Source organism: Lytechinus variegatus, chromosome 12 (assembly GCF_018143015.1).
Source record: "Lytechinus variegatus isolate NC3 chromosome 12, Lvar_3.0, whole genome shotgun sequence".
Taxonomy (NCBI): Eukaryota; Metazoa; Echinodermata; class Echinoidea; order Temnopleuroida; family Toxopneustidae; genus Lytechinus; species Lytechinus variegatus.
The window spans coordinates 25,668,251-25,812,429 of NC_054751.1; the positions used below are offsets into that span (position 1 = coordinate 25,668,251).

The following is a 144,179-nucleotide window of genomic DNA, read 5'->3' on the forward strand; positions in this document are numbered from 1 at the left end:
CTACAATCATGACAATTCACACATCGTGATTGCTCTCGACATCAGCACACTCGATAGTACCCCGCGATCGTACCCGGCCGGCCGGGTTGAGCTTCACATCGCTTCAGATCGCTCAACTGCACGGTCGTGTGTTGCTGCCCTCTACGTTAGAAGATGTAACAGCACGATATCGTGGTCTTAAAATCCAAGATGGCGGATTGGCGAAAGTCGTTGACTGATGATAACGATGTCCAAAAAACCCCAAAATTATCGATGAAATTTAATTTCACCGTAAAATAATGCTAATTATGTGAAAGGTGAGGATGTATGCATGCTAAATCAGTTTGAAAAATCATTTAATACACCAGCATAGATCCGATTAGAACGGATTCTATTGTGTTGTTGGTACAGTAGCAGATACAAATTTTGGCCAGTGCGAGTGTATGCGCTTTGATTTTGCTATTCAATGTGTAAACGGAATTGTCACTTTTCCGTGTGTACAACGTCTATGGGGAAACGGAATTTCCGTTTTCTGACGTGCTGAAACGGAATTTGTGATTTTCTGAAACGGAAAAGGCCATTTTTTGAAACGGAAAATCACTGTCCCTATGAATGGTACAGCCAAAGAAACAAATACCATGTTTCAGAAGAGGGTGTTCCAAGGAGTAGGAACGTCCTTGGCTGTTCTTTCCCAATAATGGGACAAACTGTCCTAATACTTTTCTTCTAGTCTGTTATTTCACTAACATAACTTGCATAAGCATTGTTACAGATTGCTCCTGAGTTGTTAGTACCATTTAAATTATATTTATCTGTCTTGTACGTGATCACTGATTGTAATTCTTCAATACAGGACAGTAGGGCCTTCACTTTCCTCCAGCTAGGCCTTACATCTTAACATCAAAGTATATTAAAGTTAATGATCCAATGTGTCAAGCTCATAGTGCTGTGGCAAAAGTGTCATCAGCAGGGACATTCTCCTACATGGATTGGCAGAGGCTGAGACTGAACATTATCCACTTCAAGATGAAATAGGTTCAACTTAGCATCACCCAAAACTTCTTCCAGTTTGACGTTGCTTTGCCCCTTTAATGGTGCAAAGATGAACCAAATACAGAGTGGGTAAGGAATGGCAACTTTCTTCTTACTTCAGGAGATATGACACTGGTAGATCAACCTACAAATTATATTTTCTTTTGTAGAATTGACACAAGTCAACACTGAGGTGATGAAAACATTCTGTTTGCTTTGAAGCAACACCACATTGCCAAATACATACCATATGATATCGTCACCAAGACAATGGACCTGCAATCATGGGGAACAGAAGAAAAGGAAGGTTGAATGGGAAAGAAAATCTGCCCGATCTCCGAACCTGCGGGTCTACGGAAAGAAACAGGATGCCACGAACCCCAGAAGTTAGAAGAACGGAGGAAAAGGAATTCCTGAAAAGAAAATTTGTGGGATATCTGCCCTCTGCAGTTACTTCCTCGAGGGCAAATCGGACTAGCGAATTAAACATGTAGGAATCCAGAGACTCTCCTCATATGATTCCTTCCCCCATCTACACGTTCTCCTGGCCATGTATACCAAGAGGACGTAGTTCACCTACTCATCTCTCTCCCCTGCAGGCATGTAACTCTGCCTGACTTGCGTTGATTGGGGTCTGCGGTACGTGGGTCTGGTACCGGTCTTCTTTCGCCAGAGAACTGGTGTACATGTATGTCTCTTCCCTCTTCTTCCAGTTAGAATCTCTCCCACTCTCCTTCTTTATGACTGTCTTTCTCTTCCTCTTTCTCTCACTCTCTCTTTCTTTCTCTCTCTACAATTCTCATCCCTTCTCTCTCCTTCCTCCTCATCCCCTCTCACCATATCCCTCTTTCACCCACCCAATCCCTCCCTCCCTCTCACTCTTGCCCAATCTCCTAGATGTCATTATACCAAATCACACCAAATTTAATTCTTTCCCGATTATTGTATCAGATACTCAGATATGGAGCTTGAAATATGTTTAGTGGGCAAAAAAAGATTGATTTCTCCCCTGATTAAGATGAATTGGTGACATAGATATCTCATCATTACTTGAATACAATCACTTGTTTGGAGAAAGGGTGTTGAATTTTACACTAATATGAAGCCAATCTGTTATCCCTTTTGCCATAATTATCCCAATGCCGAGAATGCCGCAAAATAATATTCTTATGAAAAGTAGTTTGAGCAAAATAAAGGGGAAAATTGTAAGGCAGCAAAATAATAAGATATTCATTTGTTGCAATTTTGTGAAATCTATTCATATTGAGCACATTAAACACCCTAACATTGATAACAAATTTAGAGTATGCCTATATAAATACGTGTCTATCATAGGTTATTTTTTTTAAGTTCAAACTATTTCCTTTTAGTTTAGTTAATAAAATTATCTTTATATAAATTAATGTCATTAAAACATTTCTAACTATATTTCATCAAACACACTAAGAGCTTTTCTTAGAAATAGAGAGAAAGAGGTTAAGTTGTTTTTCTTTCATATCTGAATAAATTGTAACATGCACTCTTATTAATAGCAACAGCAACAAAATTAAGTTGATCACTTGGATATGAGGCCTGCATGGAGGCATATCCTTTGAAAATAATCTAAGATTGAAAATAATAATGGAAAATAAATAAGTTCTCTGCATATCTTCTAACAATCATCTATCTAGGCCCAATTACAATTGCTTTCTCGTTTTGGTTTACATTACATAACAAATGTTTTCAGGTAAATTCATACTTTGTACAGCAGAAAGTGGCATCTGCCCCAATACAACAACAATTTGTCGCCAAACCATTTCCACTGATGTAAATGTACATTGACAAGGAATGTGCAAGGTAGTCATTGATAAGAGATTGAGATTAACAATCTGGTCTGAAGGACACCATGATTTAGTAAAAAACATATGGGATATGACAGGCTACATCCACTACTGACCACTTCTCCAGAACTCCGCCCTACACCCCCTGTTCTCACTGGTTTATTCTTCGTATAGCTATGAAAACAATGTAGCTATATCTATGGTGTGAATTGGTAACAAATATGAACTCTGTATATAGGGGACAAAATGGTTTGAAGAATCCAAACCATTTGAGGAAGTATTTATTCTCATTTATCGGAACTTCTATAAACTTCAATTAATTGATTGTAATTTATCTGAACTTTAATATTCAATCTTCAATCAGATAGGACTAGATGTAAGCAATCTGTGGTCAGTTTATGCACAAAATGGAGAAGTTACCAAAGTAACAACAGGCTCAATAATACTCTGGCTGGATCTGTGGGAGTCTTTGGCCAAATCTACCTCCATGAAAAACTAGGACCCATTTCATGACCGCAATGCCCAAATCAGAATGCTCTGTATTAGGGCATATGGCAGACTGTGGTGAAGTTGCAAGAAAGTCTGCGATCACAAATATTTGAGAATGACAAAAACAATCTATCACCTCTACAATGCTGACTACTCTGGTACATTGCTGATAAAAAAAATCCCGTAAGGCCTATGTCAACTGCAATCACCTGTTATAAAATTATTACTTGACAAAAATATTCAGTACAGAACTATACAATATTTGTCTGTACATGAACCATGATTTTTGTTTTAAAACACGTTTCTTTACACATATTTCCTGTAATTTCTCTTGGTCTGAACAGCATTGAATGCCATTCCAACAAGTGGAAGGGGGAAGTAATTGTGGTGGTTTAGTAGCAGAAGGTTAGGAACAAGAAAGGGAATGAGGAAAAACCACATGTCTGCTATAAACAATGCTTAGCAAGCAATTGACTTCACACCTGTTAAACAGTGGACTTATATCTCTTCACCATCTCCTTGCTGCACAGCCTATGGTCCTCAATGTACATAACACAAAAAATATTCCAGAGATCGGAACATGGAATCGAGAATAGAGATCATACATTATCTTTCCCACTGGTTAGCACGTGTATACATGTGCCTTTCTTCAGCGATAATGCATGTTCATATAATGCATTATTCATTGATACATGAATCAACAAATGGGAAGTGGAAGTATATTGGACAAGCAACACACTTGTGGATTTAAAGTTTGAAGTATATCATTGGACTAATAACTGGGTTCAAAAGTCCTAAAAAGAAAAAAAAACGACCCTGTAGCTACTACCAGTAGGAAACAACCGTTATTGTGGTTGGTTTAGCAAGTTTGCGCCTAACAGGCTGCTTGGAATGCTATGAATCCAGTGACCGAGTAATAATAATTGTGAAGCACTTTGAAAAGTCGTAGATTGAATAAGCGCTATATAAATGCCAATTATTATCATTATTACTAGAATGGTGCAATTCAATTGATCACGGGTATAATTAGATAAAATATTGAAATTTTGACAGCAATTCTAATGAAACATAACCAGAGGCCAATGCTTCACATTTGAAACTCAGTCAAGATCTTCATTAGATAAAGAGTAATGCATATGTGTACATTACAACAATGTAGTCATAGACAGTCCAATCAAGATATTAGATCTGGGAATTATATGATCTTATTCCTCTTGCTGAGAATGAATGCCAACATCTACCAACTACCAAAGGTCAACAAAATCCATTGGAAGTTGTGTAATATATAATAGTCATAAACACCATTCCCTGATATTTCTTAAGAATTAAACGTTATCAACCCATTTTTACATTAAGTTACATGTAATAGAGCCTACTACTAAGGTACCGTAGTATGGTTGCATGTCAACACAGCAATCTACGGAGCTCATTAGCAATGAAACATGAGTGATTTGACAAGCGGTTATAATTCCCCCCTTCCCCACTCCAGTCTACACCTGACAGCACTATCAACAGTAATTACACCTCCCAATGGGTACACGAGATGATAGCAAAGGAAGGGAAAAAGAGCTAGCCATGTGATATTGGGGGGAAAGTCCCTAGTTTATTAATGAAGATAGATCCTGTATAGATTTATAGAAGTACCTACATCTAATGGTGGAATCGTGATTATGTACCAGCATTTATGCAGGAATGTAATAAAAGTGTGAATGTATTTGTAATGTATGGCATCATGAAATTCAATAGTGTTTAAACTTCCTGAAATTTACAGCTATTTGAAATTTTAAGGCGTTTTTGCCATTCTGTCAGTGTTGACAGAGCTTTTTCATTGGGGGGAAATCACCTAAAGAGCATTTAGAGCATCTGGTAGTCTACAGCTTGAAATAGTTTATTGTTAGATCATTTTTACAGAATCTTTTTTTAAAAGGGAGAAAAAGAAAAAAGAAGAAATATCAAATATCACCAAAGTACTCAAAACTTAAAATCAAAGACTGGTAGTCTGGTCATTGTTGAGGATTATTCATCAAGAGAAATTGAAATGTAAACCACATTTTTTTAAACACTTCAGTGGTGCAATTAGTAATTGTTTTTGATCCCGGTTGCAACACAGAAGTCCCACTGGGTGTCGGATAAACACTCCTCAATCCCCGCATCCCCCACCCTTGGGTATTGACATAATTGAGAGGAGGGGTGGAAGGAGGGGGGTAAAACAAAGACAATTCCTGACTTGATATTTTTAAAAAGTCCTCCACATTCAGGTGAGTCATTATACAGACAAAAGGGACAAGGCAACTCAGGAAGGACATAAGTTTATCTAGTCTGACGGCGTCCCAAGGGCTCGGTAAATCATCGGGAATGGCTCAGGTTTGGCATGTATCTAGCGGTACATCACCTGGTTAGCCAGAAAGCTTCCTCCGTGTGAACCTAAACCCACCGACCGGCCGCCGCCTCACCAGCCACAAGTCCAAGTACATCTGGATGTGATATGTGGCTGGTTGGGAGGGACAGGGCGACATGAAAAAGCAGCCATGTTCCCCTACCCCCCCCCCCCTTCATAAAGAAAAGGTATCGGACACTGATAAGAAGAAAATAAGATATGCATGAAGTTCCTACACCAAGACACCATGATAGAACCATATTAAAAAAAATAGATAGGCATACACGTATATCTATTATGGTGGTCAAGATACATGTAGGAAAGGAAGATGTCCTTTCCAACCCACCCCTTCCCCCCAAAAAAAAAAATATCTTAATTCAACTAGATAAAAATGAATGAGTAAAAATTCACCTATTTAATTCATCATGGATTGATTACAAAGATCATATGCAATATACAGGCCCTATTCATCAAATGAAATTTAAAAATGTGTTTATCTAATAAAGTTTGAATAAATAATAAAGTAGGCCTAAATGGTAATCATGAACATTAGAAGTTTAGATTTTCATTCAGATATTCAAGTGAAAAAAAAAATTGTTTCTTTCTCTCCCACTTAATAAACTTCCAGTATACTTTTAATGAATGGTCCAAATACAGACTCCCTTAAAAAAGGTGGGTACCAAACTAGAATGTATAACATGTTATAATCAGAACTGAGGATCCATGTTATTGTGTTAGTCATAAGGGATACTATTCAATATACAGTGGGCAATAAGAAAGTTAGATTTTATTTGTGGGTAGGGGCCCATGAGAGAGACAATTGATTGTGGTAGCCAAAAGGTGATCACTTTCAAATCGGGAGCAGACTTTTCGGGACTTACCAAGTACTTAAGTGTCCGCCAGGGAGTTAATAGCTGGGCCTGTTATCATTGAGTGCTGGCTTGTCTGCCGGCTTAAGACCATGGGGGAAGGCTATTATCTCCCAATTCCTGCTCTATTTTGTAAAACACACTTTCCAGATTTGATTTGTCTGACGATTTAGCGGCCAATTCCCTGAGACTTTCCAGGGGATTAGCCTGCGCTAACTGCCTGACAAACTGGTGTTGACATCAGCAAAGGTTGGGTGGGGTAGTGCTGGCATTTTAAAGCAAGGCATACCGGTGGTCAGCAAAGATGTATTGGTTTGTAAATGTATTTGAACCTTTCACCATATCACATCCAAATATTACACCTAAAAATTCCTCTACCATACACATACTGCAATAAGTCCGCATGAATATGAAACTGAAAACAAAAGCGGCCACTCCAGTAATTTCATCATTTCCCCCCTGCAAAAGGACATATTTTTAATACTCTCCATTTTTTGGTGATAATTGGGCAATACCATGAATGTATATCCCACCCCCTGTAGGTTGCCTATTTGTATGTACTGCAGGATCTTCCTGGTGAGTTGTTTCATAAATCTGTTCAAAAGTTACAAGCGACTTTACAAACGACTGGTGATCCTTTCTGGGGAGCTTGATCAACACCTTTGAAAAATTGGCACAAGGCACATAATTACCACAAGATAGAATCCCCAGTAGTTTGTAAAATGTATAGTCGCTCGTAACATATGAACGGCTTTATGAAACACCTCCCTGAAATGATTTTTCACTCCTTTCATATGAAAAGATGAATTGCTCTCAAAATGTAGATAGTTCATGGTGTGAAATATCAATGAAGAAAATGGGGTTGGATGTACAAAAAATTTATTATTCTGTGGAACAGCACCATTGTCTTGACTCTTTCACTGTCTGATCAACGTCAAATTATTTTTTTTTACAAAGTTTGAGAGGAAAGCACTGACCTTGCTGCAACAGCTTAACAGCCAGATGGGATCGACTGAATGCAGCAACCGCTTCAGACAAAAAATCCCTTTGGATGCACTGGAGATAAGTCAACACCGTCGCTCTATACACATGCATCCTCAACAAACAGAGCGAGCGGGGGAAAAATTACCAGAAGTCTTACGGTCAATTGCAACAGAACAACGGGGGAAATTTCGACAGAGATCACGACTAATGGATCTTAAAAGCTTGTGCATCGGAGGAAACAATTCCTCAGCCTCTGGCCTGCACAACAATTGTAAGCAGTGAATGAATGAATGCTGTTTTTTATTATTTGATCAATTAATGTATTTTGGATGTATCATGGATGTAGGTTACAGTGTTGGATTAGTCCTTGTACAAGGATCAATTAGTCCACAATGAACAATATCATTCCTGGATAAATGTTAGTCTTAAGTACATATTGCTGAATGAAACGTGGCTGTCTCATTTGTTCTGAAAATATATCAACAACTGCAGTCCTTTCAAGGCGAATAACCATTCAACTTAAACAAGCATATTTGCCGAATGAAAGCTATTCATGACATTTCAATTTGGGAGAGCGAGTTGACTCTGTCTGTATTGAAAAATAAAAAGCATGGATTTGAAGTTGGTTGACTGAAGACTATGAAGTATGTTGACATACACTAAACACATGTATACACATGTCTATGATTTTTTTTTTAATGAGAGAAAAAAATATACATATTTCCCTCAAATTTTTTAAAAGAGAAATTATATCTTTTGATTGGTAGTGGCAAACTGCAATTACCTCAAAATTTAGAAGTTCATTTTTCTAAAATACAAAATATTTTATTGTGCTCTTTCATATGTTCCTTTAACAGTATCTGCTTGCTTGCAGACTAGCAGTAGCTATGACCTCAAGAAACATTGACCCTGCAAGGAAAAAAAAAGCCAAGCTGAAGGGGGAAAAACAGAATGGTTCTGCCATCTGTATAAACCACTGGATCTAAGGATGAAGCTTCCGAAATACACCTCTTCTGTGACGTTTCAATTCTTGTTTTGAAGACAATTTGCAGTTTTCTTAGCCAGCCCAGATGCAAAGTGGCTATCAAGTTGTGGTTGAGGCAACTAAAATCCACGCCCCCCCCCCCTCCGAAAAGACAAATAAACAAATAATAACATAAATATTTAAAAAAATAAAATAAATAGAACTAAACATTTTTTAAAATAAATTGTCAAAAAATTCAATAGCTACATAGGCCTATATGTGTTTGACTACGGGGAAGAGGAAACATGAATGGGAGCAACAGGAAACAGAAAAATGTACAGGAATTCACTGTAAATTTTTTTTATTATTATAAACTCACACTACATGAAAAATCTCACTAAAAATCAAAATGGACTCGAGTTTTAATTAATAATTTCTGTCTTAAAACGATTGATTTCATATCCAAACCTATAAGGTACATATATAGGCCTATGTCTTAAAGGCACATTCTTAAGACATAAGTCGCTTACACATGTTATATTCTCCTGGCTACAGACCTTACATGAACCTGTCTGAGCTAGGTGACCACTAAATAGGTTGGTCAGGCATTACCACACCATTAAGAGGGGAAAGCAGCTCTCTCAAATGGCATTTTCCACTTTTACCCAAAGATGTTGCGGCATCCCGATTGTGTGGATAAACGCAACGAGTCCTTACTCATCACCAATGCACATGCGCTTCTGGATAGCAGGAGAGAGCAAAATGGCTCAACGGATTTTGTTACTGAAAGAAACTGGGCCAATCCTGAGCTATGATGATGCGCCCCAAATTTTCTCATTTCGCCGGGGTGCATGACCCCAGAGTGATGGCAAAGAAAACTGGAGGCAGTCTTTAAATATTTCTCTCTTCTTCTTCTCTGTACCCTCCCCCTCTTTCTATCTATTTCCCTGCCTATTCCATCGCGGAAATGATGAAAAGAATACATAGCACAGACAATCTGGTGAACTGGTTACAGGGTATTTATCTGGTGAGCTTTGGAAAAGAAAACTATGGACCCATGTGGGATTTTCTTTTGTTACTTTTTCACAAATCCATTGATCATGCCATCCAAGATAGCAAATTTTAGCCAGAGTTGAGAGTTCAGCACAATGGCAAGGTCCCTTGGAGTTCACCCATTTGTTGTCATCAAATAGCATTTTAAGTGAGTTTTCAAGAAAGAATTTATTAGACGGCCACTGGGATCTTGTAATTATATTACCTGGTTATCATTGGTGTCACTCTGGATGAGATTACATGGAGTAAAGTATTTACAAGCACCTACAGGTACACAATGCTGAGAGGGAATTAACATCCATGTGAAATATGTACTGTTACTGTTTTGTGAAAGAACAAATTATAAAAGTAATCAGAATCAATGTGAAGGGGCAATAATTTCAGACTAGTAGAAGACAGACCAGAGGCGAACCTGACCATGGACAAAAAAAAACTACCTTTTCTATAAAATCCGACACTGGAGGAAGAACTAAATCACTCCCTCCATCACACACACACCCACACGACCTTCGCACGTGTTATGACTTCTTGTCTTGCTAATATTTTCATTTCATTAATATCTTTTTGTCGTTCCTTACACCCCTGAAAGTGAAAATGGCGCCAATGGCATTATGCACTCCTCTGCCTCCTAGATAAGGCAGGGGGATAGACTATAAGATTTCGGCCCTTGATTATTTCCTTGATACTGCAATTTAACCAGAACGAACATTCAAAGCCATACAATATGCAAATTGATAAAATTGCCTACAAACCTCATCCTCCTCATACTTTTTTAGACATGTTCTGTAAAAATGTTGCTTTCTTGAAAATGTCATTTAGGCCTACATAATGATGTCGGCCTAAGAACGAAACATGTATTAAGGCCGCACCAATGCAAAAATTCTCTCATTCCCGAGGCTTTGACAGACATTTGCCGATCTATTAATCATCTTTACAATAGGAATGATCTCATTGATAAACTTGGGCATGATTTTTGGCTGTCAGTCACTTCTCCCGACTGTCATCAGCTCATCCCAGGTATACTCACCTCGGCTAGAAACAGCATTTTTAATGGGATCTCTCAGCGTATTGACCAAAATAGTGTTATTCCAGCGGCCAGGGAGAAAGACGATACCGGATGAAAGCATCCCCCCTATCTCTCATCATCGATTCTGATTACCTGCTTGCATTATTTCCACCGACTGACTTATTCAGAGGGGGGAGGGAGGGGGGCAAGGTTTTAGAACAGGAGATGATGATAATAGAGAGGGAAAGGGGAGGAGAGGGGTAACATGAGAAGGAAGAGGGGCATTTTTGTTCCTTCTTTTGATGGAAGTGTTACATCCTTCCTCTATGCTTTATGAGTAACAACCCATCTTGTCTTGTCCCATGTAACCATCAAGGCCAAGGACAGATAGGTACACCTGTAGACCTACCGATTCATTCCTCAGGTACATGTAGAGTCTAGAAACCTGTTCCAATACCTTAGATTAGACCTACATGATTGGGTTCTGCCAATTAAACTCCACTGACTAAAAGAATAGCAACAATTTTCAAAAGTATCTTCAAAATTTATCAAGAAAATATCCTTAAAAGATTCCAGATATCATATCCAAAATAATCATAACATAGCTCTGAGGATTGCACTTCTGGAAAGAACAGTATCACAGTGTAATCACAGAGTGTTCACATAGTGGACTCTGTGAAAATATATTCACACTGTTGAAATGCTCAAATTCAACAGTATGAAGACATTTTCACACTGTGCACACCTCGACAGTGTGACCATTCATGGCATGTTCACATGGTAGTCTATGTGAATACATGTATGTGATTCACTGTTGAAATGCTCAAATTTTACAGTGTGAAGGTGTTTTCACATAGTGCTCCACAGTGAGTTCTACACTGTGGCACACTGCATTCTTTCAAGTAGGGTGCTACCATTAGTGGTGACAGAGAATGGAGTAAATTGTATGCAACACAAAGATATACACTCAATATTCACAACTGATTGTAAGTTTTGTATGTTTTTCAATAGTATTGCAGTTATGCTAAATTGTACAATTAATTGTATCGTACATGGCTGAATCTGGTAGACTTGATGATAAATGTATGGGGCTAAATCTATTGAACATTCTGAATCTTTTATTGACAATCCAAATAAAAGCAGTTCGTGTTCCCTCCCTCTGTTGAAGAGAGACCGGGGGCAGAAATAATTACAACTTAAAATAAACTGTTGATTTTCACCACTAGGTTTCCAAAATTTCAAAGAGTAGATTCGATTAAAGAGCATCAAGACTAAAAACAAGATTTACAGTGCAGACTTTAGAGTTTTGATAATTCCCTTTAAACCATGAGAAGTGCTAGTCTTTCATCAAGGTGCACTTAAAGCCAGGTGATTCACAGGCTGGTAAAGGTTACACGGCCTGGTCAGAAAGTAGAAACAATGCATCATGATGCTGCGATCATCTCAAGCCCCTCGGGAATATCACAGTCCATGCTAACTATAGATCTAAAGGATTCACCATGATTCTACAAAAAATCTGAAATTTCTTTTTGTCATCTGACAGTTATTTTATCTCCTCTTGCAGTCACAATTTCCTCTCTATTTACTAAATTTGTTTAAGATTTAAAAGATAGAGAAAAACGTAGACTGCTGATATTCTTGTGCAATGGAAGAGTTCTTGAAGTATGGCTCATTTGAATTCATAAGTTTGGCTTGGTATTTATTGACAAACTATTCATGATTTCACTCATTTATGATCATTCTATATTATAAGCCAATGTAATGATACATGTATTTGGAGCCCAGACATTACATCATATGTCTATACCCAGCCCCTGATTTAGTCTGCAAGCACAGACCCATATTTGACACTTCAACCAATAACAGGTCTAGAGTGAAGACTAGACTCCAAAGATTCTGTCTACAGGTGTCAAAGACCCAGCCACAGTCCATAGTGAATCTATAGTCTCAGTAATTCAGACACTGTATTATGCACTTATGCAAATTACGAAAACCAGGGGTCTGTGCATGCAGGCCACTCCCGATTGACTTCATTTGCATAAACCTTACTATCATGACCATTGCATCTATTGCATTGTGGCATAAGGTTGTTCGGGACCTAAATCGTTTCTGATTGGCTCCCGAGTCCTATTACCATGGTAATTGATAATGACTGAAAGGTTTCCACCATAGAGCAATGTTATGCAACAGGGCCCCAACTTAACCCACTTACTACTGAATTCTTCTAAACGTACCAAAGGCTTTGTACATGGACAAACCAGTTCAAGTACATGTAGGTCATGGGTTAACCTTCGAAGACTGAATTCTGTAAGTCCCATACAGGGACAACCCAGTTGCAGTACATGTAGGTTATGGGCTATTATTGGACAACTAAATTTTTGTTAGTCTCAATACGCTTCAAGTACATACAGGGACAACCTAGTTCCAGTCTGCAGTGGGTTAAGGAAAGAGATAGTCTGTAAAAAAAAATTAATGGAGATATGAGAGAAGAGGCGGATAAACTATATGCAGGGTGGGTAAGTTAGAGAGAAGGAAAGGGTATAGGAGAGATTGAAGCGCAAAAAAGGATCAAAATGGTGGGAAAATGAAAGAAGGATAATCAATGAATTGCTTCCCCCCCCCCCTCCCCTTCCTATCAGGCCCACACCTGCGGACAGATAGAATCCTTGGAGGGCTATGAATCAAGGCGATTAAGGATTAACGCAAAGCTACAATGGACCACTTCCCCCTGCCTGGAAAGACATGCCAATATGATCAACCAGAAATAGACGCAGGATGACACCGGCCCACAACAATGACTATACTCGACTGGTGTGGTGAGGTCATGAATTTATCTACAGATATCCCACTCTCCGATGTTGTACTGATCATTTATTTCAAGGAGCTGAATGGTTTCTGTAACCAGGTGATCCTAATAAAAGTCGATTACAGAATTCAGTAGTCAACAGAATAATATCTATATGCTGCTCCCATCTACACAAAGTTACTATGTCACTTATTAAAACCTTGAGTTTAAATCAATGAACGAAATCATATACATTTGATTTAATAATAAAATGTATATGTTTTCATTCATTGATTTAACCTCAAGGTTATAAGGTGCATAAATTACTCAAAAGATCACCTTTACCAAGATGGAAAAAAAATAATGTGAACAGCAGTTGAGGGATTTATTTGCTACTTCCCCACCCAGTTTCACCTTGGTGAGGATTAGCTAGTAGTAGGATTAGCAAATACAAATTTGTGTCATTAAATGACATAAGGGCTGGGGAATGACTTGAACGTGGAAAATGGGATCCGGTCTGGAGATGAATTCACACGACCATAATACCTCTATATAAGCTTCTTCCTTAATATGCCTTTAAGGCATTCTCAATCAATACAAATCTATTTGACTTGATACAAATCTGGATATTATCAACCTAGGAGCAGCGCTCTTGTCTGTAGGCCGTCCAAAAACATAAGTAATCCAGTAATATCCTCATTCCTGGCAGATATGATTATTGGGTGAGAGTCTGGCTGAATGGGGGCAAGATTTAAGTAGCATTCAAGAGCTCAGAAATGATGCAATTAACCCACAAGTGGATATAAATCGACAAGTGGATATAAATCGGCAAGAGATGGGCATGGGTCTAGCCAAGCATTATCATCATTACTTCGTTACCATAGACAATATACGAACGGCCGATGACAGCCTCCTCCCATCTTCTTCGGTTCTCCTCCATAAACTTTATTTGGTTTTCCACCAGTGCATGGTGATGGAAATAAACACTATCAGAGGGGTCCGATGATGTATGACCAAGTCAGTCTGGACTTTATACATGTATGATCTGGTATTCCGTGCCTGCACCAGGGACATTGTACTCTCTTGTCATATCCTTCAAAGTACAAATTCTAGGAAACTACCTCTGGCGATTCACTCCATGTGATCCATCCTGAAACTGTTTCATTACAGGTGAAGCAGTAATTAATGCATTTTAACTTAACCTCTTTATTACCAAATAGGTTAATTCCCATATGGTTAATACGGGACCAATAGATTTCAATAGTCAGTGGGTTAATGAACTGCCGAACTCCATCTAGTGGTATCTGCATTAGACCGTTGAATGTGATTTGATGTTGATATTGTACACGTTTTCCATTGAACCTCACCGGAGATTTGCGTAAGTCTGGCATAGGGCTACATGAGTTATTCTTATTAGAATTAAGGCTGTTAAGCATTTCATCACCACACTCATCATTAAAACTCTTTTCCGAATCCATAAAACACATCAAGTCCAACGCCAATTCGATCTATCTATTTATTCTTCGTAACTTCCCCTACCGAAATTTAAGCGTGCCGCTTGCTAGTAACCAGCATACGACCAGCAGGGCGCTCGCTTAATAAGCGAGTGCATGCTAGCGAACAGTCCCTGCTCGCTAAAAGATCGCTTAACTATTACTCTGCACGCATATCACACGCTTATTAAGCTAGCCGCATGCTAGTTACTAGCATGCCGCAAGCTTGCGCAAGCTAGTCGCACGCTTCCCGCAAGCTTGGAAATTTCTGTAGGGGTTGAGGTGTTATCAAGGCTGTTAATGGAGAGGGATTGTCTGCTGTTGGTCTACATTCTCTCAAAACCAGTGAACATTTATTGCCTTCAATATCTTGTAGTTCTTCCTAAAACTTTTGAAGCAACGTAATCAGCATCCACCTAGGATAAAAGAGGGTTAATTGCACGTACCTGTCGATGATCACCGGGTCCGATGGAGTCTCGTTTCTATTGCCACAACTTTTCTTGTCACAGCAGCGGCTGTAAATTAAGAAAAAAAACAGCGGTAAAATTTTAACACATTTAGCACTATAAAACATGTCCAAGCAAGAGTAGAAGCCAGTGCACTTCAGATATCAACCTTGACAAACACAATGACTTGGAGCATATTACAGAGCAACATCCAAACATAACATACTGTGGGGACACAAGACATTTTTTTACTTAGAACACCATGGTTTTTTTTTCTTTATCAAGGGTAACTACTTTAGTTCTGAAGCTGTTCATGAAGCTGGCCCTGAAAAGCATCATAACTCTTCTCCGTCTAAATGTTGAGTACCTTGCAAGAATGTAGAAGGTCCCAATGATATATTAAGTCTTTGGTAGTTCTCGGCCAGGGATTGAACCCACAACCTTCTGTTCATGAGGTGGATGCCATACCACTGAGCCACTATGCATGGAATGGAAATCAAATATTCACATGTTATACCCTTAAAGTGAGGCATAGCCCGAGTTAGTTCAACCTAAACTATGTATCCTTGACATACATTGACCTTAAAATTGTAACCTTTGCTTTTGAAGTCTCATTTTCAAGGTGGAAAAGGAGAGGACGAAATAGCATCCCCATAAACTTGAATACAAGCAGATGGTTTATTATGTACAGATCTCTCCCGGAAAGCCTCATCACAGTGAGATGGGTGACAAAAGCATGGAGACAGAGGCAATGCAGGGAGATAGATATTGGTTTAGGTCTGACGACTCGATTAGAATCATTAATCGAAGGAAACCCACACTTAGCTGGAACCTTCGGAGGTGTCAAGTCATTCCCAAGAGCCAAAATCTCATCCCCTTGTTACTCAATGATTTTTCTCGCTTTATGTCATTATTCCCAGTTATTAGATCATTTTTCTCCTCTCTCTCTCTCTCTCTCCCCGAGTCTCCGCTGATGAAGCATAACAACACAGTTTGGGTTCATGATTTACACTTTACCTGTGAGCCCAACACTGTGGAGTGCGATGTGTTAACAGTGAATGGAAACAAGGACAGGTGGCTATGTATCATAACAGGTTGAATTATAGAACTAAATTACAAGCTCCTTGGTTAAATCATAGAAAGAGAGAGAGGGACAAAGAGAAAGAATAAGAGAGGGGAAGAAAGAATAAGAGAAAGAATAAAAGATATAAGAGCGTAAGGGGAGAGTGTGAAGAGGTATATAGATGTGCAGACATAGTAAAGTTAGGTTTGAAATTCAAAATTTAGTGTTTTGTTTACAAATCAAAGAAATCATGTGATTAGGAAAGACAAAACAGAATATACAAGATAAAAATAAAATTTGAGGCAAACAGAAAGCTGAACTTGGTGAAAATAATCAAAGCCAGGGCCTACGCATGAGAAATTAATTTCATACAGCTACGTCAACATAATCCCTTTTTTACTTTGTTCATTTCTTTACTTCCTGCAAAATATTACTGCTGCCGATCATGCACAGTGCCAGGGAATAAGAAAGGGGGTCGAGATATGTGTCATCATTTTTTGGGGGGTCTGAATTGAATGATACAGGTACGGTTTGGGCACATATCCTGTATGCCACTTTTAGCCGCTTTCCAGTCCAGGCTTACAAAAATGACTTTGAAAAGAGCAAGCTACCATGCGACGTCCCCCTTCCAGATGGAGGGACCAACTCAGAAGCGATGTGGGTCTCCCTCTACTGGATGCTGTAGACCTAGCCCAGGGCTGAACTGAATGGAAAAGGATCACCCTTAGGAGAGCGAAGGGACACACCGTCCTATACACCGTCATATAGTTACATGACTAAGAACTTTGTTATAATTTATGGTCTTCTTTCCTCTTTGTACCTTTCCTAATTTTAAAAACCTTTTTTCTACGTTTTGTTGTGAAAAATCATTTTGGACAGCTACCCCCCCCCCCCAACTATGTTAATTGATAACATAACTAACATGAGGTATTTAAAAAAATAGCAATCAATAGTTCATACCAATTGTTTTGGACAAAAACAAACCACTAAAAAAAATGCTATTATTTTTTTTTCGAAATTTACACAATGTTTATTGATTTCTGATGTGTGTAAAGTATATCCCCTGTTTAATCAAAACAAGACACAACTTGTAAGTCTGCATGCCGGTTGCTTATGGCTTCAGGAAAAGAAAATATGAAATGATAAAAAAATGAAGATTAAATGAGAGAAGAGAAGAGACAGGTGGAAGACATCATGAATGGCAACCCTCCGTAGCTGGGCGCCCCAGGAAAATATTGCTTTCATATTACGGCCCAACACAAAGAGATAAGTTGTCATTAGATACAGCCACGCCGCTCAATTCACCCCCCCCCCCATTCTTCTTCTCAGAGCCATTCAAGTAACTCGAACTCCGCTTGGTCAGGTTTGGGGGCAAATCTGAGGTGAAGACAATTTCTGTTTTCTTTTTAATATTTTGTTGGCGGATGAGAGAAAAATTTCGCTGTTATCCTTTCATCCAATTTTCACTCTTGCTCTTCTTTGACAGGGAGAGTAAAAGGAGGCTTTCGTTTGAAATTAGAAGAAGCGTCATTGCTACTAGCTATTATTTATAAAATTAACTGGAACTCGATACCGTCTCCAATCATGATGAGCATGTACATGAGCCAATCAGCAGGCTTCGATACATGTCCATAACTTTGATTGAAACTGAGTTTTTACGAGAGTGGAGGTAGAGAAAGCTCCTGGCCTCGCTGTTGGCAAATTACTGAATGTTTCTGAAGTTACAAGAAGCCAAAAATAACTTAGTTTTCCTCTCTTTTGAACGATAACATTTCTCGACTTGAACATACAACTTGGGGATAATCGTGTTTATTTTTTATTTGATGGGGTGTTTATTGGAATGTCAAAATACAGACAGCCCTCTAAAGCGATATGTTTCATTCAACAATATGAACAAAAATAAGACATCAACAATACTGGTGTACGATGACAGTGAGAGAAAAATGAAATGTGTTGCCTTTTTATCATTAAAAGCCATATCAAGGACATAACAAGAACTAAAGATTTATCATATAATGTTTCATTATTCAGTGGTACTAATTTTTTTAATCACACTAAAAAAAGTTCAGATTATCATTCACAGAACATTATTGTCTCCCTTTTAATAGCTAGATAAATTTTAACAAGCCACTTTTTTAAACAAATTCAAATAAATCATTTTTTAATGAAAACTGTGCAAGAAAAATGTCTCTTAACCCTGATTAACTATCCAGCATTGCCTCTACATGTAGAATTTAATGCATAGGACCATTTTATCAAAGAAAGCATTATTGATCTCTTTTAAGAAGCAATCACACCAATGTACTCTAAATTCTAAATGTCTCCCTTACATCTCAAGATTGCCAACTCAAAGAGTCGACGAGAGAGGCAGGATGATCACAGACGAGGCACTTGAAACAAGCGCACACATTGCCCATCCTCGGCGTTTGTTCCATTAGCGCATGAAGCAACAGTTAGGGGAAACGGGGCTCAAGTGCCTACTCCACCCACATCAAACAGTTTGGAGAGTTGGCGTAAAGGAGCGAGTGAACGGCCTGTTGCTCTGCCCTCCACTCAATCCACTTAGTTTATCTATCGCTCTCCCCCCTCCCACTCACAATTTTCTTCGAGAAGTTTAAGTAATTTACCTAAAGAAAGTTTATGATTCTTTTCTTTTCTACTCAATAATACACAGTGCTTCTAACCTACAGTATATGTACATTAGCATCATGTCAAGATTTACATAAAAATTAATGCATTCAACTACTACATTAAAGTTGATATTTACTTGATAACATAATCACTGTAGGGCATAAATAAATTGGGCCAAGAGCCTAAACAAATTAGACAAATTTTTAGAGTTGAAAAGTTTCACTTGTGACCAAAACATAAACATATTATTTTAGCCCATCTCTACATTTACAATTTCTTCCTTTTAATCATATAGGCCTATTTATATCATACAAACTGTCCTTGATTATAAACTACCCATTATCTACAAACTAATCACAATCCCACCTGCCCTCCCCAGTCTTAAATGATTTTTTTTTCATCTCAAATTTTAAACTTTCTTGATTCATTTCAATCCTGTATTTCAAATATACACAGTCATGAATCATCAATTATTCATCACCTACAAACCATTTACATAATGCATTGTTGATTTTAAAGCCCAATAACACTACGACCCCCCTGCCCCCTCCACCACCACCACCACCACCAACTTAACCCCCTTTCCAACCCCACCTGCCCTCCCCATGGCCAATTCTTCACCCCTGTTACTGATTGATCACAGAGAGCCCGCTCCTCCTGGGGGTCAAGCGAGTCTTCTTTAGGGGTCAAGTGTTTTTCGGCAAAGTGGTGCGCCTCTGCGAACATATGATGAATTATTTGCTGTTGACCTGGTACAAACATGTTCGCTGCTCGACTCATCCACACAAGTTCGAAGACCTCCACTTCTAACTGAGATACCTCCCACTTATTTAATTAATTATGTTCTACCACGAACCCCTCCTCCTACTATTGTCTTTGTCTATTGGATTCTTACACCACAAGACTTGCTTTTGGAAGTACCAAATTTTATAAAATGATAAGTGTATCAATATATGAAGTCAAATCAGAATAGTATTTGCCTTTGGGCCAACACCCACTATCACTCACAACTACAAGTATTATTCTAAAGAGGGGGGTGAAGGGTGGGGGGGGGGCTTTAATCACTATTAATTTAAATTGCATAAAATTGCTAATATTTGCTGTCTTTGGGCAAAATTTACCAACAGGATGCTTTAGGTGCAAAAGAATCAAAGAAATAATGCAAAATGGGGGATCTTCAATTAAGTTCAAAATTCAAACTTCAAATATATCTTTTGTTTGTCAACTTGAATAATGATATTTCATATGCATTTTGTCTGGAATTAAGTGAATTTGGATTCCCTTCAAGTAATGAGTAACAATTGTATAAATGGTAGATTTTACACAGAAATAAGTGGGGTAAAAGGAAAAAATAATTTGAGAACAGGAGGTAATTGGTCTGTGGAACTCGAGTGCACCCCCCCCCCCCTCCTCTAGTCTCTCATCTTCTTCCATAAAATGCTTAGTGATTTATAACGCACTGATTCCAAGTAACATTTGAATGTTTATTTCCTGCACTTTTCCTCGAAATTCAAACTTCCTTATATCGACTCCCCTTCTCCTGAACAAAACTGAAAAAAAAACTATCCGAAAAGAGCAAACTTTACTTCTTACGATGCCATCATCCACACTCTTTTACCGCTTCCATCATGAGTTATCCAAAGATGTGGTTCATATTACCCGATCATGTGTTCGTTATCTCTAGCTAGATATTGATACGATGCATTTAATCAAAGGAACTAGACTGTTTAACCTCTAAAAAGATAGGCTAATCAAGACAGTATGTGGGGCTACCGTATCGGATCACACACTGGCTTGTCATTGCTGTCCAAAACTGCTCCGTAATGGCATGTCCACGTGTCTGACTGATAGCCTTCTGTTCAATAACTCAGAGGACTCAGGATATTGTTTTCAGATCTGAAAAGTGGGCCTACACAAATCAACAAGGTGGTGTTGAGTTTCCTGATCAACCTAAATAGAAAGTTTTTTCTAATTGCATTCTGTTATACATTCATTTTGAATTTCTTACTTTTGCTTCAACGGTAATTCTCACTAAATCTCACTGAAAATCCATCAGTGTCATAAATTTTTCGACATAAAATTTTCAAAATGTCCTTTGTCAACAAAGGCAAACACACCAAATTGTCAAGAAAACAATGAATTTATGTAATTTACATCATATCTAGAAAACAATTTGAATATTCACGCATTTTAGATGTTGACGTTGCTGGCCGTCCATAGTTGTAATTGATCAGATCAATCACAACTCTTTGTAAGACGGGGGGGGGGCCCCAGATGTCCTTGACTACAGGTTGTGCTGTATAATGGTCATCTCCCCCCTCCCCCCCCCAAGAAAAAAACTTGAAAGGGTTTTCTGGCATTTCAAGGAGTGCCATTTTTGCAGCACTGAAGGGTGATCGCCCTTCCGAAGGTGAATTAGCTAATTACCTGCACATGATTTCGTGGGTGAGTAGCACACGGCACATCTCTGGATTCTTGTCTTGTCCTTCATAAACGATGGCCTGTAAAAATGAAGAAAAAAAGAATTAAGAGGAAAAATGTATTACATGTGTCGAATTCATAGGCATTTCTAATGAAAAATTAGAGTTTATACAGCATTTGCAACCCAATGCATTAGATACACATAGAAGTTACTATTAATCATCAGCAGAAAGCGCAAATGTTGTTAACCAAAATTAACATATTTAGTAGGCCTAATTCTGATAAAAGTTCATAGGAATTTCATCTCATTGCTTCAATTTATGAACTCTCTGATAGGCCTATCTAAACTCAAAATGTATCAATCAATAGAGCATACATTGCTACAATAGTAGGCAAAAACTTGAAGTTTGGTAGATATATAAACCAACTATACCAAGATACAAAAATAAATGGAACAGGAAAGGTTGCATCATTGCCACTTTGTCCTTGTCTTACATTACACATGTATGTAGGCCTATAATCATTGAAACAACATAATTTGACAATGATGCAGAGTTCAAACTCAAAACCTCCTGCATGTTGTATGCACTCTATACTCTACCGGTCAGTTACTTCATGGTTATCCCATTCTTTCAACGAGAATACATAATGTGGTGCAACAAACTTGCATTTGATGCTATGGGTTAATGCATGACAGGTCGGTCATAGTCGGAAGAGACTGGGTCAGAATGTAAATACACATCATCGGCTCATTTGCCAAATTTGATTTCATGCCTGAAGAGCGCTCATTAGAAAGGGGCAGGCCTGGCTTGCCGCTTGTGTGGTGTGTAGATGATGATCATGCCATGTTACAAGCCAGGCATGTAACCATCCATGACATCGACTCATCTTCCCCCTTGTCTCTCCTGTAACTCCTCTTTCAATATATGTAAGCCAGCCCCCCCCCCCCCCCCCTCCCCGAAGGCAAGAATAGTGCTTGATGTTCAATTATGAGAAGTACAGAAGTGCCAGTTGGAATTCATCACAAGGTTTGTGAGACATCCTGGGTTTACTCATATATATTCACACACAAAAACAATGGCACCAGTAGAAAAGAAACTGTGGATTATTAACTAAGTTGTAGTAGTAGTAGTAGTAGTAGTAGCAGCAGCAGAAGCAGTACAAGTATTAGAAGTAGCAACAGCAGCCATATTAATAGCAGTCATTGGTAACTGTCTTAATCGACTATAATTGATAATTTGACACACGTCTCATCACTAAAATTTAATAGATCAAAAGAGAAAAAGATAACGATGGGAAATAGACCAGACATTTCATAAGCTGGTTGTTTGCAAAATGGCATTCCCCAAAGTGGGATGAGTTCGAAATGCAAACAGAACTAGACCAAGACGCAATTCACAGCCTTACTCTTCTCCATCCTCGCATAGTGTGGAGTACATCACTGATAATCATAAATGTTAACGCTTCACTAATGTCCCACGGCCCCCCTTGACAGGGCCGTCTTAAGATTAATAAGACCCATCTACACGTAACCTTCCATTCATAAATAATGCACGCTAATGCAACTTCTACCCATTCCCCAATTTTTCTTCACTGCTCGAATCCCCGTACCTACACGTACCACACAGGTCTGGTTAGTGTCTGGTCACGATTCTAACTTGTGTTCAGGTCTTCATGATAAACTGTCGTGGAATTTACAATATTGATGCATGTATTATTTACAAGGTTGATGGCAATGTTTGGCTTGTAAATGATATTCCTTTTTAGCTTTTAGTACGTACCAACCATCATATTCCTACATACATTTATCTTATTTTTTGGTGTTTAGCAATTTCATAGTTCTAATGCCCAGGGGTGTGTAAATTCAATGAAACAAATAGGGCCTATCTATTCATTGATTTTCACTGACAAATTTGCCATGAGCCAATCAAATGCAAGAATTTCAGTAGCTTGTAACAGTTTTCAGCGAAAATCACTGACTACTTAGTTCATGAAACGCTCCCCGAATGACCTAGTGGTACCCTGGGTCAGGTGGTTCAACTGACCCATCAATAACTACATCAAGCCAACATCTTTAAAGGCACATCGTTAACCATCCATACTAGCTTTAAACATTAATGGGGAAAGGGGTACCTAGACAAGCAAAGTATTTTCCCTTTCGGTATACCTCTAACTAGCGCTAATATTATGCACTAGTCTCGACCATCTAATAAAGAATCGATATTGGTCTGGTCACACTGAATCTTGAACGTGGTAGTCCTATCGGCAACAGGCTTATACAATCCTTAAAAGTGCAATTGAAATTCATTACAAAAATAAGTTACAATAAAATGTAATATGAATACAGAGTATGGGATAACAACAATATCATTTAGACGCAACGAAATTCTCAATCCAACCAGAATCGTGTCTGTCAATGAATAATTACCAGTTTTATAGTGTGATTTTGAAGACAAGACACAAGTTGAAATGAAAGTGTTTTGCATACAATATGCACTCCATTTGCTTTTGCACTTTTTGCTACAGGATGGTTGAAAGATGAAAAAAGACAATGACAAGGAGATGGGAAAGAGGAGAAAGAGAAGAAGACCTTCTCTTCGGTTCAGAGAGAGGTGAGTTATTAAGACAGCCCGTTTCTAATTAACAGGGGTTGTAATCAGTCAACAGTAATCAAGAGTATCTGAATGTGATACTGGCTAATAACTTATTATGAAGAGGGGGCCCTCTGACACCAGGATTAGTAATTGATCGTAGAGATGATTATCAGACTGAATTGTACACAAGGACCTTTATGCAATTGATTACAACTATCAGCCTTTTTGATATAACTGATTGGGGGGAATGCAGGTGGACCACTACACCGGGTTTCCCCCTACTCTTATACGAATAGTGCAATAGGTTCTTAACGTGCAAAGGTGGTGACTCTCCTCTACACGGGGCCTCCATTTAACGTCCTATCCGAGGGACGGAGTGTTTTCCATTGTAACATAGCCTGCATCTATGAAACATGGGAGAGACGTTTACACACAACGCACTGGCTTCAGTCATCTGCCCGGGTGGACTCGAACCCACGATCTTTGGTTCGACGGGCAGACGCGTTACCGACTGAGCCAACACCGCTCTCTGGGTGTTGATCAATTGTTATCAATCTTTATGTTACAATAGCCTCTGAATGTGATCATGGCTATTATGAAGAGGGGACCTGATGATACCAAGCTTGGTAATTGATGATTTTCATATTGAGTTGTATGAAAGAATCAGCTCTCTGATCAATTGATGTGCTTATTTTAAATGGACATGTGGGTTTTATTACAAGGGATAGCGATCAGTCTGCTCTACAAACCGTTCACTCAAGTTAAGAGGTCTGAATACAAAGCCTACAATGACATGGGTACTCCTGCTCAGAAATTAAAAAAAAGGCAAGTTTTATATGTGTTAGTCTTGTGTACAGACCCACTTGTTGATCAAAGTTTCAACCAGGATCTGTGCCTACAGACTTGGTGTGCTCTTTCAAAGGGGTACATTAGAACTAGCCTTATTACATAACATAATCTCCTAAAGTTCTAAAAAGGTGTACAGAGGCCTATTTTGGTAACTCTTTGATTTAATTATTTAACCAACCATTCTGTGCCCATCTTCCCTCTTCAAGATGGCTCCCATTTTCTTTCTTTCATTCTGCTCTGAGATTCTGCAGACATGGCTGTGATTTTACCTTCATGATGCCTACCTAGGTCAAGGTGAATCATCGAATTACATGTACATCCTGTTCCAGCTTCACTCACCGAAGCTTCCAAGTTTCTTCTTCATTTTCTCCTTTTTTTCTACCATCATTTTAACTATTAACATATGTGGGAGTTTGTTTGGTTTGTATGGGATACTCACATCAATGTGATTTGTGTGAGTTGTCATCCCCGTATACCCCCCCCCTATACCCTCTACCCCCTCTCCCTCGATCTCACTCACTCTCTCTATCCTCCTGTATCTCTCTCCTCTACCCTACCCCTCTCCTCTACCCCACCCCTCTCCCCTTCCCCTGTCCTTCTCTGTCTATATCCCATTTTATCTCTTTATCTCCCCAACACCTCAAGCTCCATCAGCCCCATCCCCCCCCCCCCCTCTCCCCACACCCCCTTCCCCTCATCTTGCACACCCTTACTCACCTTTGTTTTTCTTTGTTCCCCATCTTCACCTCTTCCTTCTTATCCCTAAGTACAACAAGATAGCATCTTAAAATCACATCTTGTGAACATCGGCACTGGCCTTGCAACAGATACTTTCTAACAAGCTGACAAAGACAGCTCTCTCAAACAATTGAAAAAATGTTCGAGTCTGGAATGAGCTTTTCTAAGTAAGTACAGGCCAAATTGATATGGAAAAAAAATCCTAATTTTTTTAAGATAATAAAATGCCAAGAGATGACAAGTTTACCATAAAATTACTCTAATCTATAGCATGCATACCGATATCTGTAATCCCCCAAGGCTTCATAGAGGGACCACCCTATTCAAATTGTTAATATGTTATATTCACCCATTCCATACCCTACATGTTCACTACATGTACATACTAGCAGCAAGAAACATCATAGTTTCATTCCATTTCTTAGGAATACAATGAAAAACAATCTACATGTAGATAGACTGATGTCCCCTGATGATTCCAGAACTAAATGCTGTAAAATATGTAAACATGAATAAATGTGTCAAGAAGTTTTAGAAGATAATAGGTCCCTCAGGTGCCCATCTATTCATTTTTTTGTCAGCCATCTCTCCTAAATCCTTTCCCCTTGGTGGCTAGTCTACACCTCATTACTGTTGTCTTACAGTATAATAATATTGGGAGGATGGTCGTGCGTGGAGGCTAAGCAAGATAAAGAGAACCAATTACAAATTTGGCAGGTATTTTAGCAGCCCCTGTAGGATAATTAGCAATGCCAGGATAGTCAGGCTATTCAAGATTTCTTTCTCCTTCTTTCTGCAACGCTCGCTTCAGCAGACAGAACTATCTCTAGTCAAGGTTAGTTTACCAAGCGTGGACGTTTTTGACATCATCTATATTTCATAAGCCTAATTTATTTGCTCAAATCAAGACTGGAGATTATTACCAGTCATCATTTCTCATTGTAACTCTTTGAATAGGGATGGTGTTGCATCTTATTCAATGGTACTATTTGATGTGAATTTTGAAAAATACTTTGGTGATCATGACCATTGCATGTTAATGATTCATTAAAATGCAAATAAATAAGTCGTGATTATTTGATAAAACAAAAATTTGCATGAAAGTGATAAGGGGATGATATAAAACTTACTCTTCCTATCTGGTAATGTGAGATGAACTGAGAATAGTTTGCACTCTTAGTTATATTTCTATTACTTAGAATGATTTTCAATGTGGTTCTTCTTTTTCTAGCTATTGAAAATAAGCCTGAGTCGAATCAATTTTAAAATCGGTGTTCGATCGATGTCATCGAACACCGGTGCAGATTTTGCAAAATCGTTGCATCGAAAAAAAAAAAAAAAAACGTCGGCCGGCCGATTCGTTTGGTTTACACAATCAATCATCAAAATATCAGTAATGTCCAACTTTACTACTACTTACTTGATTTCTATTGCCCCCAAAATGAAACTGAATGAGTAATTATGATGCTATTCACCATTAATTTGAAGTTTATTTCGATCATAGTTCGAGTCTTACTCGTCTGCTCGTGCCGAGATATTTTATGCACGATGAATTCATGAATGGAAGTTATGGCCATCGATCGTGCATGCGCAGTACTGTTCTTTAATCAAACCAGAAAATGGCCGGAAATTGACGCGATCAACGTAAAATAAATCTTGCTTTCATGAACAATATTAAAATCATGACCATAGAATATTATTTAATCGTAATATTTAACAATAATTTGCACATGATAATCATTAATATGAATTTAGAGCTTGATGTGAAACGTTTGTATTTCGTTTCAATTTTCAATGGCGGACATCTCATGACGATCGACTTGACTTCTTGAGTCGAGCTAGTGCACTTGTCTAAAAAAAATAATCATCACGTCAGGATTGATTCATGAACATTGTCTACATGCAAAAACTCTGTTCAAGTTCGTAATATCACCATATAATAACATTTTACATGACAAAACAGAAAATTGTGTTTGATATTTTTTCCCATCAATTTGAAGCTAGTTTGTGCCCAACTTTGGGCTCTGATTTCATGAATGGGAAAATATGTCATACGACATCAAACACGCATGCGCATTGTGCTTATTTTCTCGGAGCTTGGAGGAGACGTCCACAGATGGAATAACAATAGAAATAATCCCAGTATTATTTCTTCCATATGAACATAACATACTTTGCTGACATCATCAATATTCTTAGTATACCATAAAATCTTGTTAAATCGTAATAATTTAGATGAATTTAGGGCTCGATTCGAAACATTCGTATTTATTTTGATCGCATGCTCAATTGCGTCTAAAAAACTGGATTGTCATTATCAGGATTAATTCTCGAACATCGTCATAACTCATATTCCCCAATCTTTTCTCACAATCATTATATCAGCATTGAATAGCAATTCAAATGACCATCCAGAGAAAATTACGTATCTATTCCCATAAATTTATTTGGAGCTCATTTTGGATCCAACTACACAATCTCAGGCAAGTTACAGCACTCTCCGTTGATTGCACTTGTTTGCTGGTGCTGACGTCAAGCACGCCTGTCGTTTCGGGAGGAGAGTGAGTGTACGGAGCTGCGGACGGGGCTGGTGAATGGACTGCGAATGCTAGTCGACCGAAAATCATTCGGATCGACTCTGCGTGATTCATGTCTTTATTATTGTTTCATTTTAAACTTATATGTTGTCATCTGCAAATATCATTGTTGAAGATATTTTGGGAAGAATTCTGCTTTGGTCCCCGGCCTTTTTTGTGTGTTTTGTGATCATGGAAAATACAAACGAACTTTGCTCTGTCATCTGCTTGTGCAACGCTCACCCGGCCAACGCGCCAGCGCATACCGTCAGTGCGTAGTGCATATGCAAAGCGCATCGCATCGACGCAAAAACAAAAGACTAAATTTCCCCGCCTTCAATATTCGATGCATCGATGTTCGATCGAATAAGAGCTGTCGAACACCGGTTTTCAAAATAATCGATATGACTCAGGCTTAATTGAAAATCCAATATATGCCATTTATAGACCAAATAAGACATCTCTAAAATTGTTAAGTCATGAATTCAAAATCAAGCAATATTTTTTAATTCAATGTGCCATCTAGTATTTTCTATTCTTTTCATAAGAATATTTCCTTTAGTGTTACTTCTGTCTTCTTTGCATTTCAGGAGACAAATAGTCCTTTTCACCAAAGCTGTTATAAGCTACTGAAATCCTTGCACCCAATTGGCTGAGAGCTAATTACTCAATTAAAATCCCTGACAAGAACTCTTTGTGAAACCCTTCCCATATTTTGTTTCCATTCCCTGATATCTCTAAGATGAGGAAATGACAGAAGAAAAAATAAATTATGAGCATGAAAGGCTTGGGACATTGACTTGCATGGCCCAATGAACACACAAAACTCTGCATAAAATTGCCATTCCATGGTTCTCTCCATCTCTGTGACTCAGAAATGGTAGGCTTGCTGCAAGGCTTGTTGGTTTTACCTCTTTCCATGGTGTCAAATCATGAAGACATTGAATGCTTCTGTTGTGTTAGACACAGATAGCAATCATCCTCAAATTATTTGTTAAGCACAGTCATGACAGTACAACCAAAGATGGATGTATGTAGGACACCTTTGAAATTTGCCTTTACCTCAAATTTGGCCAACTATAAGTAATGTAAATACAGTCCCGAGGATTCACAATCTATCTATCATTTATCATCATTTTGTAAATGACAAAAACCTAATTATTCACCAATCTAGAAGAAGTTTGATATATAAATGCAAGGAAATGGGCAAATATTATGTAGCTTACAATTAAAAACCAAGATTTAACACCTGAAATATAACACCAGTCAATTAATTTCAATTACCTTTTATCTATTTACTTTACACAAAGAAATATTGCAACATAAATCCACAGAAAAGTAGGAATTAAAAAAATCCTTAAATAATTCAATTAATAAAAATAAAATATGGAGGGAGTAGAGAGTATAAAAAGAAAACCTTCCATTTCGTACATGTAAATGGAGTAATGCACAATATAATTTACACATTCACCAAGATATTCTGGAACTAAATAATAATTTGAGCCAGGATACAGAGACTACCAATGGGTGCTTGTATCAAGTACTGCCTGACAGAATTCAGAAGAAAAAATGAAATCTTGATCAAACATGACACACTCTCCACACAAAAGGCTTTAAAAATTATGCTAATTACTGCACTTGCATGGAAATTGCACATGGAAGCTGCTGCTCCATAGGAATATGCCTTTATTGTAAAGAGCATGCAAGCATTCATTTCATAATTTTGAAGTGAAAAAAGGGGAAAATATATTACCATTAAAACTAATTTTTCAAAAACAAAATTACTTTCCATTTTTCAATTTCAAACAACTGAATTGTAGAGTAATAACAGGCAAATACACACTCAGCTTCATAACATTTTGAGGCAATATATCAAAGAATCAAAGTTCATTACAATATTCAGTTTTATTCATATTTCTAACACTTTTTAATTCCACTAGATTGTTAAGCCTTAGATAAAAAAAAGTTTAATTTTATTGCATTTTTGAAAATTCTTAATAGGTTTTCCCTTACATCCTAAAGACATCAACACTCACAGTCCAACCTCTATTTATCTTAATAATGTTTTCTTTCTTCCTTCCATTATTCGATCCTTCTCCATCAATACCATCTTCTTTCCATCCATGCCCCCCTCTCCATTACAATACCACCGACTCTCGACCGACATGCCTGCCACAAGAGAAGAGCCACGCATCCCATCTCCCCAGAAGCAAGTGATATAATTGCCTGTAAATTTTTGAAGACACTCCACTTGGGCCCTGTGAAGGAAAGAACTCCCTTGACAATAATTGTAATGCAAATATACCACTAGGTTTATCCATACAGATGAGACATAATGATGGCCATACATCACAGGAAAAGGGCTTACGAATAACACTTCACACAAGGCCTACATCTGTGTATGTATATAGGCCTAGACTGGGCTATGTAACGGTACCGTACCGATAAGTCAAATAATAGTACTATGAGGCAGTCTGAATTCAAAATAGATCCACAATTCAATGAAGGTCTGTTCCTTCAGCTTTCAAACTGAATCTGTTGAGTTCCTGGTCCTAATCATTAAGTGGATATTGGTGACCAATAAGAATATTAATAGTAGAGAGAGCACATTATTTTTTTGTAAATCTTTTACTCAAGTCCCGCCACTTTGCAGTTTGCTTGTGTAGGACTATACATGATGTAGGTCCATTCCTTCTTCTACCCCAGAGTATATTCTTTAACCTCTCAGGGGTCTTGGAACAATTGACATCTGAAGACTGAAGGAACTGGGAGGAAGAATCCAAGCAAGATTTTTTTTTGAAAAGTCATGGATTATTTTTAGAAAGATGCAAACTGTTGTCTAAAATTTATTTTACTATTACCAACTATTCTGAGGAAGCCTTATGTCATTCATTGATTTTTCTTGCTATCTCACAAAAACAGGGGTTTGTCATTAAAATCATTTTATAAATGCTCTTTGAAATTCCGATTATCCTTAGAAGGAATTTACTTCAATTTCCCAGCGAATGCGTGTCCATAGTCTCGCATGCAACTTGCAAGCACCCCCACCCAATTACAATTTAAGGCCAATACGAGATGGTCCTGTTCTTCCACCCACCACGCCCCCGTCAAATTCCGACCAGTGTTCGATACGGAAACCACACACAACTTTCATCTGGCACACAATAAGAAGGGAGCAAACTACCGTACCCCAAATTTGAATATCTAACTTACTACTACTTTTGCTCCGAGTCATCATGAAGTCATCGACCACGATACACCCCTATCTTCCTTGCAAATTTCTCACCATTTCAGATCTAACTTTGCCTTTTTCTTCAGAGAAAAAACCTTCGCGAGCACGGTTCTCGCACGTTGAACTTTGACACTCTATCAGCTGACATATTTTTCATGACCTCACGTGAACCCCCCCCCCCCCCCTTCCCTTCCCTCGTATCTTCCAAATTAATAATCATGTCGACCCAGAAAAAGAAATGTCCCAAAACGAGGACAGAAAATCAATGCTAACGGCTTTATGGTACCAATATTGCATCAAAATTCCTTAAGTTTAAGTACGTAGATCTGTACATGTTTAATACGTTAATACGCCGAGGGACTTCGTCTTCGTAAACCACAGACCTCAATGCGCATGCGCAATCCAATTAAACTTTCATCCAATCATAATCACCGTTACACCTGTAGAATACAAAGGCTTTACAAAAATGTGTAATAATGTGAATAAATCATTAAAACAAAGGTATAATTTTAATATACAGTATAAATTTTATAGAAACATTTGTTAGGTCTCAACCATTTGCCCTAAAATAAATGACAACCCGTTTCTTGGTCTAAAAATATTATAGGCAGTAAGCATATTCAACTTTAAAGTCATTTCGTTTCATGCAAGTGTGTTTTATTTAATTAGCATTTTATCTTTTATCAATGGTCTCCTCTGTCCACAACATGAATATATACTCTTGCGGGCCCGATCCTTTATTCAATTACACTTTATTAATGTATGCACCTACGTACATTTTCATTTCTTTATTGATTAATATATTTCATCCATGTATTTACCTATTCATCTATTTCATTTCCTTCCATTTATTCCTCTACTATCTATTAATTATAGATTTAACTTTTATTATATGTTTGGACCACATTCTTTTTCTTAATCTCGATGACTTTTTTAAAATCAAGATCTTACTATAATTTATGCTCACGCGAATCCAAAAGCAAACGTACTTATACATGTAAAACAAAAATGCAACTGGTGTTTCGCTTCGATTGTTGTTTCAAATATATTACACAGCTCTATGTATAAGATAGGACTGTATAAATCAGTTTAGTTACTCTGACTTCATCATATAATTTCGAGATACTTTTATTTTATTTCATTTGCGATAAGAATAATATATAAACTGTCATACAGAAAGGTGGAGAGAAGGTAGCCCTAAATATCCACATAACATTATAAAGATAATCCCTCTCCAGTACAGCATGTTGTGTGATGTGGAAGTTTGCGTGAGAAAAAAAACTGAATATGACGGAAGAGACAGCCGGGTTATAATTTGTAACCTGAACTAGCGTGTCCGAGATCGTCTTTGTGGATTGACAATTATTAAGCCCATCCGAGACAGTGAGCAAGGGAGTCCAGGTAACCCCCGCCCCGCCCTATAACCCAGTATTTCAAAATGTTATTTGAATAATTTAGATATTTTATTTAGCACCATCTTTGCGTTGCTCAAGTAAGTTCATCGAGCTAGACGAGCACATTAATTGCCATCGTACAATGTGTCTATAAATCAGAACTCAATTAGCCCCCCCCCCCCCCCTCTCACTCCTCCCTTTACCCTTCAAACCGGAATGCCCACCTCCGCTCCTAAAATGGAATGCAAGCGGATACCCTTTGTGGTATTACTACGAGCTTGTACTGTCACAATTAGCGCAATTCACGCCTTGTCTGTCGCTAGAACGAGCGGGAGAGCTGGCGAGTCTGACCAGCCAGGCTTCGATGGGTGCCTTCTCCTTGGTGTTGGATATAAAGGGGAGAGGATAACCCCCCATCTCCGATGAATCTAATTATCAACTCAGTGATAACGATGCAATCTAATTAGCCGAGTCATCAGACCCGGGGCTATATACAAGACGTGGGATGCTTGCTTGTTTTCTTGCTTGTTGCGATCTTGTGTAGGAGCAAACCCGCACTGTGAAAAGTGGCGCCTCGGTGAAGGCGCCAATTTAAGTATTTGTTTTAAACGTGTGTGTATATGCTCAGATTCTTCAGTGTAACGACCTCACAAGCAAAGACGACATAATATTGAAAATAGATTTAACTATCGACTTTCACTATATGCCACAATTAATAAATGTATGATATTCACAGCATTAAATATTTTTTTTAGGTGTTGCATTCCTTTTCTCGAATGAAATAATGCAATGTGTGTGTATGCGTGTGTAATCTAGTTATCCTTTTTTCACCACTCAAACTTTTGGCAATATTCAGTTTGAAATTATTTTTGCTTTAAAATATATAGACATTTCAATAGATCCAAAAGCATGAATAGCAGTCTAATAATTGATCTTTTGGGGAGCAAAAGAACAATCCGAACATAAAATGTACATATTTAAACAATATGATGTAATCTCAAATAATCTCTTCTGTTCATAAAAGTTAAATATTTACGTTGCCTACTTAATTAGTTATTGCTACATTCTTATATTTATAAGTAGCCTGGAATTTTTTTCCTTTTTTTAATAATAATGCAAGATGATACAATTTTGAAAGAGTTCCGATCCAATGAGTATAGGTGTACTTAAAACTCGTTATTGCGTACATGATTTTTTTTTCCAAGTTCATGAAAGCAAAAGCTCCTTGTGTTGCACTCTTATCCTCCACACACCTCCCTTAAACTACCTTCACTCTGCACCAGCTCAGCTCTTTAAGTTCATTGCCAATTAGGGCCTAGCTTTAACATTTGCAACATCTCGAAAGATTTATCAAGGATTCACAACCACAGCAATGTCGTGATGTTGTTGTATTCTTCTTCTTCTTCATCATCATCATGACCCCCCCCCCCCCCCGCATCGGAAATTCTGCTCGAATTCGAAGCGATGCCCGTTGACATTTTCACCAAAAAATAATAAAAACGAGGTAAAGGTTACTGTTGGGGAAGCAGGCTCGTTGTCGACATACCCCGTCTATAGTCGGTAATAATCAGTTCAGTTAAAACAGTTCTAACCGCGATACATCAATAATCACCAGGAAGGCTGGTCGTCGAGTGTGTACACGACTTCCTAACCGAAATAAGAGTACGACATCGACTGGGTTTCTAGTGTGATGCCTCGAGAGCTTGAATAAACCGGGACGATGTTTACGTTCATCCCTCGTGGAGCTTGGGGGCATTACTGAAAGACTTGCGCAAAGTCTGATGTCTTGGAGTGAGTTTATAGGAACATTAGTTTATTGCTGGGGAAAATAGCTATCAATGCGAATAAAAGTTCAAATACAACCAAAAATATGAGTATAAACATCATTTGTAAACTCAAACATGTTACCCCTTTATTTAAATTATCTCCATAAAATAATCATTCTCTATTACATTATTCAATTCCCTCTCCAATTATCGTCATTTTCAATAACACTATTAGGCCTATTAATCACAATCATTATCATCTTCTGCATCATCAATTTTATTTTTACCATTTTCATTATTATCATTATTACTATTATTATTATTATTATTATCATTATTATCATAATTATCATTATTGTCATCATTATCAGCATAATCATTATTATCATTTTATTATTACTACTACTGCTGCTGCTGCTACTACTACTATTACCACTTGTACTATTACTTCTACTATGATTATTACGTTGATCATCATAATCATCATTGAAAAGTTAATAATAATGTCCATAAAATAGCATTGCCTTAATAGAGTACGTTATGGATGTCATGAAATCTATTATATTTGTATAAATGTATTATGAAATATTTAATGACTAAATTTGTGAAATGGAAGAAAATCTAGTTTTGGATGAGAAAAAATAAATGTTTATATGTAGTTAACAAATGCCCTTCTACTGGCATTCCCCTCTAAATACGGCATAGTTCTTGTCGAGTATTATTTTCATTTACCTTACATGTGATCAACATTTCGTTGAAAGATACAGAAACACAAGTAAAAGTAGTAAATATTAAAGTCTAAAACTTTTTACAAGAATACATTCACGTACATTCAAACAACAAAACACATTCCATCAATTTCCTAAATACTATTCCCCCAAATTATTGATCTCATAAAAACCATTCAAACTACTTATCAGCTATAATTTCGTAACAGTATCTGCTATCGTAACCATCATCACCTGTGTATAATATCATAATTAGGATTGGGCTGAAGATGCGAGAAAAACACAATTTGTAGCCGAGGTTAACAAAAGCATCCCATTTAAAACAGCATCATTGCCTACTAACAGGTACAATTATATTTTCACGTGCGCGTTAACATAACCCCGCGAGACGTTGAAGAACTAGTCCTCTGAGTATACCTAATGATCTTGTATCAGGCATAGGGCCTTGAATGGAGTACTCGGATGTAAGCCTAATTGGTAACCATCTCGCCATGACGCAACCCAAAGCAAGGTATCAAACACCAGAATGATTATATACATATAAATATATTTCTACGTGAGTATATTGTGTGTACATATATGTACGGGGCTTGATCGAGATACTCCTCGCGTCCGCGCGCGCTCACATCACCGGATAAAGGTTTAAACTCTCGACGGACTTGTTAAAGATGGCGGGAAACCTCATTTTCGCGCCTAAATATCGCGCTCACAATTGGGCCCAGTGGACCTGGCTCCTGCTATCTCTCGAAGAATACATACACCATGAACGAGCGGTCCCTAATGAATCCCGTACTTATATAGCCAGGGAGGATGGAGGGTTGAAGAAAAGAGAAAGGTAGAAAAGGAGAGAATGATGATAATGACACGTATCCAATGCTGAGGTTTGGTTTTCATCCATTATTATCTCCGAACGAGGAAGAGATTTGAGGATAAATTTCGCAGTGACTATGAGCAAAAAGATAGAAAGTACAACCTTAAGAGATTTATACATAACACAGAGAGCATAAGAATTTACACCTATTTTTCAGAATAAAAGCATGGATACATACTCTCCAATATAATAATATTCTAAGCTATTCCAGGAAGCTTTTGAAGAAGAGTAACAGTACAAAAAAAAGCACTGAATACATTATAAACCAGTATTATATATTTTTGGATATACATCTACTTTTGATTATCTATATTATCACGCCTACATAGTTTAAATATCCCCATACGTCAAACGCCTGAACTGATGTATCATTATTTTCTTATTTCTCTCTAATCAATACTTGGTGTATTTCCACATTAGGAATAGTCCCGTGTGCGTTTTGGCTTCATCGAATTTTAAATGTTTTATCAGTCAGTTGAAAAGGGAGATTACCATATCTCGAAACAGATGAAATATGTATCTATGAAATCAATTAACCCGGTGGTTTATTCCGCTGTCAGCGGCGAGGTAATAAAACAGAATCGTCTGCTTCTTGAAATAATGGCGCCAAAAAATGATGGGAGTCGCAAACAGGTGTGAGCCGTGCGCGCCAGTGCATGCATTTCCCCGTCACCGCCGAGCCATTCATCACTCGTTAACCATGCCGATGCGCTCCCCCGCTCTCCCCCTCTCTCCTCCGTTGATGCTACTGCTGCCGATGAAAGAACGCTCGTGAAAATGAAAGTATCCAACTCATGAAATGAGAGGCATCCCACTCATGCCCTTCACCAGACAACTTAACCCCCTTCCATTCACCGTTGGGATTTAAGAAGCTGATAATTTATTATGATTTAGGCGAAGACGACAGCGAAGGACGCATAAAATTTTAGTTATCAACACTAAATGTTTGGTTAATTATTTTCATTATGACATAGTTCAATTGAGAGCCATTATATTTAAGAGATTGTTTTGAAATATGTATGCACAACCAGAATACGTAGTTTACTTTATTTTCTTTCTCCCATTTTCATTTTTATTTTTGATAATCAATCCTTAAAGGGTGATGTATGTAATTATAGTGTATAAAGGGATTCGTCTGGTTTTCTGTTTGCTTCGTGCTATATTAACAAAATTTTATTTATTGTGTTTGTATAGCCTAGGCCTCCATGCATTGGCATATTATCATTCCATTCATTCTATGTCATCATTTCCCAGTCATATTTAGACATAATATCGAAATTATGGTCAACAACCATGTGGGAAAATCAACGTCTGATACCACTCTCCTCTATTTTGATTTTGATTTGATTTTGATTTATTTTATTTCCACATAGTACCAGTTTTTCATTGTATTTTCATTGTACCAGTATAGGATTTCAATAATCAGTTTTTTTAAAACATAAATTACTTGAATTATTTCTTTTATTAATAAAAGAGACTCTTATTACAATAAGAAGGATGCATGTCCATGTATTACGCTTTGTTATTTTGTTATATAAAAAGCTCACTGGCGTATCGGGGGCTGGAGCACCAACGCCCTTCCCCTAAAACATCCGCAAAAATATTACCTTTTAAAGCCATTTATTGAAGCAAAAATATTGCAGTTGTCATAATATCCATTAATCCTTCCATCAATATCCATTTTTAAGTATATATACAAAAATGACAATCGATTCTGCTCGCCAGTATTTTTTTTTTTTGGGGGGGTGCTCCGTACCCAAAACTAAGCCCCCTCAAAACCTTGCCTCTTTACGATATAACAGAGAAAATGGAATAGATGAGATTCTTCATTGCACCTCTACTACCCTGTAAACCAAACCTCGGCTATAAAATTTATTCCATATAATTGTCTGGATCGATATGATTTTGATGGGAATGAAGATTTTCAAAATGACGGACAGTCATCAGAAGGAGGCTCTGCGCAAATTGAAGTGCATCGTTTGTGTGATATTCAAGCCTTGAATCGATGGCAATGAATATCTCAGAGGCATGGTATTACCTTTAAAGGTGAGTTCCTCAAGGGCCTGCTCTATCTCCATAATGATAACAAGCTGGATATGGTGCAGCAGATCCGAGGAACTGTCCCCTGGAAGGAGCTTAATGGGACATTGTGAATGAAGTTATCACATAATAAAAAAGAAGTTGTACATGACCCCCGCGTAAAGCGACTAATATAAACGGAATAATTGAGCAAATCGGAGAAGAATTTGATGTTGTGGTTATGGTTGTTACTATTCACTCTCGTAATTAGGAAAAATGATAGCTCGACACACTATGATTTCTTCAAACACCCATGGGGGCGTATTCGATCTGAACGGGATTTTTCCTGATTGTATATCAATCACATTTCGATATTAAATGATTACATTTCCAGACCTTTGAGCTGGCTATCGCTCACGTTTAATAAAACAATCACTGGCCAAGAAAAAACATGAATTCGACTGGTGGAATGTCGCAAAATAATGGCCTGTGTTTAGACTCCCGTGTTATTAATGTTATTGATAATCATTATATTCTTTCTGTGGCGTTCTCTGGGCGGTTGTACGATATTTGTTCACTCTATCATATAATACTATTCAACACAATTTCTTTAGCAATTATCATATAGGCACATGTTTGTTATGCCAGCACGGGGCATTTTTTCCACTGACTTTGATAATATTAAAGCTATAGCTAAATTGCGTATGCAGAAAGATAAACAGTCGTGTCTGAGATCCAGACTAAGTAAAGCTGCCGGTGATACGGTCATCCCTCCGCCTCCAAACAGGTTGATCCTGCGAGGACGATTTGGTTACCAGAGGTTACACCGCATCCTCACAATATTACCAAGGAGCTTCTAACACATACAAAGATGCCATCCGCAGGGATCCGTTGTAAAGAGAGTTGGAATCAAACGCAACTGACTAAAATCAATCGCAAATTTGTTTTCAACCAATCAGAAAAGGCGTATTTCTGATTCAGTTTTGATTTTATAAAGTTGGAGTTAACCCTATAATGTCTTGGCGTCAGGCTTGACCTGGAGTTACATGGGGTCTGGGGGTGCTGCAAGGAAGTTGGTAGGAATAGGTGAGCACCTTCTAAGTGAGAGGAGGGTAACAGTTGCAAGGATTGTTGGACGTCGCGAGATGCTGCGGATAGTCTTGACCTGAATCATGAATTTGATGATTCATACGTCATATTAGATACAGTATACATCAAAAAGATTGAGTCTGACAGCAAGAGGTATGGCAAACTGTATCTTATCCGTCGCTTACGTCATCTAAGTTTCGTGCACAAAACATTATATTTCTGTTCACCACCACTTTCACCAATCACCGTCACTTCTACCACAGCGACGATGAATGGGTTATGGTTTTAATCATCCCCCCCAAAAAACACACACACACACACACCTTTCTCAGTGCCCCCACCGACAATCGCCCCCACGACCACAACCACCATCTTTTGATATTCAGCTGCCATTCATTGCGGCTTCATAATGGCCCGGTGTTCTTATCCCCTCCGCCTCGTCATCACCATCAGCCACCACCTTACCCCTCTTCATCACCCCCATCATCCTCCTCGTCATCATCGTCATTTGCATTCTCCCCGTCCCCCAATACACGTCGGATCGACGATGTCATGAATATTCACGCATGGGGTCACGTTACCCGTCATCGATATCCGTCTCTTTTGAATCCAAACCGGTTTCGATGACGTTCTAGCTGGCGATAATCGCCGATTTTAACACCTCCAATTGGTTCAATGAGGGTGTTATCAGATCTGCGCCTCTCACGGATGCTCTTCGCGCCAATTCTTCCCAGATAAGATTTCTCGGCGAAAGGACGGCTCAGTTTCTACTGTTGTCCATCACTGAGATAAAAAAAAAATCCATTCTCGGGTTCTTTTTTTTCATCTCACCTCCAGACACCAAGACACAAAAGAGACTGTTGCCTATTCTTCCGGTTTTAGTTCATATGAAATATATCTTTCTGTTCCCTTTACCCTTCCTTGAACATGTTTTTTCTCCCGTTGATTTTTTCAAACATTTTCCAAAGACGTCGCCCAAGAACAATACGCAATCAAGAAGGGTTTTGCAATAACTCCAATAACTTATCCTCCCATCATTTTGAACTTGATATTTCATGTTTAAAAAGACAATCAATCCGTCAAATCTTTTCTATCACCACGAAATCAATAAAGATCTTAATTTCTTGGTAATTATGGCGTTTTCGCTTTACATACAAGTACACCGAATGCCTCAAAATCCAATTACCGACTGAGGAACAACATTTAAATGCATGGGAAACATTGTTAGCATTCATCCCTCCTTCGGGGGAGTCTGGAAATAACGAATTCAAAACCATGGTTTGCAAATCCTGGAAATTCGACTCTATCGGTAGAGCATTATTGTAATATTACTCAACATGACATCCAGCAAACGTAGTGACTGTCTCAATCTAACAGACATAAACCGTGCTCAGTGCGTGTGACGGCTAAAACAATGCTTCATATTAATTTGAAATTTATAGAATATCAAGTTGGCTGACAAACAGATATACGGAAGCTGATGGGAAATGGTGTGGGTGCCATATTCATTTATTCATATTTAATTCTCGCCAGTTTGCCTTCGCTGTTTATCTGTCTATAATTCTATCGAGTGCATGACACACAAGACAAGCAGCGGTTTTTGTCGTGTGCGCCGCGACGCCGGTCAGCAGCAGGCTGCATAATATGATACGCATATGATAGCATGTCATATGTTATAGCCAATACTTGTTAAAGAGTTATAGATCGTTTTCCCCTTTTGCAAATAATATAGATTATAATTGAATGCTTTGTGTAATTATTCTTTTGTTTCTTTGTTATAAAATGTGTCTGATATGAACACTGTATTCAAAGCTTTCGCCAGTCGCCATAATCAGGTGATGAACTAAGTTTTCAAGAACGTTTGACAAAAACTTTTGGGGTCTAATGAACAAGTTTAACGGTATAACCATTCCAACATGTCCAAGGGGGCATGTCATTATCAGCCTATAACCATGATAACAGAAAAGTTAGCCGAGACCAAAACCGATTTGTGAAAAAAGTCATTTATGGACAAAAATATCCCCAAATAATGATAAATGTGTGGATAAATTAATAGAATGAATGAATAAACAACTAAATAAGTAAATAAATAAACTAATAAATAACTGAATAGATAATAAATAAATAAAATAAATGAATAAATAAAGGTATTTGCACTTCATAATTTATTCACTATGCTCACCATGGAGGCTTACCTCCAAGTCTTAACAAGATCACAGTGACAAAGTCATTTTCACAACCGACTTGTGGGGAAAAATACGAAAAAAAACATAATCTAACGAAATAAAAATGTTGCCGTTTACACACGCATACCAGCACCATAAACACGCGGCATAAATGAATCCACAGCGGCTACATTTCTAATCAAGTCGGTGAATTTGGCAAAAGAGCCGTTGAACCCCCATATAAGGTGATTCCGTTAATCAATTAACCCTTTCACATACAAAAGATAACTCTTCCTTTTGACATGTGATGGAATATTACTTCGATGTGCAGCTTACTCTATATATAGCTCCATCCTCTACATGAGATAATAACAGTGATATCTAATTGTTTAATTTTAGAAATCCAGAAACATATTTAGGAATTATTTAAAAAGGTTACTTGCTACTATAATGACTTAATCTATCCTATATAAATGATTGTAATTGAGTTAATTTTGAAATACTTTGTGATAATCCTTTACAAGCTAAACAATTGATTTGATTTTTGTTTTGTTTTTGATCGTTTTTATAATTTACATTTTTAATCAAGTGGGCCAAGTTGGACTAGCACTTGTGCTACATGGATTTTCTGGTGACATGTACCATTGTTTGTTCTGATTTCGAACTTGTTGCCAACCTTTTAAATTCGAGGACTATGAACAATACCAGTTTGTTTAAAGGAATATGATCATTTTTTTTAATATAGGCAAGGCACTTGTTCTCTAGATAACCTCATATGAGACAAAAAAATCTGGTTTTTTGAGACAAAGAAAAGACAACATGGAGGTCTTTCATCATCTCATCTAGCAGGTCCACTATTATGGACCAGATCCATGATGGAAGAGACTATAGTTTGCTCGGACAAAAGTTGAACCAGCTTCACCGTAACTATTTGTTATAAACTCCTGAAATCCTTGTATCTGATTGGTCCAGGGCGAGTTGGCCAGTGAAAAATTCACTGACAAGATCCTTCGTGAAAGACTCCCCTGTCCAATAACTGCCACCGACTCCACCAAGATGCTGGTATTAAATTTGGAATATGAAACAGGTGGCGAGGGGGATCACTTTCATTGGCATTTTAAGTGACTTCAATCCAATTTCCCCCTCTTTGTGTCATCTAATCGATGCGAAGAAGCTAACAATGGGATGAGACGTGTAAATACACCCTACTTTTTTTTTAACTGCAAGACCAGCAACACGAGATATTATATACCCAGGATATAGAAAAGAAGGAGTTGTGTATAGGCTCACATCGCTTTCGATGCGGTTTCATCTTTCTAGAAATGTCTTTAACATATTATGCTTTCATATCTCAATATACATAAATATATGATTTTTAATTCATCAGCAACGTTCAATATCCGTCGAATACACATGAGACTACGTAACGAGGCGTTGCAAGAAGCTTATGTTCCATTCCTAATCAAGCATATTAGATCAAACATAATTATTTTGGTCACTGGCAAATTATACTTTGATATGCGATCGTTTGCAAGTCTTCTCTTTTTTGCAATAACCCCTCACCATAGACTTTCATTTGCAATGAAAGGTAAACGTATGTTCATTGCGACGTCCCATAGGCAAAAATCTGCATATTGGAGTGATTTAATATAAATCTATACAACCAGCGATTGAGATTTGATGGTTTCATTGATATCATACCTGTTTAGTCATGGAGTCGATAAGTCGCACATATAGATCCTGCTCAGTTCGTACTCCTGGAGATTAAAGAAAATAACAAAAATATGAATCAAAATTAGGAACACAGCTTCATTGATAAAATGGTGTCATGTTGTAAGGATTCAGTTAGAAGTTAATTATCAATAAAGTCAGAAATGGGTTAGATTCAATGATAAAAATAGGAAATTATATAATGTCAAAGTTGTTGTAATGAGAAAAAATGAATCTTTTTAAAAATGAAAAGCTAAATTCCTGATAGGACATGATATTCTGAAAAATATCATAATTCGCCCTGTTTTCTTATCATTATCATTCTTTACTTATTCCTTTTAATTCCTGTTCTTGGCATTGGATTTTTGGGGGGTGGGGTGAAGTGCCTTAAACCCCCCCCCCCCTTCCCGGCCCGGGGCACTGACGTAGTGCACCCAAATCAATAATATACACATGAGTATTTTGCACGGTATCTCTGAACTGAAATTAATAATAAAGGTTGATGACTGAAAAACTCCAAATTGCTAATTGCCGCGGCCTTTCTCTTCAAACAATCTGAATTCATTTTATTTCTAAAGCACAGGAGTATGGAATACTTTATAACAATCTTGACAATGCATTTCACGAATTTACAACAAAATATAAAAAGTGAACTTTATAACCACCTGCAGATTTCAGTTATTTCCCGTTTTCACTTTTGATGTGTGTACGTTCTTCTTCCTCAGTTGGGTTCACGGATGCCCACCCCCCCCCCCTTGCCATTTCAATGTCTAAACATTTCCATCACAAGAACAGTAGTAGTGTATGTTGACATCGTAGAAAAGGACGAGTGTGGGTGGGAGAGTGGAGAGTCTACGTACGTGTCTTCATTCCGAAATTTCGTTTACTTTTTCATTCTCTTTTTATTTTATTTTTTTTAAGAAGAGGATATGAAGCGTGTATAAATCCAACAGAAGCCATCCTATTGAAGTTAGCCCGAGCGCGGTGAGTTGAATTATTTGTAACCTTACCTCAGGGACCATGTAATAGAGTTCCGCAAAGGGGTTGTGCGCGCTCGTGCTATTGAACATCGACAGAAAATAAGTTAACACATCAAGCGATGTACATGAGGTTTTTTTCTATTTAAAACACAATATTTCCTTGATTTGTTTAACCTCTGGTTATGCGCGATGATTTTAACAGAAACCCGTGTTTATAAATTATCATATTCAACGTTAATATCACTTCATTCAATGCAAAGATGTATTGATAATATATAGAGGGCTAAAGATTAAATAATATTTTGATCCATTGCTGTTTCAACACACGAATGATTATACGTACATAAAGTTAGCAAAATCATGCAAATGGTATATTCGTACGCACATACTCGAATTAAACTTGTGTACAATTATAAAACGACTTAAGAACTTTATTATCAAATACTGTTTTAGTGAGGGTCTCTTTCTCATCGCATTCCTTTCTTTTAACTTTCCTCAGTTTTCATTTAAATTCAAATACATTTCTACAATGTTACATAATGGTTCTGGCTACTTCCTTAAAAAAAAGGAAATGGGAATATTATTAGAAGTAAATTTAGAGATCACGATCATTCTCCATTTCGTCGCCTGCAGACAGCTATCGGGCGATGATCATTCATTTATTTTTTTTTGTGTGTTTCACAACGGTCAAACCACCGTGCATGCGTGCTCGTATGTAGGAAGTTCGCCATGCAGGGGAGTTGACGCGTGACCCGAAGAAGCCCCAAGTCTTCGATTTTTTCTTCTTCCTCTATCTCCTCACCTTCTAATCCTGTTTAAGGTAGTAGATTGCCTGTACCAAGTCTCTTGTTCCTACTATTGTTTGTTCTATTGATTTGACAAAGCGATTGATAATAATCTTATTAGGTCGTCACAAAACCGTCTCGCTTGTCAAGTTTAGGTGGCGATTATCGAAATCTCAATTCTTCCGTGCGAATACCTCTCGCCAAAAAACCTTTTTGGACGTTCTAATAGTGCAAAGGTGTTTTATTTTCTATAGGGCTAATTTTCTCTTTTTCAATAATCTTTATAAAGCTATTCGTTATAAATACGAATAAATAAATAACCACGAAAATAATAATATTGATGGTGCTAATAAAAATAATAGTAATAATAATAATGATAATAATACCACTAAAATACTTTTGGAAGGTTTCTATTAAATTCTTATATTTTTCATTAAACCTCGTTCCTTTTTTTCAATATTTGCTGACATTAATCAATCTGTAACTACGGGCACAAGTGGAAAAGAAGGGAGCTAATCAACTTAATCCCATTGTAATGGGTAAGATAAAAGATATGATTGCTTTAGAGTTGCTTTTTATCATTCCTCTCTCAATAATTGTGAACGAGGTGGGAGTAAAGAAGTAAATGAAATTTTCAGACGTGAACCCGATTAAGAAAGTTCATCATCAGCTCGGGCTTAATTCAGACTTTACCATGCTGATATGCAATCTAGTTGGTGTCAAATATCTTTTTGCTGCGGAGCTGCGAAAGTTTGCACTTGAAATTGACGGAAAGCTTGTCCTATCATACACCTACACCGACCAATCACATACACCGCTATGTCATTATACATCAGAAAACACTATTTCATGCGCTCATTCAGGCATCTGTGTTGAAATTGGGGCATGTGTAAGCTTGAACAACTCGAAATCATATGAACGGGACTAGGCAGCTTTACAAATGAGTATATTCGTCTGTACTCCGATTTCTTTACAATTATCAAAAACTGATTTCTCAATTCTCCCCCTCCCTTTTCTTGCTCATGAGTATAGGTCTTCAACAATCAACAATGTCTCGGAGTTTTCTCGGCTAAACCAATAGTAGCTGGGGAAAGAGAGCAAAATTATGAATAACTCGTTTACTTTCTGTCGTATTGAGTACTCTGAGTGCTTTGCACTGCGAGCGGTTATGTCAACTGAGAAAGGCGTTTGAACTACGCCAGAGCGTGTTAAGATTCGTGTATTCAATGGTCGGCAACTAGCGGGCCCCTTCAAAGAGCGGTATGCACAAAGGCCTTACGAATCTTTCTTTTAATATGTATAAATGCCAGATGATATACCCAAATTCAACCCCTTAACATTTTAAGTAATCAGAAAGTTTGTCTTCCTTTACTATTATCACGTCAAACAATTTTTATATGATAAAAAAATATGTTTCGATCTACACCGGATGAATGTAATACTTGCGTCTGCAACGGTAAACATATTAGATTGCCTGATTTGTTTGTCGTGGGCAACATAAAGAATAATAAACTTTTTCCTATGTGTAATCTATGATAAAGAAAGCAGGAATATCCAAACTCATACAATTCTTTATTCCGATGACACCTGTGTTGTCAGCATGTATACAAAGAAATTTGGTTCGTCAAGTTCATGAAAAGCAGGCTCGGTGCATACCTGCGAAAGGGCATGCACTAGATTTCATCTTAACTTATTGCCAATTTAACCTTTAACGCCACTTCCAGAAAAAAAAACTTTATAGACAAATTTATGGGGGATAAATGTTTTGTTCATTTAAAAATGACGCCAATATGGTACAATTATTTAGTATGTGAACATGAGAAAAAGTTTGCCATCTGTTGATTGATCTGATTGGTGCTTAGCGCCTTTATGTCAAGTTCATGAAAGTAAAATGGTCTATATTAATTTACTGTCGATTAAACAATTCTACGTTAAAATAATTGAATGAAATAATATAACATATCTGGACAGACAGCAAACCAACATGTAACATACAACTGCACCATTCTAAATGGCGCCACATAAATATTGTACAAAAATGTCGCACATGCATCTATACATTGTGGTTTACGAAAAGGTATAGCAAAGCCGGTTCTATTATGAAGTACTACGAAATTTTCTACCAACAACTTCAACCATCATAAGCTGTCGTCTCGAGAAGATTTTGAACCAAGAACACGTAAAAGCAAGGCAGTATGAGATAGTCCAACGCGGCGCCACACACACACACCAAATCGGTACGCACTATGCGCACTGAAAGTTAGTGCTTATGTTATACCAACACTTAAAGCGTTCGACGTTGAGCCTCAGCAAGGTCCTCATTTCATTAACTATTGATTATCGTTCTATCTTTCCCCTCTAATGAAGTAGCTCCTACAATGTCTGGACATCTACTAATCTCATGAATTAACGGTTGTGGTATGGGGCCCAGGCGGAAGAGTATGTTAAAGTCGTGAAGTGTAAGGGATCCCATATTGGCCCGTAATATTCTGAAATCGGGTTTAATTTAAACTCAGGTCTAAAATTGAAAATAGCAAATCATAGCGTAAATATCTATATCTAACTGTACTTATTTACTTTACCAGCTCATTTTAAACATAAATTACTGATTACTGTCTGGAAAATGGAACAATAAACAGAATTGTTCTCTTCATCATCATCTGGAAACTGGAAAGCTTTACTTACAACATAAAATGTACACAAAATTGTATTTGTGGATAAATGAGGGTAATTATGTGTCCAACCAATTTTGGGCAGTATTTTACACAATGCGGGAAGCATATTGTCTAGAAAGATTAAAAAGGTAAGCAGCAATTACTTTCGAATGGGCAAAATTTTCATCACTTTGGATAAATATAAATGCCCCCTCAAAATACCCAGTGTTGGTTGGACACATAATTACCCTCATGGAGCACTTTTGCCCAATATTGTTTTAGAGAGTAAATAGAATGACTTTAAACTTTGATGTCGACTATCAGGATGATCAATTCTTTTCTATAAGTCTTGAAAATGAGAAAAATAATAAAATGAGAGTGCAGCATGGTGAGAAAATTTACGGTGGCCTTAAAAAAGCAGTGGAATTGGTTTTCTCCAATTCTTCGATGTGTAGCCGGAGAGCGGCAATGTGCGCACTTCAACACGTATTGAATACCCTTCCACGGCGTATATAGCTGTATTCTAATCTCATTTTGAAGCTCGCTTTTTCTCGACCCTTTCTCTACCAAATTGAATCATAAGCCGTTGCAAGCTGCCCGGGGTTTATTGGATTGTCAGAACGACCTTAAAATTGTCCTAACCAACCTCTCCTTTTCTGCCCTTTTTTTCACCATCATCCTCTTTCCCCATCTTCTTTTTCCCGAGCGAAGTCTTTATTTCCGAGATGCTGTTCGATCTGTTTTCTTCCTCGCGCGCATTTTGCTCTTGAGCGCGTGAAACGATGGATTTAATCGCGAGATTTAAACCTTAATCGGGGCATAAAAGGTGAGCGAATATATTCAAAACGAAGGGATTGTGGGGAAGAGAGATAGGGAGGGAGAGGAAGAGAGAGAGATGTGTTTGGTGTAGCGTTCAGAAATCAGCGTTGTTATAATCGTATATAATAAGTGACAGGGCGCACTTTCAAGTTCAAACAACGAAGGGTAATAGGTTCACAGTGCTTTGAAGTGAACAAGCGCAAATGCATCATATTCCCAATTCATTGATTGCCATTTTGATTACCTCACTCGACTTTTGTTTATGTCTAACTCATATAAATACACATGGATAAAAAATATTGAATAGGGCCTATATAGATTGTGAGGGGTAGGCCTGTACTCTCAGGAACTATAATTTTCTAGCAGTGTTATTCATTCATATCTGTTTATTTCTTCTGGTTTGTTTTGTTGGGTTTTGGTGCAAAATTTTAGATGAGCAATTCAAATTTTTAGAAGAAAAAAAAACATGCCAGCATGATATTGATAGGTCAGTGTATTTTTTTGCAACGCTTTCACTCTTTAATAGGCCACATTACATGAATGGGTGATTGATTGATTGATTGACCGATTATTTTGATTTGATTTAATTTGATTTGATGAACTGATTTTCCTTTTCAATGCAATTAGACAAAATTTACAATGTAAACCACAGTATAAATAGAAATATGGAAAAAGATAATAACCACTGAATCATAATTTAACATTACGTGCACTGCATGCATGAAGCCTATTCAGCAGCGACAATATTCTCACCGGGCTAAAACCAATGGAATAACAACAACACCCCCCCCCCCCCTCAACTATGTCAACTATGTCTAGACCCATAACATTGACAGATGATTTTAAAGGGTGTATTGTTTTGGGTTTTTTAAAGATATTTTTTGTTGCCCTACCAAAACGAGGACCAAGACACAAACTGCTGGACCACTGTTTTCATTTCCTTAGCTTTGTGGTTTTACATATATCTTACTTGTCAGACATCTTTTCAATGGCATACTGACAATACATAATAATGGAAGACTCATACTTTAAAAGGTGTCCAGTAATGTAGGGAATAAAAATGGAATAAAATGAAATACATTCATTCAAATTGAGAAGTGACTTACCATTGTGATATAAGAGTTGTATACGGTAATGAATGCCATTGTTAGTCTTTGTGTTATCCGGCTCCTGCAAAGTGGAAATAAATACGTAAACAAATATTCAGTATAATTATGTGAATGAAACGGTATTTACAGACCTGGAAGAAACATTACGATTTGACGCTCAAATAACGATATTGAGAAGGTTTGCGATTCCTGATCAGGAGATGACATGGACTTAACACAATCTATAGCGAACTTGATTAATACATTTGTACACTTTTGTCTCCTTTTCTTTGACACATTGCAAATACAAAGCATCAAACTTAAATAAACATATTTTTATTGGAAAGACAGGACAATTTGAATGCTTTATTCATCGACTGAAAAGTGACGCCACTTTTAAAGAAAGTCGCTTCATTGGTTATGGACGAAATAATGCGAAATATTTATTATTTCATGGGTGACCTTTCCCCCCATGTGACAAAAATGCTGAACAAACAATGATTTCGACTTTTCACAATTTCTTTTGATAACCGACTAATATTTTTTTATTTATCATTATTCCAAATTGAGACGGCTTCTAAATTGTAGATTTCTTTTGATTTTATCAGATTTTTCAACGTTTTCAATTTTCCATTTATCATTTTCCCATTTTTATCCCTTCTTTTTTTTCCTCCTTTAGTTAATATTCGACTTTCCCCGCCATCTCTCGCAAGGCTCGCATTCCAAATCATTTCCATCCGAGACGACAGAGTGTGAGTGAGACTGTAAATATGAGGTGGGCGGGAAAATTTTATCGATATTTCAGAGGTATGTGTACCTTCAGCTGGGCTGTAACCCGCCAGCCTTCCGGCCCCATATTACACGCTCCCAATACGAGGCATAATAATATTGTTCGAAAATGCGTGGTTAAATCCGACGCTGGCCGCATGCCCGCACGCCATCGGAGCGCGGAAGATCGAACGCCCCGGCGCGTCGGCGGTGAAGTTTATAGAGTCGGACATGTCTGCGTTGTACTCTTGCCTACGGGCATGAACACCAGCTACATTACATCACAGCCAGCGCTTGAGGCGTTCTTTCCTGAAAATCATCTCTCCCCCATTCCTGTCTTCTTTTTTTTTGTCTTTCCCCTTCATGAATTCCACTTTCTGTCCACTTATGTCTCTATTACTGTCCACTCTTCTTCATTTTTTAACATAAGATAGGCACACAGAAAGACAATCACAATCGCAGCTTAGTATCAGGGGTAAGAATATCTTGTTAGGTGTCGTGTGTTTGGCGTTCTCACTCATATTCACATCAATTTGGTGACGATGAATATTGTTTGATACTTTTTTTAATGAAAAGAAAATATATAAAAAGACAATTAATATAGAATACTTATATGAGGAAAATCGAAATAGTTATATAGGTAGTAATCATATAATTATAGAGAAATAATTAAATATTTATATATCAATATAAACAATTTCTTCACGATTTTGATATAACGAATAAAATGAGACACCATTAGTACGGACATTTGTATCATTATCTTGATTTCATATAACCATGATAAGCTGGAATATTAAAAAGGGGAATATTAAAAACAATGTCATAGTTTCGTCCATATAAGCCAACTAAGATAACCATAATACATCAAATCAATAAAGTTAATAAATGCATTAACAAAGATGCTATACAAAAGTCAAGATGCCTTGCAAGTTACATTTTTTCATTTATTGATATTAGTTTGCATGTATTCTTTTCACAATATTTTCCTATTTTCAATAATGTATTTCATTCAAGAAACGTGGAATAACATAATACAAATTGAATCGCACTATATAAGGTTACAAAATGTACGACATCTTTACAAATAGTAAAGGAATATGGGCACGTTAGTGTTTTGTGACCTCATTCCTATGTCCATAGAAAATCAATATTATACCCACAACGCTTCACATTGTGTCTATGAACCTATCAAAACAATTTACAAAAAGGGCATTTTCTTGGAATAAAAGGGAAGGGGCTTCCTCATAGTCTTAATGGAATCCACTCACCAGTTAAATTCATCTCCCAATCTTTCTCCCATTCTCTCTCCCTCTCTCTCTCTCACACACACCCACACATACACACACTCCTTCTCTCCATCTCTCTCTCTCTTCGTAAAGAAACCAGCTTCCCTTTTTATTGGTGTGATGTATATGGGATAAAACCCTCACATCTCATTCGAAGCTATATAGAATGTAAGAATACTCGAACATCGGCGGCTAATGCCTCGGGTTGCCGATTATTATTCAACTACCTAGAATAATAGATTTGTATCACTATTGTTCCAAAGCGAGTACGGTATGTATCAGTAACCGAGATCGAGATAAGCTCTTAACGCAACGCCATCTCTTTTCCATGTAAAATCTATTCCATTCCATTGCGACAGATATGGCGTTTTACGAAGACAAAAAGAAATGCACGGCCACGCACAGCATCCATTCGAATTACCATTTCCAATAATGTAATTGATTAATCTATGTATATTTTTGTTGGTTTGCTAATCCTTCATCACTTCGTGCATATTTCTGTTCATTTTTTACATTTTTAACTATAATGTAATATAAAATGTTGCACCTCCCAGTATCATTTGTACATGCGTGAAAGGGTGTTTGTGTGTGTGTGTGTGTGCGAGGGTAGGTGGGAGTGAGTGTGCGTTGCTTGAATGTGATTGTGTTTATACTACTTAACTATTATCAACACATGAATTCCATCTAATCAACAAAAGGTATTTCACTTATAATATATTTAGTAATAGCATGACCAATAATTAAGTGGCGCCTCTATTTGGTATTTTGAAGTATACTTTAATAAACATTTATTTTGTAACTTATTTAAAAAAACAGCTTTCCCTTAAACCATCTTTTTATGGTTCTGCCTTTGCCGTCGCCACTTACTTATTTGATCAGCTACATTGAACAAAATTTGAATATCATCAATATTCATGAAGTAACGAGAGGTGTTTCACTTAAACGATCTTTTATGAATTCTGTTAATGATTAGTGTCGTCACTTACCTTGATCGGTACGATTTTCACCGAGCTAAAATCGATAACAATCAATTTACAAAGATAAACACTCCCTGTGAAAATGGACGGATACGAAGATCTATACTACATCAGATAATTTTGAGAAGCTATCTTTCTAGTTGGCATAAGTCTGAAGTATATACCTTTTTACACTATTATTTCTATCAATATAAGAATATATAATATATAAACTTGGAGAGAGTAAAAGAACATTAAGTCAACCAACAATAAGTTTAAACAATAATTCCTTTATAATTATGAGTTTGACAACCTGTAGTAGTGATTTTCCCGTAATTTAACTTCATTGTATAATACAAAACTTATAGGATATACATGGCGTTTTAGCAACATAATACATTTTCATTCATCTTTTTTTTATACTAAATAAGTATTATAGTCATTGGTAACATTTCTACTACTCCAACATAACTTCTAAATATTATCATAGCTGCTTTAGTGTAAGATTCCTAGTACTGATTCATCCTGTGCACCTCTGTGCATATTGGCGCCATAATCATGTAAATGATATGTGATTAGAGATGATTTCAATCACTAACCCACGGGGGGAGTTCCAATTTTTCATTCAATTAGCCATAGGGGTTAGATACTGATCCTCAGTCAGATACGAGATGATTTCCATCACACACACACCCACACACACAAAACACAGATATATCCGTCCTTATATATATATATTTTTTCATACTGTTTTATTCTGATTCCATGAACAAAAATATAACATTTCAATTTAACATTTCAAAACACATAAAATAATATTTTACATTTCATATTTTGACTTTTTTCACTAACTTAATACAAGCATAAATCATATATAACTTAAAGGAGAAACATGAAATCAGTTATAAAAATGGTTGAAACACCACTCCTCCCCCCCCCCCCCCCGCCCCAAACAAAAAAGTCTTCCCTTGCTCATTTGTTGAGGGCGATTTATACATGGAATACAAAGAAAGAACAAACAAAGGAGACCCAAATCCAAAACAAACCAATAAACAAATAGATATACTGACACTAGGATCCCCTTAAAAAAATACATATAATATGCCTAACACTTTTCCTTTCATGTATCAAATATTCAACAATGATTTAAAACTATATGAAATTACTTGGCTTGCACTCATCAAAAACAAAGCAAATAAAAAAAAATAGACGAGTAAAAAACAAAAAAAAAAACATCCCAAAGAATCACCCATCTCAAAGGAAAACTTCATTTTCCCTCCCCCCAAATCACACATACACCCACCCTCACATACACACATACACCCTCACACACACCTACACAGTCACTTTCTCCCAAATCACACCTGGATATCGCCCTCAGTCCTGCCATTTCGGTACATTCTCTCCCATTTTAATAAATGCTTGTCTAACTTGTTCCTTTTAATAGCTATTGCTTTTTCTTCATTTCGATATTCTACGACTCTCTGAATACTCTCGTCTTGAGTAGGAACTCTACCTTCTGACCTTGATCTAAAAATGATATATTTCATTAAAAAGATTACCGTGTTACAAAATTTCACTTCAAGATCGGATCCATTAATTCCCACATGTATATCTTTCCACTCTGCATTTTGAAGCTTTATCAAACTAAGTTTTTCAATGACCCTCTGCCATAAAGCTTTAACATCATTACAAAGCCATAGATCACAAAGTGGCAAGCTTTGCTATTTCACATTCCAAAAACAGCTTTTATTAAGTTACGTTCTTTCTTTCCCTTTCACTCATTAATCGAAATTATAATTAGGATTTAATTTAGTTAATAATTTTGCTCCCTTCATTTCGTCATCTAATCATGTCAAATTTACAATCAAGAAAGTAATTTCTGGGACACATATTAAACCAAACTAACAATAAGAGACTCCAAGATAAAGTACATTATGTTGGATCTTTAAACAGATTCAGATTCCTTATACACTTTTTTGTAAAAAATGATTTTAAAAAAATATTCATAATGTAATACTGTAAATTCTATGATTAAATATTCAAAATGTCAAAATCTAAATTCTTACTTAACTTCTTTGATTATGAAATTTCTTTAAAAATTTTCGATGACAACAATCTTTTGCGTATTATAATCAAAATTTGTTTCAATTTACCTGATTCAAAACTAGTGAATCCAAGAAGGGTGAATGTTTTTCTTTGATGTAAGTGTATGCTTAACTCAACTGAGTCCCACCTTATTTGATTTATGGAAAACCTGTTGTTTCTTTGTTAACTAAAAGGGAACAAATTTAGTCTACTTATTTTTTTATCATTTATCTTGTATTCTTCTCTGTTCAAGGTCGTATACATCTTACCAATCCAAAATTCATATTCTAGTAACCCTTAGCACTCTGCCCCGTTCGCAAAAATGGCTATTTTGTTATTTTCATTTGCATTCAAATTCAAATGAGAAGCATTCTCCGATGCCTTGTCTGGCGACGTAGGAGGTCAAAAGGGGAAAGCTGTGTGCTTCTCGACTAAGGAGTCGTAACAGGTACCCCCCCCCCTCCCCCCTCCTCTCTTCTCTTTAGGGATGGAAAACATCTGATTAAATCAACATTCTCGGTATTTAACGAAGCTATCGCAATTTTAAAAACAATTTTATTATTTGTCAAACGATTATTAAGTTTATATTATTTTGAAGATTGTTCAGATATTTTCACGCAGCACTGCAGCGAACCTGTTAATGATTTTTATGTGTATTTCTCTTCGCAAACAATATGAATTAGGACTTGAGTTCATTTAAGAATACTTTACTATGGTATATAGTTTAGTTTACGCAATACTTTGGCAATATTAAAAACTGTACAAGTTATACCTCTTTGTAAATAAGTATAGGAATAAATACAAATAATTTGAAATATGTTAACAATTAATATTGTTTATCATCATTATGTATATAATAATCCCCTATTACCTATTCTATAAGTTTGTACATCGGGTACTCAATCATATTTGTTTTGCGCACAAAAGTATGAAAAATTGCATTCTCAAGAACTAATTTTTAAAGGGTTGTTTATTAATTACGTGACAAAAATGAACTAGAGTAAATGGAAGATTAATATTGTTTACTTAAGATATTCGGAGGCCGTTCTCGGCAATACACGTACATCGTCATTCGCGGAGGACTATACCAAGTCATCGGTTGAACAAGCGTTAAGTCTGAAATAAATTAATTCTGTCATATTCCCGTTCGCCCGCCACTCATTAAGTATCCCGTCTGAAAATGGTGATTATCATGTGTAATTCGCTGCTCATCACTCAAATGGATTTAAAGGGATAATGAGACGGCAAATAAAGGGTACGGGAGCAGCGATGGGAAAATAATATTTAGCTCAGCGATAAAAAGAAAGCCAAATACCGGTAAATATTCTTACAATAACTCACAACGTATATAGGCTCTGATGACTAACACAGGAAAGTAAATATTGAATGTTTAAAACATTTTTGTAAGACTCTCCAGACGGCAGGTATCCTGATGACAATGTAAATTCGAAATATTTTTTGAAATTATAAGAAATGAGATATTAATAATTTTGAGTATCGACTAGACATCGATGTTGAGGAGTTGTTTATAAATAAACATTACATGTTTAAGAGTTTGCATCATACTAATTTAGGAATTACCCCCCCCCCATAATTCAATTTAAGAATCAGAATCGGTAGTACTGGTATAAGACGTTACCGAAATATAACTTTCTTGCTATTTTGATTATTATTATAGACGCAATCTAATCTTACACAAGCGACCTAATGCTATTCACACAAATATTGACTTAATCATTATGGATCTCGTTGCAGATATAAGAAACACCTTTACACTTTTGCTTTGTAAGATTGAATAAACGGTACAATTGATGAAGAAATAATGAAGATAAAATGTGTCATTACTCATTGAAAACTTGTGTTTACAACAAACAACTACATGAGAACGGAAATAAGATTCACATCAAAAAGTCTTAGGCAGACTCATCACCATAACTCAACTTTTCATCTCAAACTGACAATCACCAACCAGTCGCCATCAACGCATGTATTATTTCTTTAAAATAAGGAAGCATATATATACCAAAAGTGATCTAGAAATTAATTTGGTCCCAATAATGGGACATCAAACGTGTTCAAGGTTTCGAGGAACAATTGGGGGAGTAGCAGAAAAAGTACTTACACCCCCAAATAGGTACCAAACATTACCAAATGAGGAACATTAGTATCAAACTGTCTCCCATTATTCAGTGAGTTAACGAGTCTAGTGATTTATAGCTTAATTTCAACTTAACAACGATATAGATGAACGCTCCGTGACTTTGAATAACAGGAAGGACTCGAGCACTAGTATCTCTTTTATTTCGAAAACCAAACATCTTGGTCAGAGGTTTATCTTTACATTCCCGTGAGTTTGTTCCTATAGGTCTGGACCCCAATACCTATTAATATCTTTATTAATTTGTAATGTAAGTGTCCAACTTATCTCAACATATTTCCGAATATTTTTATTTTCTCGACTGGAATAATGTTAAAATGTAAAATAATATTTAATTTAGTTCATATTATACAATCCTGGCTTCTTGTCAGTTACAATTCCTAATTATTTTCATTTCCTCATGTAAACGTATTTTTTATAGAAATTGTATGCATTACTATTTATTTATAATGTCCTTTCTTGATGAGCCAATATGCATATCACTTGTGCTTTTATGTTTTTAAAATATTGACATGGGAAATTAAAAAGAAAATCGTAAATATAAAATCGGAAAATTGAGTTCGAGAAGTTTTAGCCATTTAGTGCTGACATCGACATTTCGATCGCAGTAGAATGAGTCGATAACATGTTAAATTACTATAGCAAAATTTTTCTTTGAAAAATTAAAAATCTTCATTATGATAATTTTTAAATGTTATTTTAAGTGTAATAATCGGTTCCCTCCTCTTTGCTCTTCTCAACCCTTCTTCACTTGGTCTAACTAAACTGATAATCATGATAATGGCGAGCCATGGGCCCAGCATGGTCGAGCCCAGGCCTGGTGGGTATACGCATGACATCAAGGATTATGTCTTAAAATAATAAAACCGACCATTCATACCGGTTACAAAACTCTCTAATCGATAGACCCATATAAAACTTTCTTTACTCACGCTGATCAATAAATATTTACGGTAGCAAAGAACTGTTTCGATTGCTGACATTTATTTATCCTTTTCATAAGCCGTCAAACCACCAAGTATTTTTTTACGTTTAGAGCTCGATTATTTGTTGTAGTGCGAGGTTATTTTCGTTGTGTATAATGTTTGTAATAATACATAATGTCATCTATCACTACATAATTTGATGTTACTTATTAAGTATCATTCATTTCAACGACATCAAATTAATATAACTATCGTTACTTTTAAAGAATTTGTGAATTAAACTTATCATGCTAATGAATCTCCGATTCTACTTTGTCTCATTAATTATACACATAGAGCAAAAAGAAAACATTACAAATGCTTCCGTCAATCTCTCTGTGATCATGGTGATTGCATGCTTCTTTTCAAACTTTCTCCGGCCACAATGGCCTTATAAACCATAATTATCTAAGTAGAACAATATATGATTTCGTAATAAACTATGATGATAAAAATATTAAATATTTAAATATTATGTTGTGAAAACTTACCCTGTCCTTTTCGATAAAATCGACAAATGCTGTCCTTTCGACCTCGATGGGTTGACCGGCTCTGTCGTAAAGGGCGATGACGAAATGGAAGAAATTACTCTTTCGTAAATTACTTGGAGGTTGCTTTTCGAAGTGAGCACGGGCCATCCCACACGAACTGTAAATTAAAAAAAAATTGAATGAATGAGAGGTTAAGATGATGGAAATTGGTATCCAAAACACCGCCAGAATTCTGTCACATTATTTTGATATATTGTTGCTATGTTTATGAATAAAGTTTAAGAGTGTTTAAAAAACACTATGCTTATTTTTCAAAAACAAAAACACATATAACTCCCGAAAGAGATGAGTGATTCAGTCGGCCCATCATGAATATTCATAAATGTCTATTTTAAGATTAAGAAGAAAGGGAATCCAAGTATATCCCGAGCACTTAACCTCAAAAGATGAAAACAAAATTATGGTTAATATCATGAGCTACCACGATCGTCACATATCATCATCAGCGAAAATGAAATGCATCCCTCCTTATCAGCTAAAAAGCGAGAAAGGAAAAAAAATGCTCTTGCCTTCTGTTCTGCTAAGGATACCTTAGATGATCGTCAATATAATGTTACCAAAATGGTTGAGATAAGCGTGCTAAGAGGCTAGAGAGTACACAGATTCAAGAGGATATTCAAAGGGCACTTCATACTTTAATCTGGGTAATGATTCTGATAATGATCACACGATCTTGTAATGACAAAGACTTAAATAATAATCGTAAAAGACCAGAGGGAACGGTTATCACATTCCAATTCATGTGAAAACATATTAAAACATGTAGGCCTATGACAAGTTAGGCTATCGGGGTATAAATTAGAGATGAATGAAAGGGAAATAAATACAAATTTTCCCTTTTTTCAACACTAAAAGAGCATCGTAAAAATGTTGTCACTTGGATTTTGCAAATGATATAAAATAATAACTACTGAACATTTTAATAACGTATACCATTTAACTTTTATGTTCACTTTAAAATGAATATCAGGTATAGTCCTACATCATAGAAGTAACATTTGGTGTTGAACTATAACAAAATGTCGTCAATACCTGCCATAGAAAACACAGACCTAATCATTTCATAAATTTGAATATGAATAAAGATGTGCTTAATATTAATAATAATACAAGCATGACTAAGGGGATGATACAAGCAAAAGTCCAAATACAAGAGAATTGTTCCATTTACTCTCATTTTACTTTTGTGGATACAAAAATCATAGCTTCCGATAATCAATTACAAATAAAACGACATGTACTGAAAACCCTATTAGATACGGTAGACTGGTATATGTATCAGGTTTCAATACTCGACGGTTTTCAAATAAGGGCCATAGAATTGCTTGAATGATTACCACCCCTCCCTAGCCAACCACCACCATACTGTCAGACCTACTCCCGTTTTAACCAACATACACCTGATTATAATTCAGAATTCATTACTATGAATTAGGTCTAATATATATGACTAAGCTATATGGGGCGATATGTTTTATATACAATTGAAAGACAGAAACTACAGGGCCTACCACTTTACATGAGGCAGATATATTGACCGTGCATGTAAGAAAGTCACAAACTTCCATGAAACTTAATTTCGGAACGATGTATGTATATATTTCTTTTTATTCAAACAGTCATTAATGAAGAATTGCTTGTAAATATTTAATAGAGTATGTGAGCGAATTCAATGTCAAGTTTCGGACGCACAGGGGACCGGTGAGGAGCTTAAGCAAGGGGGCTCGGTCCCGGGCCCGTAATACGAGAAGGGTGCCTTCTCTCCCCGGATCAACAACACTTTGGAAATCGCCAAACATCATGACTAAGATATGTTCAGGTATCAAAAATAAATTTCACTTATACTCATTTTCATACTGGTCTAATTAATATTTCACTCTCATATGCCTGGATTATAAAATAAAACACAGTTCACTGTCTTTGCATATTAAATGAGGTTTATATGCATTATTATATACCAGGTTATTGTTAGTGAGATATGGCTCTCGTGCGTTCGTACCATAATATATGATTTTACACAAGGGAAGAGACGGAATTGACTACATTTAAAAGCAGAATTTTGTGGTGCATGGAGGGGGGGGGGTAGACCCCCCAATCAAAAACACAACAAAGGCATTCGAATCGTTAGAGAAAATACTGAGTAAATTCTAGTTCAATTGTCGGGCGATTTGCTCTCTGCCAAAAGCGCAAATATCGGTAGTTTGAAGAGTGATGTGAAAAAGTAAACAGTGAGTAAAGGAATCTAGGTTATGGACATATTTATCAGGCATTCTGATGACTGGTTTGTGCTAAAACCAATCATTGCCCTCCATAAATCAACATAGTATAGTATATACCAATCATTCATGTTTAAATCATTCACTTTTCATGCTAGAGAGAACTGATAAACAGTATATCGTCCATAATTCATTACAGTTTTAAAGCTATTTCTTTGTTTAAAAATAAATAAACATTGCATAGGCCTGTAATTCAATTGATCGATAGACTTGCTAGAATAATTTTGATTGATTTCAATTGCGTTTCTATCGATTTGGGCTAACAAAACTGTACATACAATTTTCTCATGTCATAATCTAAAGAGACAGAGTGCAATAGATCTGCAAAATCATGGCTTAACAAAAAGGAATTTATTTTTTTTAATGTAGAACAGGTATTAACATTTATTCATTTTTTTGTATGTACGGCCTATACATAATTCGGGTACATTGCCTTCATGTTTTTCTTTCCTTAAAATAATTGGTCACCCTAATTAAACACTAAATATGGTTCATAGAAAGACTGAACATATAAATATTGTTTGCTATTTCAAAGGCTTTTATTTTATAACTAATCATGCTGGTCTCGTTGGGTTGTTAAATTGTTATGTATTTCAATTATTCAATCAAATACGATTTTGTAGTGAACCACTTCTCTCAATAAACAAAACTTTCATTCCACAAGTGATGTAATCTTATCTTCTTTCATCTACGATCATACTACTCACCAAAATAAATATAACAGAGGAAACGGAATGGCATTCACCGATCGATACCGGATATTGGCCGATAGAAATCCGCGGAAGGGAACTCGTAAAATAAAAACTCCACTGTGCAAAATCTGGTCGTATTCAAACAGGTCACTGCCTCATTTCATACCAACACACGAGTAATATTTTAATGTTTTTACTTGCTGGTGATATCTATTGACACTATTCCAAGTAAAGGAAAATTAACAAATAGTCATCGGAATCGCCTGTTACTTGTAATACTAAGAAGTGGTCTGATCACAATCAATCTCTTGCCATACGATAGTCATTCGATTGCGCCAGATCACGATCCACTTATTTACCCTGGTCGTCTGCGCTTTTTTGAACTCTTCCTTTTCCCGCGTAAAACTATTTTTCCTCCATCCTACGTCGTCTAGATAGCCATGCAGACATTCACGAGTATGATATTGGGTGTACTCTCCAGCACTATTCAAAATGGAAGAAATCTAGCCTATGTTCGAATGTCACCTGGGTATCGATGCTTTGATTAATATGGAACCCTTGACGTGGGTTTCGCTATTCTCATCTATCACGCGAGCTCTCGGCTATTCCATCTCGACAGCCCAGAGCGAACGATGCTGTTCAGTATATAGTCGTACTACACATAGGCACATCGGGCAATATTATTGACTATGGCACCGCCTGACGCATTGTAATGCAATAGAGAATAGAGCGAGTAGGCCTACGGTAAGCTATGTCTGACTCTTTGCTATAAGATACCGATGGGGCACTGGACAGCAATTAGGGTTCGCTAATTTTAAAGAATTACAAATGTTAATCCGCCTGCATTACCACTCCCCCCCCCCCCCCTCAATCGGCCGACCGGAATGTAATGCTACGCTGTACTTGATAACGATGCAACAACTACATCCACCAACACGTTAATTATCATTTCATCGAGATCTGGGGTAGTTTCGAAACGCATATTCAAGAAAAAAAGTTGTTTGTTTGTCATTTTGGTTTGTTTTCTCCGATCTTCTGGTCGGAGGAGCTCCCCTGTACCTCATTGCTCTTTGTTTCGAACTCGTTAGGCAGTTGAGCTATAAATCTCTCCGACCTAAACAGGTGGATTTTTAATGTTACGAATGTGTTTGTTTCGGGCCTTTGACAGACCGTGTAGAGTCCATCCGGAAATATCAGCGTTTTCAACCGAAAATAAAAATCAACCTAAACTACGAGGAGGGATGTGGATAAGTACAATAAATGGGGTGCTATCGCCTTGCCCTCGAGTTATAAGAGTTTTCGCCTTGACTGGATAAAAATCCAATAAAGAAAAATACCTAGTCCCTCACCCTCTTTCCTTCATTGTGTCAGAATATATTAGCAATCGCTCTATTCATTACAAATTCGATTTTTGCGTTTCAACTTTCATGGTTTTCGAGTATGGGACCCAAAGTAGTAAACTGCGCATAATTATTGTAGGCCCACAACCATTCACAGCATTCCTTACACATACATGTTGGTTGGGTAAAAAGATACCAATATTTTGGAAGTTTTACGCAATGTTGGTTGAAATTTACCCTTAAACCAGGCATTTAACCTAACATGGAGTAAAAAAAAATACCCAGTAAACATGCATGTTCCCTTTCTACCCATTATTGGGTGCAATCAATGTTTTTAGAGTCCATGTTTCTTTAATTTCATCATTGAAGTTTATCTTTCAATATGGTTATTTAGCTCATGTGATAATAAGAAAACAAAAGAAGTTGCTTTAAAAATATGGAGAATCAGAGGATAAAAACCCTCTACATTTTTGTCAAAACATGCAGTTTAAAAAGCGTGCAATCAATGTTTTTAGAGTCCATGTTTCTTTAATTTCATCATTGAAGTTTATCTTTCAATATGGTTATTTAGCTCATGTGATAATAAGAAAACAAAAGAAGTTGCTTTAAAAATATGGAGAATCAGAGGATAATAACCCTCTACATTTTTGTCAAAACATGCAGTTTAAAAAGCGAGTGGTATTCTACTGCAGGAGCATCTGCCGGCGCTGTGAATATTCAATGAATGATCGTAAAACTGATACTAATTCATCAGGGAATATTGTGGGTTTATTTATCATTTTCTCTTGGAAATGAAAGATCATGCATCCAACATCCCGTTGGGATGTAATACTGTAATTATCATACAATTTTTACCCGTACAAAATTTACACTCATAATTTTACGGCATCCTAGTCTATTTTTATGCAGAATGTGTTTAGAACTTTCGGTTAGCGATTTTTTTTTTCTAATCTTCAATGTTTGTGCACATAATTATTACAGGGAATAGTATTGTACTTCTAAAAACAATCAAACGCGCAATTGGTTTGAACAACGCCAAAATGAATAAGAAAAGTAGGAGTAAGTTCGTTAGAATTATTTTAGAAGATAATAGTTTGTTCTGGAGGGAATAAACAGTACAAAGTTTTAGAAGAGAAGGAATATGTGTACTCGTATGAGAGTAAACAAAATAGTGATGGCACAAGGGGTCTTAAGTCATGTAAGTTTTTTCATATGAATTATTTATATAGATTGTGGTAGAGTTATGGTCTGGAAATATTTGAATATTTTCTTTTCAAACTGTAGCTTTAAATCCCTAAGTGATGAAAGTTATATGAAAACCTTCATAATATTTGTAGAATTATATCTACTAAAATTTACAAGAAAGAAACGTATGTTTTACACTTAAAATAAGATTAAATTCTGATAATGGTGAAAATATCTTCTGGGTTAGTGAAATATTGTTAACTCGTATCAGAGGCCTACAATATTAGACATTATATGATAGACAGACAGTATGTCACAGATTGGCTATTCGTTTGAACATAAATACTGTCACCGCAAAAAGTAAGACCATTATAGTTCTTCAAGTACCGGTATGCGTTATGCGTCACGCGTTATAACTTATATACAAGTACTACGGCATTATAAACAAATCGTGCAAATAGCAATTTATATTTACCGGCAAAAATGAGAATGCTGATATATACTCTGACATTACATTACAACTGGTTCATGATCATGATGATAACCTCTAAAATGCATACGAGTTTTAACAGGACAGCTGTAAACATGGTTTTTAAAAAAACCTGATGTAAGGAGGGCGGTTTAATAATCTTAAAGGGAAAATGCAAAAGTTTTGTCATTTTAAAGAATGAAATGGAAATTTACCTGGCACTTTGATCGACCATGGTTGGCTGCATCCAGCCGGCTCTAACGGCAGCCGATCCGACCTGCGCCGTGATTATTGGTTCCTCTTTGAGGTTGGTAGAACCCCTGGTCAGTGAATCCTGGATTCCGAACATGTGTTTATCAAAACAGAGTATCTCCCGATCAAGCCACGATCACCAAAACTAGTCCAGATCAAAACGTATAGTGTTCCTTTAAAAGTGGAGACAAATATAGAAGAGAACGGATAAGGCAAGCACAAAATCGCTAGTTTATCAGAAAGAGATGGCAGCTGAGGGAGTTGGTGATTATTATTCTGAGCAATTAATGCCGAGTGGTTTTGGTTGAAAAGAAGATGATGAAGCGAGAAGCGCTAGTGTCTGCTCCCCGATGTGTCGTTTACTGTATCAGCAATTGGGTCTGCGGGGAGATGCTGGGGTACGGCGGCCTTTTGGCTCGGTGAACCGCGGGCGTGGTGAGAGGTGAGCGTTTGGAGAGTTGGATGCGCCCTGGTACGTTCGCTGAAGCTGGCTTCGCTTGAAGTGGGTCCGTACGGGATGCTTACAAGCTAGCATGCGGTCTCGAGCGGGCTGCTCAGGGAGACTCCACGGCCACTTGTCGGCTGTCTGATTACTGGCTCATGGGACGAGCGGTCTGTTGCCTCATCGTACAGATTGGTTTAAGCGATGAAGTGAGAAGAAAAGAGGGAAAAAAGCCCAGATTGAGAGAAGATTTGCCTCTGAAACAGGCGGCTGGGTTAAAAGTCGCGGTGGTTTAGAGTGTCGGCAATTGATATATTCTCTCCGCAAAGTTCTGTTGGGTAATCTGAATTCAGAACCGTTGCCTTATCAACTCGCTGGCGTTCAGCCTCTATCTACTCTCAATAATAAAACCTGTTCAGAACCATCGACAACCAATGGATGGTCTGGAAAGAAAAGTGACTAGGGAGAAAGAAAGTACTATATAAATGATCGTCGGCTGTGATGGGTATTTTGGGTACAGGTATTGGAATCGCCACTGTCAATGTGTTTCTGTCATTGTCAAAGGTATATGTTTAGCCTGATCAGATGATGCGGGAGATATTCTGCGGTGTCTGGCTCGCTGGATAGCCAACAGTTCACGTGCAAGGATAACGGTACCGGTGAGTGTTACCTAAGCCCAACTACCCTGACTTCTGCTTCTCCCTGATCTCCCGGGGTTCCCTTTTGTTCCCGTCAAGTGCCCGCTGCTGAGCTGGCAATCGTCCCTCTGGAACTCCACTCCCCAGGGGATGCACGCCCGGCGCATCCCTCCTTTCTTCCCGATACACACAGCGTGCACAGCGGCCCCTCACTGCCCCCACACGAAGCCTCATCAGCATATCATGCTCCGCCCAATTCTGCCTTATTTGGCATAATAGCAAATAGCATGCGCGGAATATCAATGGAACCAATCGGGCGCGCGTAATCCATGCTCACTTATTTTGTTCTTCTCCTCCCTCTTTCTCTCTCTCCCTCTCTCCTCCTTATCCTCTTTCTATCCTCTATCTACACTCCCCTTTCTCTCTGGGATATATTTTTCAACACGAATTAGCAAGTTACATATCCTCCTGCTTTCCCCCAAATCTCTAAACAGTTCCTTGCTCATCAGACAGTACAAATTTTATTCGAGTCAGAGCTTCCAGGCGACTCTGCATTTAAACATCATTCCAATACAGAAAAGCATGTGAAACATTCAAGACTAAAGATCTAATCGCACTTGTTTATCCCGCAATGTTTAAATACACATAACATTCGACATTCTAGCCGACGAGAGAAATAATAAATATCTGAATCTAAATTTTAATCTTATCTGCCTTAAATATGACTTGGCGTTAGAATGTCAAATGATATTGACAGATACAGGCATTTTTAATTTCCATCAATGTTATTGTATTTTTAATTACATTTCTTTGATTGTTTAGAGTTTTATTTGTGGTAACATCATACAACACAATAATCCATCAAAATGCCTTTAAATATTTAGAAAAAAAACCTTCCAAACTAAAAATTGGAAAGAAAAACTCATTTACTCAGTTTGCCAAGCCGGCTTCTATGGCATCAGTTGTATTATTTACTTACATTTCAGCCCGCCTTCTCGGACGCTGTTCACAATATAAATCAAAATGAAGACAAACTTTTTAGGGAGCCCGTTAAACATTTGCAAAGCTATAATCAGACCATCAGCACCATTTTCATCGCATTTCCTTTCTTCTTTTTCCCCTCATTTTACCGAATATGTTTCCCTTTGCAGCCGCTTGGACAAACCCCCTCTTTTTCTGCCCTAATTTACTACTGAATAACTATCTAGGCCATATTTGCCCAAGAAAGTACTATAAGGTCGCTGTAAGTAATAGAATTCTGCGCTGGCTCGGCGGTGTGTGTGCGCGGGGCATGCGGGGTGTCGACCGGGATGTCAGCTTCTCAGCCAGCCTAAATCTTGCCTAACTCTATTATGTCTAAAGCGAAATGTTAGTACATGTTAGAGAACTGCTTGTTATATTTTTCCGGGTGAAAACCCCTTACGACTCAACAGTATTACCTGTTGTTATGGACTTATTTATTTTAGCGTCTCGAAAAATATATTTCTGGTGTTATCTGACATTCATGAAGGCCTCTAGGAAATAAAACTTAATATGAACAGGTTACTGTTAGCCTAATGTCAACAATGATATGCAAAGCACGAAATGGTTAGATTAAATTATGATAAATGCAGATAAGAATTTTCTCTCTCCCTCCCCTCTTGTCTTATCTTTCATTGAAATGAAATAAATAAATTTGAATTTGAATTTAAATTCATTCTTTAATACTTTGACCGAATAATATTCATGAGCCGTCATAATTAGATATATTTGTCTTTACAATATCATTTTAGCGCTTAATGTCGTTTTTTCAAAATTATCTCTAGAGTCAAAGTAGACGGATCATGAAAATCAAAATATCTTGAATTGTTTTTTATTCGAATTCAACAAAGTGAAGTTAAATTGATAATGGCAACATGTAAATGTTGCAACAATAAATAAGTCAAGCTAGTTAATCAACGCGCAGGCAACTTTCTCAAGTCTCAACCGACATCATGAAAGTATCATTTTAAAAAAAACAGCAGATATTCAATCATAATATTTACAGAAAGAAATGAAGCAATACGCCCTTTCAAAAATATTTATTGGTTATTTTCCTAACGTACGCAATGCATTTGAAGTATGAAAAATACAGTATTCCTTCACCATATTCAGTATCTGATAAAGCAATAGGTATAGCGAAATAAAACGTGAATGAATTTTCTCCATTTCTATCCTCTATCCTCTTCAAATAAAATTGGAATATTGAATGAATAAAATGGGATCCCTCGCCTCACCCTATTCAGTTTCGCAACATGAGATTTATTCGGACGTTGCTATATAGCCCACTCCGTTCATTCTTTCCCGCCATTTCTAAGCTCTCTTCAATTTCAACTTCGTCTTCGTGATCGTATAAGAGCTCCGTCCCATTCCCGCCATTTGACAACAAGAAAATTTGCTCAGTCACATCAACCAATCGGACACAAACTCGACCGCTTGTATTGTCTGTGGAAATAATGTGATAGAGTTGGTTCGTCTGGAATCAGTTCCGCCGATGTGACCGAGGGCATGAAGGAATAAGAAGGGAGAGAAGAAGAAGATAACTGTGTTGGTGAAAGTGGAGCCGTGAACCCTTTGAAATATGGTGGGAGCGAGAATGTTTAGAGTTTAGTATTTCACGGGCTCTTCTCGGCTAGGTGTGCTTTTATCTAATTATGCCAATTTCATATTTAGGCCGAGCGATGAAAAAAGCCAGGGATTCAAGCGAATGGGATAGAAAATAATGACGGGACATGGAGTCGGAGGGTTTTAACCCCGGAGTGAGAGAGGCACTGTGTAAATACTAAAACGGGATGTAAAGATGGAGGATAAAAATTGAATGAATAAAAAAGAAATTTAAGGTTTGAAAGACACCATAGTAGGAAACAAACAGATAGGACACTGAAAGTACATCATGTACATGGGGAAGGAAGGAATAAGGAGATGCGAAATGTCTAGAATCCGAAAGGATTTTATCATACGCCGGCATCCAAAAGACTATCCATTTACTAGGGGAAAAACTATCAAGTTAGTATAATTCTAATTTGGAATTGCCTATTTGTGCACATTCTCAAACTGGTCAGATTTAAGAAAAATTCTCCCTGATAATAAATTCGTTTGAAAAAAAATAATTAATGCAAAATATAGATGAAGGCTTGATGGAAATCCATCAAGAATAAAAGTCATGATTTGTTTGATTTTTTTATTGTATGACGTCACAGACGAGTTGCTCCGCCATATGTCGTTTGATTTTTTTTTGGGGGGGATGGGGGTGATAGGCTTAACATTAAACTTTCGTACCCCTTTTATCTTAAATAATAATTCTATTCACCATGTTCCATCATAAATTATGAATTCACATTATATATTATATTTGGGAGCTGCTCGCATATGATGTCATGATGTCGAAAACTAACTTTTGTTGAAGGGTTATTCAAGGCTGAAGATTATATGACTTGGACAGAGTAAAATCAAACTGAAAAAAATTTAAAGTTTCATCAAAATCAGTAAAAGAATGAGGTTATGACGTTCAAAAGTTTTGTATGATTTCGGTGAAACAGTTATGCAATGACGAAGCTGATAATATCATATATATCCACTCTCATTGTTTTGCATTTCATTATATAATTTACATTTATTCCTCCCAAAATGAAACAAATTTTATTGGCTACTGATGCAATGTGTAAAACAGTCATTGCTGCAAATTATTTTGTACAAGGGAAACATACCATACACATATTTTTGAAACTATCAGGGGGTTTGGAGTAACTCCCTATAAAATGTGAAACAGAATGATTTCATGTAATTACATAAGAAAAGGCAAAGTGGGATATGGCATCACCAGCTCACCTATTATTCATGATGGCGTGCATATAACCGTTTTCACAAAATACTGCATGTTTAACTTTAAAGTTCAATAATCACTACTTATTTGTTATCAGATTTGGATGAAATTGTCATTTTTTTCTACTATTTTTCAGATAAAATTATTTTCAGCGCGGGGTATCTCTTCAATACTAGTAGAATGTGACTAGGTCTGCTTTGATTGAATGTGTAAAATGTTTTCTCGACAAATTATTGTTGAAGTATGCCGTATATTTTTTGTAGTCCCCAAATGATTCAACCTGTTACCTGACTCCCATAACACTATTACTACACCTTTCTTTCCTTACACCTCAAATAGCGATGTACCTCGACAAAAATCGATAAAACTCATAGCGGTATCGGAATACATCCTAGTTTTTTTTAATGAATATTCATGAGCTAATCAACCCGACCAACTTCGTCTGCGAAACAGTACACCATCTATTTTTCTTCTCTTGGAGAAGAAAGCTGGACTTTAATTTCGAAACCCTCTCCAGAGAATAAATATTTCAACATCATTTTCTTTTATGATTTTTCTTTATTTTCTTTGTTTGCATTTGTAAACCCGTTATTACCTTTCTTAATGGCTGCTAAATGGTTCGAATCGCGTCGTCTTCGTCTGTTGCATTTTCAGCGCAAAACAAAAAGGTATATGGTTGAATTTCCTACGATCAATGTCCAATTATTGTTATTACGACGCGTAAATGGAGAAAAACGCCGATAAATTGAGCGATCGAGTCCGTAAAATTATCATATCACTTTCCCTTTGAAATAACGGCGAATTCTCGCAATTGTATTTTACCGCGGTTTACAATATTAGCTTCATAATCTTGACAATACGATATATAGATATCGTGTGCGTTTCTGGAATTAGAATGGGATACTGCCAATTTTCCACCGAGTAACTATGCACTAACTTTATTTAAGTCTGGTAGAATATAACTTCTCTCATATAACAAGTGAAAATTATCACTCTTTTCTCCTCATTCTGGATATGAGCTTTGAAACAAGAAGTTCATTGGCACATAGAGATAGATATTTCTGTTTGATAAATTCGATACGAAATACAATGTTAAAGATGCAAAGATTGGTATCCTGACGCAGCTATTTTTATCAAATAATAGAAATAATATGGTGAATATTTGATATATTATCAAAGCAATGGCTACAAGAAGCAAATGCGATAGACACGATAAAGGCTATGAACATTCTGAGGTGCAAAAGCAGAAATCAGTGCATGACCGGGAGTAACTTACGGTGGTCGCAAAGTGAACTTACCAAATCAAAAACAAAATTTTACTACCCAAGAAGCGACAACAACCCAAGCTTCGACGTTCCAGAGCAAGTGCGACCCCAATTAAAACTTTATCCTTTGGCCTTTAAGAATGGATAAGTTTAACTCACTTTTAACGTCTAAGATCCCATTTTATACACTCTTATTTGTTGGTATTCGGTGAAAATTTGCTCATCTTCGAACAGAAAAGAGAGAAGGGATAGGATTTAGGGAGATCAGTTGGAATTAGAATATCTTTTACAGGTGGACCACAGAGACGACTCGAGTGGAAACACGAGTGGATAGAGAGAGGGCGGTCGTCTGTTAAAGGATTACTCGCTAACCACAGTCATCGATACAGGTTTGTGTTGTTTACTAGTAGCCAAAGCTGGCATGATTTAACTCTGAGTTTGTTTAAAGAAAAGTTACAGATCCATGGTTTAGGATACGTTTCAACTGCGATAATGATCTTGGCTTACAGTGTATTCTCTCTTTTATAAACTTAGATATTGTGGAGATATCTTTATCAACGGTAACGAGGGACGATTACAAAAACATTTTTTTATGTTCGATGTGGAGAATGATAAAAAAATTAATTCAAATGAGAAGTGAAAATTCAAAATATGTTTTGTAATATTTTCCTTTCTGAACGCGTCAAATGTCATCCAAGATAAATTGAGTCTAATTTAGATTAAATCAGTATGCGGTATTGTTGGACAATAATGATAATTGTATTATCTAATTTATCTAAAAATTCATTTAGGAGATTAATTTTACAGGCCTTGTTTCACAACTTCCACAATACCTATAATTTTTTTACCACCATCTTAATCATAATAATGCAATATATACATGTATACATTCAACATTGTTACAGTAACTGTCGTTTTATTCGTACCAACTCATTTTTATAATATCCAACGTCTTAAAACAAACGATATTATCTTTCTGAATATTGCCAACATCACGAAACATGATATATATTATGACCAGTTAACACCAATTTGTAAACGTTTGATATAAGTATTTGATAATATATTTTTATTCTTTATAAAGCACAACCTGTTTTTTCACAGGATCCTAAAACAAATTGGCATGCATCACATTTCCTGAAAATTAAGTTTCAACTAAAGGAAGATCAAAGCTTTGAAGTTTGTTATTCTATATGTATTGCTATATGCTAGCTTATCACCAGCATCAAATGGCAAAGATTTATCATTATTTTTCTAAATCATTTTTTGTGTATTCTGTGGCAATCTTAAAACTATTCGCACGATATTTGTCAAAGTGAGAACTATCGATTAATAACTGTAATATTTTTATTCCTTTTTGCCTGAAAAAAGACAGTTCTACAGTGTGATCGTCCTATTTATCTGGATCGAGAACTTAAGAAAGTGAAAAAGAGAGAAGTGATATGATACACGCAATCTTAAGAACATTTTAAGGATTTCTATGATTTAGAAAATAACTTAATACTCAACCATTTAAGGTTGCTAATATGAATGTTAAGTTTTTCATGTTTCATTAGGGAACAAACTGTTTTTGATTGGTATATGTGGAATAATGGGTGTGTTCTAGTACACATTACGAGGAGAAGTTTAATTACTTTTAATCGTATTTTTCAGTGAATTTGCAGAAAATCGCTTTTTATTGGTTAAACCAATTCCAAGTTGAACCGCCCAATGTCGAATTATGAGTGAAATGTTACGGAGCGAAACCGCATTTCAGCTTACGTCCGATAGCTCTGGCCGATAACCATCGAAATGTACTTTCTGCGGGTTCCAACTCCAACCAACCAACGCAAGGCTTTGGCACAATTCTGTGTGTCATCATCATCCTTCCGCCATTTTGATTATTGCCTGTCATCCTAGTCTCTCCCCCTTCATTTGTCATTTTCTCTGTCTTGTTCTCATTTCTAGCTCTTTCAGTCACATACAATTTGTCTATTCCCATTCTCTTTTCTCACTTATTTGATTTGACACTTGTGCACGCCCCCCCCCCCCCCCGACACACACCAACCATACACCTTCATATTTTCATAGGCATATTAAACACACCCTCAACACATACACCCTTACCCCTTTTACTTACCATGAAAAAACTCTTAGACATAAAACAGCACATACACCCACTAAAGCGTGTACACTAAACTAGCGGCTTAACCCTCACCCCACCCCCACCACCATGACCACACACACACCCTATCCCACAACTCTTTCCCTATTGTCTCAATTCCTACCTCTCTTTCCCACACCCGCCCTATTTCCCCTTATTTCTCTCCTCCCACACACGCACGCAGCATAAAATCGCACGCACACCTAAGGTTACCCTCACTCCTATACATACACACACACCCACACAAATATTATACACACTACCGCAAATAGCACACCCCATTCCCTCTCTCTCCCTCAGCATTCATCCCTATCGCCTTATACCCCCCCCCCCCTCTCACTTTAGATTTCACCATGATCATCCCCTCTTTCCACACCCACACACACCCAACACAATCCTTTACACCTATTCATTCTTTTCTCCCTCACCTATAGGCCTTCTTCTCCATCACACACACTCCTCTCCCTCTCTCTTTCTCTCACCCACACACAACCACCCTCTCTTTATTTCACACCCACCCACACACACCCACTGGATCTAACTATCACCCGACACACTCACACACACCCAAACTCCCACCTCCATTTATTTTCCACCCCTCCCTCTCCCTCTATCTCTCACCCACGTACACCCACCACAACTATCACACCCACACCCACATACCTGGACATATATACACACAAGCTCTCACTCCCACCCCACCCCCTCCTTACTCCCCTCTCCCCCTCACAATCACACTCTTCCTCCTACAAACCCTTTTTTCTCTCTCTCACTCTATCTCCCACCCTCACCCACACCCACCGTAAACACCGATCCGAATTTCCCCATCTTGTAACAGTTACCTGTGTCAATGACTTCATTTAGCCTCGCCTCTTCTAACACGAAGGTGACACAAATTAATCCGAGCACCCTGACAGAATGTAATGGGAGGATCTGCTAATTGGGGTGCTAAAATTGACCCTATTTTTGGAGGGAACACATCATGACAAGACAAAATTCTCAAATTGCAGTTCGTCGGCGGGTGCTTTTTAACAGTTCGAGCTCGCAAGGACTGTGGAAGATGGCGGAAGAATTAAAAACACCCGAGTAATTGTTGACCTTGTGACATTATAAAGTCATGAAATAGGGTCAAATTTGATGACCAATCAAACAGTCATGTGGGGTCATTTTTTTTTTTTTTTGCTTTGGGGGCGAGGCAAAGAATCTTACTTTGAAAACGCTCGTGACTGATATGAATGTATACGTTATCAAAACGCGGCTTGGTGTAAGGAAGAAGATAGAAAATTGGAATATTCAATTCAATTCAAATAAAACATTTATTTTCTTCCATTTCATTACATTTTTCATAAACATAAATTCATACATAAATCAATTTGTTATAAAAAATATAAATATGTACATATTGGGTTTAAGGAAGAAGGCGTATACCCTAAAAGCTTAGGCTTGTGGCGGGATATGCCTATAGACAAAAATACAATGCAATATGTACAGGAAATTTGTCATTTTTCTTATATTATGTAAGATAATGATGCATGAAATTTACTGACTGCATTTATATAATGAAATATATACTCCTTTTGGAAATATAATCATGAGCATAATTATAAATTCCACTTGATGTATAGAACAGTTGTTAAATTCTCGGATTATTTCCTCTGATATGCATTTCATGTTAAGTGACCATTGAATCGATCTTCAGATAAGCTTCCACATGATTTTGATGAAATTGCAAATGAAAATATACATTCAATTTCCAAATTCGGGGGAATGGTTAATCAATTTACAGAGGGAAAATGCGGGAAATACATTCGATATGATTCTTAAATTACCCGACTCTCCCCCCCCCCCCCCCTCTCTCTCTCTCTCATGGTAAGGGTTACCTGATAAATTGTTACATGAACACCTTTCAAATTATGTTCTAAAGTGAAAAGACGGCCTGATGTTAACAAAAATGTAATATTTAGGATTTTTTTCAATTCGCTTTGACAACGATGATTGGTGAATATCAAATCTTCGGCAATTATGAAATCGTATAGTGGCACCTTTATTGATAAGGTTGATATTTGTATCATCTTGGTTTTTAATTTCTCGAATATTTTAAGGGATGCCACTGACTTTCTTACAAAAATTAAATGAGAAAATATTGAGATAGAATCAATACTTCCGATCTGACGTCTTAGTGTAGCATATTAGCTCGTCAGAGCACATGCACTCTACAATATATTGGGTAAAAATGCTCCATGAGGGTAATTATGTGTAAGCTTATGTGTCCAACCAACATTGGGCGTTAATATTCATCCAATGTGATGAAAATTTGGCTCATTCTAAAGTAATTGCTGCTTATTTTTCTTAACCTTACCGGACAATATGCTTCCCGCATTGGGTAAAATATTCCCCCAAATCGGTTGGACACTTAATTACCCTCGTGCTGGTTAAAATTTTACCCCATTTTTTTTACAGTGTGGAAGCAAATCAAAATCTTTCGCATTGACCTACTTATGTGTCCGCCGAGGACTTAAATTTCTCAACTTTTGAAATACATGCATGCATGAATCAAAAAAATATGTTGACTCCTTATTCGTTCTGTTTTCTTTAAATTAACTGTATGTTCTTGAGCAGTGATATAATATGTCTCAAAGATTAATTTCATATAATTTGTGAAAATAGTTTACAAATATAATGAACTCATGGAAGAGTACTATTCGTTTTTTATATCATACAAAAAAAATAAGAAAAAAGGAAAAAAACATCCTTCCAAAAAAAATGATTCTACAATACTAAACAAAGTTCTAAAACTATTATGATATCACGATTTTGAATTGAACTTATTTTATTTTGCTCACAATTCATTTCATTTTTACTAAAAGTCAATAATCATGCCCATATTGTTGTGAATAACGATTTATGGATCGCTTTATCTACTCATATATTGTTAAACAATGATTTATGAACTTTTTGGCAATCTCATTCCATAGCATTTGTTTATGTTTTATGAAGTAACAAACGTACTTTAACCCTTTTACTCTTTAGTATAATTCATAACTAAATTCTCCTTCGCTACATTATGACTTGCTTATTTTTCTCTTAGGTCGTGACTTCACTATCTAAAACCATGTTAACAAGGTTTTAATTCAATGTCACTTATCTGTTTATTGATTTGATATCACATTATCTTAAGAAAAATTGTCAGGAAATTTATGATAAGAAATTCAATTCAAGCATGTGTGATGAAGAATACTTAAAAAATGATTAATCTTAATCTATTATGCTTTCTCTGAATATGATGTCGATTTGTGTCCCATTTTAACGCAAGTGAAGATTTACTTTTTTAAACGGCTCATTGCCTCCATCAAGAGCAATTGATGTCACCTCTGTTGAAAATGGCACAGAAAAAAAATATATAAGCTGGTAAAATATGTGAGCATTCTTTACGAAAAGATGCAGAGTTGAGCAATAATAATAACATCACGGCGATCAGGGAGCGCACAGGGAATGCGCCGAGTTGCGGCGAACGAGGATCGGGTTTTCGTCCCGCGGGAGACTCGGGCTGCGATGCATGGAGAAGAAGGGCTATGTTAAGCAGCTGGGTTTTCTACGAGAGTCGTCGAGTTGAGCACGAGTGTGTGAGCGCTAGGCAAGGTAGCGAGCGAGACGGGTAGCTCTGTCTACAGCATGAATGCATGAATGTGGAGTATGAAAATAGTGGCGATTGTGAATAAGTGAGAATTTAGCAATGAAACTCTTCAGAGTTTTTCGTCTTTTATTTTTCCTTTCTAGCTTGAATATTTCAAAAGGGAAGGTAGGGATAATTTGGCGAATTCATAGATGAGGTTACCTATAAATGTCAATCTGCGTTATGAAAAGACAAGGCCAGTGAATATATGTTTGTTTCATTTCATTTCACATAAAAAAGCACTCAATGCAAATTTCGGGTAAATTTCACCCTTGTAACAGAGCAAGGAAATGAATTTAATACATGATAAAGAGGCTTTAATAGGAGGTAATAATCATTTGTGAACAAATTTTCGGCATTACCCTATGTGTTTAAGATCGCATGCTCGATCTGTGATGAAAATAATTATTCAGAAGGAAAAAAAAAATATGACATTTGATTTTCATCACAGGTCGAGCATGAGATCTTAAACACATAGGAGTAATGCCGAAAATTTGTTCACAAAAGAAATGAATACATTTATGATCACTTAATAAAAAGCAGGATAAATAGGAGAAAATCTTGATCTCTTGATATAGTTGCAGCTTATAGCAAAATACAAGTTATTTATTACTATAGCATTTTACCAACTTTAGAGATGAGATGAAAGTACATTTTTTTCCAACGATAAAAATGCATATTAACAATGGATAAACAAAACAATGGAGGTAGCAACTCAGAAAGCACAACTTGTAATAAGTATATCGTGACATAGACAATAAATACATGATACATGAAAATAAAACTTATCTAAACAATTAAGGGAAAAAACAAAACAACCAAAGAATAGGGCAACTTTATATAAAAAAATTAGTGTACTAGTTGAAACAGTAAGTTAATCGTCAAACCAACATGATTAAGAGCGACCGAAGAGTGATTGCCCATTTTCCCAGGAGAATTACATAGATTATATAAATATTTAAACTTGATTTTAAAGACTTTCTCATGAAATAATTGTTGGCTGCAAGTACTTTCTTTTACCTTAAAGTCCGTCTTCTTTTTTTCAGTTGTAAGATACTGCGACTATTTTTTATTCATTATACAAGTGTTAAAGTTTTATCAAAACGTGGCAATGCTCCTGTTCAATAGTGTTTCTTCTAATGAATATCTATAAACGATATGTTAAGACAATTCCTAACTCAAATGACCGTAAATCTAATTAGTTGTCAAATTTAGTTGTTATGGTTGAATAAATTTATTCAGTGAAGCTCTTCTTTGTAAATCTGAAAAAAAGTTATCTTGGTTTCTTTGTGATTTTAATGCACTTGAATTGTTGATTGGGTTTAATAAGATGCCATTGATATGGTAATGAAGATAGGTGGGTCTAATAAGTATCCATGTGGGACACCTTGGTTACAGGTTGTGAAGATATTTTACTGCTGTCGGAAGAAGCAAACTGTTTGTGTGGTCTCATTCAAAGATGCTGAACTTACATGAATCCATGGGCATAGATCCGCTCGAGCTTTGTATTCAAGGGGGTGGCGCTTTGTATTATTACGTAATATCCCCAGATGAATAGAACTTTGTGCGGTTCGACACCGTTGCATGAATCGATTCATACAAATACACGTAGTCTCCCACCGTGTGAATACAGTGTGAAGTGACTGTGACACTGCGATCACAGTGCGTTCTCACTGTGCAACTGTAAATATACTGCTTCTAAATTATCAACAGCGTGAAAACTGGTAAAAATCCACATTGTCGTCACACTGCACAATGTTCTCGCCATGTAGCTAGAATGTATCACACTGGGATTGACACATTTTATTATTATTATTATCATTATTATTATTATTATTTTCCGCCAGGGTCTTCCATCAAACATGGACAAGACGTAGTGATGTCATTTTAACAACATCAAAGCATTATACAGTATAAAGCAATAGCATAGACATGATAAATGGGCATATTTCTAAAGAGTGATGGTCTGGCCACCAGATAATCAGAAGCAGGATTATCCTCAGAGCTTTGATTCTGTTACCACTAGAAGTTTCGTGGTGTAGTGGTTCAGTCGATTGGCTCTCAGTCTAAGGGATGACGGTTCGAATCCCATGCGTGCACCCGGCGCTGTCACTTCGCAAAGCACTTATCTACGTTTGTTACTCGTCACCCAGGTTTTCGATGGGTATACCCAATAAGGTTAGACTATAATGTGTGCACTGGTATAGGTTGCTCCCCGGGGGTGGAGATGGTGCACTTCATGTGATGTGGATTAGTGTTGGATCCAATGACTGGGTAATCATAATTGCACGCAAAACGTTTAAAAGGTCAAGTACTGAGTGCTGTATGAATATAATGATAACAATAGTAATGATAATAATAATAATAATAATGATAATAATAATTATAACAATCATAATAATAATAATGATGATGATGCTGATAATAATTAAAGCGCACACATCCGCCAGGCATGGCGCTACTTACAATCATTAATAAAAATAGCAAAAATGCATATAATTTTGATATAATTTTGCGTAGATTATACGGTACATATATTTTCCGTATCTCCAATTTTACTGAAACAGGTCTGAATCTACTTTTTTGTTCATTTCAAATGAGATTTTTCCCCAACTGAACGCCAACTGAAACATATAACTTGGTCAGTTAAATATTGGTGTGGATCAGAATCCCCATATCAATAATTTCATAAGTGAGTGATGCCTCTTTTTGACCGAAACTGGCTCAGCATGCCCACTTTTTATTATTACTTATCACAAATAAAAGTATAACAATATTTAGCTTTTAGGAAGCATGTAATTCATATCGCTTATTGTAATATTTTGTCAGGTTTGATACTGAATATTGAAAACCGTTTTTAGGTTTCGATGAATGCTGGGCAAATATCGCAGAAAAAAACGAGAGGAAATCTCCTTATTTTCTGCCTATTTCGCCTGCAAACGTGTGTATCCAATTCGATGGATATTAAGTAATTGAGAGTTAAGTAGACGTTTCGTGCTAGGGGGTCCATAGTAGCAAATCAGGAATGGAGAGAAAAGCTAACTGAAATTCTTCCATTCCTCGCAGCGGTACACGGAGAGGCAAAATAGAGATTAGCGCGGCTTTGCGCGCGGCATAACACTTTCATTTTCCATTAATGTCATCTTCATGAACACTTTGTTTCCGATTAAACGTAAAACGAGAGGAGAAGCGAGAACCAGAGCGATTTAGACAAGTATCAAAGAGAGATATTACAAGTGTTCTGCTTAGTGTATGGTGAACATAGATATTATATGTCTTATACTACAGGAAGGGGGGGGGACAAAAATACCAGAATAGATAGATAGATAGATGGATGGATAGATAGATAGATAGATGGATGGACAGACAGATAGACAGATTGATAGATAGATAGAGAGAGGGGGGGAAGAACATGAGAAGGGAGATAAAGATAGAGAGAGAATAATTACAAGTTTCTTTCTCTATTACTACATAGACAATAATAGAGAAATACAAATTAAAATGCTTTAAGAAAGGTAGACCAAAGAAACACAAAACAAACTACCAAAATAGTGGTAAATGCTATATTGATTTTTCAAATAGTCCCAAAGCACAAGCTACACTAATCATGCTAATAGGATTTGATGATGATAATAACTTGGTGTGGAAGAGAGGAGCAATGATCATAAACATATATATATATACATATTTCAATTCATTTATTTCATTTTCAACAAATATATAAATCAAATAAATACAATATAATATATATATATATATAGCTATCATTAATATACATTTCTGTTGAGGGGAGATAGACAAGGCGATTAATGAGTGAAGAAAAATCGAAAGATTTTAGGATGGTTAACAATTACAAAAAAAAAAAAAAAGATAGGTGAAGGAAAGAAGGACGAGAAGACTTCCGTGTAAGTTTGGCGTATCAAGTAATTGGTAAGGCTTGAACAATAGTCCGCCATTTCTCCCCAAGACGGGTAATTACTCTAATGCAATGTTTATTGGATTAAAGCTAGAAAGAGCAAGTTTGAAGGAGATGGGGGAAAATCAAGCCTTCCAGCTCAAAAACCGCTGCGAAGTTTATTAACGCTATTCATAGCTTTCTTTTCAAACGGAATCGAAATAAGTGTAACATTAAAAAGAAAAGAAAACCGTTTCCTGTCGATCCACTTTTAACTGCTACTTTACTCACAGCAAAGTACATGAGCTGATGAGTGAGGATTTGTGTGTAGAAATGAATAACCCTTTTGTAGTGGTACTAGCGGATTGTGGTATTTATTAGAACCCCGAGCTAGCCGTGAACTTCTTTCTCTATTCTCCCTCTCTCCAAATTTCTCTGAGCCATACACTAATTTTCATTATCACAATTTCGTTTGATTACTTGTTGACTTGGTAGCCACGATGGTGATATTCATTTCGTAGATTGATGTGCCCCTCTGTGAGGTATAGAACAGAAAAGCAAAATTTTCGTCCAACGATTCAGAAGCTATCGGGGCCCTATTGGCAAAAATATAATTCTTAAATAGGGGAAAAACCCAACACGAGTTTGTCAAGCTTTTTCTCTGTTTGCCTTCGTCAAAATTATTTTGAAAATGTAAAGAAGGCAGAGAGACAGAAAGAGAGAGAAGTTGGAGGGATGGAAAGAGAAAGGTGAATATAAATGGAGGAAATTAAAGTTAAGAGTTTGTTGTTTTTAATGAAATTACTTAGTTTTACATATCATGCTAATCTCCTTCCTGATTTCCGTATTTCCTCTTACTTCCAGTCAGTAGGTCCATGTTCCAATCCACCCTCTTCGTAGGTGAGTGTGTGTGCGAGAGTGGATGTGTGTGTTTCTCTTCTCCTCTCATATACTCTTTTACTTCACGCACTTCCACATTTACGTCATGGGTGGCGATCTCGGGGGACGTACCCCCCCCCCCTCCATTGAACGTCTAATTTTGTATAGCAGTCTACAGGACAGGATTGCCCCCCCCCCCCCCGAGTGACCAGAAAAACCAAGAAACCTTTGCGCATGTACATATTAATGATAAAATTCTTCTTTAATCGGTATTTTGTTCACTCTGTAAAGGACAAACCCCGTATTTCTTTTAAACTGTTTTATTTTGATATATTGGGGGAGGGGCACATGAAAATAAAATGTGCTCGTTGACAATAACGGTCGACATATTATTGTGCCTCTATATAGGTTATCAGCTCGAAAAAACAAACGATATTTTACTCCCTGAAAATTTGACGAAGCAGAAGCAAAATATATATTTAAAAAGAAAAAACTCTAAACCTTCTTTTGTTCTTCTCTGAAAGATCATTATTATCTCTTACTCGCTCACGTACACACACACATATTATATAATTCTCTTTGTGTTTCTCCCTTTCTCCTCTCTCTCTCTCTCTCTCTCTCTCTGAATTTTATTTCGGCATGCAGAATATCCTTCATTCTTAAAGTTGCTCGCGAGATGGTAACAAATTTTAGCGACGGATTAAACGGTGGATAAGCTAATGGTCAATGGAGGTGATTCGGTGTGAATTGTGAATATGACGTTGCCATGGAAACGAAGTGTCTGCGGTTCGCGGCAGATGAATAGAGAGGTCATGTAGCAGAATTAAGAAGTTGTTGCCAGTCTGAAAGCATTACCGTTAATTGTTTGCAATTTGTCAGGTCATTCGCAGAGGATGTGACGCATGGATAGTAAAGGTAACGGTATGATCAAGTATTTGTAATGCACTGTCATCGCTATCACCATTCGTTGTCAAATCGTCATCTCCTACAATGTTTTTTTTTACCTATTCTTCGTTTAGATTTCTCCTATTATCTGTCATTTTTTTTTCTTTCTCCCTGCCTTCCCCCTTTCTCTCTTCTCTCTATCCCCTCTCCCCCTCTCTCCCTCTCTTTACATATATTGCTCATTTTTTTCATTTCATTTCGTTTCGTTTATTTCCATTTCCAGCATTTACATTTGGTTTCGTTCAGCTTGATAGAGAGATACAAGCAATAAAACTAGCAAATTTCTACGCAAAAAGGCATATAGTCAAGATTGTCATACAAACAGGTCGGGAATGGAGGACGCTGCTGTAAAAGCGGAACTTGCATAGGGTGCAGACTCCTATTAAAAAGAAATACAATAAAAATGACAACAAAAAAATAAAATATAATTACTTTAACTTTTTTTTGGGGGGTCATCCATTTTCCGTCTCCTTGATCATCAACCTTTCCCTCTACGTAGTCCCCCTTTTCTGTCGATTGTTCGATTCGTCAATATTAAATGGTCATCGGTGCCATAAAATAAAAACAAAAACGCGCCTACATATCCAAAGCGCAATCCTTCTGCTACACCTGATCGGAAAGCATTATACATGCAAAATGGTGTATACTCTCACGTATTTCAGCCAAGTGAAATAAATAATCGATTGATGAAATTTGATAACAAAATGTTGCCTTGTAAACAAAATCTTATTACAGTTTTACCTTTTTTTAAAATAATTTTCACCACGTTCAATTCAAAGTAAAAATGCATTTCTCCCTTTCGACGTGCATACATTCCTTATAGAACAAGGTAATCATCTCAACATCCTTCTTATTGGGTGCGGGGGGGGGGGGGGTAAGTTCCACAAAAGAATATTGGTCATGTGATATGAAACCTCACACCAAAAAGAGTGTAGTCTTCCGTCTTTCAAAGGTACTTGAACTTTCCTATTCTATTCTATTTTCTCCCATTCTAGCTCATCCGACTATTGTAGCCATTTATATGAATTTTCGCAGTCACCTTTTTTGCCTTCAGTTCCATGTACACAACGATTTTAGATAACGAACGAATGGGAAAAGTTAACCAATATCGTTTATTGTCCTTGTTTTGGACTTGACATTTGTAACTTTTTTTGCAACAGAATGAAACTGGGTTACGAAGGTAATTGTGAATACCAACAGACGTGTGTAAAGGAGGGACAATACCGACACTTGCAGAAATTGCAAAGGGCGACAAAAAAAGGCAAAATGAAATACAATTCGGGTCTTGGAAAGGGGCCTGACTGAAATCAAATATATTTCACGACCAAAGTCGACAAAACAGAATACATGTTTCACTGGTCATCGAAAGTAAAGATTGGGTTTCGTACCTGGAGATGCACTTTTGTTTGGGGGGAGGGGAGATTCAGCATTCATTTTTCTCTGAGTCGAATATTGAATATTGTATTCCCAGTGTTGTCGCTCCCCGATGCTGGGAAATAGGTTACTAAATGTAGAGGGGATGGGGAAAAAGTGGTAGAGGTGGAGATTTACTGGGGATAGTTGGAAATTGTCTGAATGCATGATGGAGTGGAAATGAATAAATGGCTTTAATAGGAGAATGAAGGTTGCGGAAAGAATTATACAAGACTGTAACGCGAGTGAAACAAATCCGGAGTATGGTATCTCTAAAGAAAGCAAAGGAACAAAATGTTGAGAAAGAAATAAAGAGAATGAGCTAATGTGATAAGAACATAATATAACATACAGATGAAGGGACTAGGGATGGTGTTTCATAAAGTTGTTCGTAAAGTTACGCACAATCTGTTACATATAGGGATATAGCATTTAGCACAGGAAAGGGTAAAGTCATTCGTAACTTACGAACGGCTTTATGAAACGGGCCCCAGGAGATAGGACAGATAGGTACAGATAGGTAATGAAGAGAAGGAGGGATACAAATAGAAAATGAGAGAAAGAGACATAATTATAGAAAGAAAAGGGAAAGGGGGAAAAGAGTATAGCAGAAGAAGTATAGAGAGACATGGGAGAAGGGAAACCAAAACTGTTTTTTTTTTCATCGACTTTCTTTATCTTTATTCAATGTTTTTATTTTCTTCATTAATTATACAATTTTTTTTTTCACAAAATGATTACAAATGATTACAAAATGTTCGCGACAGTACAGTTTACATACAGCATTATTTTTTATAAGGACTTGATCTTGGAATAATATTTGTTAAAAGGATCAAAACAACACATTTTTATATTATCAGCCTTAATATACCTTATTATCAGCTCACTAGTCAGGTATGCAAGGAATATGTTATTACTTAAATAACTAAGATTATTGTCAATTCTATAATTTTTACACCTCTCTGGTGCTATATTTTCTTCATTTTGTGTATTTTCTGTGATTTTGTGTATTCTGCTCTCTTTGCTCAGTCATTTCCGTTTCATTAAACACCGTCCTCGATCCCTGACATCACATTCGATTCCAATTTGTGGTATTACAAAAAAGGGATGTCGATTTTCATTTCTTTCCCGCCTCGTCCAAATCGAAGATATGATTACTCCCAAGCCTCAGCTCATAAGGCAAAATCAATAACAGGAAATATCATTTGTTCAGCGTGGTCATGTCCGTTAAATATGACTTCGTGAGGGCGTCCATATCGCACCCGAATATTTTTTCTACCAAAATCATACTGCAATATCGAGCAAAGAGTTCTTTCGAAAATTGAGAAATTAAAACCTACAGATAAAAATTATACAGAAACGTGCCTCCGTCGATGTTTCATACCCTTGCTCTCAAATTGGCGCCAATGCAATGTAAGAGTTACGCGTGTTCTAATAACCGATATCCATTGCTTTTTCGAGTTTCGATGTTCAAATATATCCTCATTACACTTTTCCATTCAAAAGGCTTCAAACCAGCTCTTGAAGGCGCTTGAAATCGGGAAATAGTCTCTCTCTCTTCCTCTTTTCAAGTAGTACACCAGCGCACAACATTGCCATCACAACCCTTTTCATCATCATCATCATCATCATAACTATCTATCAATCCACTCACCTTAAGATGTGTGGCGGGTTTTAGTGGACGCACACATCCAAAGCTGATCGCTTCGGCCGTGATTTTGGCGTCGAACAGAGCGTCGATGAGTTGTATGCCTCGCGATGCGGTACGCAGACACATAAAACCGGAAAAGCTGAAGCGCTCGTGCCTGTTGCGTGCAGTAATAAATGGGAGCGAGGTGCGAAAGTTAACGCGATCACGATCACTCTTTTTTAAATTTCATTTCTTGTGCACATGTAAAAGAAGAGCTCCCCGTTTTAACATCGGATATGTGGTGTTATTTCGATTCCCCTTCCCGAAATTAAGGACCTTGTAATGAAGCTATGTGTGTTGATCAAACAGCTATATTTGAATAACCGAAGTCTGCCGTAAGGATGAAATTAGGTCAGTCTATTAGTTGGGCAATGGACATGACAATTTCTAAAATGGATGGTTAAACTTAAAGTGATTGGTTAACATTGGTTTGACTTTTAAAAAATCTGAGCTAGAAGGCCACACTTGTCACCCTTGTCTCTGAAATGTTACAAAAATGAAGCCCATAAAAAATTGCGTTCGAAAATAATTATTTAGTGCTTCAAAAATTGAATTTTAAAGTGACCGGAAAAACCATCTTAATTTCATCCCATACACTTCTGTGTAAATCAGGGTTTGCCTTGTAGATTTAGCTTTTCATTCTCAATAATGGTTGTTTTCAGGGTTTATTAGTTCTAATACATGCACTTGTACACATGTTCCATCTTGGTTTGATTTTTTTTTAATTAGCTGCATGCTCACAAAGTTAAACAATACCTTTAAAACATGACTCTGTGCCGCAATATCTCTTTCAGTGAAGTGCATGTATGGGTGTGAAACAGCTACATATATATCAGCTATCGAAGTCATCATCATAGTTGAAGATATAGGATTAACAACTCCGAAAACTATTTTCCACACGAATGGTCCTGGGAAGTCTGTGGGGCTGCTGCGTTTATTATTCTCCATAGGCAACAACCCCTGGAATTATGGTAGGTGTTAAAAATTTGAGAAATGTAACCAAAAGAACATATATTTTGCAGTGAAACATTTTTATTTATCTTTATTCATGTATTTCTTATTTTATTTGTATTTTTGATTGTCAAATTTAAATGAACACCCCTTTAAAAAATCGTTCACAGGGCCCTTTCCTCAAACTGTGGAAAATTGTACAGTAAATGACTTCTGAACTATTTGAAAATATAATACAAATATCTTGTATTGAAATTATCCAGAACTTTTGTATGCACTATTTAGGTTGGTACTCTGAATTACAGTCATAACTTACACAAATTTTCCTTATTCTCTTCTCCGCCTGTAAATGACGCCCATTAATATCTGTCCCTCAGACGCGGGGTCAAATACTAAGAGACCACCTCACTCTGTCACCATTATTTTTACACGAAGATCAACTCGCTTCACATTTTATGCTTTTTAGGCGTACTCACAACTGTACGAGAGAGTTTTACGCCGCGGTCGCTCAGATGCTTGTTTTGTCTTCGGTCGAAAATCGTCTGCTTCGATCATTGTAATCCTTCATAGTCAGATAGCACGGAGTACGTAGCTATGCGAAATGGTGATCTTAAAAAGCGCGCAGTGTTATACACGCGTGCGCACGCGGGCCTGCTGTTACGGGAGCGAACGTTCGCCATATGTCGCTATATTTCTTCCTAAAAGCATCCCTCCACCCTTTTCCCGAAGCATCCTTTGGCAAACGAAGATAACCCCAGAAAGTCTGGAATAATATGACGAAATTAGGCTGCCTTAATGTCGGCTGGAGAACCTGCGGAGAAGTTGCAAATGGGGTTATATATCATGACATGGAAGCAGAAACGGAGAAAATATGCGATGTCTTTAAAGTGCTCCTCGCCTCAACGCCTTCATTAAAATGATTATGAAGACGAGAAAGCTGATGATATACATGATGATGTGATCGCTGCAAAGCTTTCGTAACGGCTATTAACTAGATATTCTGGAAACGAAAGAAAGGTTACGATTGGGCAATTACCATACAAAAATGTTGTTTTTAGACATTTCCAACATGTTCACATCCACTTGAGATAACACAATATAACTTTCTTAATAATGTATTTTAATTCCACGGCCTATAAAATTGGCAGCAGTTAATGTTGGTTAAAATGATAAATATCAAGAAATAGAGGTATGGGGTTGATAGATTAACTATAGTTTCTAAATCACTGTAATACGATAGACTATATACATGAAAAAATAGAGCATTTGGCAGAAAATGGACTCCGACTTTATCTCCGTTCACAGTATAAGTTGAAGATACAACTTGTGTATGACCTTAGAAATGTAAACAACCCTTCTATTTCAAACTCTCTCTCTCTCTCCACAGCTATTTCTCTCTCCTCCCATTCAATCCCTTTGCTGCATTCCCTGTCTCTTGTTATTCCTTGTTTTCAAAGCAATGTTCTTTCTCTCTTCTTATTGCAATCTTTGAATTGTATCATCCCCTATTTCTTTACGTAGATTTTGTCAGGGGGCGGGGGCATTTTTAAAATTTTCCATGTTACTTTCATTTGCATTTACATCATGCGATCCAATTTACATGTATTCAACACATTTTTCCCCTTTTTTCAAACTCGATATGAAAAAAATAGATGTCATTATTAAATTAATACATTTATATCCGAAATAAAGCCATCGAAGCTGATAATCATATAAAAAATAATTTCAATTATTCAAATACAGATTTTATGAATGTACACTCCAAACAGCTCTGCTCGGCGAGAGTTTGACATTTCACTTTAACGACGGACGACATCCGCCAACTGCATATCGGCCCCTTTAAAAGAATGCGGTTTTCCCTTCCTGACCGGCTTAATGAAAACTGATTACACATTTGAAATTACTGTCCACAATCAGAATAACTTTTTCTTTTTTTGTAAAGGGGGCACAAATGGTGCTAAGCTTCAACGGGGTTACATGGCGAAGACACGAGAGAGTAAAGCGGGAAGGGTCGCCGGGCACCGCTTGATGGATTATATCCACATATCCAGCCATCTGCCCAACGCTTTCCCCATCCTCTTATTTCCATACAAAATCCCTCTTCTCTCCCTCTCCGTCAAGTTCGCAGAGTTCACCAATGTTGATATTTTGGTCGGCGTCATATTTATTTTGTTCTAGATGCAATTGGGATTAATATATTTCTTTATTCCGTTGATGCTGGAGAGAATGTGTGGGGTGGTATTTGTGCGTGTATACGTATGTGCTTATGTGTGAATGTGATGGGTGACCACAGGTCATGCATGCTGCAAGCTAGGGGACGTGTTTATGTCGTCATATATGACGTCATAATGTAAATGTACAAACGATACAAATGTTTAATTGCGCTCATTATTGGTTTACATTTCCTTTTGTATAACAAATACTTAAAGTCTAATATTTTTGATAATTTATTACCTTGAGCCGAAAATGTTCACGTTTGTTCACGTTTGGAAAATAATATTTTAAGAAAATTTTAATACATAGGAACTATTTAACTTCATCATAGAAGAGTTTGTACGAGCACATAATGATGATACATTAGGAGATAAAGGGAACACCTTTGTTCCATTTTGTTCCCTATAGATTGTTCAATATGAAGATATGTCCATTAATTCACATTTTATATGACCCAATATCTGTTGAATATCCCTAGGTTATAAACGTGTTCTTTCTTTTTTTTGTAATGCAAATAATGAAAAAAAAATGTGTCGTTTGATCTCGTCACAGATTCATTCAGCCGAGGGGTGATCGGAAGTGCAATCGAGATGACGTCCCGTCGGTTGACGATGTCGGGAGACTATCCGATCGCGAGACGATCACGGGAAACGATGTCGATGTAGAAGGTTATGAAGCTCTCATCGATTCTTTGATGTCGGCAGTTGCAGCGACGTCGAGATGCATTGTTGAAGAATTTCATGGTCGCCCAAAAAAATAATAATGACTACCACCTAGTGACGACACTTATCACGATCATAACCTTGTAAACATTCAAGAGTCATGTCCACACTAAAAATACGTTGATTCGAATAAAATTTATATAAAAGAAGCATATTAATGAAAATGCCATCAAGATGGGATGTGACGTAAGAATGTCAAGATATTTTTAAGTTTTACATAGTTTCACAAAAAAGTTTTTATGCAAACCACACGTAATACAGTCTAAAACACACTGAGTAAAATTTTACCGAATAATGGGTTGAAAGGGAACATGCACGTTTGCTCGGTATTTTTACCCCATATTGGGCTATTTCAACGCAACATTTTGTAAAATTTGCAAAATAAAAAAATTAGAATGAAAGCAAATGAAAGAGCTTCATGACATTACACACAAATGCGTGTTTCGCTGTAGAACATCTGAGGCTAATGTCATCTTGGAACTAACAGGGAAGAGTAGTGAATTCTTTTGGGTAATCTTTTTTACTAAAGATAATGTTGTATTTCTACGGCTTGAATTTTAGTGTTTTCCCAAATGGGATATAAATATTTCCCCCAAAGCATATCGAAAATATCTCTCCTAATTTCAAAAGAAACAAGTTTAAGTGCTCTGTGGTGCGTTTCGATCATCCACCCCTCTGCACATCCGACTATAGTTAGCCTGGGGGTAAAGAGTCAAGTCAAGACTCGGGACGGGGGTGTATTAAAATAAAAACCTCTCAACATGCAGCACAAAAAAAAATCATCAAAGCGTTTGATTCCAGCCTCATGACTTTGGAATGGAATTGAGAAGGGAGAAAGGAATGTTTTTCGTTCGTGCTGTTGTCCCCCCTATAGCGCCCGTCGCTTGCCCGGGAAGGTCCCTATTCCCTTCCCAGCAATTAGGGGTGCAAAACGCTCCTCACAGCCAAAAGAAGGGGATCAAACTAATGGTAAGCGTGGATAACATGCCTCTGCTGTTAACGTTGATCTCTTGTGTACGTTGAGATGGAATATGCATGCACTTTGTATCATTCTAATTGATTTGGGAGTGGTTTTCAACACTTTTCGAGTGCTTCTTGACATTTCATCCATGCGGTTTTGTTCTGTATTTGAGTCCACTGGGAAGGGGTTCACAGGTCATAATCCCATAATTGCTCTAACAACCTGTATTTATTAAAGTTTTGTTTGGATTCAAGTGGGAGAGATAGAGAGAAAGAAAGGCCCAGTAAAAGCTTTAACAAAATTATAATCATATTTGTATTATTTAAATTACATGACTTGCAAGGCTTGTATAATAACTTTCGTCATTTTACATCCTGATTAGGTTACTATTAAACTTCAATTTGAATCATTCATTTAAGGGTAAACTGAAGTATTAAACCGAAACAAATAGACTAAAAGTAACAAAGAAAAATGCAAATCAGAGTACATGTATATTTTAATGGGAAACAGGCAGCTATACGGAACATTATTATCTTTGTTAGATACAAACTGTACCGATTTGCATTTCTTTTTTATAAAGTCTTTCAAGAGCTTAAATGCGTATAATTAAAGTGAACATCTCGAGCAGCTTTCAATAAACTGCATATACATTTTTCATACATCGAATTATAGTACTGAGTATAATTCGAATATAAAATGTTTAATAAGTATTACTCTTAAGGTATATTGGTTCAGTAATAATAATAATACCAACATGCTTATATAGCGCATATCACTGCCAAATGCGTCCCTATGCGCTTCATTAGATATTATTACCCTGGCTTTAGCCCCGCAGCCTTTTACAGCGCGGTGGCATTTCAAGGAATAAATTCCTGCCAGGTACCCATTCACCTCACCTGGGTCGAGTGCAGCACAATGTGGACAAATTTCTTGCCGAAGGAAATTACGCAATGGCTGGGATTCGAACCCACGACCCTCTGTTTCAAAGTCCGAAGACTAATCCACAGGGCCACAACGCTCCACTTCAGTAGTGTTCATATTCTAATAATTTAGATATTTATTCATTTTTATTCTTCTTTTCTATGATAAATTTTAATATTAAATATAACGATAACTATTTTGCTCAAAAAGACTGGCCAGTGAAAAAAATAAAAAGAATGATAAAAAATATACAAGAAAGTAGTTTTTAATACCGACAATCGTTGAGGAGAAAAGCATTGAACAAGATCGGCTACGGAGTATCACTCCCATTTTATTTCTAGGTTAAAGGAAGTGACATCAATAATTGAGACGACATACGAAAAGACAAAACATTCTGTTGGCGGAAAGATAATAGATAGCGCATTCTGTCTAAATATTGTTCCATAATTCGTGTCCTTTGTCGCAATTTGGACGAGGCAATGCGCGTTGGAAGGGCCATCTGTTTGCATTGGTAAGTGGCGCCCGAACGTCTTAGGTTAGGATGTGAGTTTGAACGGGGCGGATTAGATAGATAATGTGCTTGTCCAACAAGTCATTACGGCGCACGCGAGCGCCGCCAGCCCTGACCACGTGATCACAATGTATACGCGTTTCCATATCGGCACACGCATTTAAACGGAGGCGCCGCGGCCGAAAGCGAACACACCCTCGCATACACACATTTTGCAGGCGTCTTATGCACACTGTTCAACCTATTTGCATGTTTTGATTTTGGAGGCAGCAATATTATTAACAAGGGGTGAGAAGTGATGTGGAGAGATTTTGTCGGAATATAAAAGCATTGTTTCCTGAATAACATATTTATTAAAAAGCGAATATCTAGGAATATCTTATAAAGATAATACATTAGTTTTAAAAGATGTTATAATATGTTCAATACATATTTGTACACTCCATGGTGATGTTTTTGCACAATCATATTTACAAATAAATTGCGTTTATTTTCAAAACATTTTTCTTCCTTCATAGTTTGTTTAATCAATGATTCGTTTTCAACTTTTCTCTTATTATAGATCACTTTGGGTGTTCAATCCCTTTTCATGTGGGTTTTTTTTACTCTTGACAGAGTTGAAAGAGGGGACGGGGAGTTCAGAAGTGAGGGAGAGAGACAGAGAGAGAGGAGGAGGAGAGAAGTAGGAGAGAGGGGATAGAAGGAGGCAGTAAAGAGCGAACTGACATCACTGAATGAAAAGAAGGTAGTTTTTTTAAGAGAAAGTGAAAAATTGGGAGGTTGGAGTGAGAGTGGAAGAGAGAGGATATGTGAGAGAGGGAAGTGTGTGTGTGTGTGTGCAATTGAGGGAGAAGAGGGGAGGAGAGTGTGTGTGGGAAAAGGAGGTGGTGGGGTTAGAGGGGGAAGAAAGCGAGAGAGAAAGGCAGAGAGAACTTCGGGAACCTTGGCAGACGGTAGTACCGTCAGGCGCCAAATAATATGACATTTATCGGGCTATGATACTTACGCGACCAACGTTGAAATAACCCTTCTAGACGCCAAACCAAACATTTTCATATTTCAAACAAAGCAATAAAACATTCCTCTCATGTATTATTTTACTGTTTGTAACTACAGAACTTTTCATGCATCCATCACTGTATGTCAAGAGCTTTTCACTGTCAAAATATAAATTCAACTCCATTTATTTATGTTTTATTTTCTAGTTTAACTCGCCCAATATTTCACTTTCTGGAGAATAAGGTTTGAAAACAAAGACTAGAAGGAGTCAGGGTCATGGTCTCACAAAAGGCACGAATCCCACTAGAGCCCCAGGTCCACATAACGCGATTAGTAACAATTACTTGCATATCAATGACAATTGTATTATTACCATTGCCTCTATCCTCTAAGTGAAGGTCATCTTTCACCAATATTTTTTTTTCTTCCTGAGAATGAATACAATAATGACTGAATTCACCGATATTATTTTACAAACTAGAACCGGGATCTAGAAACGGAGAATTTCTCTTCCAATGTTATGTGTCAAGAACCTCGCGTTTATTTGCTTATTTTACAAGAAATATCAGGAGGTGTCCGTACTACCTGTACTGCTGGAGATCTGGGCAAGATGGTTAACAAAGTACATCTTTTCGTAGTTATATTTGATTTTTTTTAACGAATACAGACACATCTGTCATTTTCATTTATCATCTATGCAAATACAGCAATGTTAAACCTGTAATATACAGTAATAAGTTTCATTTGAGCAAACCTTCCATCAAAATGAAACTTCATAAATACTTTATAGAACGCAATTAAAGCGTTATGGTTTGCTGCTGTATTGTTTCTTGAAATATAAGGCGCTGTTTGATGAAATACATTTCATACTGACATTCGGGCAAATAAAAATGAAACACACATCTCCTACCGCAGCCCTAAAACAAAAATCGATAAATAGATATAAAGATGAGTGATTTGTGTTCGATTGTAGTTATTGTTTTCCATATCAAATTTGTTTTCATTCATCACCTTCTTTCAAAATCCCTACCTGTCTCCCACCCCACCCCCTTCCCCATCTCTCCCCCCTTTTTTTCTCTCTCTTTCTCTCCCTCTCTCACATTCTGCGGAGCTGAAAGAGAGCAAAGTCAGTTACGCTCGTAGTATGAGACCGGGTCACTTGGGTTATTGACCCTGTGGCACCAACTTGGTTTATAGGTCAAATTATTTGATGTCCAGTTCGAAAGAATTAAAGGAAGAAAGAAAGGAGGAAAGAAAGGAAGAATTAAGGTAATGGTTATATAGATAATTACATAAGACAAAAATTTTCCCTTTTGAAGCACAATAACACAAACCAAAAATACAATGGAAAGATTTTTTACATTACGGCTTCCCATAATTTTCATGATTTTGGCACATACCATGTATTACCAAACTTTAGAATACGGACATTAGACTTCTTTGTGTCAAGTAATACTTTCGTTTTCATTCACTCTTCAAGTTTATATTGTGTGTCTCATTCATACAAAAAGTTTGAAAAATTGATTTACTTGTCGTAAATTTACAAATTATACTAACTGTTACAATTTGAGTCGACCTATTAAGAACGACCCAATTCCATCTCTATGCCAAATTGGGATTAACATGGGATGTTACTTACATGAGCCCGTGCAAGAAATAAATTATGCGGCGGGGAAGGGGGGGAGTATTATACTAAATATCTCTGGTATAGTGTAGGCCTTTACAGCAGCTTGTTATGATAACTATAATTTGATGTAACACATAACAATAATCAGTTACACCAACGATACGGAATTAACCGATGTTAATAAACTATTTCGAATAACCTATTAGCTTCGATCGAACGGAGTCGGTCTCGTTGATGTGACTGAGTCTGTTTTATGGTAACTTCCGTAGGAACTCGGCAGGACTGCCTTTTGCTGGTAAACGCCAAGCTGGTATATAACCAATTACCTATATAGGAAACATTTTACGTCTAGTTTAATCAGCTAGTTTTATTGGCTGACCTTATAGGCCTATAGACTGTAGATAGTTATTACTCTCGAGCATTTTATCAGAGTGGAGACAATGGCAGAGCTGGGATTCGAACTCACAACCTTGGGATCATGAGTACAATGCTCTAACCACTGGATCACCCTACGATGTGACTGGAACATTAATTAAGGGGAAGGTTGACGTTACAAACAGTCGAGAATTCACACGTGAATAAGAAATCTATATAGACTAGAAGGTTAGGTGGATTGGTATCTCGTTCCCACTGTCGGGTGATCCTTTACGAATGCCACGATTGGCCTTTTTTGTAACTGATTGTTTATTCATTTATTTTATTTATTTCCTACTGCAGGGTAGGCCTGCCAAAAAAAATTGAACCATTCAAAAATTTTCTAAACTCGATACAAACGCACAAACATTTTCCAATAATATATCGAAAGCAAAGAAGCGAAGCGGCTGAGCTTGTTATTGGGGCACTTTTGCATTTAATTTGTGAAGTGAAATAGAAGGATTTCGTGCATATACTTTTGGTGAAGTTTGAATCGGGGGCGCAAATCGTGACAGTGAGAACTAGCTATTAAAGGTCGGAGTGAATGTGAAGGTTTTAATGACAGTCAGCCACATTAAGTCCCCTTCTCCATCCACGACATGAATATGTACGTGTGGGATGCACCTGCCCCTATTAAGACGGCCACGTGGGCTCATTCAAGATGGCGACGCCTAAGCCTTTGACGAGGTGGTAATCTTAACTTGTCACTCTCACTCATCACACCATCAACCCTCTCCATATTATTATCCCTCATCTCCCTTTCTTTCTGTCATTCTTTCTTTCTTCTTTCCAGTCCTGTCACCCCTTCTCAATCTCTTCTTTACTTCTTTCACCCCTTTTTTTCTCAACCCCTCCATTCTAAATTTCTCTCCCTACTCATGGTAGGCCTACTTTCTGATCTCTCCCCCCCCCCTCCTCTCTATTTTATTCTTTCTTTCCCTCTTTCTGTCTCTCTTTATTCATTTTTTTAATTCCTGCTAGTCTATTAAGCAGGCCCTGACGTGTTGGAGTGAAAAGGCAACGGTTGAGTTATAAGACCTTTATTTGCTCTTGGATCTTTTTCAGTAAACGCAAACATGATTAAAATTTTACATCCTCAGATTACATGAATTAGTAACATTTCTCCGGCTATCTATCCCATGATATATTTTGCTAAATCATCAAACAAATGAATGGCAACATGGACTAAATTTATTTCAGTGGTATGAAGATGATGAAATCTATGTAATCGAAATTATATCAACCCTACACTTGGCACGAGAATGGAAATACTAAACTAAATAAAAGGACGGCTGGTGAATAAGACAAGCACAGCTTTTTGTATTGCGTTCTAAATTGCGGGACACCGTTGTCCCAAATACACGTCATCATTAAACCCTCATAAAAGATTTTTGTTCTCTTTTATGTGGTTCAAGTTCACTGGACCGTCGTGTTCGACCAATGATGATTGACACATATATTCTTTTATCGCGCTCTCTTTCTCTCGACAAGACGTCACTCAAAAAGGTGGTCCAAAACCTCCAATCCGTACTACCAATATCACTCAGTTTGATTTACAGGATCGAAATACACCAGATATGCATCGTGTTACAAGTCAGAACCGTGCTGGAACCAGGAGATGTTTTAAAAGAAAAGAAAGAAAGAACTTGACGCTATAATGTCACTTAACTTTCCATTTTTATCATAATGGCTGTTGCTGGAAAGAGAAAAGTGGTTTCGTTAAAATGTGGAATGCGCGAGTGTGTAACGAAAGATCCCACACGAGCCAGCACGCAGACAAATTTTCACCTTTTTTCTGAAAGAAGGGTAAAGTTGGGGAAAATCTAGTTGAAGGGAGGGTGGGAATAGTTTGAATGACAACGATTGTGATGGGAAATAATTGTGGACTGTTGGGAGACCATTGGTCATTCAGACTGGTTCAGTGTTAACAGGGTTTCGAGGCACACGTACTAACGATTGTCAGGTTACGCATGTATATAAAGACATACGACATGTACGAGAGCGCCAACTTAACTCCAACACCAACCAACGAAGAGCTAGGAAGAAAAGATGAAGGGAAGGGGTATCGTGAAAATGGCGGAGGGGAGGAGGAAAGGGAAGGAGAAGGGGAGAGAAGATAGAGGGAAGGTGGGAAGAGAGCAATCGAAACGAAAATCGAAAAGAAAGAGAATAAGCAGAGAGAGAAAAAAATGACAAAATGAGAGAGTAGAAAATGTGATAGGTAAAATGCCTTCATCGATCGATTAAGAAGAACAGAATATAAGTGAAAGTGTCGGGTAATAATTAAAGGAAACTAGTTTAGTGTTCAAAATTGTATTTATCGTTTGTTCTACATTTTAAGAGATACGGTGTTCTAAGAGGCCATGCATTGTCACACATTGTGTAAAGAAGATACATGAATTTTAAATGTAACGACAAACAGAATGTAATGTGATTGAATTGAATAACCTTACTGTCCATAAAGGAAATTCTTTTTTTCACTGGTTTACACTAATGTAGATACAATGTATATAAACAGAACAAAACAAATGATGATGAAACCATGTCAACATGAGGAAATAATTCCAACTCAGGTATACAAAATTTACCATACACAAGTATTTGAAATACAAGTCAAAAATTAAAGTCAGGTTTAAGAATAGTTCATGTTCTAGAATTATCGCGTTTGGTTTTACATAGATCCATTTCTAAATTCACCCTTGCAATTTCACTAAATTGATAAGTTTATAATTATAAAAACGTAGTAACCTATAATCATGGAGCTCTGTTAATAGCTCTATGCTATAATAATGAAAATACATACCTGTCAATTTTCCTTGTTTTCAATACTGCTTCCTTTTTCAAGCACTCAAATCATTTCTCTCTATTCGTATTGCAGTGTAACAATGTCGACTACATAATGTGTTGTATAATGTGTTATTTGATTGTTTTATGTATATATGTATTGTGCATGGCCCTGGTTGACAACAGTGTCTAAACCACTGAACAGGCTACCCTGGTAAAAGAAGAAAAATAAAATGAATTAAAATAAATAAACTAAAATACATGTACTGTAGTTAACGCAGTGTGGGTTGAACTTAAAGGAATCCAAAACCCAATGATAGAATCATTCTCATTGGAAAGAGAGATAAGAGAAGCAATTTGAATCAAGTTTAATTCAAATCGTTTATAAATTGAATAAAAGAGAGATATGGAAGTTTGAAAACTCATGAAACACTTTAAGGATCCTCAAATTGGCAAACATGTTCTGGAATGGCTAATTTTGTGGACAACTCTCCAAATTTTCAGATTTTCCCTTTTCCTTTACATATTTTGTGTGAATTTTATTTTTTCAAATTACGTCCTGTTTGCTGTGATCAGAAAGAAACAGATTGCGATTTGGAATGTAATGGGAAAAATCTGGAAATTTGTGTGGAAAATAAATGGAGAGATGTCCGCATAATTAGCCATTTTTAATCATGTTTGCCAATTTGAGGATCGCCATAGAAATTCATACAAGAAGACGTTTCAAACATCAGTAACTACCTTTTTCATAACCGATTTTTGATGATTTTTTTTGTTGTTGAAAGAATTGCCTCTGTCATTGTACTCTTTACAATAAAATTGATTCTATCATGGGATTTTGGTTTCATTTGACTAGGCCATACCGCCGTTATTTCCAACGTCACGATAATCATGATGATGTGGAAGGAACTTAATTGCACCTCATGCAGTTTCCTGTTGTACTTAAGTAATGTCTGACGTCTTTTAACACATCATTCTAACAGTACAAATTGCACTACCATGACTAAAGGATCGCAAAAGCCTCATTCGTCTTCGTCCCAAGAGACCACTGATGAGCAAGGTGCTACTGTAACGTTGATATTCGGTCTTTGTTTTAGTGTTAAAGATGTCCTTAATTTGTCCATCATCCATTGTTTATATCGGACCGCTCGTGGTGCCACGCGCCCACTCCCTCGGCCTAATCCGTCACTCGCGTCCCGCTAATCACCATTATCCTCCTTCTTCTTCTTTACTCTGAAAAAAAAAACATTGAAAGAAAACAAGGAAGATGTCATTCTTTCTCCCCTAATTATCTCTTCTTGGTGGATAAAGAACTGACTGAATAGAAGCAATGAAACTTACCCGGAAATCTTATCTCTAATCAGGTGTAATATCGTTGATGAAAATGTATAATTGCACTCGGAAATCTTCGTGCTCGATAATTAGTGCATAGATGGATAAATACATGGCGCGCGATGTCAATGATGCGGCCTGGATGCGGCCGTACCACATGCTGTGCGTCCGTCGCGCGTGCATGCGATTAGTTGCACACGTGCGCGTCTATTATTTAATAAAGAGGGTTATGATCATTCTTACACAATGGGTGAATCGATGCAATACTCATCAGTTGATATGAACTAAAAATAGTAAATAAATGAATGGCAAATAAGCGGTTTGGGCAGTCACAAAAAACCTTTATAATGATAATGGATCAATACGAGAAAAATATAGAATTTTAGTTTGTTATAAAAACAATTGTTTTTCATTTATTCATGCCGAAAAATCGTCGCCAAAGACTTGATAATGATGTGACGTTTTTTGTTTTTAACTGAGCATGATTCATAAACAGATCCATTTGCATTTCAGGTTTTAAAAGAGCTTAAAAGCAAAGAACTCCACCTAGATCTACAGAAATAGGGCCTACGGCAAAAAAAGGGAGACACTATTGAGACACCCTCACGATGAACAATGCAAGGTAAACTTCCTTCATAATTCTCGACAACACAATTAGCGAACACCTTTTTTCCCCTGAAACAATCACCCGTGGCCTTCGGAACAATCTAACAAAAGAAATAGTTCAAAAAGCTCTGAAAACTTCCAAAATCAAACAAAGACCCTCCCAAAATCCCAAAATCTCGCCAAACCATAATACCACCTCCCTCTCTCTCTCTTCGCTGATCCCTCCACTATTTTGAGATTCCTAGGATTTCATCGCTCTCGTCAGCCCGTGTAACACTTCCCGGCGGATCACTTCGGGGGGAAACAACTACACGTACAAGGTAGAAAGCATGTCACCTATACTGCAAAACTTCAATGAATGCATCTTGAATCGTATAATCCACGTGAATACAAAGTAATAAATGTTTATTTCCATATTTGAATACAAAAGAGAAGCAATAATTCTAGTTCACAAATAAAGCTTACATTCTAAATTTCTGTGATAACGCCAACACTTTGTATTTCGAAATTAGTCTATTGAATTTATTTCCGTTCAACAAAATAAACAAACGATATAATCAAAGTAATAATACATATTCAAAATAATACAGACAGCACAATGACATTTCATCATATATATTGAAGATAAATCAACTGAACTTGCCAAAATTTAATAATTTTGATAATTATTAATAATATCTTCATAACAATGATAGTTATCATCATCACATCATCATAATACATATAATAATAGTAAGAAAAATAATAATGAAAACAATAATGATTATAATAATAATACTAATATTATTGCATATAATCAGGGTAGCCACTTCAGTTAGAAAACTGTTCTCGCCCTGGCTAGCCCTGCATAACATAACATGTTAATTATGATTTGATGTACATGTACAATGAACGCAAGTTACGTCGTGAGCTGGCGCCGTATTCCAATAATAACCTCACCGAGAGCTGATCGTCAGCTCAAGATATAATCTTGAATGCAATGCGCCACTTTTAAGCAACGTATTTTTTTTAAACTTTGGTGGTCACCTGCTCATCTTATAATTAAAGAAAGTAATCAAATTTTAAAACAGGGGAACGGAAAAAGACGCCTCTGTCTCAACTCATTCTATACATAAAAGAAGCGATGACACATGCTTGATGGTATTATTTTGAGCAATGCAATAATATGGATTACACATCAGCAAGTTATATAGGAGCTATAGTTTAATGATGAAATTTACCAATAACTATGACTTTTTAGATACATTTTTGTTTCTTTGTATAGTTTGTATGACTGATTTCATTTTCGTACTCTCATGCATCAGATGTAAGCATATACACGCTAGCATATACATTGTTATACATGCACAGTAAAACGAATCAATAATACGATTGATATATTATAAGTACTAAAAATAAAAAGTACCAACAAAATGTATCATTCGTTGAACCGAACCACAATTTGAAGAATTGTAGGACGCCGCCATTGTGAGCGATTATACTTGAAAAGGATGGCGGACTCGTAAAAAATTCAATTTCAAACACGTGTTTATTTTTTTATTGTTAGCAGAAAAATAATACAAATGCATAGTTTACTTTTTGTATCAAAACCGAGAACAGATGAAATAAGTGAACAAAATTACGATAGAGAAAAAAACTCACACATTTCAACATTGTTCAATGAATATCAGAAAGAGAGCTTTGTAAATATCGGTAGAAATATGGGCCGGGTTCCGTTAAAAAAAGGAAGACAAAACAAAATTGTTATTTGCCTTTGAATATTTACAGGTAACAAAAGCCAAGAAAAAAAGGAAAAAGTGCAAAAAAACATGATTTAGAATAATCATTATATCTTTGATTTTCTTTCATAATGAATTCGGACTTTGAAAATAAATAAAAATAATCCAGTCAGTGTCATATAGATATTAATACAGGTGTGTGGGTGTGTGTGTGTGTGTGTGCGGGTGTTTTTGGTATGTTTCAGATATCAATTAATTCATTTTTAAGACTCTTCTTCATTTCCGATTTTATTTTCGCGAAACACGATGCTTAGAATACAACCTCATATCGTGTAGTAAGTAAGGGTAGTAATGTTTGTGTGAATGAAATAGAGTTCTAGAACCAAAGCAGTATAAATTAATATGACATGACGGTATTTTCATACTACATATATTTTCATAAATTTTCAACATTGTCAATATGTCTTTCTCTTTCTTTTTATAGCACTATTCATATATGCTCTTTTCTTTATTCGTCTTGCCAATTCTCATTTGGTTAATATGTACACACGCACACACACACACACACACACACACACACACCCATACACAAATACTCCACATCTTCCATTCTTTCTTTTTTTCTTCATCATTCTTTTCTGTTATGTTCCCCCTCTTTGCACTTTCCTATCCTACCCTTCCCTCGCCCTCAGTGTCCCAATTAACATTTTTATGAAGGTTATCTGACACTGGGTTACAAGCTTGACACAATAAATGGTCGAGAAACCGCACTTTCTCCCTCCGTTACATTTTACCTGGCTGGTCCCCTCCAAAACCCCCATGGATTCTAAACTTGTCAGCATAACCCAAATATGCTATGTAGTCAATCGAATTGAGCGCAAACATGCCATCTACGCATAAACGTGTGCGCGCACATCTTTATGCCGTTCTTTCATTTTTCGCTCCTCTCTCTCTCTCCCTTTCTAACACTCTTCTTTCTTTCCCCCTTATTTCTCACAATAAATGCAATATTTTGTTCGTATCTTGTTTGAAAATCTCGGTTAGTATATAGTGCAGCATGCATTTTTGTCGAACATGCTCCATTTATACTAGAGGCGAGTAAATGAGGAAAGAAAGAGCCATATAATGTAAACAGTTCTCGGCCGAATTTAAACTTTGCTTACGCCATGAATATAATGGTCCCGCGTGCACACATTCTGCGGCGGTGTGTGGGAGTGCGAAAGGGAGGCACAATTGCAAGGATAGTGGGGGAAATGGAGAGGGTCTGGATGAAGATAAGGTGGAAGAGGGGTGAAGTGTGAAGAGAAAGAGAAAGAGAAGGAAGGAAATTCCGGAAAGAAAACATACAACCATTTGATTTTAGTGATAATAATAACTGTGATTAATAATGGAGAAGAAGAATATTTCATTTCATTTCAAATAAACATTTATTTTCCTCCATTTTACAAAATTTCTTCATTTTTGTTAACAAGAATTCACATGAAATCAATACTCATAAAGAATATAAATATATACAACTTATGTGTACAGAGAATATGATAATAATAATAATGCTAATAATGTTTATGCTGTTCATACGAACATTTTATTATAGGAGGCTACACTCTACAAGCTCCGCTTTTCAGCAGACTCCTACATTTCCAACCTGTTTGAACAGTTATCTTCATTATAGTATAATATACATTTTCCTTGTTCCATAGATTATGTATCAAGGTGTATGGAACAAAACCTATTGTAAAAATGCTGGAGATAAATGAAGTGAAAGGAAATGAAACGAAAATCAAAGATAATAATGATATTAGTAATAATGATGTCTGAAAATGTTACAATAATAACAGCATTATTAATAACACAAAATGGTTATGATAATATGATAATGATGATGATTGTTGATCATTAATGTAGTCTCTGCTTTCTATCCTATTTTCATCATTTTTTAAGGAATCGCTCGTTTAATCTCTTTCAAAATCTTATATTTTTATATAGACATTTGCAATCTGAACGTCACCATTTATTATTCCTTCAATATCCATCGTAACATTAATGTTCTTTTTTCCCCTTTCTTACGACACTTCCTCACATGGCTTAATCTAATGCTACTGTGTGAAATATCAACTATGGGGTTCCATCGGGAAGCCTGCTTGGTCCTCTTTTATTTCAGTCATCTTATCTCGGTTAAAGCTTTTACTGACAAACGCAGATCTGACCCTTTCCAACCATTGTTAAAACTGTCAATTTCTAAATGTCTTATGTTCTTAAATAAATTGAGAGCAAAAAAAAGTCACTGCAATTGGTAAACAAATTCTTGTAAATTGATCAAAGCCATGTAAATTCATCGAATATTGACTTATGTAATTTCTTTTTTTTTGTACAAAACGATTCTCATGCAGCTGGAAGTTATAAATCATGAAAGCGAAAGTCCCCTTTTTTACTTTCAAGAGACTTGTATCTCAAAGGCGATCGTTTTTGTGATTTTCCGATCGCGGAAACCTAAGTTGTACAGAGTAGACATGAAATTAAATATTTTCAGCGTTAATTGTTTTACGATTATGATTTCCTCTTATTCGTTCTTTACAAAAATCTTATTGTTCCATTTAAGAATTCAAAAAAGAAATTATTCACCTTTATGAATTTTCTTGTTACTCTCTTTCTGTACATTTTAATAGTATATAGACGCACCTAACTCCATGTTTCTATATCCTGACCCCGGCCCCTCCCATCCCCCCTCCCCCACCTACCCCCATCTAACTACGTATCTATCTATATCAACATGTATCTTATCTGTCTATCAAACTTTGTTTATTTCGATATTTATCCTGCTTATTTCTATTTATCTATATTCCTCCCTCATGCTTCTCCACCCCTCTCTATATTTTTGTTGTTCTCTGTTATTTAATCCTTGTCAGATTTATTCACCAACTATTAATTTGATTAAGTCGACACAACTACGCAATTCCGCTATAATGTGACACTAATTGAATCACGTCCCAGCGAGGTTGCTTTCACCAACATCCTCAATCAAATATTTTAAAGCACAATGAATAATAACTATTGATAATTCCTAATCTCTTGTATGTTACTATACTGATTTACCCCTCCCATCTCTCTCTCTCTCTCACTCTAATGCTCTCTCTCTTTCTGCCTTTCTATCGCTCTCTCTTTCATTCTGTTCTCTCTTTCTATTTCTCCCTTTCTTCTCTCTCACATGCTCTTTCTCCCTAAATGCACTTTTCCCAAACTCTCATGCACTCTTTTCTATTCGTCTCTTTTACGTTTATATATATTTTTTTAGCTCCTAAGGGTCAACGCCATGTACAGTGTACTTTCGGTCGAATGACATCGATAAAAATCAACTTGGACTGTCATGAACATGTTTTATCAACCTTCAACACTGCTCTTACACCTTCTCAAAAAAACCCATCTTCCTTTCTTTATGTCTTTTGCTTTAATCCGTTTTACATATGAATACTTGATTGATTGATTGATCGATCGATCGATCGACTCCATTTATTCTTTCATTCCATAGTCAAACAGATAAACAAAGTAAGTTTAACAGAGAATATAAATAACTGAAATGAAAAAGGCGACTCACTGGAAAGCATTGTTTATATGAGTCCCCTACAATAAATAACTGATTAAGATATATCAAATTCAAATTGTAATCAACAAGGTTCAACAGAATACTAATGGGGTCAAGCTTTTATGTTTATACACTATGCGAAAAATTTATACAACCATGATAATGTATCATACCCCTGGTATACAAAATAAAAATGAATTAAGACAAAACAGAACGGAAAATAATAAAAAGTAACCCCCAAAATAGCGATTGGGAGTCTATCGTGACGTTTATAGAAAATATGAATTTGCGTAAGTCAGTAAAAAAAAACATTTTGTGATGAAAACATCATTTTGCTCGATGATTGTAGAGGCGCACCCCTCTCGATCGGAGAGATTTTATCGTCGTTTTACTTTCACAAGACTTTTCTTTTTTTACTGTGTCTATAAAACTAGCCACATCTTCCCTCTTTATCTTTGTTCATCCTCTTGCACTTTTCTTCTCCTTATCGTTCTTTTATTTCTTCTGAGCAACGCCACCACCACTTTCCCCGTTCATCATATCCAGTCGCTCAGGCTGTCTCTTCGATCGTCGCAATTTCCACCATTACCAAATCCCCGGGCACCACATCGGCGTATGCTTCACCGATCTGCAGATACAATATTGTGTCAATTATCTCCTTAAAGAAAGGGCTTATATGGTCTAAATTTCAACTAGTATATTATCCGGCCCGGTCCCTGCCTCATATGTGTGGTAAAGTACAGCGCGCAGGTGTTTCTCTAGCTTCTGGACGAAAGAAAAAAAAAGACGATAACCAAAGAACAAGACGGTGTCCGCAAGAAAAAAAGAAAAGACAAAAATACTGCCTAGAGGGGTGCGAACGACGCGAAGAGAATCCAAAACGAACAACCTTCCTGATTCGATTTGAGATGGAAAATAAATAATAGATATACAAGAAATATCCACTTTTCAGCGCGCCTTGTCAAAATTGATATGATTTTGTTATTAGATAAGACGTTGATGTATATTGTTGGCAATATGAACAATTAGATAAGCGAAAGATGCCTGTTTATGAACTTTTTTTCTGTTTCTTAACGTACGTCTGGTGAAACATTCCACTCCGCTCGAAGATTTTTGTCTGCAGCAGTTTTGATATCCACATAAGCTACGATTTGCTGCTTATATTACATATTTTCTCTTTCTTACACTTATTCTAGAGCTCTTTCTCACTTGTAAATCCACTGCTTTAAATTAATTATATATAACTCGCACCACCCCTATCGCGTAATAACATTATTAAATATGGAGAGAGAAATCGCATTTTATAAGCTTTTCTTGGCGCGAACCAGGGTGTTCCAGTCATCTTTGTGTCAAATGAATTCAAATCAAATAAAACTTCACAACTGCGAGCAAGGACAAAATAAATATTGACGGTCAAGTTACTTTTACAAACAATATATTAAGTCCTACCTTTACGATTACTATTCAATTCTTTCATATACTTTTACATTTTATGTTTTATATTATATAAACATATATGCATGTACCTTACTCTGTAAAGCGCAAAGAGAGAGAGGTTACATGTATTGTACGTTTTATGAATTAATCTTTATTATTATTATTATTATTGTTGTTGTCATTATTATTATTATCATTATTATCATTATTATTGTAATTATTATTATTGTTATTATTGTCATTATTACTATTATTATCATTATTTACGATTTAAGATTTACGATAGGGCATATATTTTTTTTTGCATGACAATTGAAACAAAAGGAATGACAATAAATCACGATGGTTGCGACGTTTTTTTTTCAGGTTATTCTGGAAAGGGCTTTCTTTCGACATGTTCACTATGGCGTTATTCCTTTTTTCCCTCCATGGTTTTACCAAATTGTAATGGATAAATTGAACTCAAGTATGATGCAACAATTTGGAAACTGTGTTATTTTAGTAAAATTTGATAGATGCATTAAATCATTAAACTTTATGCTCTTTTAATTAGGTCAGTGTAGATCTATATGCACTTTGAAAATGGATTCATTTCCACGCCATTCGTGTAATAACGAAATTGCAATTGAATGCTACTGAGATCCTGATATTTGAACGGAGTTTCGGCTAGTAGCCGAAACTACGGTGTTTAATAAAACCTTCGGTGTTATGAGAGCACCACACTCTGCGGTGTTAAGAATACACCAGGAAGTTTGAATCTAACACCAAGAAGTATTGATATTACATGGCAAACATGATAACACCAATACGTTTTGAACTGACACCATGAATTTAACTATGGTGTAAAATGTTTGGTGCCGTCCACTCACAGAGAGGACTCCATGGTGTACACGATAGTTTTTGCGGTGTATTTGTCATAAATATCTAGGTTCGTAATGAAAACACGTACTAGACTATAGCCTGATCAAAATGATGCAACGATTAATTTGTCAACAAGGGACACGACTGAGTTTATTTAGCATATTATGTTCCTTCATTCTCACTCATTCTGTCTTAGCTCGCACCTCTTTCGAAGAATGAACATTATTCAAAACACATTGAGTCATTTTCAAAATTCAGTTGACTATTTTTTCTATAGTCAAATTGGTTCTAATTTATATAAATGACCAACTTCTCGTAAACAGAATTGTTGTTTTTGCATACGTACATGCAGTAAAATGTTAGAGGATACTTTTTTCACACATACTGTTTTTTTTTTCTAAACACACTTCAAAATCTCCGGTGTTGACTTAACACCGGCCCGGAATCTATATATGTCCACATCAGAGAAGTATTGAAACAACACCAGTTTGGAATCAAACCGATGCTGTTTTAATACTAATTGGTGTTGTATAAACATCTTTCTGGTGTTAGACCAAAACGATACTGGTGTTGTTTAACACTTCTCTGGTGTGGACATATGTAGATTCCAGGCTGGTGTTAAATCAACACCAGAGTTTTTGCAGTGCACCCATATTGCTATTCAAAAAATGATTGATATCCTTTTTTTAATCTACTAACGGCCTATTAAAAATTTGAAAAAATAAGGTAAAGAAGAAACAAGAGAATACGGAAAATAAGAGAAGTAAAAATGTGGTAGTAGTCCTCGGCTGTGCATGTTGGCCGATAATACTGATCGATGATCTTATTACACAGAGTGGCCTGTTTTGTTACACCGCCCCCCCCCCCCTAACCTGGAGTACTTAACCCGACCGCTCTCATCCAATTATCTAAATTAATTTTTGAGATTAAAGATTGTAACAATTAGGATAGTGCCCCTTTTCCTGATGAAGACAAATAGTAGTCTATTTTTGCCGAGAAAAGGTGGATATATGCAAATGAAAAAATGCCTGGAAATAGTCAGTGGGCCTGGAATCTCGGGGGTGTACTTGCTCTGAGTAGAAGATTGAGGGGGAAAGAAGGGGGAGAAAGACAAAAAAAATGATGAGAGTGATTACCAAAGAGAAGATAGTCAGAGTGTGTGTGAGCGACAGAGAGAGAGGGGGAGACAGACGGAGACACACTGTTAGAAAAATAAAAAAATAAAATGAAATAAAAACAGAAGATTTTACTGAAAATAAATAACAGAATCATTCTGTAAAAATGTTATAACAGGACATTCCCTGCAATTTAACGGAACATGTTCGTTTTCAAAAAGAAACTGATAAAATCTATAATAGGAACTTTGTAAGGTTTCATGTACCAAATAACATTTTTTGTGTGTAGTTTTACAGATTACGCTGTGCAGCAAGATTATGAGTGTTCTCGAGACTGTGCTATATACAGGAACTTTTTAGGAGAAATTTTCTAATAGTAAAAAGACAGAGACGAATAGAAAGGGGGAGAGAGGAAGAGAGAGGAGGGGGTAAAGGATTATGTTTACATTGTCCATATATACATAATATTAACATGCGATACGTAAAATAATGATATGAGTTATTCAAAGTTGAATTGAATTATATATGACAATGATCATTGATGTATACAAAGTAAGATAAGATGATTGGGGATGGCAAGGAAGGCAATAAAATAAAGAGAAAGGGGGATACAAATGATGGGATATAAGGAGAGTGAACACATATTGATAACAGAAAGAGAAATAGGAGGAGTGAGGAACGGAGTAGAAAAAAAATGAAGAATGAAAGATTACGTATTGAAAAAAGAAGGAATAAAGCATCTATAAATAGATATATACAGAGGGAATATGAAAAGAATGGTGAGAATATTGGGGAAGAAAAAAAATAAAAATAGAGGTCATAGCAAAGCATGTGTATCTTTCACTCAACATTTTTCAAACAAATTAATCATGACAGCAATTTTGCTGACTAACTCTCCAAAACAATAGTTGATCTTGTCCTGGCAAACACTATGAAAAAAAGAGCGTTTATACTTTATCACATTTCTTTTCCTTCTAGTTCACATCCACTCATTTTTTTTTCTGGCGACGACCAGAAATAAAACTTCCCCCGAGGGTCACTGTCTGTGACTTTTAGCGTTGAGTGTCGCCCATAGTTCTTGTAATAGTTACCATTCTCATCTATACGGATGGTATTTTCTCTTCATTTCATTTTGGTTTTGGCATCTAAGACGTATTTCCTTTGAAAATGCTTTGTCTGGATTATGATCTATCGCACCGATTAGGTTAAAAAATTACTTTTTAGGATTTTGGAGTAAAGAGGATTCGGGCGTTCGTAGATACGTTTACCCTTAACGCTGAATCTCAGGTTTGTGATATGTGTGTATCATTTTTCTGAGTTCATTTTGATAACTCCTCTCCTCGCTAACATTATTGGCGTTGGCCAATTCCGATGAAAGCATCAATCTATTAATTCCCTTGGTCGTTTACTTCAGTCGACTGTGACGTCACGCTTACCGATGTTTGTGCAGGGGAAGATGGGTCATGTCGCCTCGGTAAACCCGACTGAATTTGACGACCAATTACGCCCTGTTAAGCAGTGTGTATGTTGCCCTTTTCCCATGCGTTCAGTAGAAGTGCACCCGACCAATTACATGAAACAGGAACGAGGCGAGAAGAGGAGATATGGTAAGAAAAGGGCCTTGTTTTTCGGTCAAATGAGTTCCTTTTAATGCCTCAAAAGATCTTCCTCTTGGTCTACTTCAACCTAAGTGAATGACCTGTCCTCTTGTTTGAGATATATACGTGTAGATCCATACCTGAATAAAAAATAATTCTTTTTTTTCCCTTTTTTCATTTTAAACCATCCCCTTCTTTTATTTATTTATTCATCCTCGTCGTCTTTATCTTAGATCACTTTTCTTCGTTTTTGCTGAAATATCTTCAGAAAATATGTTTTTAAAAATAATAAAATTTATAATCATCGATGTTTTCACTATTCTATGCTTTAACATGAATGTTTTCAAAACATTAAGGGGATAATAGTTTTGTCATTAATCCTTCTTTAATCGTAATCATTAAGCATTACAAAAAAAACTGATATAATGTTTTAACATATGATTATTACATTAAGAATTACCAATATCATTAATGACTTAGCGATTCATGACATTTCAACATCTTCTGGATATTTTTAAAAGATGGGTTTTAACGTGAAGGACTTGTCCTTACGAAGAACACTGTGGAAAAAATATAGATGAGGCGCTTGACACAGTACGGTCATCGGAGCGTATGCCGATCCGTGCCGATTGCGACCCGGACTGGGAGCCTCAGCTGCTCGGGGCAAGCGAGCTGAATCAATAATGAGTGGAAAAAAGCGAGAAAGAGAAAGAAGAGGGGGGGGGGGCAGATTCCCGATCTCGAATCGGGACAGTGCCCGTCAATCGAACAACCTGAGTGTGAAAAAGAAGAACGAGTTAAAGGGAGAAAGAGGAGTACGATCCACGGTGCCCCCTCGCGGGTCCCAAGGGGGTGCGGAAAACGGGAGCATACTGTCAGCTTCGGCAGAGCACGGGTGCGAAAAGGGAGAAGATCGACAAGAGGCGAATCAAGAGGGGTAACAAAATGCACCCCTTTTACATCTCGGGGGTGAAAGGTGAGGTGACTGATGGCGTTATGGAGGTATCAAAGGGGACACTGGAGGTGGACGTTTTCTTGCTACATCTTATATTTGGGTTCTTTATCAAAACGCAAACATGAGAAAGATGTAGCAAGCATTAGACGTGTGAATGGCAATATAATTCTACGCGTGATTATTGTGAAAGATGTGATTTTGGGGTATAGGTCACGCCCTGTCCTGGCAGGCGCCACCAAATATTGCACAATCCCAACACAAGATGTGATCATTCGGACACTGGTATGTAGGTCGGGCATTGCCAATCAAACGAACACCTTTGCATTTACAGCTGATTTCAGTCTGGGTACACGAGGGATGTTATCTTCTTTTCTCTTCAATATATTCGATTCTCTTGAAAGTCGATCAATAACACGTTTTGAAAAGCAGCTGGAGGAAAGAGTAACAGGGACTTCTGTAAAATAGAGAGAAATTATCTTTTCTGTTATATTCTTTTTGTTAAAATCTTGTCAAAATAAGGACATTTTATTTCATGAAGAGTATAGCTCGATTTTAAACCGTGGTGTTGCAATAAAAAAAACTCTGAGATTTTACTCAGAATGTCCCGTCATGCACTTCGAGGAAAAAATTGAGTTATGATTTTATCTCTTGACAAGCGCAGAAGTATGCAAAACGAGACAATTTGTCTTGAGAGTTGGAAAGTGGTGTCACTTTTTTTTCTTTACATGTAATGCTCCATTGTTTTTTTTACACAATACTAATTTTTATGCTCTTGGGATGTGGAGATGTGCCTTTGGTAAAGTTCGAGAATACATCGTCGCATTTTAAGAAAAAAAATGCTGTTGCGGATCAAAAGATTCGGCCAAAAGTATCCTGTCATTTTCCCAAACTTCCAAATCATATTATAATCATGGTAAGGATTTTTTTAACGAAAATATTATTATTGTATTCCTCATTCTTTTTTAAAGGTACTTTCGGATATTATAAATTTACAATCTATAGTAGATGTTGAAGAACCACAACGTTTTTATCATGCAGTATATGCGAAAGTACATGATGGTAATTTTCATCGAAATGGTTAAAAAGATCACACTGTAAAAACTGTGGTGTTAAAACTGACACCAATTGGTGTTAATAGAGGACCACACCCTGAGGTGTTAAAATTACACCCTAGATATTGAACATAACACCGAAGAGTGTAAATGTAACAACCAAAGTTGTAATAACACCTATAGGTGTAAAACTAACACACCAATTTAACACCGGTGTAAAATAACTGGTGTGGTCCTCTATGTACACCGGTTAACACCACAGTTTTTGCTGTGCATAAAATTATCAATTCTTCCTGCAAGTCTTGTTGATGGGTTCAAGTATACGTCTTTATCCCATTGTATATTTTCCAGAATTCTCTTTGTATGAGTCAAACGACTTAAGACAAACAATCATTTCCAAAATTGACAAAACAATAATTTTAATGATGTTCTGCTTTTTATATAACGCTTATTCCAACAGAATGACGTCTCATCCTGAGTAATCTGACCGATAATTTTGTTTCATCGACGGTCATTTTAAAAACATTTTTTAAAGAGTGCACAATTTCATAAAATCTTCCTCACACTTCAAATTTCATGACGTTTTCTTATACCTGATCGATCCCCTTATCAACTGGCCAAGCACACGTGGGTTCATAAATCTATGATATATATTTTCAGAAGGGTTATGCGCGGTCATATGCCATCTTGAGTCGGGCCTTTATGGCCGTTGACTAGGTAGCGAAGCGTCAGTTCATCTCGAATTGATGAGACCAGCTCTTGGATCCAAGTGCATCTTCTTCAAGATGCCAACTCGCGTGTGAGGCATTAGTGAGATGATGATAGAAGGGAAGGAGAGAGAGAGGGGGGGGGGAGAGGGAGCGAGAAAAAGGAAAATGGGAGAGAATGAATGAGCGGTGTCATCCTAAAAAGAAAGTAATATTATTTGATAATCGAATTTGATTATTCAGGTACACCTCAATCTCCATATAAACGTAAACTGTTAATTATTATTAATTATTATTGATGAAATAAAACTTATATCTATATTCATGCATGTATATTGTTTCGAAATTGCAATCATTTTCATTTCAAGTTGCTTAGTTTATTTTTTATTGATTAATAATGTGGCTATCATTGAGAATACAACCAACGTTATTAATATTTAATTATTACAATGATAAACTAGAAATATTTATAGAACAACACGTACAAAAATATATTTTAATTTCATCAAAAAAATATTAGATTTGTCACGGATTTGTTATAGGGATAAAAATACCTCCTCGAAATCCATCGTTTAAACAGCTACAAAAAGCAAAGTTATAATATGTAGTTTCTCCCAAATGCAGTTTTGGGGGTTTATTGTTTTTTTTAAAGGACTTCAAAATAAATTTGCACTGATTCTCTGAACGCTGAGAAAAAAATATTTTGTGAAAAATGTTTTTAAAAGTTCTGAGATTTCTGTGTAACAAACTTGCAATAAATCTCGAAAGAAACAAAATGTAAGACAAAATATTTATCCTAACCCGACAATCAAATGCAATTCGTATTTTTTTTTTCTAATCGAATAAAGTATTACTTTCGACTGTCAGTGTTGCTTGTAAACAATATTTTAGAACGCGTAGTTGTCTTTAAAACAAAACGATTTTATTGATAAATAAGCGCTTGTCTTATATATTTTAAATGACTCAAACAATGCCATAAAAAACATGAAAAGTTTTCTTCGATGCTCTCTCAAAAAATACTTTTATCCATTTTGTATACGATTACAATCAATCCTTAAAATAAACTGAGTATACCCAACTCACGAACATGCAACTTCGGCTTTCTGTGTAAATAAAATTAAATAGATGGCATACCTTGCATATAATCAGTAGTGTTTATTTCAAACCCATATCCTTTTGTCAAAGTAGAAAATAAATGTTATATGATATTTTATTTCAATAGAATAATCAAGTTACGTTTATGGCTGTGGTTTGATATAAGGAGAGAACTCGATATTTCTATGTCATCAGGTAACTGAAATAGATTATGACATGTTTTAATATTCATTTTGCAGACAAAATAAAAGGAAAAACACAAAGGAATGGTACAAAATGCCTATAAATACACTGTTTCTAGAGGGTACGAAAGTTCTTAGCCAATACATTAGACAAATATAACTTATACATTTTTTTCATACAAAATGCCTCAAATACACCTTTTCCACAGAGTACAAAACTTTTAACTAGTACATTAGACAAAAATAACCTTTATATCCGATTAAAAAAACTGTGTCATCCTCCCATGTTAATAGTTTATTTGTCTTCTCAGCATCTTAGGGATATATAACCTCAAAATACCCATTTTCAACATTATCCCTTATTCCCCCTTCATAGAAGGATTGCAAAGGGGGTAAAAACAGGATGGGTCGGTTACAACTGTACCCTCAAAGGGGAATCCAGGGGGTATAAATGGGGTACGGAGAGTGGAGACTGGAGAGGGGTTAACAAAAGAGGGTAAAACGGGTAAGAACTAAGGAAGGGCTGTCTTCTATATCTGTATGGTTGTCTATCTATATATCTATCTATCTATTTATCTATTTATCTATCTCTTCCTTCTAATTTCTTCCCTCTGTTGTAATTTTCTTTTCCCTGCATTTTTTTTGTTTCTTTGATTTTCACTCCTCTGTTTATATCTTGTTTCTCCCCCCGCCCTCTTTCTTTGTGATTCTCATCTCTCTTTCTCTCCCTCTCCTTATCTCGTTTAATCTCCCCATTCTTTATGAACCTTCTTCTGTTTCTGACCCTTTCTGTGGTTTTGTTTCTGTCTCTCTTGATCTCTCTCACCCCCACCCCCCACCCTCTCCTCTGCCCCATACCCCTATCCCGAATCTTCCTTCCATGTGTACTTAATTAACGGTTGTCATGACTCACCGTATAGGGGCTGTAGTCAGAGACAGAGGCAAGGGGATTCCGAGGGTGTTTTCCACCATGACTCGGCATGAGAGAAAAGGGTCCATACTTTCACTTCTTCGCACCAGACAATGACAAATAATATCAAATACAAGCTTAGGATCTGCCTTTTCCCCCGCACAAGCCTCGAATTAAAAGGAGTGCGGTTCAAAGACCAGACAAAGTCGTTTGACGGTCAAAAATAAATTCAAACCTCCCAGAAACTCCGGGATTAGTCGCTTTATTTTTTTTTTTACCTTTTTATGGGGGCGGTTGGGGAGGCTGGTTCAAGGGTACTTATATCTTTAGCTTAATAGAGAGCATAGAAATCCACTCCACTATCAATTAAGATGTTTATTATTTTGTAAATGAACCAATTATTTTCATTATTATTCTTTATTCAGTCACTAAAACAGAAAAATTGTATAGTGTAAATACAAAAATGCAATTTGAATAATCAGATAGAAATAAGTAAACTGACAGAAGAAAAATAATCTAGTAAATTATTTCCTTCGAAATATTAATTTTTGATTTCATGGCATCAACATATTTTTTTTCTCCAAGCAAAACGATGTTTTCCATGGTATATACCAGACTGCAAAGAAGTCATGAATGCTTGTTATTAAAAAAGAAAGAGGACCTACGGTTATAGGTTCCTCTTCATTGGACCTATAGTAATGAGATTGAAAGCCTTACCAAATGCCAAATGTGCACCATCTTAGCTCTTACCGAACCCGGGTCACTGGAATTACGATACCACCGGTGTGCACTTGTTTAGATATATATATATATATATATATATACATATAAAATCAAAAACTAATCATGTCAGTTTTCAAAACAAAACGTGTCCTTCATAAACAATACTAATTTCAATATGGTAACACTTCAAATAAGACTAAAGGTTTTTTTTTTTTTTATCTACATGCATATTTGAAATACAAACTTTTCAAAATTAATGGGCTAATCTTGTGGGATTAATACTTCCGGCGAAGGTCAGCAGGTCATCGCCCTGAGGAAGGCTGAAAGAAAATTTTAAGGTAAATATTTTCATCTAAAACTCACGCCTTTTGATGATGGTTTTCTTATTATTTTTTTCGAATATATAGTTAGAGAACAATATTAGAACAGCTAATTATCATAAATTGTATTATCTTTTTTCTATTAATGCTCCGGTCAGAACTACCTTTACGAACACCATAAACAATTTTTTTATACATGAATAAATGGTTTGAAATTATTTTGTACGGTATTCGTAAAGGTTATTTTGACCGTAGCATTAGGAAGAAACTAAAGCTTTTATTCAAATTTTATAAGTAATTTTGCACAGATATTTTGGGGAAGAAAAATATCCCATATAGTAATGCTTTTATTCTGATGGAATAGGCAATTATCACATTCTGAGTCTCTGCACCTTTCGACAAGTGCTTTTAAGCCCATCTGAGGTTACGTACAAACGGTATAGGCGACGTTTCGGTGATAGCTTGTACTAGAGCAAGAGCAGCTCATCTTTAAAATCGGAAGAAAAAAATCCAGCAATATGCTACCATTGGAATCGAATGGAAACATTCAAACTGTTTCTTATTCATAACCGAGTGAAATAAATTATTCATGGCCACTCGAAGGCAAAGATCAGCTCAAGTGGCGAGTTCACTTCCAGAGAGAAGGATGAAGTAGGGGGAAGTATCGGAGCAGGGACGGGGGAAGGGGGGAGACAAGATAGTGTCGGTTCAAGATTCCCCGTCTTTATCATCTCGATGCATTCTCAGTTAAAAGGTAAACACTCTTGTATCCAAGTCGAAGGAGCGTCATTTCCATACGATGCGAGTTCGGCTTGAGGAATGAAAGGAGTAGGTAGAGGGGTGGCGTGCATGAGGCGAATGAGTAGGGTCCTTCCGCCCCCATTTTAAAATTCAAGATTAGCATTTACACTTATATTAAATTCATTACTGCGCTGACGTCTGTCATTGTGCTTTACTATAAAATACGTTGTATAAAATTAGATCGATTAAAAAGGCGTGATTATAAATTCGCAATTTCACGCTGGACAGATTGGCTCAAGTGAAGATATGCAAAAGGAGAAGAAAAAAAAAAGATCAGGATAAGTTGGTAATAATTTTCATTTTTTATTATTATTCGTGTTATTTTGTTATCATTCTCATGGTGAATAATATAGTATCAAAGTGTCAGTCTACATTTCAAGCATTTAAGAGAGAGAGAGAGAGACGTAAATAAATGCAACTCAGCACCTTTCAATTCAGAGAAGGGTGCAGAATTGCACTTGTAAACGGCACTCCCACTTAAATAGGCCTATTCCGTAAACATGGTAAAGGAGCTGATACGAACTCTTTTTTTTAAATTAGGGTATACTGTACCAATATTAAGAAAGAAAAACAAATGTAAAATATGAGAAAAAGAGAAAGGGGAGAGTGTAATATGCAGAGATGGGAGTGATGGAGAGAGGGAGAGAGGACAGCGTGCGAGTGAGAGAGTGTATATACACTGTGTGTGTGTGGGTGTGTGTGTGTGTGTGAGAGAGAGAGAGAGGCGGGGGGAAAACTACGTCATAAACGTTTAGAATATGAGAGGAGGGATGGAGAAGAAAAATAGCGGGATGGGAAGAGAAAGAGGAAGTGAAAAAGCCTGTGTGTATGGAAGGGTGTGTGCGTGTGTGGGTGAGTGTGTACGAGAAAGGGGATATAAAGAGAGGAGGGAGAGATGGTTATAGAGAGAGAGAGGGGGGGGGGCTGGAGTGCTATGGGGGTATAGCAACAGACCATCGAAGTCGAGGGTGATGTTTGTCGCAACACTTGACCATGCAATAAGAACATTGAAGAAAGGGGGCGAGGAGTCGAGCATCTATTTCACTCCATCCAGACCGACATCAAGCGAGATCTACTTGCTCATCATGAAAGGAAAAAAAGAGCAGACAAGATAGTGAACGGATATGTAGGAGTTAGAAGAAAAAATATGTAATTAGATAGATGCACGTACACTTAATTTGCATGGATTAAATGGTCCAACTGGACTTTAGTTAGGGACTAATCGTTGGGCATTTTTGTAATAGTTGGGCATTTTTGCCCAACTATTTTAATAGTGTAAACTGGAGAGGATGTTGATGAGGCAAAAAGCAGGAGATGTAGCAATGGTATTCATTAACTTTCATTAAATACTGATTGGTATGGTTTAAGCAGAGCAATAGAATTTACTCTCACCCTAAAAAAAGAATAATTGGTATATAAAACTATTAATGAATGTTCTATTATTCGAGCAGAAGTAAAAAAACAAAAAAACAATGATCTTGAGAATATAGACCAACTATTTTCCCTCGACGTTTTGCTCGGCTGTTTGGGAGGGGGAGGGGGGGGGGTGGAGAAAGGAAAGTAACAGTTTTTTCTATTGCACTCATGGGCAGTCAATGTGTACATTACAAGATTTCGGCCTGTTCCATGCATTCTTCTTTTATTTTGACAGCTTTAAAGTTATAGTCATAATAATAACAATAATAATAATAATAATACAAATAAAATATTTAATAAAATTTATAGTGATAATAATAATAACATTATGTTTCTCAGCGCTTTACGTGGCAATTATTATTTCCCCGATCATCGGATCCTGGCATGCACACACAATATGCACTTTCTCCTCTCCCCAGGGAGCATTCCAACAAGAGTTCCAAGACTCAGTTGTGAGAGTTGTTAGATACAAAGATTAATGGATGGATGGATGGATAAATAGACAGATAGATAGATAGATAGATAGAAAGAAAGAAAGATAGATATGTGGATGGGTGGATAATAGATAGATAGATAGATAGATAGATAGATAGATAAAGATATGAAATAATTTTATATAGATAAAAGACAAATAGACTGATAGATGGATTGATTAGTAGAGAGTATCTGTTCTTCTAGGAGGATCTTAAAGAATCTAGACTTTCTCCTTTTCTGGTATTTGCCATATGAAAAAATGATTTGTTTGTAAGAGATGTGGGAGATGGCGTACGATCAGACGAGTCAGTCAATTGTCATAATAGAAAAAGCACTCGCGAACGCAGACGACGATACACGCTATCGAGGCAACGATCAAGTGGATATCGGAAGGAGAAAAGTGCAATATCACTTGGGATGATGCCGCGCATGCGCACGCGCATTGTGTGTTTAAACCTGACACCATCAAAGCCATCGAAGGAGGGGGAAATATCTCTCTGTCGAAATGAGTCGACAGTAAATAATTTCTTGATCAAACTCCGATCAATCTGGGGCTATCTAGTTCGAAAGGTTCAGTTCGAGGTGGCGATGGCCTGCTCGAGCAAACGAAAGGAGGAGGAGGGGAAGGAGGAGGAGGGAGGGGTGAAATATTTAGAGCGAGGAAGGATGCCGAGCTTTTGCGATTGGTCACAGAAACACGTTCGGTAAACATGGGTAAAAGTACCGCTTGATGGTTACGTACGTGCTCCCGTCGTAGCAGACGACATGCTCCGCGCGTCACCGTCACCAACTCGAAGTCAGCCGCGCGCTCATAACCAAAGCACCTGAATTAATACAACGAAATAGGCAGGGTGTTAGTTTGGTTTACAGGCTCAAAAACCATTGAGTCACAAGCAAGAGTTGTGGATATCAACGCTCCAGATCGCCAGACAACTCCTTCGTTAGTTTACATCAGGTACTTTAACCTATTAGTCACTCACAAAGATTGTTAGACTCTGAGAAAACGAACAAGAACTATAGTTGAATTCGTCAGAGTGATCGACGGCAGGAAAGGAGACTATCTTCACATTCTTATACTTTACACTCTCCTATTTGCCTTTCGAACAAAAACACACATACGCACCTCCGACGTGTGCTTTTCATGATTTAATTTTCATACAATACTCACTCAAAACCAACAGAGTGTGAATCTTTGAAAGAAAGATCCCATCTTACATTTGCTTTTCTTAAATTTGTTATCTTCCGAAGTTATTTCTACTATACTGAAAGATAATAGTATTGAGTCAATTGCTTCTCTGTTGTTTAAATTCCTCTGTATTTAATAAACTGCCTCGAAATGTGAAAATCAAGGTGATTGAATAACTTTTTATGAGTAAATAGAAACCGGCTTGCTTTGGTAGTCCATCCACTTCCATGCCGATTCCCTCTTGACCACTTGAGCTTAAATATAAGTTATAAAACCAAGACGTGTGTCCATATTTACTTTAAAACCACTTCTTAACTCCACAAATTCATATTCAGTCCTTACCCGAAAAAAAATTAGTTCCAGTGACTCAATTAAATGACCATTTCTAACAAAATGTGATTCTAGTCATTTTGACTAATTTTATAGTCGCGTTTTGACTAGAATACTGTCATTTCTGACTAAGATATACATTATGACTGTAGACTCGTAAGGTACATCCGGCCCGTGCCCCCTTGAAAGCCCTGAAAATATTTTTAATGGAAAATGTCGGGGGGGGGGTCGTGACATAAATCACCTCAGTCCGAATTGAAGACTCTTTTTCGCTCGTCAATTTTTTTTTCAGCTTTTGTAAATCTTTTGAACAAAAGATTCCCCCCTGCAAAATTCTTGATCCACTCCTGACTTAACTATCCCATAAAACACAATTAAGAAGAAAATGACTTCACATTCGGTCATTTAACCCCCCCCCCCCCCTCCCCCTCGGTCAATATACCCTAGCACCGCCCACGGAGGAGGGGTTAGTTCCCTTTTCATCTCCAAAACGCGAGCGACCTTAATAAAGTTTAAGATAACCGAAAATGAACCAAGTACAGGCATTTGGATGGTAATTTTTAATTTTCAAAATGATTTTTTTTAAGTTTTCTATTGAATTGTACTTTCAAGTCTAGTCTGGATAACTAAACCGATCATTTCGTTTATTCGTCATTGTTGGAAACCATCAAATCGTAGAAGTATATAGATATTGCGTATGAAATCTACAGAAATCAAACAGGTGAATGATCAGTTTCTGAAGTAAATCATGATGCATAACATTTGATCTAATCTCAATTGGTGCGTTGCTTTTGTTGCCCCAGTAACTAAAAATACTTTCTTTCTCAATTACGATTTGACGTACATAATAATGCGATTTTGTAGTAAAGAAATTCAGAAATTTTCAGTTCAAACCATTGATTTATTCCTATTTTCTAGTTGAGTAACGAATTCAGGGGCCCGTTGCAGAAAAAGTTGCAATCAATCGCAACTCTAAAAATCATGCTTAACTTGATTTTCAACCAATCAACAGCGCGCATTTGGGACTTTCGATTGATTTTTAGACTTGCGTTTAAACGCAACTCTTTCTGCAACGGGCCCCTGGACTATATACAACAAGGAGTAAATATACAAATGATTACATTTAGGGGAAAGAACTTAAACACTATAGCTGAAAATTAACAAATTATAAATGTCCTAATGCCAGACTAATTAGTTTACACTATACCCTAAAAACAAATCATTTAAAAATGACTGATAAATAGGGTCAGCTGGGAGCAACTGTTATTCTAGTCATATTTGACTATTTTCTAGTCATATTTAGCTAGAAAAGAGTTATTTCTGACTAGAATATATGTCAGAAATGTGAATATCAGTCATTGACATATCAGTTGCTCCCAGCTGACTACTGGTCTAGTCAATTTGACTGATTTGTTTTAAGAGTGTATTGCGAAGCTATATTATTGATACTAAGCTTGATATGGAAATAAAATTGACTATTACAAAGGAACAAAGGAGTTGGTAAGGTAAACTTTTATTTTTGTAACAATTTTACGAGATCATGCTATACAGTATAGTCTTTAGCATGAATTGTTTACAAGCCACGGTGGGGCGGTCATCAACCGCATACATAGTGTTATCTACATTTAGGAGAAAAGGGCAGCAAAATGAGAGCTTCTTTTTCCTTTGGTGTGAGAGAAAAATGTAACTAAAACTAAAATATAATGGTTGGCTAGTTTGCATGGCCTAGTTGGCAATGATTTTTGAGCAAACAGAAGAGCGAGATCAATCAACGACTCCCACGGGATAGGGTAGCGAGAAAAGGATAGTAAGATCCGATAAAGGTACAGAGCACCAGACGCCCCGTATGTTAGTAAGAAACGGAGGTTATCAAGATCGGGGAAGAGGGTAGGTCTAAATATGATTTTATTTATTTCTGCATTCACATCAATATCAGAATTACAAAATACATATATACAATATTTACAAAGGTAATAGATGATTATAACAAAATAATAGTCGCATAGTATAAATATTGTAAATACATATTAACAAAAAAGATGTGTTATATATTTTTTCAAAACAAGATTATAAATGAATGCAGGAGACCGCCACCGCCATGATAGTTCAGGCAAAATAATATTATCAACGATAATGCCACATACGATGCATCAGGTGTTATGCTATTTCTAATTATATTAATAAATATGCTTAGGCAAGATGGATATGCTAACGAAAATAACAATGTTGCATTAGAATTGTTTTATAATTATATAAAAGCGCGAATTGATTTTATTATCATTAAAATAGCTATGTAGCACTGTTCGTAAAATCGTTTTCCTGTATTTTATAATAAGAATGGAAATAATATTTCAATTCTGTGCGGGAGATATTCTTGTCTAAACGCAGTGGTTTTTATCGGTCAATCACTTTACAATAAAAACATTTCGCTTTCATTATTTACATTTATGTATAAGAACATGAAGAAATGAAGAAAATTATGTGATGACACATTTTCATTGGCTAGTATTCTTATCGAAACGCATATCAAAAGAAGCACCACTTAGCGAGAAAACGTGTGTATATTGTCATCTATATATAGATTATGACAATATACACACTCCTATAGGAGTTTATATGGATATTACATCATCGATTCGTTCCCTTTGCAAGAAAGAAATGAAAAAAAATGTTTAATATCATATCAATGGTCATCCGAACGTGTAAAGTTTTTATTGTACAAGGTTCCTCATGTTCCTTGATAAGGCAATTATTTGGATTGTTTTATCAAATAACTTGGAAAATTCATAATATTGCCCCCAATCAGCAATGTCATGACTCAAACAATGATGAGCAAAATTATATAGGTCTAAGCATTATTTTCTGTTATAGCTTTGTATTTCTTATTGGTTTGTTGGCCCCTGTATGGCATTTTAGATAATTCAAACCTATGTAATCAATTAATTAATAATTTGACTTATATCGTGCCAAATCCACTCTGTAGAGTGCTCAAGGCGCTTTTCAGGAATATACTCATACCACTTTTACTTCCAGTGCTTATATATAGGCCAGGTGAAATAATGTTTGACTTTAAACAATTTGCAATTGATTTTTTTTTACCGCAGTGCATTTCCATGAAATTCCCAAAATGATAAAAGTCCAGAAAACTCAAAGTGTCGGAAAAGGGTATAAATCCAAAACTTCTGTCATTATGAGATTTTTCATGATTATTGGTAACAGTACAGTTTTGCCATATACTTTAAAATCTATCTACATATATATATATCTTTGATCAAAATGTCGCTGGGATCGAACGCGGTAAACAAAGAATTCGCTCTCCATCTGACATCTATAAAATAAAAATTATATCTTATATACAAAAAAAAGATTACTCGTTTTGATTTCAAGATTCATCAGCATTCATCCAATTCACGGTGATGTACCCCTTGGAGATTGTTAACCAAACAGCAAAGGAAAATAATGTAAACGCCCGAGGCAGAAATGGCAAGGAAACATGAAGAAAACAGTTCCATGTGTCTGAGACATGTATCTAAACTTCCATTTCAGAGCTCCCTCGACCAGCCAGATTTGTCCCTAATGCGCATGGCTAACATTAGACCTGACAATAGGTGGTAACAAAGTTTTTTGGGGGTTAACAATAGATATGTTGCAGATTCCCCTCAAGCAACTGGGTGCATGCGTGCATACAAATAAAGAAAATCTTATATCTTTAACGGTGATTTCATTATTGAAAAGTTACGCTAGAGGGTGGGGAAAGTGTATGTGACTTATTGGCTTTGTAAGTACATTTTACCCGCTGCAAATCCTGTTAGAATTCCGCGCAAAACTGTAGAATTGAATGATAATTGCCCATGAAATCGTGACTTGTTTACGCATGATGCCATCTTGGGGACGAAAGGGGGTGCCGGATAGGGAAGGATTTCGAGAGAGTGGGGATAAGAGTGGAAGCGAGAAGGGATGATAACAGTTAAAAGATATAGCGCCTCCGCTGGCCCTATCAATTAGCCGGCGAGAGAGGGCCCTCTCTCCAGGGGCGAATAACTCTCCGACGTTTCGGTGATTTTCCAAACGGGATCTTCTGCTGCTTAATTATTCAAACAAATGGTTCAAACAAATCAATCATCGAAATTAATTACAATAATGCGGATTCTGTTGGGGGCAATTGCATGGTACTGACTTATCATGCTAAATGGGAAAGGCTTTCTTTGCTATGTAGATGTTGTGTTGAGCTATATCCTCTAGGACCCGTTGCATGTGTAAGGATAAAAAGATTGGAAAACAAATCTTCTTTAATTCATCTTCCCTATTGGGGTTTTTAGTCATTAATACCCGCAAACACGATTATATATTTAATATTCGTTGATAATGAATAGGATAAAATTTGTGTATCGTTTTGATTACCCTATAGTGCATTGATTTGTGTTCCAAAATTGTTTTTTATTCGTTTATGAAAGCAACCATCAATAGGCTATATCAAGTGTTTGTTCTTTCGTATTGTCACATCCAAGAAAGGAATTTCGATTAGAATTTTATTATTGATTGCATTTTTTGTTATGTTCTTTTAATACGTGTAAAACGAGGGAGCGTTCCATGAAAGGACTTGTCGGATGTTTTATCCGACACATTCTATTAAGTTACCATGGTAATAATGCCTCTCTCATCAAAATAAAAAAAATATTAGATGTGAGATCTTCCCGAATTGAAATTCTTGATGTACAATGCTTATCCTGGCATCGTTTTGTCTTCTTTTATGCCTTTATGTCTTATCGATATTTCTTCGTTTATTATCTTTTGTTTAACTTATCTGGCGACCGCTTTAACGATAATGTCATTCTGAATTTCAAGAGATAAAAACATGAAAAAGCGAATCATTCCTTGTATATGTAGTATCGTCATAATTGCACTCTAAATTAGATTATTTCATTCTTCATTTATCGTCAGCGGTTTTTGTTTTGATGAAGAATAGGTTAGTAATCCACACTCTCTATTTTTTTTTAAACCAGGGACCGTTCATAAAACTTGTATACAAAACAAATTTGCAATAAATGTTTTAAGCTACTGAAATCCTTCGAATTGATTGGCTGATGGTAAACTAGATAAAGGCATTGGGACTTTGTTGTTATAACATGTCTTTAAAAGACAGACAGAGCCAAGAAATCAATCTTGTTGGATTGAAATTACGAAAACTATACGACATTAACTTTTTAAAATTTTAAAAATTGATCAATGATATAAACTTGCACAATTTTGTAAGATTGTGATTCCTAACCAATTTTTTATGTTGTGTCCCTGTATACATTTTACTTGGATTAATTTCGAATCGTAGACATGGAGATTCTTCATTTATTAATCATTACGTGAAAAAAATGGATTTACGACAATATGAAGACTGAAAATCATTTTTAAAATTCTGATAAAATGAATACATTAAACGAGAAATGTCACGCGTAAACAGTGTAAAAGTATATCATAAGAGAAAAGAGACAAATCTGAAAGATACCGTTCCAGGACAAATCACCTGTGCAAGGTGTCCTGGATGTTGCCGTTTTTTTGGTATGAGGCGCATACTTATTTCGGCAAGACTCGCCCTTCGGCGCGCTCTCACAGAAATTGGGATGGTATCCTCTAGAGGACTTTTTCCAAGCGAGAATCGTAACGAGGAGAGTCATCCTGACGGGGAAGTCGTCCTGCTACTGTATTTGATTTTAAGTTCATTCTCTGTTTCGTATTTTTTAATTAACCTAAACTGATAATCGAATTATCATAAAAATTGTTACCCTTTTAACGCTCACTTACACTAAAAAAAACAGATACGCCAAAATAACCAATGCCCTGTTGAATATGAGTCAAACCGTAAAAACTTGTCAAAATCAATCAATTTATTATTTCGAATCCAACAGACTTTTCGGTGATATTGACCTATTGTTGTCGGTCGGAAATATATTCACCAAAAGATTGGTTACAAAGATGAGTGTACACATGAGGCTAACCTTAAGAAATGTCAAAGAATAGTTTAAGCTTTCAACAAGTTGCATTATATTAGATATTCGATACATTCATACCTTTTTTTTACTGACATGCCCTGATCCTATTATCTGATTAATTTGTAGCTACTTTCGGATTAGCCTATTTCATGTAATTAGGTTAATGGATATTCATCAAAATCTAGGAAATGCATTCAGCAAGGGCATTAGTTTTATTTGATTTGTAAATAAGGAAAATACGATTGATTGTTGTTTTCAGGGAACAGAAAGTAATAACGCAAAAGTTTTTGTTCGACATCGAAGGTGACATACTGAGGACATGTTCCCTCTATTCAATCAAAATAAACGAATCATCTACTCTAAATCTCGTATCTACGTGGCGAATATGATTTTGAACAGTGAATGTTCATGTTAGAAGTGTTTGAATCCATGAAATCTATTAAGGATCTGCAGAAACATAATTGTAGAGAGGGGAGTAGAGAAAGAGGGAGCGAAAAAGAGAAAGCAGCACGACAAGTGACATTTTTGGCGCGCAATCCCCGCCACAAGCTAAGATCATTTCCCGCGTAAAACCTTTAGAGCAGACGATAGCTACTTTTTAGGGAATCGTCACTTTTGACAGAATTCCGAGCTCCTACTCTCTTCTTAGAGTTCAATATCATGAAATTGACCACAAAAGGAGGAGAAGCAACACCGGGGCAGAAATGCAAATGGGATTAGGGCCATGTATCTTCTTTGCGGCTGAGGATATAGTCTGTGCCCGGAGCTTGAATGAATTTGGAGAGTAATTTATGGCTTGGGTTAGAAACAAAAGAAAGGTATAACAGGGCGATCCAAGATGGCCCCAGGTGTCCCGTCGTCCAATTGCATATTTGTGTACATGGCTGCTGCATTTAAAGGACTGGATTTAAATGTATAATGTGAAAGCCCTCGGGGTATAAGGACGTTTAGATACCATCCTCGATATCAGATCTTTCTTCTGTTTTTGTCAGTTTATTTCTTTCTTCCTTTCCCTCTCAATTATTACATTTAATTTCTTCTTCCCCCTTTTTTGTATATCTATCTATCTCTCTCTCTCTCTCTCTGTTCTCTATCTCTCTCTTTCCCTCTCCTTCTACATTCATCTCTTTGCTCTTGTTTTTACCCACTGTGATAAATTCATATATTTGACTGTTTTTTTTCTGTTCCACCAGCTCAACTCTTAGGTAAAATATGTCTCAATGAAAGAAAATACGGGAAAGTTTGCGTTAAAATATAACATGTTGGCTTATACCCGGGACTGAACGACTCCCCTGGGTGGGAAGGCGATGCCGAGCGGAGCAGCGGGGTCATGCAACGCGGGATGCTCCCCGATCATGCACCGTTCACGATTCGTTCAACCCAAGAAGGGAGATGAATTCGAGAGGTGGGCTTCTGTTCTGTTTGCCACGGTCTAATTTCCAACAAGATACACACCCGTATTTTCTTTCTTACATCCCTGTCTCTCCAAGCTATCAAACACCAAGAGGGATGAAAATTTGTATAAGAGAGAAAACGGAGAGCGAGTCGAATGTAAAGCTAGTGGAAATTACATCTTGTGGTGATACTTAGTCCAGAGGCGACGATAATTGCAAACAATAATTTGGAGATTGAGTTTCCTACATCTGGTGATTGCTCATGTCAAGTGCACATCGAATGACAAATAGTCTCCCAAAACCCTCTTCGCTTTCTCTCTTCATTTCTCCTTGCGTATTTCTTTTCCCGCCAATTTGTTCATCTCCTAATACCAACAAATCCATGAAGCAAACACTAAGAATGTTTCAACTGTAGCTTCCCTCTCTCACTCCGCGCCTGTGATCTATCTACCGCAAAATTGTATCTGATTGTATTGATATTTGTATTGATGCCTTAAGTTTACGGTCATCATCATGTTTCTCTTTAGAGTAAAGGGGGAAAGTTCGAACGATTTTCCACGGACGCCGAAACACTTCCCGCGCAAATTTAGGAATTCGATTGAACATTTTCTGACCGAATTATTCCAGATTCAGCCTGATTCAGATTTGCATTATATAGATTTTCCCTTTCGCTTTTTGAAATGAGATTTTCGAATCGATAGGCCCTGGTCGGCCTCGATATGATTAATATCGATTTACCTCTAATTTATGTTTTGGGACAAAATCAGCTCATTTCGTTTCATTAATAAAAACTTTTCTTAATCGAAACATTCAGAAATGGTAGCACCTTTCATACAATCAACTGATACAAAGTTAAAGTCTGTGTGAGAATTTATTTATACATTTTTAGCTCAATTTTCCTATCTCTCAAGTTATCTAACATATTCCATAACCCCTCTCTCCCTGGATTTTATTTTATTGAAATCTAGCTGATTAACAATATATTTTGCTAAGTTTTAAACAGATTTAGTAGATACACATATGCTATCTCCTTAATATCTTTAAAGAAAATTGTTTTTTTTAAATTGGGGAGAGAAGGTTATTAGAATGTCAGTTGATCATTATTTTGAGAAAAAAGGAAAAAATCGTCTTTGAAAATTTCCCCAAACATTCTCTTATCCTTAAAACTCGGTGTGTTTTTTTTCAGTCATATAAACATGGAAATTTCTTTCTTCCACTGTTGAAGGAAAGAGTCATATACAGTAATTGCTTTTGTCTCACCGATATGGAAAAAATGAAAAGTTATGGGTTTTCATATTCGAGGTATTCAATTCCTCATTTTATTTTTACCGTTTATAATCTCCTAGGATGTGCGGTACAAACATCGACCCCTCTCAAAGGGATTATCACCGTCCGCTAAAACCAATTAACACCCTGTTAATTCGTTATAGGTGTACGATATCACCACCGTAATCCACTAAGCGATGGTTTTTAATTGTGGTTTAATTCGTAATGGCCCTCGGCGACGCCCCTATCGTCGACGACGGAATAAGGCAACCAGAAGAAATAAAACACCTCCTCCCTACATGCCCTATGTCTTTCCGTAATCGAACCCCTAAGTCCGGCAACGAGGGTTGTTCCATGGACATAGTTATCCTTACGGAATAATCATTTTTTTCTTTCTCTTAATCCGCCTGCAGATTTTTTTGCTCCAAGCGCGACCTTAACCAGATCAGTCCTGTGCCTTGGAAACACTGGTGCTTGGGGAAAATTCGTTCTCAAATACAAACTATATGTAGAGCGGTAAAATTGTGCTTGAGGATACGATATTGAATTGGAACGCAATTTGATTATCGATCGTAATCGATACAACATGAAAATGGAATTATGGGATTGTGTTATACCTACTGATAGCCGTAATTTGTTGTTATTATTGAATTTCAGGAAATTTTTGCCACGGAGAGGTTATTATCCATAGTTTAATGCGGAGGAATAGTTCGGGCGTCTTGTTATGTTTAAATCTCGAAAATATAAGTTTATAGGCCAATCGCATTTAAGGATATACATTTGTTTTCTCATTCCTTTGAGCATACTAACCCCCCCCCCCCTCTCTCTCTATCTCTCTCTCTCTCTTTCTTTCTTTTTCATTTTCAGTTTCCCATTCCCATTATTTATATCAAATCCCTGTATTGATTTATTCATGAATTTTGTTCTTTTCTTTAATTTTCATTAATTCATTTCATTCATTTAATCAAACTCTCTTTCATTCATACGGTCATCCATCCATCCATCTATCCACCCACCAACCCACCCATCCATCCATCCATTCATTTATTCCTTTTCTTTCATGTTTTTGTATATATTTGCCAATAAGGACTCTCTTGTGGAACAACAAAAATGTTCGTAATTGCGAATATTCAGGGGAGGGATAAAACTTTAAAGTATGACAAGGAGGAGCAAAATAAAATACTTCATTTTCATTTTTTTCAGTTCAGTTTGGTTTATTTTTCATATCTCACAAAATATAAAATAGACTGTGACGTCCATCGCAAAAAGATAAATCATTACAATACATCGCAACGATTCGATTTGAATAATAACATTTAAAAGTTCCAGATTGGAGACATATCAATAGAATGAGAATATGAAGGGTAAACTATAGTAATAGATTAAAATTAATGTCAATTTTTATAATATCAATATGTTACCACAAAAAAGAAACGAAAGGGAGAGAGAGTAAAAAAAGAAGAAGAAAGAAATACCTAAAAAGAAAGAGAGAAACAGGAAAAAAATAAGGGTAGAGTGACAATAGTTAGATGGAACATTAGGGAACCGAGGGGTATCATTCAGATATTTGTTTGAAATATAAGTTTCCAATTTACGTTTAAAAGTATATATAAGGAAATTGAATTTTTAAGGTCAGTTTGTAGATCATTGAAAATAATGAACATATGACAATAATTGTGTTATGTAAAAAAGCAGTACGAGTATGTGGAAGATGAATAATAATGACTTTGACGAGTGGGATAATTATGAATCTCGTCATTCCTTCTAAATACATGAAATAAAGAAGAAAGAGTGGTAGGCAATTCTTTTCTTGAGAGTTGAAACATAAATATTCCAAGATTAAATGTATAAAGATCATGGATTTGTAAAACATTACATGAATTAAAGAGTGCTTTAGAATGAGCCCGGAAACTTGTATTATTAATGATTCTTAGTAATCTTTATTTCCATAAGAATTTTTTTTTATTAATATGAAGTTTAGAACTGTTCCCCCAAGAAAGGATACCATAATTTGAGTACTACAATATATTAGAGTGGAGTATAAACATGGCAAGAGAAGGGTGGGAAAAGATGACTTAAGTTTACAAATGACGCCAGTATTTCTTGATATAAGCTTACTGTGATTAATGTGAGAGTTCCAAGTTAATTTGCTGTCGATATATACTCCAAGAAATTTTGTCGTGCTGTCAACCTTTGCAAGAGGTGTGTTGTTAAAAAAAATCAGGTCCGGGTAAATTAGTGATCTTATTACTGAATAAAATATAATTTGATTTAATGATGTTAAGAGATAATTGAATGGATTCAGAGAAGTACGTAAAATATTTTGTGGATTTTTGTTAGAGAGGAATTTATTGGAGTCATCTGCAAACAGAAAGAATGAAAGAACATTTGAACAAATTTGAAAATCATTAATGTAATGAGAAATAATAAATATTTACATCATAGAATAAAAACAAACATTTATTCTTTAATTTTCAAATCGCCGATACTCCACAAACCGATTTCCCGATTTTAATCGCTCAGCATCACTCGTCAGAAACCAATAACACTACGTTATCGGGTCCTTTGCCCTCATAAACCGTTACGAAAATGGAGAGTGTAGTTTTTCTGCCTTCAAAATATTTCACGGTCGCTGGCTCCACCTCTCCACAAACCTCCACAGCTGCATATTTATAGAGAATAATGTCGTAGAAGAAGGGTGCAAACCACCCCCGCCCCCAGCCCACCCTAAAAAAGTAAGGAAAAAGATATTGATCAGTATATACAATGAAATGTAATGAAATTATAGATAAATAAAAGAATTGAATAAAAAACAAGAGTATAAAATGAGGATATGAAGGGTAAACTATTAAAAAGCAGAGCTTGTAATTTACAGTTTCCCTAATAGTAAAGTATTATCATTTTGTTTAATATCAATGTATTACCAAAAAAGAAAGAGAGAGTGAGAGAGAGAGAAAAAAAACAGAAAAATACCTAAAAAGGAAGAGAGAAACAGGAAAAAGGATAGGGTAGACAGGTAATAGTTATAAATGAATGTAACCATACTTTGATTGGATTCCATTCGAATGAACCACCCTCTTTTATTTTCTCCGTTCATTTACTTCATCAATTATATTATATTAATAATAACATTAACTTTGAAAGCCTTATACATCATGTTGAACCGCCCCCCCCCCCCCGCTTAGCCACCAGCTGGCGATTACACCCCGAAAATAAAACGTGACAGAACAGACTTTTGTACTTTTGCAGACACCATTATGTTTCTTATGTCAGTTAAGAGATTTTTGAAGATTGAAGATGGCCATTTTATAGGAGAAATACGCACCTATAAATCCCGTACTTGGACAAGCTGACTCACAAGACAAGCAAATGCCTCGTTTTATTGTATACCTTCAAAGTGGGAATATCTGGCTTTTAAGTTCTGTTTTACAGGTATATAAACGAAAAAAAAAAACATCTAATGACAAATCGATATGTCTAAAAAAAGAAAATTGGAACATTAAACACCAATATCAACGAAAACTAATTCACTACTCAATATTATTCTAACATGCTTTCCCAGGGAACTTTTTTTTCTTCATTTTTATGGATAATAAGTGCACCATCAGGTTCGAGGGTAATCCTCTTTGTCTTGAAAACCATCTTTGTGGAATCTTCTCTCATTCCAGGCACGAAGAGGAAACATTAAGACGCGCGGAATCTTTATGAATATCATCATCATCATCATTGCTCACTAATATCATCTTGGTCCCTTTCTTCTCGACCGCCGTATTGCATCGTTATTCGTTCACATGCGCACCCCCCCCCCCCCTCCTACATCAGTACCCAATGTGAACACTTGCCAAAGTTCGGAGATCGGGACTGTTCACATTCAAGTATTAAACTGGACTCAAAGTTGGCGATATATACCAGGGTTTTTTTATTTGACATGTACATTTTGTTTATTGTTAAATCATATGTATGCATTCTTTCGTGACTTTTATCCTTCCATTCATTCGCTCACTCATTTATTAATTCCTTATTTAATTCATTTATCTATTTATTTATTCATTCATCCATTAATTGAGCTATTCATTAATTAATAGCTTTCATTGGTAATTGCATTCATTTATTTATGATATTACGAATTATCCCCTTGTATATTCATTTGTTTTTCAGTCAATCTTTTATGTACTTATTCATTCATTCATTCATTCAGTTCGTTGGTTATATTCTGGTTATCATATTATTGGTCATTATATGTACAAGCTTATATCCATCCCTTTATATTCATTTGTTTCTCATATCAATTCTTTTATCCATTAATTCGTTCATTCATTTTCAAGTCCTCTATTGTATTCAGTTCATGTTACAATAATTATCTTCACATCCCTTTGATAGACTTTCATTTAAAACACAAGAAAGAATCAAGCTCCTGACTGCCTAACGCAGGTAGAAATTAACTTCCACACAAATACCCCTCCGCAATTACCCAGAAACAACATCGCCTCTTTATGCATTTAAGTTTTGTATGTGAATTGCCCCTACATGCCACTTCTTCATAAGATGTAGAAGTATATCACGGCATACCCCACCCCACCCCTCCCCTCACCCTCTCAGACAAGGATGCATAGTAAAAGATATCCACTGCTTTTTACCTTTCTCGAAGAGGCTATTAGTCTTCATTTGGAGAAGGGGGCGATAGTGCAGATTTATTTGAAACTTAATGGACCATTGCTCTGTAAATGGCGGCCACATATCATAGCCGAACTGTACAACAAGGACAAACTGTGTTTCTCGATCGGGCCATTTGAGACACATCAATACTTGATTAGGAAATACGTGCTTACATTTTGAAGTGCATTAGAACGCCAAAAGACCCCAATTCTTTATCAAAATTATCAAATATTACTTTTTCTTTGGTAAATCATTTGCTATATTATAGATCGATTACCAGTCAAGTCTAAAAAAATAGCATGAAGGTCGAACATTTTGTTGATTTATTCAATAAATCATTTAACTATTTTATTTACTTACTGTCCAACCAATTTGTGGCAGTATTTTACCCAATGCGATAGCATAATGTGTCCAGTAAGATTAAAGAATAAGCAGCAATTACTTCAGAATGGGCAACATTTTCATCACACTGGATAAATAAAAAATGCCCAAAAGAAGTGCCCAATGTTGGTTGGACACATAATTACCTTCATGGAGCATGTTTACTCAATATTTATGTATATTAGAGTGAAGTATAGTTAGTTGGTAATTCAATTTTCCATAAATAAAAACATGTATCCAATATAAAAACAAAAAAAATATACATAAATGCTTGAAATGGAGAAAAATTTCAAAAACAGGATATCTTAAGAAGAAGAAAATCTTGTTAAATAAACTAAGTGACTGTTGTAAATAAATGGAATGCTTAAAACCTTGTAAACCGTGCATTAAATGTTGTAGCTTTTGAGGAAGGTTATATAATATTCAGATCCCCTCTTAGGAGGGAGCTATATATCATATTCATCTTGGAGTTGAGAAAATATGAAAATAGATGTTTATCACTGAAGCAAATGAATACAGACATGACAGAAATAGCTTAAGAAATTAAATACGACACATTATAAAACATCGATTGTTGGTCTATTTTCTGTTATTTTGTTTATTGGTGTAGTGCTTTTTGGAACACCGTATAAGACAAGAAAACTTGATTCTTATTTCAGGTAAGGTAGAAGTCGTTGACTGCATGTCTCTGCGGCTGTTTACTTGAAATCCTATATTCAGACATAATCCCCATCATCATCTTGAAATCCCCAACATCTCCTTTTTTATTCCTAATCATTCCTTGGGTCGGAAATGCGAAAAGGGGCACTTAGCACGTGGGGCGGAAACCCGTCTATTCTGCACGGGAATAGGGCGGACAATCCGAGACAGACAACAGCGCTTCTGGTTTAGGAATCCGCCGGAAAGTTATATATGGGAAAGCAAGACGAGAAGACGGCTGGAGTGTTGGAATGGGTTCGGAACGTCTCCCAAGTGTTTCGTCGAGTCGTGACAACGGTTTTCATTTCCATAGCCCCCACTGGAGGGTCCTCCAAGCCGGCTTTATCGGGCCACTTTATCGTGCTTTGGGACATCTTGATAAAGTCCTATAGTCGCACGTTTACATCCTACCCCCAACATCAGGTGAAAGGTGATGTATTCGTAGCTAAGATCGAGGAGAAGGGGGGGGGGGTAATGATGGGTCAGTTGGTTGGGAGGGGGAGGGGTCTTTTCATGGTGGTTTCATATTGCATTGCAGTTATTTTGTCTTTACAGGGGTGTTGGGGGTATTAATGCGACCTTGTTAAGAATCGTATCGCAGCCGTCACAACACCGTGCTTTATTAATTGGATAGTGATTGTATTCCCTACATCTGTAAGTATTGTCTGTTTGGGATATTTTGTTTCATAATTTACTGGTAAGGATGCAAGTCAAAAGGAGTGCTCCATGGCAATCCAATATTCTTCAACTTCTGAAGGCCACTACACACCTAACGATTCATCTGCGACTTGATTTTGGCCTAAAACGTAATAAAATTCGATCTAATATTGAGACGTGGAACATCCTATTGTGTAAAGTTCTAAATAATTATCGTACAAATGATTATGTTCAAATCTGTGACTATGGCACAGCTCTTATTAGAATGAAGCGAATTGAATGTCTAGTCATAATGACGTCATAGCAATCGCATGATTGGCTACCAATTTGAAACCGATTCGGCCTTTACTCCAAAATCTATGCTTGCAGTCATCCAAATTTGGTATATTAGTATTCTTACAGGGAATACCTCAAATAAAAAGATACTTTTCATTCGCATTTCCAGAAAAAGAGCAAAATGCGATTTGTTCCAAAATCGGATCGTGGACCAGCCGTATGGTGTTCGGTGGCATAACATCTGCTTACTTGTCATGCCGGTGCCTTCGCATTTCTTCCACTGTTTTGAGAATTTTAATAATACTTAGGCCGATATTTCATTCATTTCCATATACCCTTCCCAAATTGTAAATTATTTCCATAATAATTATAATGATATCCGACTTTCATATATCGGTTAAAACAGGTTAATTGTATTTTGAAGCGACGTTTCTTTACAATGCTTAGCACCACTGGCCCACGTGCAGGGGCGTCGATCCATTTTTCAGATTCGGGGGGGGGGGCAAAATCATAAAGTGAAACAACGTTCCATAGGCGCTCGATCACACAAAACAAACAAACCCGCACACACACACATACATAGGCATATATATATATATATGTGTGTGTGTGTGTGTGTGTGTGTGTGTGTGTGTGGTGTGTGTATGTGACTCATGAGAAAGAGACACATATCTCACCAACAAATCAATCAACAAATTCATGCGAGTGCTAAGAGCGAGCTGAAATTCCTTCATATCCTGACCTGAAAGCTTGATGATCTAAGCATTTTGGGTACCAGTGATTAAGATCGGTATCTAAAAACAATAGATGCGAGCGCGAAGCGCGTGCCGAAAATTTTGATATTTTGATCTGAAAAAAATTGATTTAAATGGACGTTTTTAATAAAGAACAAGATATATACCCAACAAAAAATTATTGCAAATCGAAGCGGGAGTTCTTTTGAGGTTTTTAACTGAAAACGGGACATGAAAAAGCGGACATTATGAGCACGATTATAAATGAAGAACGAGTTTTGTATATCAATCTCGCTTGCTGATTTGTGTGTAACATTACAATCTTATTTTACTTTTGCACATGCGGAATTATTGGGGGGCAAAACGATATGTTTGCCCCCAAATATTTTCATTGGTGGGGCGATCGCCCCCCTGCCGCCCCCAAGGATCGACGCCTCTGCCCACGTTACAAAATGTTTGCATACAAGGGCGTCCGTCAACCGGTTCTGAAAGTTGGGAGGTGCCACTAGCTATAGGGAACATAAATATTAGTGACTGAGTCCGAGCGCTCGAAGCGAGCGGCGTTTGCGAGTGAGTGTGGGACGATTCCTTACTTGAATAAATGCAATTTTTGTGCATATTTACCTGGTCTTTTGTCTGAAAAGTGGGGGACCTATCAGCGAGGAAACGAAATGTCCAAGCCCGAGGTCGCAAAGCGAGCGAGGTTGGGGAGCGGGGGAGGGGTAGCCGGCTTTCTTCATTTCTTACTTGAAATGATGCAACTTTGTTCATTTTACAGGGTCATCTTTCCAATCAAATTTGTCTTTCTTTCAAGGAGCAGAGCAACTATGAGGACACCTTTCATGAAAGAAAGGTGAAGGAGGCAAATGATGTGACGTCCTCCACACTGGTACATTATTGTTATTTTGGATAAAAAGTAATTTTGAAGTATGGTGAAATTATAACAAAAAGTTCCTGCTTTATCTTTGTAATTAATTTATTTCTGCTATGATAAAATGTTTTATGACGTATTTACATTATCTCGAAATAAATTGCACATTGCCATATTTGGTGCTTGTGACATGAACGCATATTGGTCTTAAACTACTGGCGTATTGTTTGTATAATAATCATATCGAACAACTCAGACCCCCCCCCCCCGGAAAAGGGATAAACTACCTTCGGGGACATTTCCTCAATCGATCTCATTTTTAACGCCGATAACTTCAAATCATCCGGGTATCATTTTCCCACTTTAAGAAGAAGAGCTATTGCTGTATGGGGGGTCATCTGTCTTATTTGCTTTTGATTTTGTGGAAGTGCTTTAATAATACATCTGTCGGTATATTGCTGGAAGGGTTTTATTTGATTGGGGTGAGTTTCTTTAACTTTCCCCCAGTCGAAAAGGGATATCATGTTCGCTCGATTTTACTGAGATCAAATCTGTTTGGCCGTTGGTATCACGGTCCAACGAATTTTTTAATGAGACATTCTTTAAGAGTTGCTGCTTGTATCATAATGCGAAATCACCAACAGTTGTCTGGGAGAAATGTATTGATGATGATTTATCTTTGTGATTCATACTCGATGGAAATGATTTAGATTATAGTCATCGTCATGATCGGTATTACCAAAACAATCATCATCATCATCGCAATCATCATCATCATTATCATCATCATCATCATCATCGCAATCATCATCAGCATCAGCATCATCATCATTATCGTTCAAATCTCACAAACACGTCTGCCTGCCTATTAAGCAGAATATGGGCATGGTTCAGCGAATTATTACACTCTTTGACATTTACATTACATTTTGATATAAAAATGTTTTTTAATAAAAATTAAATTGCATATATATATAGCCTATAAAGGCTGAATAAGGCTTGTTCTACATTGTTTTTCATTGTAGATGTACATATACAATACCGTGACTACCATTCCCGATCGAGGCAATTTGGATTACCTATATTTCCCAAGCAAAGCTGAGAGAAGATAGCGTATACATTAAGATTTCCAAAGATATTTGTCAGAAATCTATAAGTAATTTTAAAGTCCGCACAGCCTTGAAGGTATTTTTTGCTTGATGTTTTACCTTAAAACTATCAGACAATAGAGAGAAAAAAAAATGCAAATTCATTATGAAAAATATAAAGGCTTAAAACTGCAAGACTATGTTATACATAAATGTCTGCCTGGGCCCCGTTGCACAAAAGTTACCATTATGGTACACATTTAAAATGTCGGGCAACATACTGTCCACTGTGTTGTGTCATGTATGTTGGTAAATATATATATATATATATATATATATATATAATCATAAAAAGTATAATAATCATAAAAAGTATAGTAAATGCCGTAGAAATAAAATCATAGATTTTAAAAGGAGCATAGCTCTAAAAAATATATATATACAGTGCGTATCAAAAAAAGTTTACACTTTGAAAAAGCCCTGGGAATTAAAAAATATATAAGATGTGGGCAATTTTTCCACATATAACCTTGGGTTTGGGTCTCATCTATCCGATGAAAGTAAAAGTTTTGACAGAATGTTACACTTGAGTGAACACTGTCCATTTTTGTAAAGCTCGCAGAAATCTGTTTGCGCAGAAATGCTCGTTTTCACGCTGTGTCTAGGGGAAAGGGCGAAATCAAACCTACCCTGCGAAACATTTTTCACACATTTCCCTTGCACTTTTAGTCAATTGAAGTAAAACGGAAACATTCAAGCATTTTGAAACAACTTTGTCACCCAAATCGAAATTTCAACACTTAGTTAGCACAACCTTCACCCTTTTTGTGCCAGCTGGATCTGAGGACATAACTGACATAAACAAAAGTTTATGTCAGACATCTCCAGCATTTTTTCACTAAGTTTTTATCATTTAAAGTGGGTTTGCATTTCATTATTCATTAAATACTTGTTTCTCCACACTTTTCTTAAGCTTGCAATAATTAACAAAATGAAAATCAAGCCTAAGCCATTTCATGTAAATCACAGCTCAGTGTAAAGCAAATATCGTCCCGATGGCCTCGGTGTGTGGGGGAGTGGGGTGGGGCGAAATACACTCTTCGAAGTGTTTTGGGCAAGGAAAAAAGTCAAAAAAGGTAAAAGATATCTTCAAATCAATTTTACTAGCGAAATTCCACATGTTCTTCATTATTATGGTCTACTTTTATTCGCATAATCATTTCAAAGTTCTGCGCAAATCATTTTTCACTAACTTTTCAAAAGTAAGTGGTGCTCATTCAAGCGGAAATATTTTTCGACAGTTATATCGTCATTTGCTTAAATGGATCTGTACCAGTGTTAAAATGTGGAAAAATCTTCAGGATATTACAAATGTGTTAGTTTACAGGATTTTTTCAAAGTGTAAACTTTTTTTTGATACGCACTGTATATATATATATATATATATATATATATATATATATATATATATTATGGGCAATTATTATCCATCTGAGCAAATTTATTACCCAATTATTATTTTTTTCATTTCTGGACAGATTTTAACCGATAGTTGTGTGGACAGTATGTGGCCCAGTTACATTTTTTTTCGCCCAACGTTTTTAAGAGTGTAACTTTGCCATCTAATGGTAACTAACATGGAATCCTTTATTTTGATTGGCTGTTGAGTATCGTTACCATGGTAACTACCATTTGATGGCAAAGTTACCATAACTTTATGCAACGGGGGCTAGGTGGTTGAATATAACATTTTAACTCTCCTTTTGCACTTATATTTTTTTAAAGGGATTGTATTTCGCAAGAAGCTTATAGGGGATATAGTTATTTCCCGAGGGGAAAAATATAGCTTCGGAGGGAGTTGAAATATTATTTAATTAACAGGTAATATATGTTATAACATGATAATATTATAGTCGATAGTTGATTCGTAATGCCAATCGGAGTGTGCATTGGGTTTATGGTAAACTCGCAATGCTTGGAGTGGAACATTATACGGGGGACTTCTTGTCCAGCACGAACGAATGGTTTGTTGCCTGTCATGCTTGTGATATTGTACATTTTTGGGGGGCAAATGTGGACGCACGTACAGTATTTAAAAACAAGACAACATGACGAAGTGTCTCAACGGGTAACCAGACATGAATAAAGTTAATTTGTCCACAAATTTCCCCAGAGTTCGCCCCCTTTATTAATCGCTGCTGTTGAATCTCGACAACTATAAATCATTCCAAATCACTTTCCGTCCCTTCTCCCAACCAAAAAAAAAAAATCTTTATAACTGTCATGACCGATTGAGGCTACCAATCGACCTCGTGAACGGGCAACGTTACAAAAGACTCCTAGATTAATTTGATATTACTTGAAATTTTCGCAGAAATGCAAATAATGAATGAAAAAAGGAAAAGTTGGCAGACCAAATGCATCACCATCGATCTAAAGCAACACGTCCGAAGGCAAAATTATAAGTTTAAAGATTTAAATAAAAAAATATTCAGAGTCCTTGAAATCTTAGCTGTAAGCATCTGCAACTCTCAAGAAAAAAATCAATGTTTATAGAGAAAGTAACTTAATTTTTTTTTCTGAGAAATTTTATTCAAAATTAGCAAATTTTAGCCTTTTTTTATAAAAGAAAAAGATGTAGAGAATTGTATTCAGTCGAGATGAGGACAGATACGGGGTTGACCAGAGAACGGAAATGACGGGACTCCTATAATGAATAAATAAATGAATAGAAAAATGAATAAATAAGTAAGTACATAAACAAATAAATATCTGAATAGATGAATAAATGAAAAACCCATAAATGAATAAATAAACAAATAAATAAATTGATTAATAAATAAGTATATAAATGAAGAAAGAAAGAAAGAAAGAAAGAAGGAAGGAAGGAAGGAAGGAAGGAAGGAAAGAAAGAAAGAAAGAAAGAAAGAAAGAAATGAAAAGAAAGATTCCATGCTTGACATGCGTTATCATCATAATCATAATCCATATTTTATTGTTCGAAATATTTGACTGATCGAACATATTAAAGATATGGAATAATATGAAAATCCTATTCAAGCCATGAGTGAGGAATGGTAAAATCACGTGACAAAGATCGAATCCGGATTTTTTTCCTTGCGTATAAAAGAAATATAGAACCCTGTGACATGCATCCTCTTACATCGATCAAAACTTTAGCCCGTGTTTGGGCGCCTAAATGCAAATTTATTGCAGTCAGAAATTACGATATATCTCTGTGAGGGATTAAAAAGTACACCATAGCTTGAGGCAGGAAATCAGCATGCCTGCTAAATATGTGCATTCAAGATGGTACCCACGAAGTATGGTCACCCCTCTGTGCATTTCGATATCTCTCATCTTTATCTGTATTATAACTCTTCTTCAATTTCTGTTAACATCACAGAAATGTATCATCTCTTATTTTCAAAATACTTGTTTTATTTGGTTTAATTTCAAGCTATGGTGTTTTGTGAATGTAAAATCAATTACCTAGATTTCTTGTTTGCCTTGAATTGTAAATAAATATGTTTCTTTATGTACGTAGGCTAAATCCTTTCTGTAAACAGATCCCCTCCCCACGCACATGCGCTCACAAACGCACTTTTTTTCCAAAGAGGTGTGTGAATTCGAAATACAGATTTTTATCATTTTTTTCTTCTTGATTGTAAAATAAATTGAACGAATATAGACCTAATCCACTCCTTAATGAGCTGGAATCTTCACCAAATTTTGTGGATTTATTCAATTTGCTACTATCTCCCCTTATGCAATGATTTTTTTTTAAGTCGGGTGACTTACATTAGAACTTTGGATACGAAACTATACGACTCATGGTGATGGATGGGAGGGGCAGTCTTCCCTTAAAGCTATGCTTTATCAAGGGAACACAGGTATTAACGTTCGGGACTAAGTATTTAATACAAACATGATGTTATCAATGTTAGTTCATGAAACGAGTCTTTCTCCCTTTCTGTCTTCAACTACTCTCTCTCTCATCGCTCTCTCTCTCTCCCCCCTCTCTGCATGACTGTATGTCCTTCTCTGTAGTTCTGTATCTGAATGTACTTCATAAAACGCCATCTATCTGACATTCTCTCTCTCTCTTTCATGGCTCTGTTCCTATAATTTCTTACTACTTTCATCCGCCTCTCTCTCTCTCTCTTACGGTAGGACTATGAACCGATGATGAAGCGTAACATTGTATGAGTGCTCGGTGTAGACTCATCGAGGTCTCTGACTACCTCATCGCTTAATAGACCCAGACAGGGCGAAGAAAGACGTGTTTATAGCAACATTTGTTTCTGATCAGCCCCAGCACGAAACTCCAATATCATTCCTTCATAATAATCTCTCTCGTTTTCTCGATAATCGTCCGTTTCATGTTTGCCAGAATAAATATCAATCCAAGAGGGGTCTATGAGTAGTACAGGTATACAGCTTAACGAGAGTCAGGTGCGATATTATGTTATTTGCTGTCTCACCGGCAGTGGCGTATCCTTGGGGGCTCTTTAGATGCGCGCCCCTCTTTGGGGGCGACCCAACTGTATCGTAACTGGTGTATAGGTGGACTTTTTAAGGGGGATTCATATTTTAAACAAAATATTTGGGGCTGAATTTAGAGGTGAAATACACGTAGACAAAATTCAGACATAAAGTCTGAAAGTCTTCTATACCAGCAATGGCGATGGGTAATGTATGTAGTGAGAATAGTTATGAGTATTGTCATTTTGGGATGTAATTTTATCAGGTTCGGATCCAGATGGGAGCATACCCTTTTGGGACTAAAGTTCTACGTAACAAATACCCCAAAGACGAGAAGTGCCCCCTCCCTTGTAAGGTGTATGTCTACACCCATGCAATAGCAAAACAGTGCTATGTTAGTTCCATTAGAATTTTTGAGTGTATCTTGTAAAACAGTATTATTTCTACGTTAAGGACATAAAAACAAACTACGAAAATATATGCATGCTTTTCAAAACTTTGTTTCCCGTTTAACACATTTGCATTTACTGTATTGCTATGATTGATGACCACTCCACATGCATTCTGCATAAGTTTTCGTTAGATTCTCCATGGATTATGCCTACTCTTTTTAAGGATTACAATAACACTGAAATAAATCTTGTCGTCAAAAGAAAGTAATTCATGATATATTTTACAGCATGTCATTGGAATGATAAGACTCTGAAGAGCTATTGAGAATAAATATTACATGTGGATTTGTTAATTCATCCTACATCATTCATAAATGACTTATTTGTGATTGCCTCAGTGTAATATCATGAATATTGGAGGTTAGGCTGGGTACAGAGACAGATACAATAGAAGGGGATGGGGTGCAGGGCGTGCTTTGATGAGAACCCAAATAGAAGTAGAAGCACTTGCCGGACTTGGTTTTGGAAGAGTGGCATCTAGAGTTGCCACTAGGTGGCGGCATTGAACATAAAATTTTAAGGGGGACACGAAAAAGATTCACCGCGGCGTTAACAGCCCACCTCACCCCTCTCCGATCGCGAGCTCTCCCCCCCTACTTTCCCCCCTCCCTCACGCACACACACAGACACACCCACACACACATCCTCACACACATAGACATTCTATCCGTCTGAAAGACACTCATTTTATTTTATTAATTCTTCGCTCTATTCATTCGCGGCGGAAGCAAAAAAATTAGGGGGGTCCACCCAAAATTTTGGGATGGACACAGGTAAAAAATTTGACAAGCAAAGAAAAAAGTTATCAACAAAAGATTAAATCAAACTATCTATCAATCAATCAATCGATCAATTAGTTAAACAGTTTGAGTACCATAACACTTCAGCAATAAATAAATCAGCTGATTAATAAGTAAGTCAGAATATAATTAAGTAATCATCAATGAACCAATCGTTCGATTAGTTGTTCATAATGATATCAAATTACAAATTGTTACGTATCCATTGATCATTTGTTGAATCAATTGATTACAATAAACGATCATTAATCACTTCATCAAACAATTTATCAGTCAGGACAATCATTCATCACTTCACCAATCAATCAGTTGATCTAAATAACGATCATTTATCATTTCACAAATCAGTCAGTCAGTAATGAGAATGATGGTCATTAATAACTTAATAAATAAATCTAATAGTTGATTTGAATGGTAATCTTTATTTGCGTCAACAATCAATCAATTGGTTGCGCAGAATGATAACCATTTATCTTTTCTAATCAGTTGATCAGACCTCTTTGTGTGAAAAGCTTTGCATTTGTTCAGTTTTTATGTTTCCGTCAATATGATTTCTTTTTCTCTTTTTCTTTCCTGTAATACATGCATGTACGCATGGGTGTCGATCACGGGGGGGGATGGGGGGGATATATCCCCCCCAATATTTCAAGTG

At 36.5% G+C, this 144,179-nt stretch overlaps 1 protein-coding gene across 1 annotated transcript; it reads right to left on the bottom strand.

Annotated features, from left to right (window-relative positions):
* Positions 1 to 15,191: 15,191 nt before the first annotated feature.
* LOC121425026 (transcription factor COE3-like) lies at positions 15,192 to 64,561 on the bottom strand. The gene is made up of 6 exons (XM_041620960.1): positions 64,422 to 64,561; positions 58,185 to 58,341; positions 49,488 to 49,551; positions 43,135 to 43,190; positions 21,419 to 21,492; positions 15,192 to 15,366 (listed from the first exon to the last, which is right to left on the bottom strand). The coding sequence occupies exons 1-6, from the start codon at positions 64,553 to 64,555 to the stop codon at positions 15,234 to 15,236; spliced, it is 618 nt and encodes a 205-aa protein (XP_041476894.1). The 5' UTR covers positions 64,556 to 64,561; the 3' UTR covers positions 15,192 to 15,233.
* Positions 64,562 to 144,179: the final 79,618 nt, after the last annotated feature.

Bases quoted from the DNA above. Each gene is read 5' to 3' on its own strand.
- LOC121425026 (XM_041620960.1), bottom strand. From the start codon at position 64,555: ATGTTCGGAATCCAGGATTCACTGACCAGGGGTTCTACCAACCTCAAA. The intron at 58,342-64,421 runs GTAAATTTCCAT...TTTAATTTACAG, and splicing joins ATGGTCGATCAAAGTGCCAG to TTCGTGTGGGATGGCCCGTG. The intron at 21,493-43,134 runs GTATGATATCAA...TCATTTTTACAG, and splicing joins TCGACTCCATGACTAAACAG to GCCATCGTTTATGAAGGACA.